The 115338-nt window shown below is 39.9% G+C and overlaps 3 protein-coding genes and 2 pseudogenes across 3 annotated transcripts; 3 read left to right on the forward strand and 2 right to left on the reverse strand.

Moving 5' to 3' along the window:
- The first annotated feature begins 16787 nt into the window (after positions 1-16787).
- On the forward strand, positions 16788-34913 carry LOC139474726 (organic cation transporter protein-like). The gene is made up of 11 exons (XM_071257839.1): positions 16788-17079; positions 20629-20863; positions 21229-21332; positions 22018-22172; positions 30201-30369; positions 31550-31777; positions 32535-32764; positions 33238-33419; positions 33973-34124; positions 34273-34307; positions 34679-34913. The coding sequence occupies exons 1-11, from the start codon at positions 16931-16933 to the stop codon at positions 34780-34782; spliced, it is 1743 nt and encodes a 580-aa protein (XP_071113940.1). The 5' UTR covers positions 16788-16930; the 3' UTR covers positions 34783-34913.
- Positions 34914-42126: 7213 nt separating this feature from the next.
- LOC139475182 (organic cation transporter protein-like) lies at positions 42127-50524 on the forward strand. Its single transcript, XM_071258439.1, has 11 exons — positions 42127-42275; positions 43974-44208; positions 44583-44686; positions 45663-45817; positions 46578-46746; positions 47091-47324; positions 47664-47893; positions 48557-48738; positions 49150-49301; positions 50102-50136; positions 50421-50524. The coding sequence occupies exons 1-11, from the start codon at positions 42127-42129 to the stop codon at positions 50522-50524; spliced, it is 1749 nt and encodes a 582-aa protein (XP_071114540.1).
- A 7014-nt stretch (positions 50525-57538) lies between these two features.
- On the forward strand, positions 57539-74222 carry LOC139475808 (organic cation transporter protein-like; annotated as a pseudogene).
- LOC139474787 (uncharacterized) lies at positions 71208-73006 on the reverse strand (annotated as a pseudogene).
- Positions 74223-93143: 18921 nt separating the features above from the next.
- Positions 93144-110729, reverse strand: LOC139475346 (organic cation transporter protein-like). Its single transcript, XM_071258572.1, has 11 exons — positions 110581-110729; positions 105430-105664; positions 104974-105077; positions 101746-101900; positions 99824-99992; positions 99229-99459; positions 97633-97862; positions 95099-95280; positions 93874-94025; positions 93496-93530; positions 93144-93247 (listed from the first exon to the last, which is right to left on the reverse strand). Exons 1-11 carry the CDS (start codon positions 110727-110729, stop codon positions 93144-93146), a joined length of 1746 nt encoding a protein of 581 aa, XP_071114673.1.
- Between the last annotated feature and the right edge of the window lie 4609 nt (positions 110730-115338).

Raw genomic sequence — 115338 nt, forward strand, 5'->3', positions numbered from 1 at the left:
ACTCTAAGGTAAGATCATATCCCATTGAGATAAAACAAACAAAAAACAACAACAATATTACCTTTTCAGTATATCATTCTTTAGAAGATGACATACACCAGTGAGATTGTAATGTATATTCATATTCTAGTCTTCATAGGTTACATACTACCAAAGTTCGGATGGGTTCTGAAGTAATTATACATACAAGTTATATATGTCGAAATTAGATATGATTGAAATGCATATTCATATAATGTTTTTTTAAATATTACAATATTATATTAATGGTGTTTCTTATAGATATAATTCTATATGTACTTGCACATCTACCTGAGAATAAAAGTTTAAAATTTCAGATGTTTTGTTTATAATAAAAACCAGTGCAGACATAATTCTACAAATTGGAACTGTTTAATCACTTCCTCTTGACGTGTGGGTTAGAATCCCGGATGGAACTTTTAAAAAGTACTAGAATCTGTACTTTACTTAGAAAGTGTTATCCCAAATATAACATTTGTTACATTTGACCACTTTCCAGATGGCATTGTGTAGTCATATCAGTAATTTATTCCTATATATTTGTCTTCGGCAAAGTCTTCCTGTCGAATTAATGCAGCTTAAACCCCACGGTTAATACTTGTTCACCTGTGTTGACACCGTGGACTCGAACACAGACTTGTCGTACACCCACTTCTTACAAGCAACCACTGTACGGTTGGCAACGCTATTGGTGCTATTGGCAACGTCGAAGTAGATGTGACAGCTGTCAAGCAGCAGCTTGCCGTCCCTTTTGACGTAGTGGATGGTAGTGCTGATAAGATGGGCGTGGTTGTCAGACTGTACATGATAGGTGTCGTTGTCGTAGCCGGGGATGGCGCACCTGTAGGATAACCGACATGAAAAAAACCCACCAAAATGGAATAGATGTTTCTAATTTGCGCGTAAGTTGTGGGATCGAGGTAGTGTCTTGAGGACGAGGCACTATGTCAGGTTGCAAAAAAAGGGCTATTTTTCTCTCCAGGTTAATTTACTCTGAGCACGTGTTTGTTGTTTACTGCCGTGCCCAGCAATATTCCAGCTATATAACGCGGTCTGTAAATAATCGAGTTTGTACTAGTGATTGTATTATGAGGAACGGTCCGCTGGGGTGCGATGACACGATGTCCACCAAGCCTTACCACTCGACCCGTTAAGTCACCCACCACGGCCTGCATATGTTGGTGGGAACCATTCTAACCACATGTTACCAAGTCACCCAGCACGGCCTGCATATGTTGGTGGGAACCATTCTAACCACATGTTGCCAAGTCACCCACCACGGCCTGCATATGTTGGTGGGAACCATTCTAACCACATGTTGCCAAGTCACCCACCACGGCCTGCATATGTTGGTGGGAACCATTCTAACCACATGTTGCCAAGTCACCCACCACGGCCTGCATATGTTGGTGGGAACCATTCTAACCACATGTTGCCAAGTCACACACCACGGCCTGCATATGTTGGTGGGAACCATTCTAACCACATGTTGCCAAGTCACCCACCACGGCCTGCATATGTTGGTGGGAACCATTCTAACCACATGTTGCCAAGTCACCCACCACGGCCTGCATATGTTGGTGGGAACCATTCTAACCACATGTTGCCAAGTCACCCACCACGGCCTGCATATGTTGGTGGGAACCATTCTAACCACATGTTGCCAAGTCACCCACCACGGCCTGCATATGTTGGTGGGAACCATTCTAACCACATGTTGCCAAGTCACCCACCACGGCCTGCATATGTTGGTGGGAACCATTCTAACCACATGTTGCCAAGTCACACACCACGGCCTGCATATGTTGGTGGGAACCATTCTAACCACATGTTGCCAAGGTCCTATGTATTCGATGTACACCCGGATCATTGTCCTGTACAGTACATTCTAGTTCTCAGTGTCCCAGTGATATCTACTGACCATTGTCCACGGACAGTTGGAGCCATGTTCCGGGATTAGGTTTCAATGTCCAATCTTTTAGCGTTCAACTGTAATTTCTTATACGTATAATAAATACTCTATGAATATACTGTATACTGAGTCCTCCATCTGGTATAATCAACAGTATACAATGTACCTTCAATATGTAGAACTATTTTGAAATTAAATAAAGCATCTTTCAATACATATTCATGAAGACATCAGGACTTTAAGTTCGAGATTCAAAATTGGCACGTGCATGTAATGCACAGCGAACAATTTGGATGTTTGCGTGTTTGTTGAGAACATGGTACTCAAACACGTGTTTTTAAATGTGAATAGCACACAATAATCGTTCAACTATCAGGTGCTCATTAAAACACTTTTGTTTAACCATAAATAACGCTTACGCAATTACACGACTTGCTCAAAATCAACGTCTACGCGACGTGGGTAGGCTGCAAATAGGAATGGCGCAAACTGCAGTTGCAGGACATTTTAATGTTTATCGAAACACAATATGATCTCTTCGGAGGCATTATCTAAAGCAGGACAACACTCATGACTTGCCGGGCCGGTCTTCCGCGTGTGGCGTCACGTCGACAAGACAACCGTATTCGGTTGGTGCACCTACAGAATCGCCAACAAAACTGCCACATAAACAGCTCGGACAATTCCTCGGATAAGACCAATTAGAGGCAGAACCGTACGCCACCGGTTGTGTGAGCACAATATTCTGCCCCGACGTCAAGCGATTCGTCCAAGTTTGCTTCCACTTCACCGTCAGGCATGCCTAGCTTAGTGTAGACAGTATATGTGGTTCAAAATATAAGACTGGGACGGTATACTGTTTACAGAGAAGTCCAGGTTTCATCTGGACAGCTCCGGTGGTCGTGCAAGGGTCAACAGGCGTCAAGGAGAACGTTTTAGCGACGCTTGCGTTACTCAACGTCGTCAGTTGGGGGTTGAAGTAAAATGGTGTGGGGTGGCATTACAACTCATGGGGACAACACAGCTCATCATTGTTAATGGTAATTTGAAAGGCGTACGTTACAGGGACGAGATCGTCCGAGATCACGTTCTACCCTTTGTGCAAATGCAGAGTGTTACAAGTGGCACAGTGTCAAAAGTAACTAAAGGAAGGACCCAACTCATTTTCACTTTTAAGAATATTTAGTTATTACTTAAACCTACAATAATTTAATATTCACACAATTGCGAATACAATCTGGCAAACAAACATATATGTGGCAAAGCAAAATAGGTGAATACGCAACGTGATACAGAAAACTCCACCAATCGGACACAGTCTGGATCCTGGTCACAAACATATTCCGATCACAGTTCGATTATCCAACGACACATTGTGCACCGACTCAGTTTAACTCAAACCACAGTTCCACTTTCCTGTCTCAAATAACCGACATGGCCGAATATACATCACAAGATTCCACTGGCAGGAGGGGCGGTCGGATAGCCTAGTGGTTAAAGCGTTCGCTCGCCATGCCGAAGACCCGGGTTCGATTCCCGACATGGGTATAATGTGTGAAGCCCATTTCTGGTGTCCCCCGCCGTGATATTGCTGGAATATTGCTAAAAGCGGCGTAAAACCATACTCACTCACTCCACTGGCAGGAATGTCACAGACCGACATGGTCAATACAGGAACCCAGAAAGTGTGACACGTCTTTACTATAATCTCAATAACATCTTTAGTTACAATACATGGTTACTCTTTGGTTTATATAGATAATCATCACATATAACAACGGACGTAACGCTATGTTGCAGCAGTCTTCTGCCCGCCCACATGCTGCACGTGTTGTAACAGACTTTTTGAGGCAGCATAACATTGATGTACTGCCATGACCGGCTGTTTCTCCAGACCTCTCCCCAATAGAACATGTCTGGGATGAGATGGGGGACGCCAACGACAGGATCAGAACCAGCCGTTAGCTAGCTCAGTTGGGACAATCCTTGGTTGACATTTGGAACAACATCCCCCAGAATGTTTTCAATCATCTATTGTCTTCAATGCACCGCCGCTGCATCGCCTGCATCAGAGCAAATGTTGGCAACAGCCAATATTGACATTTTTTAATTACCTCTTTTAGGTATCTACCTGGTATCGGTTTTGTCAGTGAGTTTGCTATGATCAAACAGACGAATGACCAAATATTATGTTGTTATTTTCAACAACAACACATGGACAGTTATTTTTTCGCTAGTATATTAATGATTTGGTGCAAGAAATATACGTTCTATAAAGTGTGCTATTTCTAATAATATTCTGGTATCTCTGCTGCTTTTTAAAGTTGATATTAAGTTCCTGGTGCCGACCGAACATCATTACAGATGGTGTTAGGTACAATGTTCAAGAAGTGCTGTAAGTGGCATTTGCAAATCTCGTCCATTTCAGGAATACGTGTGACGGACAGCTATCTGACATTTTGAGGAATACATGTGACGGACAGCTATGTGACACTTTCAGAATACATGTGACGGACAGCTATCTGACATTTTCATGTATATATGTGACGGACAGCTATCTGACATTTTCATGTATATATGTGACGGACAGCTTTCTGACATTTTCAGGTATATAAGTGACGGACAACTATCTGGCATTTTCAGGAATACATGTGACGGACAACTTACTGACATTTTCAGGAATACATGTGACGGACAGTTATCTGACATTTTGAGGAATACATGTACATGTGACGGACAGCTATCTGACATTTTCAGGAATACATGTGACGGACAGGTATATGACATGTTCAGGTATACATGTGACGGACAGCTATCTGACATGTTCAGGAATACACGTGACGGACAGCTATCTGACATTTTCAGGTATACATGTGACGGACAGCTTTCTGACATTTTCAGGTGTATATGTGACGGACAGCTATCTGACATTTTCAGGAATACATGTGACGGACAGTTATCTGACATTTTCATGTATATATGTGACGGACAACTATCTGGTATTTTCAGGAATACGTGTGACTGACAGCTTTTTTGGGTTGAAATGAACGGGGCTGTATAAACTGTCGTGCAAAATCAAAGTGTGTATGTATGTATGTATGTATGTATGTATGTATGTATGTATGTATGTATGTGTGTGTGTGTGTGTGTGTGTGTGTGTGTGTGTGTGTGTGTGTGTGTGTGTGTGTGTGTGTGTGTGTGTGTGTGTGTGTGTGTGTGTGTGTCAGTGTGTGTGTGTGTGTGTGTGTGTGTGTGTGTGGCATTCAAAGACATATTTACATTTGCAATGCATATTCAGTGTCTAGTCTTCATATGTTACAAGCTACAAAAGTTCGGATAGTTTCTAAAGTAATTTATACATGCAAGGTAATACATACATGAGGTAATAAGATGTAAGATTGAAATGCATATTCATATTAAGATGTTTTTTTTTAAATATTACAATATTATATTAATGATGTTTCTTATTCTCGGAATTTCTGCTGGGGTTGGCAAAATCAAAACTATGAAATTTGGCCAAGAAGTTTAACTTCAACTTCAGAAAAATGGAGTATCTATCCTTCAATAACGATCAAAAAGCCAACGTCAGAATCAAGAGCTTCTTTGACAAACATATGTTGGATAGTTAAATCCAAACAGTAAACAGATAAGATTTAAAAGATCTACAGATGCGTATATCAGAGATATTTCTTCTGATTATGGATATGTCTTTGTCGCTTTTATTCACGACCAAAAGTCTTTACATATCATATATCCAACATAATACACACTTGATAGATGAACGCAAATCTCACATTTTGAACATAAAACACAATAGGATAAAAGATAAATGAAAGTAAAACATATTTACACAAATATATAGTTCTGAACTACAATAAAAACACTGACATATGAGTGGAATATTGCTGTGATCGGCGTTACAGAACAAAGTCCACTAGACAAACTTCTTCGTTATAACGAGATATCTTTCTCATCTTTACGCGAACACATAGTATCACAACAATTTGATAGTGATTCATAAATAATACGTATGATATACAATCGTACAATGGTTTTATCACTTATATTTTCCCCTTATATCACACATGTAACATTTGAGTTTTTTTGTGAAATGTTGTGTCGGCGAATCCGTAGACTAAGTAATACAAACGCCCTAGCTTCTATCCACTCTCTCATACCATATATGCTAAACAAATAGTAGAATGCTCTCTGTAATATCTTTTATATCTTAAACCAGCCTAAGATCATATCTTATAGCATATGGTCACAAACTATTTATACGCTGTGTGAAAATTAGTCGAAGAAATTATATATCATTTTATTAAATGTAGTAAGATCAGTCCGAACTAAAATTTTGACATGCTATTTCAGACACAATTTATGATGTAACCAGCTTGTCAAGTGCACACTTACATCAGGCATTGTGTGTAACTTGAACGCTGGCATTGGAAACTGGAGCCATTTCATAAATCATAAAGTCTTAACCATTATGTGTGAATTCGTGTCTTCGGGAATGAGTCATATTTCTGCATCGACGACTGCTATTTTTTAAATACATAATAGAGGGGAGGGGAAACAGCTCATTCTTGTGTTCTAAGTCCTTGTCAAAATACATCTTCAGTAGAAATATTTTGATAATAGAAGCGACAAAACTCTTTCCATATTTATAGGAAATCTAAAAACAAATTTGCACGATTCCGACTGTATCATGAGCACCAAACACTCACCTGTGGTCAGGTATGTTGAGGAGGAACACACTGATCATCATCCTGATGCCGAAGGTGATGCCAGAGAGGGAAAGGAAAAAGGACATCCATTTCTGATAGCGTCCAAACTCCCCCAGGTGCCGCAGAACATCGTCGAAGTTGAGTCCCATCATATATATTCACCCACAGAACCAGGTTCCCTTGAAATGTATTGAATACTAGTATACGTGAATCTGACGCATTTAAGTCTTACATTACAACCAGACTTAATAATATAAGCTCATGATATTTAGTATCTGAGGTTATCATGTTTCAACACGATCGGGATAGTTGTATCCAGCGTCTATGGTTCCGATTTCGCTGGACTCGGTTTACTTAAATAATGCACAGTATGCCTCATATGGTATGCATGCATTGAGAGCGACGGGGATGCACGGAGCACACATCCGATGCCATCTGTTGCCCTCACTATCTGTCTGACAAATCAGATACATATTAAACATATGTATTAACTTATCATAATCGTTTTGTAATTTCGTATACATTACTTTTAACATAATTCTATTACAGTAAGAGATGCATTCATCTACATCATTTAACTGACACAATTCAACTATTGCAAAATCAGCCAAAGTGTTTAACGTTGCTTTGAGCAGTAATTTGACACATCGTCTCGGCATTATGTGGCGCGTGGCGCTTCCCATGCCTAAAACAATAAGTATTATTCAGGTACATGTTTAGCTCACCTGACTGAAAGGCCATGGCCTGTTTGTCCGTCGTACGTCGTGCGTCGTCCATCTTCTGCTCAGAAACCACTGGACGAACGAAGCTGAAACTGCACATACTTGATCCCAGCAATGATTCATGACACTCTAATTGGCCAATTTTCAATATGGCCCTCATGTTATCCCCTTTGAAACATCCCTTTATGGACATTATTAGATCATTTTTGTGAGTTAGTTGGGTTTAACGCCGCTTTTAACAATATTACAGTTATATCGCGGCGTGTCAGCTTAATGTGGGAGGAAAGCCCCGAGTGATGCAGGTCTCAGACGTTTACCACTCCGGTGAAACCCACGAACACGGGTATGGTGCTGACAAACCTAGAAACATAATCGGGGCGAACCAGTGGTATGTGTGGTATGCGCTACAGACTGCGAAATATGGTGAGATTAGTACAGTGGTTACCGCGCTCACATACACGTAACTACTTTAGTATCATACAACCGATTTCTAAAAGAAATCTATTCAGACTGGTCGGAAAGATATTATACTCACTGTACATTTATTGGCGTAAGACTACTGACGTTCAGTTCGCAACGGAAGCTTTTGTTCAAGTATATTTTGTCGCAAAAACAGATTTCAAAAGTGTGGCCATGACATCTTGACGTGAGTTGACGCCATATTGTAAACAAATTGTGGCCCCAGTTTCTGTCGATGATACACGCGGTACAAAAATATAACTACTGAAAACATCAACTTATCTTCTAAAATGAGGACAGCAATACCTTATGCATTATGGTTAACTGCTCATGTATACGATGTCCTATAAAGTTCGGTTTCGATTTACTTTTACTTTGAATGAAAATGTGAAAATGGCCGTTAGACTGGTTTGCTGAAATATTATTTCCAGTGTGTCTAATGTACGTGGGACATGCTGTGATTGTACAAGATAATTGATAACTTTTTATGTATGTGTATATATTATCCAATACACATTGTACATCTCCTCAGAAAATGGAATATATTATCGTAACACGAGTGGGTTCGTATTTCTAACATTCTGCAATTGATCTTAGATTTAACTGATATTAGATTTTTAAATTATTGATGTAAATTGTACTGTCGATTATCGTATGATACTCTGTCGCAAATCTTTAAATTTTATTCGATATGTTATCTGTAGTTCAGCAATGAGTACATCACGATTGGGAAGACTTTCAAGGCGATCGACGAGTAAATGAGGCCGTATATCACTTGACTAACACCGTTAGAATTTGGTGCAGTTTTTCAATTTGGTATGTTGACATATGCTTTTCAGATCTGTTCTCAGAGCCCGAATACTGTATGTCTTTAATCTTCGGTGTACAGTCTGTCGACTGACCCGGTGTTTCAGTGCCGTCGCTGCCGTTGACGTCGCTGTGGTGAACCGGTCTCTTAAATGTGTTGCCCGAAAGTGACGGTCTTCAGCGGGTGTGGTCACGGGTGGTCGACCGCTGCGTGGCCTGTCCGATGTCAGACCAGTCTGTCGTAAACGTTGCATTAAATTGCTGGCGGTAACACGCCAACAGCGGAGTCTTCTGGCAATGTCGTCGTTGGAGGCGCCTTGTTGAGATATTCCGATGGCCCCCTCTCTCTCTGTATGCTTGATAAACGGGGCATAACTCTGTGTGCTTTTTGTAACTGTGTTCGTAACGAGTTTTTAACTATTTTATACAGACAGTTTGCACGTGCATTTCGTGTTACATCACAAAACCTCATTTCTGGCAAATGCACGTATATTTCACAAATTAAGAATAAAAATTGCTTGTATCCACCGAATACGTTTGGTTTGGCAGAAGGGATCTGTTTAAGTAACATATCATAAAACATTTTTTATTTTATAAAAAAAATAAAATAAAACATTTTCGAGCGTAAAGTTACTTTTGGACATTAGTTAAGTAACTACACACAATCTTAAATCATATATGTTCCCTCCATGCTCGAGTTTAGCTGGGCCAAAATTTAAAAACCTAGACATAATTACTTACTACCATAATTATTTTTATTATTTACAGATTAAAGTAAAAAATGCAGCAAAGAGGGTTTGGGTGATCCTGGCATAGGTTACGCTCATCATCAGCTCAGTGCCCTTGCACCCTCTAAGCGCAGCCCAGACAGCGAATGGGACTTCCCCCAGAAAGCGCTGCCAAGTCAAACACACCCAGAACTTTTCGGAGAATGTGAAGACTCCCCCTACACTGCAGCCTTCTGCATTACCCAGATTGTCAGAAGGGCTATATTCCTGGTAGCAAACACGGGTACTCTCCAGATGTCATAGGGCAGATTGGGAGGTACCAAACCTGAGGCACCAAGAACAATAGAGAGTCGGACAACTTGGTACTTGGAATAGATTTGCTGCAAAGGAACACGTTTCAACGATATTGACCGAATCTACGCGTACTTAATCTTGGGTGATACTACGTTAGTAGAAGCTTGTTAATTATTTAGAAATAATAATGATGTCCGATATTGAGCGATCTCCATTTGAGGATTGTTTGGGCTATTTGGCCATGTTTTACTTTTTGTCCATTGAAAATGTCCGATGTCAATGTACCCCGAAGTTGTTTTAATGACTGATGACAGAACACTGGCACTGAAACATCTATGGACGTAACAGGGTTTTCATCAAGATATATAATCCAAACTGTCATTCGTATTGTTACATAATCTTTGAAATAGTCTGCATATCAACTTTTCACGACCACTTCCGTCAAATTTTTTGGAAGTAAAAAACCAGGACAAATTCATCGGGATTGTTTATCGGTAAATATCGGGACTCATGGAAAATTCTCAATGAATGTATCCTTCCACATAAATGTCATATGTCTATCACCGTTACCTTGGAAATGTACTTTCCAATGACACGAATTTTTAGACAATTAGATTTCTAACAAGGGCGCTTACTTGACTTTACTTGCCAAATCCGGGTGCTTCCATCTTATGAGTAATGCAGAAAAGTAGCAAACTTTTATCGATGGCTAGGCAATTTATAGATCTTTTGGATTTGCTTAATTAGATACTGTTGTTATACAATTTGGTAACACTGTGTGAAGAAATAAGAACGTTGTTACACTATAAATACAGATACATATATAGAGATTAAAAGTTACATTGAAATATGACATAATTATACTGACAAAAATATCATACACGTTTTTTCACAGCGTCAACATATCTTAAGATGGCATTGATGAATTTGGACAAATTTTCCACATCTTTTACTCTTATGCTGGATAAACATTTTATCATTTTATACATAATAGGCCATTCGGAGAGACCTTTAGGTATGTACATAGTCCGCCACTGGATAAGAGCTTCACATCTGAATAGGTAATGAAATTCGTCACCAACCGCGGGAGAACTACATAAATTACAAAAACGTTCCACTCTTAGGATATCAGACCAGCGTCCGGTTTCAGTTGGTAAGTTATGGTTTGTTGTTCTAAATTTTAAGATTGGTTGATAATCGTTTTTCGGCAGATAAAGATAGTTTTTAAAGGTTATATTTTGTCAGTAATGGAACTGTGCCAATTCTGCAAGAACAGGACTTTCAATATTTCTTCAACTTTTAAAGCTAGCTGATGAAGAACACATTTACGGGTTGTCAAATATTTCACCGAGTCCACAGTTCTTTAATATTTTATTGACAAATGTTATCCATGGAAGTCTTTCAAAGATGCCAGGGTAGTTATGAGTGGTAAATTTATAAATAACAACACGTTTGTACATTTTGATATAGAGGGGTTCCCTTCCGAGGTCTCCATAAATCATACAGTTTGGTGTTGCATTTCGAAGATCTACAGCCAATTTTAGAAATTTTAAAATGAACTATTTTATAAGATTAATGTTTTCAGAACAGTACATTTGGATCGGGGCAATCAAAGTGTCAAATGTGAATATTAATCAATCCAAAGGAAAATAATGAGAACATAGCTTTTGTTGCATCTTCTGCTAACATTTTGTTAGCTTCTACAAATCTCCCGTTTCTGTGCAACTTATTCCAAGGTAGGTATAATTATCGACAATTTCTGTAGTTTGATTGCTTAAAGTGAATAAGTATTTCAGAGTGCTGTTTCTAGCAGGCCCGCAGAGATTTTGGCCCTGTCTTCGTCCAATGTTGCGTGGGAGGAATGGGGATATTTGATTATGTAGCATAACAGTGGATTTTATGTCATGGAGTGAGTGAGTGAGTGAGTGAGTATGGTTTTACCCCGCTTATCTTTCCAACTTTTAAACATCCCCTTTCAACCCAGGAACAAATAAAGCACGGCGCCGTGCAATAAATCTATAGTGACGTCATCCTATTTTATAGAAAGGCCATCCGTCCTAGGGATATTCTTTAGAAAGGTCATCTGTCCCAGGGATATTCTATAGAAAGGCCATCTGTCTCAGGGATATTCTATAGAGGGGCCATCTGTCCCTAGGATATTCTATAGAGGGGCCATCTGTCCCAGGGATATTCTGTAGAAAGTCCCTCTGGCCCAGGGATATTCTATAGAAAGTCCCTCTGGCCCAGGGATATTCTATAGAAAGGCCATCTGTCTCAAGGATATTCTATAGAAAGGCCATCTGTCCCAAGGATATTCTATAGAAAGTCCCTCTGTCCCAGGGATATTCTATAGAAAGTTCCTCTGTCCCAGGGATATTCTTTAGAAAGGCCATCTGTCCGAAGGATATTCTATAGAAAGTCCCTCTGTCCCAGGAAAATAAATTACGAATGGAAACGTGCCCTGTGCTCGGAAAACTGTACTTGTTGAAATGTAAACAAAGACAAATTCAGATTTTACACTGCATTGTATTTTCTCCTTTCTTGAGTGACCCATTCGTCTAATACTGCATACATTGAGCACGTGTTTGAGAATATTCATGTGAAGAGTATCTTAGCACACATAATGGAATAAGAAAAAATATATACATTACAATGATTAGGTAAATTCAACAAATATCATAAAGGTTTCCGTCCTGTGTGACGCCATGATGGACTGACACAAACCCACTCTCAACGACGACGGTAGTAATCTCCATTTCTGACTAATTCTCTTGGTTACAATGTAAAACATAACAACAAATAACAGTACGCAGATTGTCAGATTGATCTGATTACTTACTTGACACATTTATGTATATACGATCCCTCGATCAAAGTCCTCTGAAAATCCTGCGTAGTGTACATGATTTTTTTGTGAACGGTCACCGGTACTGATGTCATACGAAAATAAACATTGTTGTTCATATTTGGTAATTTCTTTGAGGTGAAAATTATTAACTCGGCATTCAACGGGTTCTTTGATCTTATCTAGTTTGTACTATCATCATCGCCTTGATAATCCACAGATATGGCGGAAACCTTTTTTGTGTAGAGTCACGTTATTTATGAGTAGTAAGCAGTACGTCGGATGAGGTCACTCATGACCGTGGTGTTATATTAGAATAGACAAAATGCATGGATTGATGCTAAAAAGGGAGGATTTTAGGGTGTGTAAAAAAACAGATTACTTCACTCGTGCCTGTCAGATACCATTTATCTTACAACACGTTGTTTCAAAGCTTATCTGACAGACACTCGTGTAGTAATCTCTATTTATGTGATAGGGAAGCCTGAAGTGATCGCTTTAGCGAACCAATGAGTTGCGTATGGTGCCAAGAAATAAAGTCGGGGCTAATGTTGGATTCGAAACCCTCGATGTTAGGATTCTGTCATGTCTAAGGGACGCAACTCCGCATATCGATTTGCAAGTCAGTGTAAGAAGTGTAAGTCATTGTCGTGGAGGTTTGTTTACTGGTTATAAGCAATAATCCAACAATATGACAGCGGCCTGTAATTAGTAGACCAGACAATTCAGTGACTGATATAATGAGCATCGCCCCTCGCGATCGGCGTACGATAACACGCAATCAACTACGTACCCCAGCCGGTCCACCCGATCAATCTATTACGACAGGCATACTTTTAAGCTGCTTGGACCTAGTCTGACTCGGGACGCCAAATGTGGAAGTAAACAAGGTACATCAGTGTAAGTCCGTTTAAGAAAGAGAACAGGTCTCGTCTATCCTACATCACCCACAGTTATTTATGACAGACACAGGGATCATCCATCTCCACAACATTTGCACCTTCGAGAGCATAACACCGTAACTTTGTGAACTGATTTGTGAGCTGTACGGTCTATACATTTCTGGATAGTAAAAACGGAGCGGTACACAGATACGGGTTAGCAGCCACTGTGCACGCCCTATCCAACAGACACTCGCAGACAAGGAACTTTAACCAGGCAAGAGTCTATTATCATTGGTTGTCATGGCTGATTTGTTATCTGTCTCCCAGGAACAGGCGGGGGTTGCCATCTTGTTATTACCGGGCTCCTAAATATATCCCCTCTCAGAAATGTGCGATGTAACCTACATTAACTGGAGTACCGTGATTTAGAGTGCAGCTGTACAAATCCTAAACAAAAACACGTGTTCAGTAACTGTAACCTGGTCAACCTTCATTCGGACGATATAGCGCCCCCTGGCGATATCAGTGACGATGGCTTTCAAGCTGGTGAGTAGAACTGAATAACTAATTCTGCACTCTAACTGCAAAATATCTGCATTAAATTTATCAAAACCCGTCTTGATTATGAAAATAGGCACAAAATGTGTTGTGTCATAAATGGCTTAATCTTTTTTTGGCCTAATGTTGAATGTGACAAATCAAACTTGTGGCAATACAAAATATGAAATGATATACACTGCAATCCTATTACACAAATATATTCCTGATTCAGGGCTGTGTATGAAAACGTTAAGTCACTGGACGCAATCTTCAACACCTACAGTGACCCAATGTTTAAAAGTGTGGTTATGCAATACGTGTCAAACCAAAGATTAGAGCGCCTTGCGGAGCATGCATGGAAACGCAATGAGACGTAGTGCAGTACACGTGGTCCTCGTTGTATTCCTGTAAATCAGAGTGACAAAAGAGCTTCACGAAGTAAACCAAGAGTAATGTAGAATACAGTATGTGTTCCTGGGGGTGATTTACGTGTGTATGATGGTTAGCAGGATAAGATCGGTTGGTGAATGTACATTCTTCAGTGACCAGATTAACACGTATGAACACATAGGCATTCCTATAAGGACTTGGAATCTGAAGATATTTTGAAGTGTTTATTCACTTTGAAACATTACCTCTGTGATTTTGTTGATATATACACCCTGAGAAGAAGGCCACACTAATACATGCTTGCAGTTTCCAATGAAGTGTCCTTTCTTACAAGTGCAGTCCACGCACCTGCTACAGTGCACTACACATAACAAGAAATGGAGGAATGATATTTGCACTGAAAGCATATGTATAAATAGGACGTTCCATTGTACTACCCAGATTACATGTGTTATCTCGTGGGCGCCCCATGCTCGTTTATACACCGGTCTTTATATAAACTCCTCCAGCGTGTGATAAACGTGTCAACGTGTTATATGATGATGTGGACTGACTCCAAACAATCTGGTGAGTAGTATAAACTTTAGATTAGAGCAATTTGTAACATTCATGCCGCTAGAGTTGTCATCTTTACGGGATAATTGTCTGTGAATATTTGTTTAACAAATGACATAAGGTAAAACATTATGGAGGTTTCCTAATGTGGCAAATGTTGATAGATTCATATACTTTTAGACACGACGCTAGTATCTTATCTCAAATGGTTTTTGAAGCTCTTCACACGGAAACCCGTCTAAAATTGAATGACGCATCCGTTTTAACGAGTCATTACATATATTCATTTCATTCTTCGTATAGAATAATTTCCACAAAGATCAAATAAGGTTTTAAATTGATATTTTGAAAATATCTGTGAAAATGGAGATACGAAATTAAAAGATATTGAAAGTAGTCCACCTTTAGGATCGAACATTCGGAATGTGAACATCCCTAGTCCACCTATACTTCAGGTTCTGTGACCGCATACTAGCGGGAGTCTTAGCTTTAAACTGCCGTCGTTTAGCTCTTCCGGTTCAAAACAACAAGTAGTATTTTCAGCAATTTAAAAAAAATACCTGCCACGCACGCAAGCCATATGGATTAAATCATGTTACATATTACCATTTCTGTATGTATTTGATAACCTGTCAGTATATGGTATCGTTTATACTAGCATGTATTTGATTGTCATGTTGTGCACTGCGATGCCCTTTCATTCGCAGTCATGCAAGAAATCAAGTATCTTTCATAAAAAAACAAACAAAGAAAACAAACGTGACACATGCCATCTTCATCCAGATGCTATGCGTGCCCTGTCGGGTGTCTATATATATACATATCATCACAACCACCGCCAGTCTTGTCAAAACCAGAACGCAACTCTTCGTGTTACTGTAGAGAAACAGGACAATGGTATATATAGTAGTTAGAAAGGACTTCACGAGTTATACACCCTTGTCTCTATACCAATACCTTTGGCAACTGAATGTTTTGTTCAGAATAGGACAAATGGTCTGATCGACACAAATCAAAATTGTGTTTCGAACCAATAATAGCTTTTTTTGTAGTATTCACTGGTCTAATGTTCGATTCCAAACCAGGCTTTCGGGTTAGAAAAGATCCCCTACAACCTATGCTTGTGAGAGGCGACCAAATGGATTGGATTTCTGAGCGGTCTGCTGCTCACATGGAGTCTAGATCTAGCTGTTATGATGAGGGTGAAGCAAAGAACATTGTCTAGGTATACGTAGGAATATCATCAATTGCTAGTGTGAGTGTGGGCACTTTAATGTTGTCGCTATAACCAGGTGGGCACTGTCCATAAATGGAAAAAGTGGAAAAAAGCTTTAAAAAGTAGAAAATGGTAGACATATGGATGATTTTTCCTAATTTGACCAGGTTGATGTCCGATGCAATTCTCTTGCACCATATGTTCCTGTGCTTGATCAGGTGATCACTTGACTTGTCTTTGTATGTGTTTGTGACAGGTGTCACCGTAGGGGATTCTGACGTTGTTTATAATATGAATGAATGGTCTGACGATTATTTACAGGTCGCCGTCATATAGTGACATGGCCACACACACACACACACACACACACACACACACACACACACACACACACACACACACACACACACACACACACACACACACACACACACACACACACACACACACACACACACACACCGCAAACCTACACACACACGTACACATACACGCACACACACACCGCAAACCTACACACACCCGTACACACACGCGCGTACACACACAGACACAAACGTACACACACACAACCACACACACTTCCATACGTAATAATGCTTTCCACTTCTTTCAGACTGTCCCCACAGATAACTGACAAGTTACGTCATAACGTTCCCAAAGTGGCTCCAAACCCTGGAACCGAGGATACCGCAGAAGTCTGTGACACCGAAACTGAAACCTTCAAAGCAAGACTCAATGACAGTGCATAACCCGCACAAGCAGCTTTCTTATCAATCAAACAGCCTTCGTTGTTGAGAGAGGGCGAGGACATCGCTACAACATAAAAGATGAGACTCACATTTGATGATGTTTTGCGGCACCTGGGGGAGTTTGGACGCTATCAGAAATGGTTGGTCTTTGTTCTGTGTCTCCCTGGCATCACCCATGGCATCAGGATGATGATCAGCGTGTTCCTCCTCAACGTTCCAGACCACAGGTGAGGAGACCTACTTTGCATGTTAACGATCTGACATATATAAAAACGGTATATGGAAGCATTTCGTTTTATCTACGTTTTGACTCATGCTTCTGAGTCGTCAATTCCAGAGATCTGGGGATATTGTAAGGTGTATTGAGCATATGTTAATCACCGCACTATCACTAAAGAATGCTTACGAGAAGGAAACCAGATTCTGATTTTATTTTTCGGATATGCCGGGCACTAATAACATGTCTATCAAAATGGCAGGTTTAACAGGCCCCGACAAAACCCATTCTTTTGCTTGTATTGATTGTTAAATATTTTTCGTATTTGTGTATTATTTAATGTTTCAGGCAAGGGTTATCGAATAATCTGCTTTGTTTATCTTTATATTTTTCAATCAGGCCAGTTTAGTCTGTTTCCCTCTGCACTAAGAAACTAAATTTATTGGATTGTTGGGTATAGCCTTGAGCCTAAAACGAAAATTGGGTAATCACCTTTTTTCAAAAATCGTTATGCATTCAATAATAAATTGGATCTATTACATTTACTTTTATTACTGGAAAAGGTAACTAAGGGGGTTAGGCGGTCATCGTATCCCTATTGCTTATATCAATGTTCATGATGATGAGTGGATGGTACCGGTCCACACTCGATTATTTACAGACAGCAGTCATATGGCTGGAATATTGCTGAGTGCGGCATTAAACAACAAGCAAGCAAACAAACAAACAAACTTTACTTCCACTAATGAATGTTTTTTTCTCGTGCAGTCTTAAATAATTAATCCCGATCATGACACACATGACAAGTCTTCACATGTCCTTCAAACACACTGAAATATTTTGCGTACAATCGATCATGTTCGTTTGACTAAGTTTTTAAAGAACGTTATACGATTCTTGCTTAAAAGCTTTTTCATCAGGCTTAAAACATTGAAGGCCTTAGTAATGCTTCCAAAATGTTTTATGATCAGAAATGTATATTACATTTCCAAATTTGACGCATTAGTGTCAAAACTTATTTCTGATGGAAATAACTGTACCATTTGTGCTCTTGTTGTTTTCAGGTGTACAATTGACTTGACTTTGTATGTAATTGTGACAGGTGCCACAGGTGGCCGCAGACCGCCTCCGTGGTCTAGTGGTAGAGAGTCCACCCGGAGAGCGTCATACCAAAAGACGTTAAAAAATGGTACTTGTTGTTACCCTGTCTGGCGCTCGGCATTAAGGGGCTAAACTAAGGACTGGTCGTCTCGGAGTCAGTATACTGTGTCTGAGTGAGGTATTCATGTTAAACTGCGGCAAGGTATCTCAGTGAGCTAGCAGTGTAAATCGGTATCAGTCCGGACTAGTACAATCAGGCACACGTGCATGCACGTCGCTGTATAAGTGCAATAACCTTGGACGCGACGTTAAACCCAATTTCACCTCAACTCACAGAGGGCAGCATACGCTGATCCTGTCGCGAAAACCTGGTATCATCACTATTGGATAGTGAGTCATAAACACATGTTTATTATGTAGTCAGAATAGCACACTATGTCCTGATTTCAGCGGACAAGTCTTTGGAAAGGTTTTTTGTCGCTTTTATTTCCCACTGAAAAGATAATTATGCGTAACCCTATAAACATGTATGGACAGTAAATTTCCATTACGTTCAAGTCCCACTTTTAAATATGTCACCCACTTATCTCCGGACAACCTAGATCTATATACTATAATCTTCACACTGCACAGGTAAACACGTAGAAATGCCCGGATATGAGTGCCGGTTGGTGAGCCAGATCAAATGAGTAGTGTCCGGTTTGTTCAGCCTCTGTGACCCTCTACCAACTCTCTACCCACCCCTTTAATGTTTGTTTGTATGTAGGCCATCGAAATCCCAACGTTCAAATCGCAAATATATGGGAGGAAATATCAAGCTGAGCAGATACTCGACATTGAACGTTCTGATAAAACGGACGAGTACTATGGTGCTGACAGAGGTGAGGTGAAATTGGATTTAACGTCGCGTCCAAGATTTTTGCACTTATATAGCGACGTGCATGCACGTGTGTGTGTGTGTGTGTGTGTGTGTGTGGCTGGTTGTACTAGTCCGGAATGATGCCGATTTATAGTGCTAGCCCACTGGGATACCATGCCGCAGTTTAACATGAATACCCCAATCAGACACAGTACATTGACTCCGAGCCGACTAGTCCTTGTTTTAGCCCCTTAATGCCGAGCGCCAGACAGGGTAACATCAAGTACAATCTTTTAGCGTCTTTTGGTTTGACGCGGCCGGGGATCGAACCCCGGACCTTCCGCTCTCCGGGCGGACGCTCTACCTACTAGACCACGGAGGCGGTCTGGTGCTGACAGAAAAATCGGGTATTCGGACATGAGGTCAGCAGATCCCGACAGTTGAAGGAAGCAGATGAGGACAGCCATGTTAGCCCATTGCGAAGGCAGAACTATAACAAAACTAAATAAAGGGCTAAAGAATAATAGTGTAATTTTCAACTCAGAGGTGAATCACTGGTAGCAGGAATTGCTGCTGAGCTTAAAGTTGACCACTGTCGTTTGACGACTACCGCTGTGGGAATTAGGTTTTTCGGGAAATGAGACCTACTTCATAGAGTATTTTTAAGGCTTCATATAGAACAGGAACCGGTGGTATAAACTGTATATAGGTTGTTTAGGTCAACAGACAAAGCCATGTTGCATTCTTCACACGCATGATAGTTAAAAATATCTGTTATCTGTTACAACATTGTTAATTCAAACCTCACACGGTTAAAAGTACGCTCACGGCATCCATGAACATGTTTTCCATTTGAAACCGTAATTGTTAACAGTTATAATACTATGTTTGAAAAAATCAAATACTCGTGACATAGTTATGAAAAGAAACCTATATTTCATTTCTGAAAATAGTTCGCAAATTCTATTTCTAGCTAATCAGAAAAAAATGCCAGGTTTGCTATTCCCCTCCAACAATTCTGTTATGGCGTAGTTGTTAACAATGCAAATTAGTCGCGGATCAACGCATACAAATGATCGCGGCAAAGTAATAGGTTAGAATTGCGGCATTTGTTTTGCCATCATAGTGGAACTGAGAATATACTACTTTCGTCGAATTTACTTCATTTATAAAAGGAAAAAGTTGTTTTTTTGTTGTTGTTTTTTTGCCTATTTTTTATTTATTTTGTATTTTATTTTATTTATTTATTTTAGTTCTGGCGTCCCCCGCTGTGACAGTGCTGGAGAAGTGCTTTAAGGGTTCTTGTCTTTTAAACATCTTTTAAATAACTGTAATACCAGTGATATGTTGTACAGACAACCATACATTCAAATGCATCTCTAATTCAGCAACCAGTATCCATGAATCGACAAGCATATAGAATGTAATATGAAAAAGCTAGGCAAAGCAAGACCGAGGCTTGATTGGTTGGTTGAAAATGGCGACTGCACTGCAAAGCGGCCGTATGTACTCACGGGTGATGTAGGAACGTAGTGCATAGACACCCATGAAGTATTGACAGTGCAGACACGACCGCAACCCCTCTCTTTTGTCCTTCAGGTGTGCCATCCCCGGCTACGACAACGACACCTACGATGCACAGTCTGACAACCACGCCCGTCTTATCAACGCAACCATCCCCTACGTTACAAGAGACGGTAAACTGCAGCTCGACAGCTGTCACATCTACCGCGACGATGGCAACAGCACAACCGAAGGCGCCAATCATACAGTAGTGGGCTGTCAGAAGTGGGTGTTCGACAAGTCTGTGTTCGAATCCACTGTCTCAACGGAGGTGACCATTAACTTTCGTGGGACACTTCTGTTTATATTTAATATTGTGAAAAAACCCAAACATAGCAGTACAGCACTGTTAAAATATCAATAGAATGAAGTAGAATTTTCTTGAAGTGAATTTGAGGTCACAACCAGACCAGTATAATATAGTCTCATCGTCTCTGATGGGAAGGTGAAAGATGAACTGCTGTTTTTTAATGTGTTACAGGTAATGTTTAAATTCAAAGTAAGGAAAATTTCACCCTGCACAATACGAATGAAAACGACAGATTGACTAATTGTACTGAGTGCGGCATAAAACAACAAACAAGATATGACAAGATACAAGTTTGATATATTTCTACTCACATTAATATTTTTTAGCTCAGCTTTGTGTGCGACGACGCCATACTTGCCACACATTCTCAGATGATCTTCATGGGAGGCTACTTCTTCGGGGCCTTTGCCGCTGGAGCCCTGGGAGACAAGTGAGTAATGACAATGCCAGGCCATCAGAAAACACGTGTAGGCAAACAGTAAAAACGACTGGCACAAAAGTAGGCATGCATGCATAACAGTAAACATTACTAGCATTACAGTAAGCACTCAAACACAATAGGAATACACACGCAATAGTAAGCAAGAAAACAATAGTAAACAACACAAGAATAATGGCATGATTACTGCAATAGAAAACACGAATAACAACAGCAGACACGACAAGCACATTACTGACACAATAGTTCACATGGATAGTAAGTGAGTGTGGGTTAATGCCGCTTTGAATATTTTCGAAAATAACTGCATATGACATAGATGTAATTCTTTGAACATGTAACACCATCCTCTGACTTACTTGTTTCTTTGGCAGTACGATTTACCGTAAAATAAACTGTTGTGCATAGGCGCTTACTTTATCCTTAAGTGCATTTCCTTGTCACGCATGTGGCTAACATTCCAGACTTGGGGAACATGTGTGTGGTCTGTATCTAACAAATTATCACTTTGTGTATTTTTATCACATTCTGAGTAATCCTATGATTTCTATTTTAAAGGACAATAGACATGCTTGAGGGATTGAGAACAAAATAAAAAGCAGTCCATAATATCACTAATCCATTTCGTAATTAAGAAGCATTTTACTGTTATATTTAATTTGTGTTCTTCTCGCAGGATCGGGCGGAAGAAGGCTCTTTATCTGTGTATCCTGTTCCTCACCATTGGAGGAATAATCCTCAACTGGTCCAAGAACTTCGTCATGTTCGTCATCCTCCGCTTTATCAACGGAACCTCTACAGCCGGAGTTTTTACCACGTGTTTCGTTATAGGTAAGTTATAAGAATAACGACCATCTCCTCCGCAATTACATAACAAATATACTTACTTCTACCACTACCACTGCTCGTACATATTTGTTTGTTGTTTAACGCCGTACTCAGCAATATACCAGCTATGTGACGCCTGCTGTAAATAATAGAGTCTCCTGGCTTTTGTAAAGCATCCTAATGAATATTGTCGTATACCAATAATATTACAAAATCATTTGGCGACACGTTTACATCAAGCTGAATAAATATATTGGCTATGTTTTAAGCTTTGGTTTGGCTTGTATCACGGGGTGTATGTGACATGTTGTATCACAGGGTGTATGTCACATGTTGTATCACAGGGTGTATGTGACATGTTGTATCAGGGGGTGTATGTGACATGTAGAATCACAGGGTGTATGTCACATGTTGTATCACAGGGTGTATGTCACATGTAGAATCACAGGGTGTATGTCACATGTTGTATCACGGGTGTATGTCACATGTTGTATCACAGGCTGTATGTCACATGTTGTATCACAGGGTGTATGTCACATGTTGTATCACGTGGTGTATGTGGACATGTAGAATCACAGGGTGTATGTCACATGTTGTATCACGGGGTGTATGTGGACATGTAGAATCACAGGGTGTATGTCACATGTTGTATCACAGGGTGTATGTGACATGTTGTATCACAGGGTGTATGTCACATCTTGTATCACGTGGTGTATGTCACATGTTGTATCAGGGGGTGTATGTCACATGTAGAATCACAGGGTGTATGTCACTTGTTGTATCACGGGGTGTATGTGGACATGTAGAATCACAGGGTGTATGTCACATGTTGTATCACGGGGTGTATGTGACATGTTGTATCACAGGGTGTATGTCACATGTTGTATCACGGGGTGTATGTGACATGTTGTATCACAGGGTGTATGTCACATGTAGAATCACAGGGTGTATGTCACTTGTTGTATCACGGGGTGTATGTGGACATGTAGAATCACAGGGTGTATGTCACATGTTGTATCACAGGGTGTATGTCACATGTTGTATCACAGGGTGTATGTCACATGTTGTATCACGGGGTGTATGTGACATGTTGTATCACAGGGTGTATGTCACATGTTGTATCACAGGGTGTATGTCACATGTTGTGACACGGGGTGTATGTGGACATGTTGTATCACAGGGTGTATGTCACATGTTGTATCACAGGGTGTATGTCACATGTTGTATCACAGGGTGTATGTCACATGTTGTATCACGGGTGTATGTCACATGTTGTATCACAGGGTGTATGTCACATGTTGTATCAGGGGGTGTATGTGACATGTAGAATCACAGGGTGTATGTCACATGTTGTATCACGGGGTGTATGTGGACATATAGAATCACAGGGTGTATGTCACATGTTGTATCACAGGGTGTATGTGGACATGTAGAATCACAGGGTGTATGTGACGTGTAGAATCACATAGTGTATGTGGACATGTAAAATCACAGTGTGTATGTGGACATGTAGAATCACATGGTATATGTGTACATGTAGAATCACAGAGTGTATGTGGACATGTAGAATCACAGGGTGTATGTGTACATGTAGACTGGCGGGGCGTATGTGACATGTAGAATCACATAGTGTATATGGACATGTAGAATCACAGGGTGTATGTGGACATGTAGAATCACATAGTGTATATGGACATGTAGAATCACAAGGTGTATGTGTACATGTAGAATCACAGGGTGTATGTGGACATGTAGAATCACAGAGTGTATGTGGACATGTAGAATCACATGGTGTATGTGGACATGTAGAATCACAGGGTGTATGTGGACATGTAGAATCACAGGGTGTATGTGGACATGTAGAATCACAGGGTGTATGTGGACATGTAGAATCACAGGGTGTATGTGGACATGTAGAATCACAGAGTGTATGTGTACATGTAGAATCACAGGGTGTTTGTGAACATGTAGAATCACAGAGTGTATGTGTACATGTAGAATCACAGGGTGTATGTGGACATGTAGAATCACATGGTGTTTGTGAACATGTAGAATCACATGGTCTATGCAGACGTGTAGAATCACAGGGTGTATGTGACATGTTGTATCACGGGATGTATGTGACATGTTGTATCACGGGATGTATGTGACATGTTGTATCACGGGATGTATGTGACATGTTGTATCACGGGATGTATGTGACATGTTGTATCACGGGATGTATGTGGACATGTTGTATCACGGGATGTATGTGACATGTTGTATCACGGGATGTATGTGACATGTTGTAATCACGGGATGTATGTGACATGTTGTATCACGGGATGTATGTGACATGTTGTATCACGGGATGTATGTGACATGTTGTATCACGGGATGTATGTGGACATGTTGTATCACGGGATGTATGTGACATGTTGTATCACGGGATGTATGTGACATGTTGTATCACGGGATGTATGTGACATGTTGTATCACGGCCTGTATATGACATGTTGTATCACGGGCTGTATGTGACATGTTGTATCACGGGATGTATGTGACATGTTGTATCACAGGGTGTATGTGACAGGTAGAATCACAGGGTGTATGTGGCATGTATAATCACAGGGTTTTTGTGGACATGTAGAGTCACAGGTTGTATGTGACATGTAGAGTCACAGGGTGATTCTACACGTCACATACACCCCGCCAGTTTACATGTCACATACACCCTGTCATTCTACATGGCACATACACCCTGTCATTCTACATGTCACATACACCCTGGCATTCTACATGTCACATACACCCCACCAGTCTACATGTCACATACACCCTGTGATTCTACATGTCACATACACCCCGTCAGTCTACATGTCACATACACCCTGTCATTCTACATGTCACATACACCCCGCCAGTCTACATGGCACATACACCCTGGCATTCTACATGTCACATACACCCCGTCAGTCTACATGTCACATACACCCTGTCATTTTACATGTCACATACACCCTGGCATTCTACATGTCACATACACCCTGGCATTCTACATGGCACATACACCCTGGCATTCTACATGTCACATACATCCCGCCAGTCTACATGTCACATACACCCTGTCATTTTACATGTCACATACACCCTGTGATTCTACATGTCACATACACCCTGGCATTCTACATTTCACATACACCCTGGCATTCTACATGTCACATACACCCTATCATTTTACATGTCACATACACCCTGGCATTCTACATGTCACATACACTCTGTGATTCTACATGTCACATACACCTTGCCAGTCTACATGTCACAAACACACTGTGATTCTGCATGTCCACATACACCCTGTTATTCTACATGTCACATACACCCCGCCAGTCTTCATGTCACATTCACCCCGCCAGTCTACATGTCGCATACATCCCGCCAGTCTACATGTCACATACACCTCGCCAGTCTACATGTCACATACACCCTGTGATTCTACATGTCACATACACCGTGTTATTCTACATGTCACATACACCCTGTCATTCTACATGTCACATACACCCTGTGATTCTACATGTCCACATACACTCTGTGATTCTAGAAGTCCATATACACTCTGTGATTCTACATGTCACATACACTCTGTGATTCTACATGTCACATACACCCTGTGATTCTACATGTCCACATACACTCTGCGATTCTAGAAGTCCATATACACTCTGTGATTCTACATGTCACATACACTCTGTGATTCTACATTTCACATACACCCCGCCAGTCTACATGTCACATACACTCTGTGATTCAACATGTCACATACACCCCGCCAGTCTACATGTCACATACACTCTGTGATTCTACATGTCACATACACCCCGCCAGTCTACATGTCACATACACTCTGTGATTCTACATGTCACATACACCCTGTCATTCTACATGTCACATACACCCTGTGATTCTACATGTCACATACACCTTGCCAGTCTACATGTCACAAACACACTGTGATTCTGCATGTCCACATACACCCTGTTATTCTACATGTCACATACACCCCGCCAGTCTTCATGTCACATTCACCCCGCCAGTCTACATGTCGCATACATCCCGCCAGTCTACATGTCACATACACCCCGCCAGTCTACATGTCACATACACCCTGTGATTCTACATGTCACATACACCGTGTTATTCTACATGTCACATACACCCTGTCATTCTACATGTCACATACACCCTGTGATTCTACATGTCCACATACACTCTGTGATTCTAGAAGTCCATATACACTCTGTGATTCTACATGTCACATACACTCTGTGATTCTACATGTCACATACACCCTGTGATTCTACATGTCCACATACACTCTGTGATTCTAGAAGTCCATATACACTCTGTGATTCTACATGTCACATACACTCTGTGATTCTACATTTCACATACACCCCGCCAGTCTACATGTCACATACACTCTGTGATTCAACATGTCACATACACCCCGCCAGTCTACATGTCACATACACTCTGTGATTCTACATGTCACATACACCCCGCCAGTCTACATGTCACATACACTCTGTGATTCTACATGTCACATACACCCTGTCATTCTACATGTCACATACACCCTGTGATTCTACATGTCACATACACCCCGCCAGTCTACATGTCAAATACACCCTGTGATTCTACCTGTCACATACACCTTGCCAGACTACATGTCACATACACCCCGCCAGTCTACATGTCACATACACTCTGTGATTCTACATGTCACATACACCCCGCCAGTCTACATGTCACATACACCCCGCCAGTCTACATGTCCACATACACCCCGCCAGTCTACAAGTCACATACACCCCGCCAGTCTACATGTCACATACACTCTGTGATTCTACATGTCCACATACACCCCGCCAGTCTACATGTCACATACGCTCTGTGATTCTACATGTCCACATACACCCCGCCAGTCTACATGTCACATACACTCTGTGATTCTACATGTCACATACACCCCGCCAGTCTACATGTCACATACACTCTGTGATTCTACATGTCACATACACCCTGTCATTCTACATGTCACATACACCCTGTGATTCTACATGTCACATACACCTTGCCAGTCTACATGTCACAAACACACTGTGATTCTGCATGTCCACATACACCCTGTTATTCTACATGTCACATACACCCCGCCAGTCTTCATGTCACATTCACCCCGCCAGTCTACATGTCGCATACATCCCGCCAGTCTACATGTCACATACACCCCGCCAGTCTACATGTCACATACACCCTGTGATTCTACATGTCACATACACCGTGTTATTCTACATGTCACATACACCCTGTCATTCTACATGTCACATACACCCTGTGATTCTACATGTCCACACACACTCTGTGATTCTAGAAGTCCATATACACTCTGTGATTCTACATGTCACATACACTCTGTGATTCTACATGTCACATACACCCTGTGATTCTACATGTCCACATACACTCTGTGATTCTAGAAGTCCATATACACTCTGTGATTCTACATGTCACATACACTCTGTGATTCTACATTTCACATACACCCCGCCAGTCTACATGTCACATACACTCTGTGATTCAACATGTCACATACACCCCGCCAGTCTACATGTCACATACACTCTGTGATTCTACATGTCACATACACCCCGCCAGTCTACATGTCACATACACTCTGTGATTCTACATGTCACATACACCCTGTCATTCTACATGTCACATACACCCTGTGATTCTACATGTCACATACACCCCGCCAGTCTACATGTCAAATACACCCTGTGATTCTACCTGTCACATACACCTTGCCAGACTACATGTCACATACACCCCGCCAGTCTACATGTCACATACACTCTGTGATTCTACATGTCACATACACCCCGCCAGTCTACATGTCACATACACCCCGCCAGTCTACATGTCACATACACCCCGCCAGTCTACAAGTCACATACACCCCGCCAGTCTACATGTCACATACACTCTGTGATTCTACATGTCCACATACACCCCGCCAGTCTACATGTCACATACGCTCTGTGATTCTACATGTCCACATACACCCCGCCAGTCTACATGTCACATACACCCTGTGATTCTACATGTCCACATACACTCTGTGATTCTACGTGTCACAAACACGCTGTGATTCTACATGTCCACATACACCCTGTGATTCCACATGTCCACATATACCGTGTGATTCAACATGTCACATACACCTTGTGATTCTACATGTTTATGGACATTGCAGTCACAGGGTGTGTGTGACATGTAGAATCACAGGGTGTATGTGGATATGTAGAATCACAGGGTGTATGCGGACACGTAGAATCACAGGGTTATGCAAAAATGTATCTTGCATCACGAGTTGTATGTTCACAGTTTATATGTATCACAGGATGTATGTGTATTTTAAGTGCAAGTCGCACCCCCACCCCCGCCCTCCACCCCCCACCCCCCACCCCCCCGCAAAAACGTTGTATCCGCTCTTGTTAGAACTACGTGAATGTACAAGAAAAACAGCAATAGCTCCTATGTGAAAGAATCAGGTTATACAGCAATGTCTTGGCGTTGGCACAGAATGCTGCTAACGGTTTTAGCTTTGGAATACCGGTCAACTAACACAGAACATGTGTTAGACATTCACCAACTGTAGGAACAATGACAAGCTGTCTCAATGCCAAGGTCGAGGTCAATAGATTATGCTACCATGTGGGTTGGACTGGAAATAGCGCATTTTAGTACCATTACTTCACAATTGTAATTTGACAGTGTTTTCTGTATGATATTTCGAGAGGTATATTACGTATATGTACGAAGGGCAATGAGTGTTTACCATGCGCGAAAGAAAAGTAGTAATTCAAATGTATTGCACGCGAGAGGCTCAGTATAGACACAGTAACTGAGGTCGCTTGTGAGCAAGTAAGTGTGAGGAAGGGGAGGGGGAGAGGGGGGCTCTAGAAAATCCAATACAAGTCGACTGGTTTGCCTGTACGGGAATCATGACGTCATAATGTTTGATGTGACGTCACTTACATGTCACGTTATAATGGATCATGTTCGCAATTCAACGGCGGTGGGGTAGCCTAGTGGTTATAGCCCATTTTCTGGTGTCCCCCTCCGTGATATTGCTGTAATATTGCTCAAAGCGGCGTAAAACTATACTCACGTACTCACTCACCTGTTCGCAAGGCCTGGTGGTGACAAGATAGATGTAATTGTCACACACAAATACGTAACCAACAATGTGTATCCTGTTACCTCGTATTGATAAATTCTTTATGTGCCACTAGCGGGGTGTGGGGGATTTTACGCGCTGAACGCTCTTGTGCAGCCCTCAAATTTTGGTTTCTTGGTTTGAAGCCCATTTTTGATCAGCTCGAAACTCGCGTACATCCGATAGTCGCACATATTACTCATTATAATTTTTTTAAGGTTAGAATTTTGTGATTTTCTACAAGGATTTCTGACCAACACCTTCAACATGTCCCTGATATTATACCTTCTCAAAAAGATAATATAATACCCCAGCGAGATTACACTAACACTACTCTCTGAAATGAAAATACTTTACCAAAAAAACACTGGTTGAATCATAGTTAAAAGATATAAAAAAGGCTCCCATGGACTTTCTTCCTGAGACTGCAGTAATCTCGCCTTACCACATATTATAGACGTGCATGGGCTGTATTGGATATATTTGATTCAGGGTCTGTATGACAGACTACAGCGAGATCCTCCGATATGATTTATTGAACATAAGACAGTTTTAGGACACACGCAGGTGGTGAGATTAAACTTTTGCCCCAGTGCACACGAGATGGAAAATCTGCCTTTTGCTATTCTAAAAGGACATAATATAAAATGTAAAATAATCAGCTGTCATTTTGTGTATATGATCTGTGAAATCGCTTTTATTCTTTGATATACCTTGAACTTTGAAATCATTTACTGAGAATTGTTTCACTTTACCACCAGCTATGGAGATAGTAGGTCCCTCCAAGCGTGTATGGACTGGAGTGATGGTTCAGGTATTCTTCGCCATCGGTATGACGATCCTGTCCGGAGTTGCCTACTTCATCCGAGACTGGCACACGCTGGAGCTAGCCATGGCAGTCCCTGTCGGAATCTTCCTCATTTACTGGTGGTCAGTACTAAATGTTATGGCGATAATAAAAGATGGCAAGAATGGTTGCCAAGAAGAGCTAGTCATAGACGTAAACCATTGAAATGTAATACACGCCTGGCAAAGTTGAAACAATAACAATGATTGCTTTGTAAATGAGTCACGGTACAGCTCAACTTGAAGACCATAACTATAGCGGGTTGAAATACCAAAGCTACACAATAGTATGGGATTTTCTTGAAACAAGTAAATTGCCCAAAATCGGGCTTCAGGCTGTTGAAAAACAGAAATTGTCTACTACAAAAATACATTGTTGTAAGGTGTTTTTCTTGTGAAAATATTCAGGCTCATAGTTTTCATTGAACAAATATATCTGGGTTTGCAGATATCCATATAAAATCCAAGCAATTTAGCTTTTCTATTTGAATTGAAGTTTTTAGAACAAATATACATATCACCGTGTTAAAGCTGCAAATTTGTGCAGACGATATGATGCTACTTTTTATGCACAATCAATTGCATTGATGATATTTCGAAAATTGGAATACATTGCATTTGGAAAACCGCTTAGCCTAAGTGGGGAATGTGTGTAACCATATAATGAGAATAAGAATAGGAAACTGAGATTCATTCTCATATGAACCAGACACGTTATACACTCACACAGTCACATTATATCTTCATACAGTCACATTATACCTTACAGCCACTCTATACATTCACACGCAGTCACATTATATCTTCATACAGTCACATTATACCTTTACACACAGTCACAATAACATTCACATACAGTCACTCTATACATTCACACGCAGTCACATTATACATTAAGACAGTCACATTATACATTCATAATCACATTAAACATTAAGACAGTCACGTTATACATTCACACGCAGTCACTTTATACATTCACACGCAGTCACTTTATACATTCACACGCAGTCACTTTATACATTCACAAACACATTATACATTCAGACAGTCACATTATACATTCAGACAGTCACACTATACATTCAAACAGTCACAGTATACACTCATAGTCACATTATACATTCGCACATAGTCACATGATTGCCGACTCAATCTAAATCTACATGGTTAGCAACAGTGTCTTTCTGTGTTATATGTTTTGAAATTGGTTCACCGATGGAACGTGGTTTGTCAACAAACTAATATTCGATGTCCTTGACAGGGTCATTCCAGAATCTCCAAGATGGCTGATGAACGAGTACCGGGATGAAGAAGCAGAAGTGATCATACGCCGCGCAGCAGAGGTGAACAAAGTCAAGTTACCCGACAAACTGTTTGAACAGCAGACGACAGAGATTGAATCACATGACGAAGAGCCGAAGGGCAACTTTTGCCATCTCTTCACAACTCCAGTCATGTGCATACGAACTCTCATTATATTTTTTAACTGGTAAGTTGGTCGTGAACCTAATCTTTCACATCCATGTAATTCACTTTTCATATCTTTAACCTTTGCTCGCTTTTCGACACAAAGGGAAATGGCTGCCTGAAAACAAGTTCCGTTAATGGTAAAATGTATTTCCCCGGTTCATGGTATGATTGTCCATCATTGAATTCCAAGAACAATTTCCAAGACTTACACATTTTATGCATATGGAACCAAGAGGCCCTTCTTAAGTCAAACCCGGGAGTGTATATAATCGGATATATATTTTCACAGGAGAGTGAATAAAGTCTAAAAAATACCTAATCTGTACTGATGTGAAAGTCATTTCATTATGCATCATGTTTTGAACACCATTATATTTGGCATATTTCTTTCACTTGTCTGTTTATTATGACGAAGAAGTAATATCTATATCAATCATTAAAAATAAAATTATGTATTGTTTTGTAGTGTTATGCCAGTTGATGTAATATTAATGTCCCGAACAGATACACTAAAGGCAGCGTCGGTAACATCCCGGATGAATGTACATATCACACTTTGTCATTTAGTGTTTGTTTGATATGACTTAATGGCAATGAAAGTGAGTACATATCTCAAATATCACACAAACTATACTACCCAGTTACCTATTACTGTCATACAATACATATTCATTTTCTGACAGAAAATATACTTATATGTACACAAAAACTACCCATGTACATATAGGGAAATAGGGATCCCATATACTAGGTGTATGTTTGAAACCTGCACCTAGGTTGGTGGTCAGTATGGTGTACTACGGCCTGTCCCTCAACTCAGACAACCTTGGGGCAGGCAGCCTCCACCTCAACTTCCTGCTAGTAGGGCTGGTGGAGTTCCCGGCCTATGCGCTCTCAATAGGACTGGTCAACAGACTAGGAAGGAAGATCATGCACTGTACGATGATGATCATAGGAGGAGTGTCCTGCATCCTCACCATCTTCACTATCCTGTATGCTGATCAGTGTAAGAAACCATAGTCTTCTATGCCTAAATATTTCTGAGGGTTGTTTTTTACATGTGCCCCACAGTCGGTGAGACTTCGTTCTATTGCAGTTGTATGTCATGACATAAACTTGTGTGTCGACGTCTTTCTATTAACAGGGCTAATTTAGTACCAGGCCAAAAATGCACCAATAAGTTTGACGCACAGACATGAGGTCATCAGCAATATGCAGAGGGACGGCTGTTTCTTGAACTTCGCAAATGAATGTTTCACGGAAATGTGTGAAGTGAAAATAGCTTTATTACGAATTAGAAAGGGTGGCTTGTACTATAAGCCTAGTCATATTTGCGCTAGGATCTGGGCTCGATTCTCTTCATGGGCACGTGTCGCTAACAGCAACCATGAATACCTTTACTGTCGAATATGAATTCACCAATAATTAATCATGAAGTATGTATGTTTAGTAATTTACAGTATATTCTTTGCATTGTAGCATTGCAGTGGATCACCGTCCTGCTGGCTATGATAGGGAAGCTTGGGGCAGCATCAGGCTTTGCTATCATCTACGTGTTCTCCTCAGAGCTGTTCCCCACTGTCATCCGGCACTCTGCCACCGGGGCAAGCTCCTCCTGGGCCCGAGTAGGGGGCATGATAGCCCCCTATATCGTAGACTGGGTAAAGCATCTGTTAATTAGTATGCCCTAAAGTATTAATATCTCTAATGTTGCTATGTTGATTTTACTTGCCGCTCAATGTGTGCACAAGCTATGAGCGCGAAAGAAGGGCCGACTTGTGCGATCCACGTCATATTGGAAGATCTCTAACAGAGACCATATATGGAGCTTCTATATATTAAGTCTCCGTTTCAGCTGTACTTTCGATTCAGCTTATTAAGTCGATAAACAGTACTATAGTGAAAATAAACCGTATTTACGCTCTGCTTTCAATGTTTTGAATACGATATTAGCATTAACGTTGTTGCGATCTGTCCGTTTATGCTAAGTTGTACCTACCCATGACAGCAAATTAAGTAATACTTTCACCTTACAAGAATATTCCTTGTTTAATATTCCATGCTGTTGTTTTGAGATGTTTTGGAACATGAAATATAGTTTTGACACATAACCGAACGTGCATTTTATGCCGTCAAGAATTGTTGCTGCAAGTTGATATTCACAATGATGGCCCTATGTACACCGTGTAATAATTAAAAGTGCTTTCGTCACAGGGCAAGTTTGTTGGCGGGGACTTCGGCCGCGCCCTGCCGCTATTGATTTTTGGCAGTTTCTCCGTCCTGGCAGGTCTGTTGGCCCTTCTACTTCCGGAAACACTCAACAGAGACCTTCCGGAGACCATCGAAGATGGGATCAAATTCGGCAGGTAATAATTGCTTTGAATTTTCATATTTACTTGCATGTGAAACTGTTTTGATCTTTTGTAAATCAATTTAAGTAAAATATCAAATGTTACTGTTTCCTCTGGTCGATAAACAAATGTTTTTGAACATTATTTATGCTGATATTTTCAGAAAACCCATTGGTCACAGACAAACAGACGAAGAAGGTATGGTTCATCTGTTTTAGAAGGTTCTGTATTATGCACATAAGGTGAATCTGTAAAAGTGAAAAAAAGGAACAATTTATATTATATTTTCAAAACAGTCTTAATATTTTAAAAAGGCCCTGACAAATGTTAGATTAATGTAGACGCTGCCGTTGTTGATATAACCTAACCTCTGACTTAGAGGCAGTGAAATTGATTCATTTATATGAGCAATTCGGTATGGTTTTGTTTGGGTATAGAGTATTATTTCATGTTTGGTGGGACTGCATTTCAATATTAATAACCAAAAGCTTAAACGTATTTGTATCGCGGAACTTCGACAACCTACGTGGTGAATCTTTTCTTCATTTTATTCTGATTTTCTTCTTCAGAAAAACAACGGGGTCTGCCATTGCTATCAATGCATGAAACCACAGACAATGATAAGAAACAATCACCTATATACAGAAAGCCATCAGCTCCCGTCACCGCTTGACTTTAGTCTCCATGCAGTGTCTTACCTGTTTCAACTGTCGAAAGAAATCATCACTAATTCTGTTTGAAGAAATCGTCAATAATCATATACAAAACAATCAGTACAAAACAAATATGCAGCAGAATTACTTGAAACACACGATTCAAACTGATACTTCTTGGTGATAGACGTATGTATATCATACTAGGATTCATAATGCCGTGTGTACAAGAACGAGAGAAACCTACCCATGTTAACTAAGCGAAGGTTTCCCTGCGTCTGTCGTGTCTGTGTTAATGTTTGTGAGTTATCAGTCGGAATGAGGTAATCGCTCTGTGATTTTAGAGATGATGGGATAACTTATTGCACAGAAAGATGAAAGAAGCCCAATATGACGAATGAAGCCCAATAATTTTGTTGTTTCCGGATGAAATGAGTTGTTCTGATACACAACAGTATCCTGTCCCATCCAGCATTATTCCAAAGCACACCTTGGTCGTGGCTATTCCTACAGTGATGACCTACTGCCATGCCGTGATGTGACTTCCTCATTCACTGTTAGTGTGCCCATCCATAACATGGCTGTTACATTTCTAGCAGCACCCTCGTTCACTTTTAAACGTGTTAACCGGTATGTTGATGTAACTGTACAATACTGAGTGGTTCAATAATATGAAATTAATGATTAGACCATCTCTGGTTATGACCTCAAGGGACAAAAAAGTTACTATGCTGCTCTTGCCAATATCGTTGGATTTTATATTTTCGTACATCATCCATTTTAGGACGGACATGTTTATCGATGGTATACGATGGCTAATGTTTAGATAAAGTTATCTTTTTGGGTTCAGTCAGACATTCAGTATTTTTACTGCCGTCCTTGATAGGACCATTCCCGATTAGAATTTGTCAAAGGTCTGATCAAGATCCTGTGATTCGTGGCGGGAAATTCACAAACACTCAGATATTGTTCAGGAAGTGTCCCGATTCAGCCGTTTCCTGTCCTGTCCCGATTCTCCCGTTCTCAATCCGAATCTGATCCGATTTGTATCTTCCGCATGGTGAAAAATGACCGAATCTGTCCCGACAGCGCCCCGATTCTCCCGAATCAGAGATCAGACAGTGAACCGACAAAGACGGTTCGCATTTGGTAAGATCTGGACGCAATCTGGACTCAATCGACAAGAAACGGCAATGAACAATTCATGACCGTTCATCACGACAGCGTCCCGATCCACAGGACACCGTCCAGACAACACCGGAAATTGTTACCATTTTTATCCGATACAGCAGAATCTGTCACGACATCGTCACGATTGTAATCCGACTAGACAAAATCGGCTGAGTTTCCCGAATGTTACGGGAAGCACCATACTGTCGGAAGTGCTTGGCCGACCTCTCTGGACCTTTCCCGATCCGTAGGACTCTGTTACGAAGGTATACGACTGCGTTCAGACAATGATAGGACATTCCAAATCATTGAGGAAAGTAATCCGACTTTTTCACTTTTCGTGTCGTAGCGCTGACCTCAAATGAGAGCCATAATCGGTACTGTGTGAACCTGGCCTTTTAGATGAGTGAGATGTTGAACAGATGTTCGTTTGATTTGCGAGAAAACTACGACTCTTTCTTAAGCGTCAGAAAACCAATAACACGAGGACAGATGTTTTATAACTACTTGTTGACATGGGCTCTATCGTGTCACTGGATTGCCAAGTCCAACACTGTGATGCCTGGTTGCGGCTCGATCTATCAACAGGTCGCCGTATGGAAGGTTACAGCAGTGTCGCGTTAGGAAGAAAGACACAGAAACAGTTCCTATTCATGGCCTTGTGTGAGCGGCGAGTGCTACCGGTAGAGAGGGTCATGCTAACATTTTCGCGAACACTTGGTGTCTGTTTCGGCAGATAATCGATTCTTCTCTGGAGTTGATGTTATATATTTATATTTAAAAGTATTAAGTATTAAGGACCTACACTCACCCGACCTTGCCGCGAAACCTGGTATCAGTACTAACTGATAGAGATTCATAAACAAAAGCTTATGACAGTCGAAATCGTACAACTGACTCTGGTTTCAGCAGAGTTTTCTTTTGATTATGGAAATTGTGTTGTCGTTTTTATCATTGAAGTGATTGAAGTTTGAATATTAAAATGATTTGCGCACGCAGGCTGTCAGAGTACTCTGAACTATATCTGATTTGTAAACAACACGGAAAGTTTAGCATGTATCTTATCTCGATATTGATCTTACTTTTTATAAAATATATTGTGTAAACACATGATTGTGTGGTATATGAGATGACAACGAATGCGGCAGCACAACTTGCGCATTTCCATTTGTGTTGACTTTTGTGTACTTTTGTGCATTTGTTTTGAACGTTATTGAAGCTATATTTATTGTTGAACATTCTCCGTGATATTAATTAGAAACCAGTTTCCCGAAGAAAGGAGTATTTGCTCATTGTATTCCTTCCAAAAGAAGTCTGATGTTTTATCAGGCCAAGTTATTTTAACAACAAATGTGTATGTGGTCAATGCATCATGTGTCTGTCTCGGTGTGGGGTGATTCATTCCATGGTGTATGTGTATGTAGTCAATACAATATGACAAGATACATGAATGTTAATGTGCCTGTGAACCTCGCTGAAACCACCCTCCAGAATAATATAACACATTGCAATATACTGCATGAATGACATATCTGGGGCTGAGCTGCTGTTGAGAAGTGTAACCCCGTGGTATTCTTAACGTTTACGTTACATAGCGAAAGATTTATTGAGAAGTCAATTAATAACCCACTCAATTGAAGTTTACTAAGAAATCAGTGGTAAGCATTCATACACAAACTGTAACAATTAGGATAATAATCCACCATATGAATGTTTCCATTTATTACTTGACAGAATTTAAATTAATCAGAGAATGAATAACATCAATATTCTAGATATATCTTGGAAGCCTGTAAAATAACAGAGTAAAAGCCCAAACAACGTCAGCAATCCACACAGCAGGGCTCAACTGATCACGCAATATGCCTTATCACCCATAGAAACCAGCCATGCATATTTTGCTGGAGACAAATCTGAACTAAACAACTGTTAGTGTTTCACATCAAATTGTCAGGACATCCAGCATGTTATTTATTTGTGTGGTGAATCATTCTGATTATTTGAACAATTCCCATTGATGTAAAATGATCGTGTATATGGGTGATTACAGAAAATATATTTGTTTCGTTTCAAACAGTGGTTGTTTGTCCTGTCTTTCACGCGGAATACAGTGTTTTGGAAAGACGTTTGTGTATCTTTCAAAGGCATCAGGAATTGCCATACTGACGTTCTGCTTAATGCTTGTGTTTAGTATTCATTATTGTAATAAAACAGTCAATTTCAACAACAAAGGACACATTCTAATTATATTGGCATATTAGATTTGGGTTTTGCGAGGATTTGCGAGGATTTGCTATGTAGTTTATTGGCTCTTTTCCTTATCGTATGTTATTATTTTGCTAGTAGAAGGATTCCTCAAAGAGTCATCAGATAATTCCTTTTGGCTTACTCGTAGGCGAGTGAGTATGGTTTTCCGCCGCTTTTAGTAATATTCCGGCAATATCACGGCGGGGGACACCTGAAATGGACTTCACACATTTTGCCCATGTTGGTAATCGAATCGGGGTCTTCAGCGTGTTGAGCGAACGCTTTACCCACGAGGCTACCCCACCGCCCTACTTGTAGGTACATGATCAACTTAGTGAAGCTTAATGTAGTTGTAGCTATGTTTATCATTATTATTATTATTATTATTATTATTTACAGATTAGAATAAAAGAGGGTTTGGGTCATCCTGGCACAATCAGGCTGGTTAGGCTCATCATCAGCTCAGGGCCCTTGCCCCCTCTACACGCAGCCCAGACAGCGAATGGAACTTCTCCCAGGAAGCGCTGCCTAGTCGAACCAACCCAGAACTTTTCACAGAATGAGAAGACTCCCCAACACCGCAGCCTTCTACATTACCCAGATTGTCAGAAGGGCTGTATTCCTGGTATCAAACCCGGGTACTCTCCCGATGTCAGTCAACAGATTGGGAGGTACCAAACCTAAGGCACCGAGAACAATGGGGAATCGGACGACTTGGTACTTGGGATGCAAGCGTGACATTTCGAAAGCGAGATCTGCATATTTGTCATGTGTTTAGTTGTAGTTGTAGGGGTGTTTGTAGAAGATGAGCAAATAATAAGCAAGGCATCAGCAATAGTACTGGTATCCTATTTCCTGTCTCTCAACATCATGCGTACAACATTTTTACATGATACACCTCCACACAAAACAAATAATATGGTGGCCCTTATTGTAAGGAATAGCCATGCTAGAAGGAGAATATATTGATTTCAAGCATCGCCTTCAACGGACGAAGCTGATTTACCTTGAACTAGAGACAAGCAAACAAATATTTTTAAGTCACTAAATAGGTTTCACTGTTGCAAAGGACAATACTTCTGGGCAACGCACATATATTAATTGTGATTTGACCATTTTATGTTTCTGACCTGTGAAGATTCGGGGTAGAATATGTCTTCAGCAACCCATGCTTTCCGTAAAAGGCGACTATGCTTGTCGTAAGAGGCGACTAGCGGGATCGGGTGGTCAGGCTCGCTGACTTGGTTGATGCATGTCATCGACCCCAATAACGCCGATCGATGCTCATGATATTAATCACCGGATTGTCTGGTCGAAACTCGATTATTTTACAGACCGCCGTCATATAGCTGGAATATTGCTGAGTGCGGCGTTAAACAACAAACAACAAACCACATGTAGTGTATGTTTCTTGAAGTGTTTTTTCACCAGGGTGTATTATTCTGTATTGGTAGCTTCCTATTGATATTCTTTACAGTTATAGTCATTTGATGACTGTATTGCTGTATGGCACAATGTATGCAATGTATACCCCTATTGAATTAACATCGCAGTGAAGAGATCTTTAAAGTGACAACAAACTATCAACAAGACTGTATGACAAGAGGAATGACTTTTGGACATTTGTTACTGGGTGAGTGAGTGAGTATGGTTTTACGCCGCTTTTAGCAATATTCCAGCAATATCACGGCGGGGGACACCAGAAATGGGCTTCACACATTGTACCCATGTCGGGAATCGAACCCGGGTCTTCGGCGTGACGAGCGAACGCTTTAACCACTAGGCTACCCGACCGCCCCCATTTGTTACTGAACGTGGTAACAACAGATATAGTTTCATTTCGCTTCTTTAATAATAATGAAAGCAAATGGAATCTGAAGTTTTGTGAGAAAAAATACATTTATGTGAAATGTTGGACTTTCTCGCTGATACCATCTTAGTCAAATTTAGAGGGTAAGGCATTTAGGCAAGAAGTAGGCATCCCCATGGGCACCATTTGTGTTCCCCTTCCTGGTGATAGGTTTCTGTCTGCATTTGAATCGGTAATTCTGCTCGGACTGGCAAAGTCAAAACAGGGCAATTTGGCCAAGAAGTTTTACTTGAGCTTCAGGTATATCGATGATCGTTTAACAATGCTTAGCTAGCCCTCGCACTGATTTACACACTTGAACTAGAAATAGCTACCGGAGAAACCGTCTCATCTAGTTCATACTTCGACCAATGCACAAAGATTCAGAGTGACAAAAAACACTCCACAAACCTGAAAGGCAAGAGGGATGACTTCAACTTTCTTATAGTCAACCTTCCCTTCATGACGAACAATATTCCAACAGCTCTTAGGGGACTACATTTCACAACTTTCGAGCATGCTCTTTTTACGAAGATTTCTAGGAGTGTCATTCGACTCTTAGTTGTTTGATTGAGATACAACATTCAAGGCCTCTGCAAGGCTTTTAAAACGTTTTGTACTGGATATGTGGATTCCATTTACAAGTTTGACACATCAGTGATGCAAAAATGTGACTTGTCTTTGCATATGTTTGCCATCGGTGATGCAGGACACGCTCACATTTCCGTGAACACCTGTTGTCATCACTATTTGATAATGATTCATAAATACATGCTCATCACGTACAATCGATTTCGACTTTTAGCAGAGATTTGTAATGAATATAGTAAAGATTTTGTCGGTTTTATTATTCAACTTTCCAATAGTAAACTTTCCTATTATGTCGAGCAATATTCCTGCAGTTCCATCCTTTGGTGTCGACATTTCAAGTCTTGAGGACAAAGCGAGCATGCTCTTTCCATATGAATATTTCAAAGTGTGTCATACGACTCTTCCTCAGGAGGTGTTTGATCAGGGTTGCAGCACCCAAGGCTGTGTAAAGTGGTGTGTGTGTGTGTGTGTGTGTGTGTGTGGGGGGGGGGGGGGGGGGGTGAGGCGGGGCTTGTTCTTGTGGGTGCGTGTGAGGTGTGAGGATGGTTTGAGGCGAGGGTGCGGGTGTGACGCTGGTAAGGAGGATGGGAGGGTGTGTGTTTGTATATGTGCGCATGTGTGTGTGTGTGTATGTATGTATGTGTGTGTGTTTGTGCGTGTCCTAATCAGTACCAACGTTGTTAAAATAATGACTCTTCCCAAAGACATCTTACAACCTATATAAGCAATATATGCTCTGTATTAATCCAGCACCACTTCTATGGTCAGGTAGTAGATTATCCCGCTGGAGAACGAAAGGTTGGCGGTTCGATCCCCGACCACATCATACCAAAGGACGTTAAAAGGTTGACGTAGTTGTTGCTAAACTGCTTGGCGCTCGGCATTAAGGGCCAAAAACAAGGACTGGTCTGCTCGGAGTCAGTATACTTTGTCTGAGTGGGATATTCATGTTAAACTGTGGCATGATATATCAGTGAGCTAGCACTATAAACAAATCGGCTGAAGTCCGGACAAGTACTATCAGCCAAACACACACGCACGCACGTCGCAATATAAACGAAAAATCTTTGACGCGACCTTAAACCCCATTTTACCTCACCTCAATTATGAACCCTCTCTGTGGCCCCTTCACACCAGTATTGTATAAGCGTATTCATTGTCCGTATTAGGAGCAGTGTAAATTCAAGACATGTCTAGGCGTGCTTTTCATTCTAACAAATTACACTGAAGTGGAAAAGAAAACTGCTTGGTAATGAATGGACTTTAGTCGGTACCTGATGTGTCATATTTTAGTACTTGTTTTCCAGTTCCTCCAGATAATTGGAAGGAAACATGGCACAGGAGGTAACATTTATCTTTAAAGTTTTTTGTTACGGACTGGTCAGTAGTATTGAGACACGATTGGAACACAACGAGGATATACTATAAGGCAACTATTTTATCAATCCGCGAAATGCCCTGAATAGCATAACTTGGAAAAGAAGCAGACGGGGTCACCATATGAAAGATGAGACTGAACTTCGATGATGTTCTTCGGCACCTGGGGGAGTTTGGGCGCTATCAGAAATGGGTGTACTTTCTCCTGTGTCTTCCAGGACTCAGCTTTGGTAGCAGGATGATGATCAGTATGTTCCTCCTCAACGTTCCAGACCACAGGTGAGTTGGTCAACTGAGCAAGTTTACTTTAATGATCATACATTGAAAATTGTAAAGTATTGCATGCAAAATCTATCAACACCTATAGGTTATACTTTAATGAATATTGACTTCATAACATTGATTTATGTACGCAACTTTTACAAAAGGAATATTATATTATAGCATTTTATTGGTTGTTGTTAAAGCATACCTGTTCAAAGCCCAAACACGTATCGAAGGCAGTGATACTAGTATTTCTTTCTTTACTGCTTGAGAACGTAATTGTGTTTGAAGAAAATGTTTCTTGCCAAGTGTAAACGACAGTGTTCACTGAATGTTAGTTAACGCCAATGTTTATCTGTAACTGAACTTGAATCAGGTATTTTCAATCATAGCTTCGACCTCCAACATGATGAAGAAAACATACATACCAGGTGTTCTTCAATTTTAGTCATTTGTTAAAATGTGCTGTTTTAAAATGATATTTGAAGTGTAAAGAAAATTGCTCATGTGCCTCAAATACCAATTTGGGCTTAGTCACATATTTACCTCCAGATATACTGATCTCAATGTGCAGAACCGGCCTATATGAAAACTTGAAACCTAGTATCCAGCAAGTGTCCATAAGAGCAGGTATAAGCAATTGTGTCAATATATTCTTGTGGTGGATCTTTGCTCAAACAAAATGATTTCTTGTGCTGTCACAAACCAATACTACCTTTTGGTAGGTTGTCTTGACATAGATCAGTGATGCAATGCGATCTGTTCACGTTGTGTAGGTTCAAATAATGGTGTAGGTACTGCTTCAATAGCGTCACAGCTCATGGCCAATGGAGCCAAACAAGAGGCAGATGGTGTACATCGTCTGTGCTCGGACATTGTATTGAGAAACCAAGAATTATCAACCATGGCAGCTCATGTAGCCAAATCTGTTACGCGACTGGTGGCGACTTAGACAATTGGGCGCTGAACTAGTTCACAGGACTACCAGGGTTGGCTATTTGTCTTAATTGCTGTTTGAAACATATGCCCAGTTTCATAGTCCGGAGATGGTTGAGCAAACAACACAGATGTTAAGACAACTTTATTGGTTGCGCACGGAACAGATTTTTGAAGTTATTCTTCAAGATACTTTTTCACTTTTGAATGATAACAACTGGGATTCTTGTAATTTAATTTGTTAAAACAACAGACCTACCCAAAACAAATTGTATTCTGAGTTCAAGATCAAAAGCTTCAAGCTCAAGATAAAGATCTCAAATGTTCACAAACTGTTAAATCCTTCTTCTAAATGTTTCTGTTGCCTTACAACAGAATGCTTCTAGCCAGGAGTTGTCTTTGGTTTGTATTACCTAATAGATTTGACTTTTATTACATTCTTAGCTCAATGGTGATTCCATGTCAACCGATGCAGAGTGGAGAATGATTTGTTTGTTTGTTGTTTAACGCCACACTCAGCAATAATCCAGCTATATGACGGCGGTCTGTAAATAATCGACTCTCGACCAGACGATCCAGTGATTGACATCATGAGCATCGATCCACGCAATTGGGATACGATGACATGCATCAACAAATTCAGCGAGCCTGACCACCCGATCCCGTTAGTCGCCTCATATGACAAGCATAGTCGCCTTTTACGGCAAGCTGAAGATCTATTCTACCCCGGATCTTCACGGGAAATTGAAGTCCTACAGGTTTTCTATTATCCTACAGGTGTGCCATCCCCGGCTACAACAACGACACCTACGATGTACAGTCTGTCAACCACGCCCATCTTATCAACGGTACCATCCCCTACGTCAAAAGAGACGGCAAGCTGCAGCTTGACCGTTGTCACATCTACCGTGACATTGATAACATCACCAATGTGGGCGCCAACCGTACAGTGGTCGGCTGTAAGAAGTGGGTGTATGACAAGTCAGTGTTCGAGTACACTGCCTCAATGGAGGTAAACCATTTTCTAAGTCACACGTTGAGATCACTTTATACAATACTTAAATGTATCTCAAAAACAAAACGTTTAACACTGTTAAACTACCTCAACTTGAAGCGCACGTATGGTTTGTTTGCCAAGGCCTCTCGGGAAATATAATGATAAACCACATTCCTGGTGCTGTGTCACTGGTTTTTTAACTCCCCTGGAACGGGTTAATGATACAATGTTGACAGATCGTACTGTTTCATTTAGTTCTTTGCCAAGGCCCCACGGAAAATATTATGACAAACCACATTCCTGGTGATGGGGCACTGGTTTTGTTTTAATGCAGGTCTTCTGGAACGGCCTAATGACACCATGTTAACAGATCGTACCGTTTCATTCAGTTTAGTTTTGTGTGTGACGACGCCATACTCGCAACTCACTCAAAGATGATCTTCATGGGTGGGTGCTTCTTTGGGGCATTTGCTTCGGGAGCCCTGGGCGACAAGTGAGTCCATATAATGTATAGTCAAATAATAAACATGTTGAATAAAGTAGTTAACATTATAACTTTCACAAACGTTAACACTTGTTTTTAACAGAACAAATGACCCTGCAGTGATTCAAACACTGCACATTTTGTCTATTTTGATTAAAATCATGTATTGCTCATTTTGTGAAAGACTCATGTTTGTAAAATAGTGTTTTACTTCAGACACATGAACTATTTATAACTATTGTATTAGTTAAATGTCCTTTCTCCAAAGTGTAGCATGTGTTTGTGGTCACTGAGTCAATCAAGCGCATTCAATGCCTCGGTGGAGGACATTTCCAAATTTGACGCAACGGTCACAAAAAATATGTCTGATGCAATTCCCTATTTTGACGTGTCCCTGTGTTTTTGTTTTCAGGTAAACAATTGACTTGCCTTTGCATGTATTTGTGATGTGTGCCTCCGGTGGGGCAGGATTTGTCGTTTTGATTATTGTGACAACTTAAATCTTCAAACTGAAGTACAGTTTATTTTGAAACATGAAGAATATATTTGTAAAATATTGCCTCGCTACAGACCCATTAACTCTCCGTTACTAGATGGTATCAGTGAAATGTCATTGCCAAAAGAGTATTTAGTATTTGTGATTTTTGACTCAACTCAACTCAAGTCAACTCAAAGTAGTCCCTTTATATAAAATTATCTTATCTTGACATTTTGACCAAATCCGAAAAAGCGAAAATCCCCAAACCCGGAAGACTCTTATTTCTATATGCTTAATTTAAGAATTAAATTTGTACATTTGTACAGTACTTTTACTTCGACCATAATAATTTGAGGCTTCTTTGCTGCCAAATGATTTTAACGTTTGTCAAGTTTACCAGCCATGATAAACAAGCCATGCTGTGGTACTATATCCATAGGCAATGCATTACCGTGACCTATGTCACGTGCATACATTTCTTTTAATATGACGGGGTTTGTTTGTCAGGATCGGGCGGAAGAAGGCTCTTTATCTGTGTATCCTGCTCCTCACTGCTGGGGGAATGATCCTCAACTGGTCCAGCAATTTCGTCATGTTCATCACCCTCCGCTTCATCAACGGTGCCTCAGCAACCGGAATGTATACCACTTGTTTCGTAGTAGGTAAATGATAATGAAATTAACAAAATACTCTCAAAGAAATACTAGAATCTTGCATGGCGTGTATTGTTACAAAACCTACTCGTGTCCAAGCCACGATTGGCTGCGTCTACAATACTAAATCACTACACCTACTCATACCTTTACAGCTAGAACTGCATCTACCATTTTCTATTAATCTTTCACTTCAACTACACCTATCTGTAATATTGCATCTACTGATAACCCTACCGTACTGCCACATATGCTACCAGGACCGCCTAAGCGTAAGGTTCGGGGTTCGATCCCCGGCCGCGTCATACCAAAAGACGTTAAAAGATATTACTTGTTGTTACTCTGCCTGTCGCTCGGCATTTAAGGGCTAAAACAAGGACTGGTCGGATCGGAGTCAGTATACTGTGTCTGAGTGGGGCATTCATGTTAAACTGCGGCATGGTATCCCAGTGGGCAAGCACTATTAAATAAGCATTAGTCCGGACTAGTACAAGCATCCACACACACCTGTGCAGTCACGTCGCTATGCAATGATCTTGGACGCGACGTTAAACCCCATTTCACCCCATCTCACTTATGCTACCGATTTCCAACACTGACAAGAAAAGGGGTATCGTAGACGTTCAAATAGTATAAGATATGTTACTCATGTTGTCGCCATATGTATCAGAACATGCAGTAACAATGTGGAACAGCGAAGTCGTATGGATATGTTTTTAAAAAGAGACAAGGGAGTACCAAACTTAGTTGTGTTTCATTACATTTTTAGGTATGGAGATAGTAGGCCCCTCTAAGCGTGTATGGACAGGGACTATTCTCGGTGTGTTCTTTGCACTTGGTATGACGATGTTGTCCGCAGTTGCCTTCTTCATCCGAGACTGGCATACGCTGGAGCTAGCCATAGCTGTCCCTGTTGCCATCTTCCTCATTTACTGGTGGTCAGTAGTGAATATTATGTCGATAATTGAAAGTTATAGGCTCAGATGTTGAGCTTTCAGATGTTTGCTACACTTAATGCAAATCATTAAAATAATTAAGACTCGTATACCGAAATACCGCCTGCTTGAAAATGAACAGATAATTATCCTGTATTGAAATACCTGTCCTTGTCTTCACAACAGCACGATATTTCGATACTGTAAATCAACCAGGTGATCCGTCTTTCTTCTTTTCATCATTAAGTCAATAGGTAGTTTGCAATTGCATGTGTGAAATATTTTAGAAGTTGGATTATGCATTGAATCTGGTTTAATTTAGAAAGAATAATTGATCTTCTTCACAGGGTCATTCCAGAATCACCAAGATGGCTGATGAATGAGTTCCGCTATCAGGAAGCGGAAGTGATCATAAGCCGCGCTGCAGACGTGAACAAAGTCAAGTTACCTGAAAACCTGTTTGAACAGCAAGAGAAGACAGAGGCTGAAACACATGATGATAACAAACCCAAGGGCAGCTTCTTGCATCTCTTCACCACTCCAGTCATGTGTACACGAACTCTCATTATATTTTTTAACTGGTAATGTGGTATTATGTCATTCATTTTCGCATTGTAACAATAATGCTTTATCTTTAGAAATTATAATTTTACTGCTCTCTTGCAGCTATGGATATTGTTTTATCCTACTTCATAGCTCACAAGGAGCAAAGGTAATTTCTATTATTATGGAATCTTCTCTGGAACAATTAAAGGGAAATATCAAGGAGCCTTTACATTTGAATGATAATGTTAATATGCAAATAGGTGAACAGGGAAGAAGTACCTTCTGTTAGAACTGACATTACCAAAAGTATATCATACACTCCCATGGAAATAAGGATTGAATAAACTACATGTATGTCTGAAACTTGGATCAAGGATGGTGGTCAGCATGGTGTACTACGGCCTGTCCCTCAACTCAGACAACCTTGGGGCAGGCAGCCTCCACCTCAACTTCCTGCTGGTAGGCCTGGTGGAATTACCGGCTTGTGGTCTCGTACTAATGCTACTCAACAAAGTGGGGAGGAAGGTCATGCACTGTGCATCTATGTTAGTAGGAGGAGTGTCCTGCATCCTCACCATCTTCACCATCATGTATGCTGATCAGTGTAAGTAGACATGGATTTACCTCTCTCAATGTCAAACCGTTTTTGGAAGCCTTATTCTCACCTCTGCCACGCGATGTGTATGTTGTTATGCGTGGATTCCCAAATGGAATCAATATGTGAGCCAAGAAATCTGTACATAATAGAATTTAGTGTGAAACCAACAAACAACCAACAAATGGTATACAGTCAACAATTGTATTTCGAACTAGGTTTACAAATGAATACAAAATTACTGCACATCAATTACAGAGTGGTAGTACAATATTCAATGGTAGTATAACATGTGAGATCAGTGGAAATGCCAATGACAAGAATAATATTCACCTCGCCGCAACAGTGGTCAGGTTTCCGTGATATGCCTGGGCTGAATACCAGGGTGAAAGGTGATCTTCACACAAAAGCTAGTCTTGGTGTAATGTCAGATGAAATGTCAGATATAATTTAAGATGTCTATCTAGCTTCCAGCACTTTCCATACAGTGCTTAACCAGTCCAGTTTTACTAGATCAAAATATTCCTTCTGTTTCTATAACCCTTGACTTCCGTGCTATTCCGGAAGGTTACAGATAATTCCAGCATCTACATATTATAACTTCCTCACCACTGATTACATTAAATAGTACTACGGTGAAGAAATATGTATTGAAAGTATTTCGCATTGTAGCATTACAATGGGTCACCGTCCTGCTCGCTATGATAGGGAAGCTTGGGGCAGCAGCAGGCTTTTCCATCATCTATATCTTCTCCTCAGAACTGTTCCCAACAGTCATTCGCCACTCTGCCACCGGCGCAAGTTCCTCCTTGGCCCGGGTAGGAGGCATGATAGCACCGTATATTGCAGACTGGGTAAGTTTTGCATGCAGATAACCCTTCCTTTCATGTCCATACATGTACAAAGTGTGACACATGTTTGAGTTACTAAACTATATACATAATAGTACATAATTATAATTTAGGTGTATGAGTGAAATCTCTACAGTGAGATTGACGAAATATTCAACCTAAAACATAACATCGCCACTGTATCTGTAGTCTGTGTGCCCAAGATTGTTCAACCATTTCAAATTTAGTGCAGTTGATTGACAAGTTGCATAAAACATACTTTGGATCACTCTTGACCGCATAAATTGAATCTACATTTAGTGAAACGGGTTATATACGAATGTAATACCGTCAATAATTGCTGTAAATATGTTGGTATTCAATTAACATGGTTTCACGGTCACTATAGACAAATATGAATTAATCAATTCACAGGGCAAGTTTGTTGGTGGGGACTTCGGCCGCGCTCTGCCGCTTTTAATGTTTGGCGGTCTGGCAGTCCTGGCAGGTCTGTTGTCCTTACTCCTGCCGGAAACACTCGACAGAGACCTTCCAGAGACCATTGAGGATGGGATCAAGTTTGGCAGGTAATAATAGTTCAGGAAAACGGGAGATTACCTCTCTAAATCATTGTTTATTCATGATTGACGAACAAAACTTAACATTTGTACTGTGGCAAAAATAGTTTGTTTTACATATTTTGCTCTCAAATCATTGCCATCAGGAACATACGAGGGAACCAGGGAGCCTCATGACCCGAGGCACCAAGTTAACATACATGTATATGGACAACAACTTTTATTGCAGCAGATTTTCTCCACGTTAATGGTACGTGAGGACTTATATACTGACGACTTAAAAACACTAAATAGTTCGAACGAAATTTGGTCTCACCTGTGAAGAAAGTCATATTCGATCACTTGCATTCGGCTTTGGGAAATAAATGTTTTCTACTGAACGTCTAGTGCATCCAGCTGAAGTAGTATCAGAGTGAGTGAGTATGGTTTTACGCCGCCTTTCGCAATATTCCAGCAGTATCACGGTATGGGACACCAGAAATGGGCTTCACACATTGTACCCATGTGGGGAATAGAACTCGGGCCATCTGCGTGAGGAGCAAACGCTTTAACCACTAGGCTACCCCCACCGCCCCTGAAACGGAAGTAAAGGAGGAAACAAAGTAAACAACTCATGTTCAGAATAACAATTAATCATAATGTCACGGAGAGGTTTAGGAAGACACATACATATTCCTTTTACACCTGACTAAATAAAACACGGTCGGTTAATGACAGTGCATGTGTTGAAAATGTTGTTATCAAACGCTAAACTTCTAAATGATAATTGTCATTGATATTTAAAAGCTGGTTACTTTATATATTTACAGAAAACCCATTCATCACAGAGCTTTAGATGACGAAGGTATGTTAATGTTGTTTAAGATAGTTATCTGGTATGAACTTATAGGTTCATTTTTCAATGGACATTTAAGGCACAGATGCTTTCAGTACTTATTACTCCAAAAAGATTTGTATCAGCAATAAAACATGGACACTTTATCAAAAGATGCCCACATCTCGTTTTTACCCAAGGGTTGATCTTAGGGTATATCATTACCGTTACATCTTGAAAGTGTAAATCCACAAAATGAATATTGTAAGGCGATCGAAACTTTTATTTTAATACGTTTGTACTTTTTTTTACAGAAAAGCAACAAGGCCTTTCTTTGCTTGCCATACCTGATACTACAGACCTGGATGAGAATCACCCACCTCAAAACGGACAGCCACTGGCCCCAGTCAATGCTTGATGTTGGTCTTGATGTGCATTTTTGAAGTTACCATAACTGATATTCTTGTTTGTAACCGATATTCTCACCCTCAAAGATGTGGAAAGGGAGTGGAAGAGTCAAGTATAGAAAAATCATATATACCGGTGATATGTTTTTCTTACCATACTGGGATGAACAATGTCATTAAAAATGAAAAAAGAAGAAGCCTTAACAACTTGAATTCACCAGTGAGAATTTCAGAGTATTGTACGAGGCAAATAACTGTATAATCGGATTATCAGGCTCGGTGAACTTGACAGAAACGATTTTTTTGTGTGAAAGAGAGTGCAGTTCTCTGATGGCCACACAGGAAGTGAGTGAGAGAACCACAAGACCATGCGTTAAGATGAGGGATACCATTACTTCTCTGAAAAATATTGGACTAAGAGCTGGAGGTCTAAACCCACTGACAAGTATTTAAATATGACATCGAGTTATTCTTATGTTTATCCTTATCATCTATACTTGTGAACTATGGTCAAACATATCATCAAAACAACTCAGTGAATTAGAACCACTGCAACGCTACTTTGTCAGAACAACACAGAGCTTCCACAACAGATCACCAACTAATGTAACTACTCAAACTCTTAGGTCTCTTAACCAGGGAAGCAGTGTTTGTCAAGACTAAACGTACCTACGTCAATATACTCTGTAGATGTAAAGCAGGGTATTTTGTAAAAAACAAAACAAAACATTTTACATCAGACTTGGGCAGCACCTACACAACTATACATCAGATAAATCTGTACTCCATGATTCTCTAGGTATTAACAAAAAGTACAAGCTCTTTCATTCAATAGAAACATATCTCACTGAAGGACATAACCCAGCAAAGACAATATGGAAAGAATCGTTATTTATGCAGTAGCTTGACTTCAAAGGCAGATATGGACAGAAAAGGTGTCAAGCCACCAAGATCTGAAACGTTTTGATATGATACATGACAGACAGGTCCCCACAGATTGTGGAATTTGTGTGACTTTTACAACAAGAAAAGCAGGCCAATATATGCACTAGTTACACTAGGTATTTTACCTGTAACAACTGGTATATGAATAATGTGTGAATCAGAATGTAACGATGTAGTACTTCCCCAGTTAGTAAACTGTGACAGAAATAAACACTGAGAATCTTCATGACTCATTGTGCTTTAATGAATATCTGAAAATAGAAAGATTGTACAGACAACGAAATCCCAGGTTGTGACACTACTTGGTGTCATCACGACTCTTGTAGGGGAGATTACATGAGACACATGGGCTCAGTAATCAAAGAAATAAGATTGTGGCGGCTGACGTCTATTCTTTACATGTAACCTCACAATGCAGATCATTTCTGTAATCAGTGTTATCATGCATGTAAATTAATGAATTTCCATGTTTGTACGCTCCGATACTAATGGAGGAAATAAAGATTATTCATTCACTCATTCTTAAGATTCAAAGGAATAATGTATTGTTAATGCTTTTAACGTTTATTTGGTCAAAATTGTCATAATATGGTTTACGAATATATTTTAACAGACACAGAAATAAAAGTATATTGAGTACCTCAAGAGCGTTCCGATCGAATGCTACATCGTACAAGTCCCCACATTTTTTTTCTTGATGCAGTTATGTCCTAACATTTTGAGAACTCTTATCACGGCGTCGGGAACAATAGCACGCAATCAGACAGGTCACACATTGCAAACATCCAATATTCATTTGTAGACTATTACAACAAGCAAGGATAAAGGGCACCTATTTTGCCTATTTTTATGTGAGATATAAAATAGTGTAACATCAGATATGTTGTAATACTAGTTTTCTAGTTTGTTTAATTCTCAAAATATGCGTCGTTGGCTTTAAATTTGTTCACCGCTGATATATATTTGAATGTTCCCCACCTCAAATAAAAGGTTATCGAAGAATAATTTCTTTCCACTTTTAATTCTTAACCTGTTAACAAACAATATGGTGCCCCTTATTGTCGGGAACATACACAGGATAGAGGCTAGTTCATGTACTTTTGGGGGGTAAGAAGTGGAACATATTGCTTTGAAACATCATCTGCATATTTAGTCATACAAAGTTTCATCTTGGTCCACCTTGTTGGAATTTCAGCATTGTACCAATGGACAAGAGAACATAGCGGTTATCCTGTATTAGGAATAAACTTGTATTTGGTCTTGGCGAGCTGAATACATAGTGTTTATTCCTAATGCAGACTATTTACCACCCCCAAACACACAAGCGTGGTGACCTCTTTATCATATAATGTCATTCTTAAAATTCTGTATTCGAAAATCTCTTTCCAGAGATTACAGACTTACATTATCTATACATCGTAAGTTTACCTGGAACTCGCGCATTAATATATATTACGTCAGAGGGTAAGTGATGGATAGTGACAGAAATATGTTTCTTATACAGTTGGGTAACTCCATATATGCAAAACATTAATTGCCTGCACAAATTGTTTTTACTTGCCGTTCGCAGCAATCCACTGAGCTGTCCGATAGAGTAACTGCCCTTTATCAAAGGGAAGCTACTCTAACTCTAGTCTATGAAACGCCATGCCATGTGCAGTCAGATGTACACACAGCGTACCAATTCCAACATATTTAAGCCAAATCCAACTGTTTTAATTTGTGGCAAAAGGTTCCAATCCGCAGAGGTCTACAAACACAGATGAGGAAAGTGATCACGCTTGGCTAGTGCCCTCGCAATATTGTTTCGCAATTTAGATCTCCTAAGTTGCCCAATCTTGTAAAATGACTTGACTTAGCTAAGTCACAGTTAGACACTGATTTTCAGTTTATTAGTCTATTCTTTTGATAATGATAGCAATTATTCCAGTTGTTTCTCGAGATTACGATGATTAATTCTGACTCGATCGTCGAATGCGAGGGCGACGCCGTGTTATGTTTGTTTATAAACAGTGAAAGTAGACCCAACTTGACCTTTGATATTTGCATCTCTATCCGCATATGACTCCAACGGATATCGTTTTTATCCCTTGGCTTTATCCTGCCGAGAACATATACTGAACAACAAACGTTCCTATGACATTGAATAAGTTTCAATGCAAAGTTATGTTTTTTACCAAATCTGAAACAATTTCGGTTTGCAACAGATAAAAGACTCCTGTAAGTGTTCAAAAGGTTTAATTTGCCATACTGACTTCAGAAAATGCGTGATTTCAGAAAAAAAAACCCAACATGAACATGCCAAAATGTCAATTTACAAATCAATAGCGCGTGTGTCCACCTCTGGTTGCGATGCAAGCAACACATCTTCGTCTCATGGAATGGACCAGGCGTCGCACAAAGTCCTGTGGGGTATCTGTCCATATCTGCTGGAGCATATTTCGAAGTTCCTGGAGTGTCTGTGTAATACGTGGTTGGTGTCGAAGGCGCCGATCCATCTCATCCCTCATGTGCTCGATTGGTGAGAGATCAGGGCAGCCAGCCGGCCAGGGGATGACATTCACGTCATTTTGTTGAAGAGAATCCTCAACAAGTCGAGCAATAAGAGGCCGGGCGTTGTCATATTGAAAGGTGGGCCATGACGACGCAAAAACGGTAGAAGAACAGGGCCGATGATCTCGTCGCGGTAGTGCTTTCCATTAAGATTTCCTTCTACCACTGTCAAATGGGTCCTCTGTCTTGCTGTAATCCCATACCATAACGCTGCCGCCCCCGAACCGCTCTTCTTCCATGACACAATGATTGACGTAAGGTTCACCTCGACGTCGGTACACTCGAATCCGTCCATCGCTGTGGCTGAGGTGAAAACGAGACTCGTCAATGAATAGAACTTGTCCCCACTGCATGGCCGTCCAGCGTAAACGCTGTCTGCACCACTGTAGACGTGCTTGACGGTGGTTTCCTCTCAAAATGGTAAGTCTGGCGGGTCGTCTGGCGACAATGTTGTTCGAATCGATTTGTCTTGTCGATTATTGGTTACGCGTGGCCTGCCACTCCGAGGATGGTCTCTAACTGCATTCGGCTGTTGCCAACGTTGCCATAAACACCAAATGGTGCTTCTATTGACGTTAAATTGTCTTGCAACATCACGTTGACTCGACCCTGCTTCAAGCATACCAATGGCTCGCAGACGCTCATTTTCGGACAGGCGAGGCATTTCGTAATGTTGAATAATTGCGTAATTTTGTTGTTTTTCTGAGTGGTTGTTGTCAGCACGATGCTAAACAATGCATATGGAATCCCGTTAACGCACATGTTTTTATACCAATTCTTGGGTTGTGAAATGCATGGGGCTTGCATAAAAGTCAACTTTTGCATGGAATGCATGCTTTTTTGTAGCAGTTGCGTCTTGTGACTTGATTTCATACATGTACTACAGTATTGAAAAACAAACTTTACTTGTTTGAAAAATACACTAAAACAGAAAATAGTGGTGTCACGGAAACTTTTCTTGTTGAGTATATGACATATGAAATAATTATCAGTCCCTAAATTAAGTCTCATATCATATCAATGTTTGTTCCAAAGGATAATACTCCCATATCCAACCTAACACTGACATACAACCTTCATAGCAGTAACAGGTTTTGCCGCCCAAACATCGTATTATTACAACAATAGTGACAACATATTCAAAGACGCAAAATGTTCTGGTAGGTGCGCCACAACTAATACACGCCAGGTGTACGCGAAGCACCCGCCATTAAAAGATTTAGCATATATAAACGTAAGAATGTATTGCCTGACTGCGCAGCAGTACTCCTGGCATGAGACAGCCACCTGTAAACAAACCAGACAATCAACTGATTAATGACCAGAAAATCCTGTGACACATCAATGCAATTACTGAAATGAATGCCAGATGATGGTTGAGTTTAGCAGGCGTAAAAATACTGGCTGATTGCCTTCGATGTTTCAGTGTTCCTTTTAAGATCCGGGGTAGAATAGGCCTTTAGCAGCCCATGCTTGCCGTAAGAAGCGACTATGCTTGTCGTAATAGGCGACTAACGGGATCGGGTGGTCAGACTCGCTGACTTGTTTGATGCATGCAAGGCCGTAGTTAACTTTTTTTACAGGGGGGGGGGGGGGGAGAGAGAGAGAGAGAGAGAGAGATGGGTGTGGGGGGGTGGGGGGGGTGGGGGGGGGGGTGGTGGTGGATATTTGTATCACTTGTCCCCAACTTGATTCAAATAAAACTGTTTTCTGTAAATAAATCAATTACCCCTACCCCCCTAAGCAGTACCAATGTCTCAGGGTGTCAACCTCCTTCCTTCGTGTACCGGACGATGGTTGATTTTAGTAGGCGTATAAGATTTTATTACACAATGAGAAAAAACAGGGGCTTCCATCTACAATGTTTCAGTGAAGAAAGACAGTGGTGACTTATGAATTTCAATTTTTTTATTTCTCTGCGCGACATTTCGGCACAGGTGCTAGTACCTACCTTGGTAGCAGTACTTTCAAATGTACTGAGACATTCTAACCCGGGTCTTCACGGGGCTCAAATATTGTCATTTTGGTGCATTAATCAGTAATTTGTTCAGTGTATATGATTACTCCCATTTAGGTCTTGAATAAAGTGATACCACAATTTTGTCATCTATAAAACCTAACTGTTGTCCTCCGAAGCCGCACAAATTACAGACAGCTGGTTTACAAAATCCAAGCAATATTCCACGTTGGCCTTTGTGCTAAATGGCTGACGGTACCGTAACACAATTTCATTCAAGTTGATGACGAGAAGAACGAAATAACAGAGACATTAAGGAGCGACTATGCTCCATGAGTCCAGACTTAGTTCAAGTTTCGGTCTAAACATTGTAATAAGTGCCTTTCGAAAACAGAGAAATTGTTTTTTTTGTAATAAGGGTAATTATCAACTGTTTGATGAAAATAATTGCCTCTGACCGTGACAATAAAGTGATTGTTATAACGAACAGCCATGTACAATGACACGCAATCAGCCAAGTCACCGCGTCTGACCACCAAATCCATTAGCTCACGAGCTGCTTCTCACGCCAAGCATAGATTGCTGAAGACCAATTCTAACCCGGATCTTGGCGGCGGTCAAAAACCTAACCAGGAATCCTAACGAGGATTGATTAATATATAACATAAATTTTGTGTTTGTGTAAATAGAATCCATTATATATGTATATTTTCTTTTCATGAAGAATATATTAAATATATTTAGTTTTCATGAAATGTATATTTACACTTTTTAATATATCATATTGCTTGTGTAGAGATTGCGAGTGATTAACACTGACCAATTACACACCTTCACATTGTCTGTATCTAAGCCCTGGTAAGCTTGGCTATTTGTCTCTTTAAGCTAGATGAAGACAAAGTGGTCAGTTCGCAGGTCGTGATTGGGTGTGAAATTATCTGCCATGTCGGCAATATTTGAAACTTTAATTTTATATGCCATGTCGATCATATGTGAACTTTGTTCAACAAATGGAGTACAATCGAATATGTGAACATTCAATGGATCTTGTTGGGATAAGAATGAATATTTCAGCATGAAGTAAGAGTTTTATATTGTGATCATTGATACTTGCTCTTGCCGCTTCTGTATCGTGTGTTGTTTGATTCGACTGGCAGAATTAAATTGTTTTTAAATTGTTGTGTGATCTCTCCTTGTTCTGTCCACCCGTAACGTGTGTGTGTGTGTGTGTGTGTGTGTGTGTGTGTGTGTGTGTGTGGTTATCACTACCCACATTGTACCCGCTTTGATAAAATAATTAAGTGATATATACTCTACATTAATCCTTGATTGTGACCATTCACGTAAATATGGCCTGGACGTCACGCTACACAGTGTATTTCTAGTCCATACTGGAAATGCTTCAATACATTCAAGACATTTCTCTGCTTGCTTCGCAGCCTAGCTAATTAAATGCAAGTGGGGACAGACAGCTTGCTAATGGTTGGACGTTAGTCGTACCTGTGGTGTCATTTTTTAGTGCGGGAAAGCATAAGCAGGAAAAGGCGCGGATGCGATCAGCTCATGAAAGATGAGACTGAACTTCGACGATGTTCTGCGGCACCTGGGGGAGTTTGGACGCTATCAGAAATGGGTGTACTTTCTCCTGTGTCTTCCTGGACTCACCTTTGGTAGCAGGATGATGATCAGCGTGTTCCTCCTCAACGTTCCAGATCACAGGTGAGTTGGTCAACCGAGCAAGTTTACTTGAATGATCATACATTGAATATGGTTGAGTAATGCATATGAAATATTCTAGCAACTTTAAAGGTTATACTTAAGTGTGTAATGACTTCACGACATCGCGTTTATTTAATCAACTTGTGTAGTTATTCAAATTCGGAATCAACATTTTACACCCGAAATGTTAAACTCTTATATAATAGCATTGTATTGGCTGTAGTAGAAGGATATCTGTGCAAGTCCATACACAGGTCCAAGGCTGTAATATATCTTTTGTCAGTCCTTGCATTGAGAACGCATTTGTGGTTGCAGAAACTGTTTTAATCAAGATTACACTACATCATTTACTGAATGTTGGTTAATGCACTTTGCCTATCTGTAACTGAACGTGAATCGGGTATATCCAATCATAGCTTCGATAACCAAAATAACTTTTATCAAAGTCTTGTTTCCACCCTTGCCACATCAAGCCCACTTTCCTGTGCTAAATATGTTTGAGAACGTTTGACAAAATCAGCATCCACGACTGGTTGACACGAATATGTCTTTTTCTTCTTTTAAACCCCCAACGATTGCCTATGTTTTTGTGTCCGGGATGAATTCGCGAATGTGTTCGTTATCTGATCGACTAGGTCGTCGCCTATCTTTGTGAAGCTCTACGAGATAAGAACAGGTATCTGATTGCATATCGCGTTTTGATTACAAGGGGCACAACTCTGATGTACGCGAGGTGGCGCCAGGGTCGAGCCAAGAAAAGTGGCCTAGATGTGCAAGGGAAGATACTAGGTTTTGATATAGGCTAGTGTACACGCTTGCCTCGGGAAGATGACTCCATACATGCTAGGTGATCTTCCCTATAATGATGTATCATTTGTTAAATTGTGATGTGTTAACATTTAATTTGAAGTGTTAACAGGAATTATTATGCAAGTGCCTCAGATACCCCATTATGACTTACATGTACTTATATCAGGACAAAATGTGCATAACTGGCCCATTTGAAAAACTGAAATCTTGTATTCACAACGGCAAGAATCCAAAGAAGCAGGTTGCAACAGCAGGTATGATCATTTAAGTTGTTGAAACAACGGCGACGTTGTGACGAGACACAACGAACAATTCTCAGTTCAAGCTCCAAAGCATGATGATCAAGATAAAGCTCTCCGATCAAATGTTCACAAACTGTTAAATCCTTCCTCATTCTTCAGTTAGTATACAGTATGCAGTTAGTCATGAATACCACTATTTGTCTGTTTCCTGCATGATCGATGTGGCCACTTCGAACCGCGATGACCAGTGCAGTGTTCTACCTTTGGCTTATATAACCTTATAACATTGACTTTAATGACAATTTATCTCCAGAGCGTGTCCATGTTAAGTGACACTGAGCAGTGATTAAAGTTTAACGCAATACTTGGTGATCTTCTGTCCGTTGTCCTACAGGTGCGCCATCCCCGGCTACAACAACGACACCTACGATGTACAGTCTGTCAACCACGCCCATCTTATCAACGCTACCATCCCCTACGTCAAAAGAGACGGCAAACTGCAGCTTGACCGTTGTCACATCTACCGTGACATTGATAACATCACCAATGTGGGCGCCAACCGTACAGTGGTCGGCTGTAAGAAGTGGGTGTATGACAAGTCAGTGTTCGAGTACACTGCCTCAATGGAGGTAAACCATTTTCTAAGTCACGCGTTGAGATCATTTTATACACAACTTGAAGCACACGTATGGTTTGCTTGCCAAGGCGCCACGGAAAATATTATGACAAACCACATTCCTGGTGATGTGGCACTGGTTCAACTAAAACTGCTTCGACTTCTATCTGATGTATGGTTTGCTTCCACTTCTATCTGATGTATGGTTTCTTTACCAAGGCCTCCACAAAATTGATTAACAAATCACAAGAATGGTAATTGCTGATGCTGTGGAATTTGGATTTGGCTTTGGTTTATTAAGTATGTTTATTCCAGGAAGGATTAATGATACACGAATAGCACGTACATGTACATAGTTTCTTTGGCAAGGCATCCTAGAGAATATTATGATAAACTACAAGATCAGAAATTCTAGGTACTGTGACACAGGCCACAGGCTTTTATTTCACATACCTTCTGGAACGACTTTATGATACAATGTTGACAGATCGTACTGTTTCATTCAGTTTAGTTTTGTGTGTGACGACGCCATACTTGCAACTCACACTACAATGATCTTCATGGGTGGGTGCTTCTTTGGGGCATTTGCTTCTGGAGCCCTGGGCGACAAGTGAGTCCATATAATCTTTAGTCAAATAATAAACATGTTAAACAAAGAAGTTGACATTATAACTTGCACAAAAGTTCTGGCAATTTATCGAAAAAAATAAATTGTATCCGAAAATCCTTGTAAAAATAACTTTTGACTGTTGAAAATAAAGTAATTGCCAGCCACCAAAATTACATTGTTGCAAGGTGTTTCCATAAAAAAAGCTTTAGTTATCCTGTTTTGTAGTAGTAGCTGAAAAAATACCTAATCTTTATACAAAGTCCCCAGAATATCTTTTTGTGGTACTATTAATGTACAATGGTGCATGACGATTTCAATGAGCAATATGCGAGACTTGCTCCAAAGGTTTTTAATTAGGATTACCGCATTCAAGGCTTAAGGATTCAAAAGGAAATGGCACACGGAATGGGAGTGGTTCCAAATTTGATGCATCAGTGACCAATATTGTATAAGATGCTAGTCCCCATTCTGGTGGGGCAGGATACGCCTACTCTATCAGATAATATTCATGATTATGGAAAGGATTTTGTCGCTTTTAACTATCAAATTATTGTTGTCCACAACGAAAAGCAGAAAATGTCGAATATTCGTGCTTCCCTAAAACCCCGAAGACTCTCGCATTTGGAAAAGTTGTCAGTACATGGTTAATTTCTGAACATTTGACTTCTTTTGTTCAGTGTTTTGGTTTCGATCATGATAATCATGGGCTTCTCCATTGCCAAACGATCTTAACGTTTTGTTCAAAGTATACCAGATCTCCTGAATAACGCCCAACTTAGCTAGGAGTAATTCCGGTGCATAGACATTGTACATTTCTTTGCCGTTTGTTTTGCAAGGATCGGGCGGAAGAAGGCTCTTTATCTGGGAATTGTGTCCCTCATCGCTGGGGGAATCATCCTCAACTGGTCCAGCAACTTCGTCATGTTCGCCATCCTACGCTTTATCAACGGTGCCTCGGCAACCGGAATCTTTACCACTTGTTTCGTAATGGGTACATGCTAATCAAATTACCTAAAATACTGTCATAGTACTGTTACCAAAGCTGCCAGCGTCCAATACACGCAACGACTGCAATACTACATGTTCCTGAGACAAGGATGTTAACTGAAGTCCAGTTTCCACCCTTGCCAAACTAGGCTGGAATTTCTGAGTTATATCTTGGCTTGCCTAACGAGACTGTGCACAGTTCAATTAAAATGGCATAGCGACATCCTGTTCATAAACAACATGGCGACTGCCGCGCAGATTTCTGTCGATTACAAGATTTGCTAAAGGACGTGTACCGTTAACTGGGTGTCGACAGGTATTTTCCAAGTCTTTTCATGTTTCAAGTTAACGTGCTCAAGTGCGATGGATTAGCCTAGTGGTTAAAGCGTTCACTAGTCACGCCGAATATCCGGGTTCGATTCTCCATATGGGTACAAAAGAGGCGTTATATACTTGTTACCCTGTCTGACACAGGACACGACATTAAGGGTTGAAAAAAGCACGGATCAGCTCGGAGTCAGTATACTGTGTCTTAAATAACTACTACTACTACTACTACTACTACTACTACTACTACCACTACCACTACTACTACCACTACTACTACCACCACTACAACTACCATACGAGTCCATTTAAATAGCTCATAAATATGTTCTAAGCGTACATTGCTTGTCTTCAGCTGCGATTTGTCTTCAGCTGCGATGTAACAGATTGTAGCAGGGAAGACTTTATGTCCTGAGGCAGCTTGTTCCTTTTGCCTGACAGGAGGAAGTTTTTGTCTTCAATGCGATCAAGAGGTCTGTCTGTTGTGATCTGGCAGGATTCTAAGCATGGATCGTGATCATCACTATCTACTATACTACCTTAAATCAACTCTGCCACAATCAGTACCATTACTGCATCCCTATCCTATACCCTCGCCAATAATTGCAAAATTGCTGGTGTGGCCTTCAACACTCACAAGCCCTACAACCAGCTGTACCACTAGCTAGTTGTCCAAATGCATGGTTGTGTTATATATGATACAGAAAATTCGAGATAAAAGTACCGTTGCAGTTCAAACAGTATAAAATACTTCATCAAAGTTGTCGGCATTTGTAATTAGAACATGCAGTAATAATGTGGAACAACAAAGTCGTATGGGTATTTGTTTTCTGAGAAACGAGTAACTTTGGAATATCAAAATGAATTTTACTCTAATATATTAATAGGTATGGAGATAGTAGGTCCCTCTAAGCGTGTATGGACGGGGATAATTATCGAGGTGTTCTTCGCACTTGGCATGACGATGTTGTCCGCAGTTGCCTACTTCATCCGAGACTGGCATACGCTGGAGCTGGCCATGTCCATTCCTATCGCCTTCTTCCTCATTTACTGGTGGTCAGTGTTAAATAGTGTGTTGATAATAACATTTATAGCTCCAAGAGCTGAACTTTCAAATTGTTCTAACCTAAATGTAAACCATAAAAGATAATACACCTTCTGCAAAAACACCGTCTGTTTGAAAATGAACAGATAAATATCCTTAAGCTAATAACTGAATTGAGATAATTGGCCTTATGTTATACTGTAAAGCAACCTAATGATTTCTTTTCATTTGTTGAAGGAAAGTTTGCAATGGCATAGACGAAGGACCCGTGGAGATCCGGGGTAGAATAGGTCTTCAGCAACCCATGGTTGCCGTAAAAGGCGACTATGCTTGACGTTAGAGGCGACTAACGGGAACGGGTGGTCAGGCTCGCGGACTTGGTTGATGCATGCCAACGATCTCAATTGCGTGAATCGATGCTCATGATGTCAATCACTGGATTGTCTGGTCCAGACGCGATTATTTACAGATTCCGTCATATAGCTGGAATATTGTTGAGTGCGGTGTTAAACAAAACAAACACCCAAACAAACAAACAAAGCATAGGTGAAATGTTTTAGAGGTTGGGCTATGACAGGTATTTGATTCATCTTAAGAAGAATATTTGATCTTCTTTACAGGCTCATTCCAGAATCTCCAAGATGGCTGATGAACGAGTTCCGGTATCAGGAAGCAGAAGTGATCATTCGTCGCGCAGCAGACGTGAACAAAGTCAAGTTACCTGAAAACCTGTTTGAACAGCAAGAGAAGACAGAGGCTGAAACACATGATGACAACAAACCCAAGGGCAGCTTCTTGCATCTCTTCACCACTCCAGTCATGTGTACACGAACTCTTATTATATTCTTTAACTGGTAATGTGGTATTCGGCCATTCTATTTCTCATTGTAATGATAGAAATTATATTTACAAATAACAATTTTTAATGCCATCATTATGTCATGCATCGTGCATGTTCATGTCAACTAACCTGTCTATTGTCATTTAGTTTATGGATTCTTCCCTTGATCAACTTAAGGGAAATATCAAGGAGCATATATAGCTTAACGGTTATGTTAATATGCAAATGGTTGAAACTGCGATAACCAAGAGTATGTTGTACACTCTAATGGAAAAATGGATCCCATATACTACATGTTTGAAACTTGCATCAAGGATGGTGGCCAGCATGGTGTACTATGGACTGTCCCTCAACTCAGACAACCTTGGGGCAGGCAGCCTCCACCTCAACTTCCTGCTGGTAGGCCTGGTGGAATTACCGGCCTGTGCTTTTGTATAGGGACTGCTCAACAAACTGGGGAGAAAGGTCATGCACTGTGCATCTATGTTAATAGGAGGAGTGTCCTGCATCCTTACCATCTTCACCATCCTATATGCTGATCGGTGTATGTAGACATGGATTTACCTCTCTCTATGTCAAACCGTTACACTAATTCCCTTTCAAAGCGCCTCAATGGCGCATCTTTGCCATTGAACGCGAAGCCTGTCAAGCGATGAGTATATCAAGTGTCAAATTCTAGGTGTTTTTGCCATGCTTGAAGTTTGATGCTTGAACTTTTATTTCTCACCAAACGTCCATGTCATGATACTGTTGTCGTTTACAACTTACTGAATGTATTGAAAGTATTTACAAAGCGTTTCGCATTGTAGCTTTACAATGGGTCACCGTGCTGCTGGCTATGATAGGGAAGCTTGGGGCAACAGCAGGCTTTGCCATCATCTATATCTTCTCCTCAGAGCTGTTCCCAACAGTAATTCGCCACTCTGCCACCGGCGCCAGTTCCTCCTTGGCCCGGGTAGGAGGCATGATAGCACCGTATATAGCAGACTGGGTACGTATTGCAAGCAGATAATCCTTGCCATCCATGTCCAAACGTACGAAGTGTGACTCATGTTTGAGTTACTAAACTGGAGAACATAGTTATGGTTTAAGTGGGTGAGTGAGTACGAATTATTCAACCCAAAAATAAAATTTCGTCACTGTAGCAGTTGTTTCTATGTCCAAGTTTATTCAACCATTTGAATTCAAGCCCATTTGTTTAACATGTAGCATATTTGCATAAAAAATATACTTTTGATCACTCTTGGCCACAAGAACTGAATCTACATTTTGTTTGAAGTGAAAGGGTTATATTCGATTGTCGTACCGTCATAATTGCTGTAATAATTCTGGTACTCAATGAATTTGGTTACATGGTCACTGTTTAACAATACGAATTACTCAATTAACAGAGCAAGTTGGTTGACGGGGACTTTGGCCGCGCCCTGCCACTTTTAATGTTTGGCGGTCTGGCCGTCTTGGCAGGTCTTTTGTCCTTACTCCTGCCGGAAACACTCAACAGAGACCTTCCGGAGACCATTGAGGACGGGATCAAGTTTGGCAGGTAACAATATTGTAGTTCAGGAAAACGGGAGGCTCTCACCAGATTTTCTCCACGTAAATGAAAAGGAAGGAAAGAAGGAAAGAAGGAAACAGTGTAAACGCCTGAGCTTTGGAACAATTCACACTACTCATGTTTAGAATAACAATTAAACATATTTCTAAATGATCACTGTCATATACATGTCACAGGAACAACAAAGTTCTCGTTCTGGGCTGATGTTTTATTTATGATGAGTCCTGTAATTATAACAAAATCACATGTTACATGGCTTGGTGGTCCGGCATGGTGTGTCTTCAGTTCCTAACACATGCTGACCATGTAGTTGTTTTTAACTACTATATTATTGATATTCATTTCCATAATAAAACAGTTATCTACTATATTATTGATATTCATTTCAATAATAAAACAGTCATCTACCATATTATTGATATTCACTTCAATAATAAAACAGTCAACTGTTTCATTATTGAAATGAATATCAATAACATAGTAGATATCTGGACTAATATAATTCACTCAAGAATGGACCTATTTCAATCAAAAAAAAGATTAAAGGCATTCACACAACCCATTCAACATACCTGTAATTATAACAAAATCACATGTTACATGGCTTGGTGGTCCGGCATGGTGTGTGCTGGGTTCCTAACACATGCAGTCTTTATAGAGGACAGTCATGTGATCTGCCTCTACATCATTTGCAGGGACTGCATGTGCCAGGGCCCAGGATGTACCTCACAGACCACAGTTAAGGTGGCCTGTTCAAGCCAATATTAGATATGGAAACAAGTTGGTGACATAATTAAAATATTAGTAAAACTTAACCTGCGACACCTTCCCCCCTTTTGTAAAATGTCGTCCCTGACATTTCAAATACGAACAGCATCTGAAAATAAAAACCAACAAATTAGCACATAGATACAAAAATTGTCTGAACAACTTGAGAAATCAGACAAAGATTTCAGTATCAGCCTGATGCTGCATGACCCAGTTGCCATCATTGAACCAGACAGGTGGTCTTCTTTCACGACTGGATCGCCGTGGAACAAATGGACTTACATTTGGATCAAGAGCCATATTCTGTTCCTGAGTTGTATTTCCAACATTGACATCATTGGAAATCTGTGATGCAGTATTATCCGTCTCAGTGGAAGATGAAGTGATGGAAATATCATGGTTTCCATGACCACCCCCAACAGAGAAAACTACCATGTCCTCGCAATCACTGTCCTCCGTCGAGGAATGATCGGATTCAAGGATTCTCACATTGACTTGGTTGACTTTGCCTAGGTTCCTGCTCATGTCAAACTGGAAGAGACATGTAAGGAAGCAACATATTTCTGTGCAAAGTTTTTGTGGGGCCTTGTCCATCTTCTCTTTTGACGATGTATACCGGGATGTCTCGGTTGGGCTGGTGAAGAACAACATAAGACTCACGCGACCAAAAATCTGCTAACTTATGTTTTCCCTTAAAACCTACATTTCTCACAAGAACCCCGTCACCTTCAGAAAGAACAGCTTCCCTCACTCTACGGTCATACCTCTTCTTGTGCCGACTGGCAGCCTTTCCCGACTCTGCGGAAGCAACCTTGCAAGCAAAATTCAACCTTTCCTTCAATTGTGAAACATAATCTGTCCCAGAACTTTCTTGCCAATCTTCAGAACCAATACCAAGAAAAGCATCCAAAGCTAAACGTGGATGGCGCCCGAACATAAGAAAAAAAGGTGAATAGCCTGTACTATCATGTCTGGTAGCATTGTATGCATGTACGAGAGCTGGAACATACATTGTCCAATTTTCCTTCTGATTGTCCTCCAAAGTACCTAGCATTTTGAGGAGAGTCTGATTAAACCGTTCTACCATACCATTTCCCATAGGATGATATGGTGAGGTGCTAGTCTTAACTGTACCTGCAAGCCTGCACAAAGCTCTAATGACCTTAGATTCAAAGTTGCGTCCTTTGTCACTATGCAGCCGAGCTGGAAATCCATAATGAAGGAAAAAATCAAACAATGCCTTGGCTGTTGTGTTAGCAGTCTGATTTCTGGTAGGAATAGCCTGTGCAAACCTAGTAAAATGATCAGTGATAACTAGGATATTACCACAGCCCCTAGCTTCCTCTAGTGAGAGGTAATCTATACAAACCAACTCCATGGGTTGACTAGTAGTCACATTAACTAATGGAGCAGCAACTTGGTTTGGAGAATTTTTTCGTCTGATGCATCTCCCACAACAACGTACCTTTCTATCCACATCACTGGTTAAACCAGGCCAATAGAATCGTGATTGTGCTAAATCCAATGTTCTATCGCGTCCTTGACCCATATCATCATGCAGTGCATCAAGAACAAGTTTTTGCCATTGCTTTGGTAAGACAAGCTGATGTCCTAAACTGTTTTGATGCCACCTCTTCCTGAAGAGGACACCATCCCTCAAAACAAACTTAGACCATTGTCCTAAGAGTCTACGGACTGTGTCAGTCACCTTACTCAATTGACGTGACGTAGGTTTTCTCTCGTTCAAAACAAAACCTGCAACCCTAGCTATATCCGGATCCTTAGATTGTTCAAATGCCCAATCAACATGATTAAAAGGGACTTTGCTTTCCTCAACAGCTAGACTAACAGTCAAACACCTAACAGCATTCACGGTCTGACAGCAACAAACTGCTTTTACTACATCTGCCTGAATATGCTGAGAAAACTGAGGGTGACGAGATAATGCATCAGCATCCTTGTTGATTTTCCCTGCACGGTAGACAATCTTGAAATCATAAGTGGATAAAGCAGCTAGCCACCTATGACCAGTTGCATCCAGCTTGGCTGTTGACAAAACATATGTAAGGGGATTGTTGTCCGTTCTTACTTCAAAACGACTTCCATACAGATACTCATGGAATTTGTCACACACAGCCCACTTTAGCGCCAAGAATTCCAACTTATGAGCTGGGTAATTTCTCTCAGGTTTCCTAAGTGCTCTACTGGCGTATGCTATCACACGTTCCCTACCATCCTGAACTTGATAAACTATTGCCCCTAGACCTTCCATACTTGCATCTATGTTAATGATAAAAGGTAAAGTGTAGTCTGCATAGGCTAGCACTGGAGGTGATTTAAGACACTGTATCAGTGTATCAAAAGCTTTCTGCTGTTTGCTATTCCAAGTCCATATTCCCTTCTGTTTTGGCTTTCCTTTCTGCAGATTCCCAAGAAGTAAATCGGTCAAAGGTTTCGCTATCCTGGCATAGTTCTCGACAAATCTACGGTAATAACCGGTGAAACCCAGAAACTTCTGTAGCTCTTTAATGTTCTTAGGAATTGGCCAATTTATCAGTGTTTCCACTTTCTCTGGATCTGTTTCTACACCCTGTGATGACACAATATGCCCTAGGTATTTAACCTTATTTCTGAAAAGCTCACACTTTGAAGGTTTCAACTTTAGACCATGTTCTCGCAACCTCTGAAAAACAGCCTCTACTCTCTCCAAATGTTGTTCAAACGTTTGTGAGAAAATAATGATGTCATCAATATATACTACTCAAAATTTGATAAGGATCGTAGATATTTTTCTTAATAAAAAACAAAATAACTGCATAACTGGCAATATTGTGTTCAAGTGAAATCAAAAAGGTCTCCAACACACGTGCACGTGCATTTCATGCCATGGGAAATGCGTTTCACATCACAGTTCATGCTTTTGCTACCATTGCACGATTTCCAATCAGGCAACGGTGTCTGATTCATTGTGAAACTGTAAACTCAATTGTGTGTTTACACTACGTTTATCTACGCAATGCCCCCTCAACGCGTAAGGTGTCGCCTGACGACAGAATAACTGGGCAGATGTATTGGAATGCTTGATGCTGGCTATTCACAACATGACGTTGCCAGTGCACTAAACGTCAGCCAGAGTGTTGTAAGCAGGGCCTGGTCCCGACAGCAAAATTTTGGTACAGCAGCACACCGACATGGGGGTGGTCGTCAGAGGTCGACAACCCAACGCCAAGATCATTTTGTGGCTCTTCAGGCACGACGTCATCCCTTCTGGACAGCAACCAGCCTACGTAACGACCTCCTGAACGCCTCGGGGGTGAATGTGTCCACTCAGACGATACGGAATCGTCTTCACAATGCAGGTCTCTACTCGAGAAGGGCATGTGACTTTTCGACACCGGCGGGAGCGATTGGAATGGGCTGAAGATCATGTCACTTGGACACGGAACGATTGGGTTCCAGTTCTGTTCACCGATGAGTCCAGGTATTGTTTGGACTTTACAGACAGGAGGCAGCGGGTGTGGCGACGACAACGTGAACGTTTCCATGATGCCAACATCAGTGAACATGACCGTTATGGTGGTGGTTCCATCATGGTCTGGGGTGGAATCAACAGAGATGGAAGGACAGATCTTCATGTCCTGGAGAGAGGAACAATGACGGGGGTGAGGTACCGGGATGAGATCCTCGATGTGTACGTCAGACCCTACGCTGGTGCTGTTGGCCCTGAGTTCATCCTGATGGATGATAACGCCCGTCCTCATCGCGCCAGGGTGGTTGAGCAGTACCTTGAGCAGGAGACAATTGTCCGCATGGATTGGCCAGCGCGCTCGCCGGACTTGAACCCGATTGAGCATGTCTGGAACATGCTGCAGGTTGCCCTTTCACGCCGTAGAGCACAACCCACGACTTTGGCAGAGCTCGGACATGCCCTCGTGGAAGAGTGGAACAACCTTCCCATTGGGAACATCCGGGTGCTTATTGACAGCATATCTCGACGTTGTCAGGCCGTCATTGATGCAAGGGGAGGTCATACTCGATATTGGCACTTCATCGACTAGTGTAATGATGGACTATCCCTCATAACTGTGTAATTCTTTCTCTTGTTTGCATTTTTTAATGAAATGCCTTTTGGTGTTTGCAGATTTCAAACATTCCATATTGATACAAGTTCATGCCGTTCATGCATTTTCATTCATAACATGATTAAACACGTTTCTGAGTCAGAGTCATGTCTTTTGTTATGTTTGTGGTAACTTACACACATATCACCTAGTGATCCTTATCAAATTTTGAGTAGTATAGATCAAGCATTCCTTAAGGTGTAAATCCCCCATACATCTTTCCATCAATCTCTGAAAAGTTGCTGGTGCATTTGTCAACCCAAATGGCATTCTATTACACTCATAGAAGCCGAGAGGACCTACAGAAAATGCTGTTTTTTCCTTATCCGGTTCTTTTAACTCTACTTGCCAGTAGCCAGAGCTCAAATCAAGCTTGGAGAACCACCGAGAACCAACAAGACAATCAAGAGTTTCATCTATCCTGGGTAAAGAATATGAATCTCTAATAGTCCTAGCATTAAGTTTTCTCATGTCAATGCATACTCTCAGACCGTTGTCCCTTTTGCGTACTAAGACAATGTTTGAAGAATAAGGGCTACTACTTTCACGAATGGCTCCACACTCAAGCATGTTTTTAAGATGTTACCTTGCTTCTTCAAATAAGGCTGGGGGTATCCTACGGTATGGCTCCTTAAATGGTTTATCATCGGTGAGGTTTATTTCATGTTGGACTGTTGTAGTATGCCTTAAATCCAATGAATGTTGAGACATAATGTCTGACCAATGACTAAGCATACACTCGACCTTGTGTTTCTGTTCACATGACAGTGGACTGCCCTCTAAATCAATGGTAACGGGAGGATTTTCTTTAACAGTACCAGAAGAAAACTTGTCTAAGTTCAACGGTGAACAATCCATCACCTGAACCTCCTGCAAATTACACAGCTTAGCTCTACCTGGGAGTGTAATAACCCTTGCAGATAAATTACAAACTTTGACATGAACTACAGTACTTGTGCCTTGAGCTCCTATTTCTACTACCCTTGGACAGATACCTAACCCTTGAGGTGAACTGCCATTATCTAACTGTTCGGTAACAGCGGTAATTCTGCCTGACTGGGTATGGACTATGCCTCTCAATGTAGCAACTGCCATGGGCTTAAGTGAAAAGGAATGCTTACTGGTAGACCTGACAATACCTACACTGGCATTCAAATATGCCAAGATTGCCTGCCAAGGTTCAGAGACAACATCCAGTGGACAATGGCGAAATAGTTTGAGAGCATTGGTACCTAGAATCACAGGAATTCTAGCATTAAACTCTGTATCCCCAACTACCAAGACTGGAATGTCATACGTTCTAGTATCAAATGCAACGCCAATAGGAACCTCAATATAACCTAAATATGGCAGCTTGTTACCAGTTGCAACACTCACTTCCAATTGAAACTCTTCCAGACTGCGCAACTCAAGATCATTCATGTGCTCATAATAAAACGTTTCTGCAATGGTTGTTACCTGTGAACCTGTATCAAGCAAGACCAAACATTCCCTGCCATTAACAAAGACATTAGCCTCTACACGTGGACCAACTATCCTAGAATACAAGTCATTGGAGCTGTAAGTATCAGTGACGTCTGTTTGCTCCTCAACAGAAGTCAAGATTGGTTTAAAGCCCGGTTACTGACCATACCTCTACCACGACCATGGCCACTACAACGTGAACTAGAATTTCCAGAGTTACTACCAGATTGAGTAACTTGTCCAACTTTGGACTCAAGTTTTGTTAATCTAGTTACAATCTCCCCAACATCCTTCTCCAATTTTGATGATTTATGTTGATTTGAAGTTATCTGGTTTTTCTCTAAATTCTCTAATCTCTTGATAATATCCTTCAAGTATTGAGATATATGTGCATCAACAACCTGAGAATGAACTTGAGGCTTCTTCTGTTTAGAGTCCTTAACCCTATTAGACCCAGTGAGCTCTTGTTCTGTTTCTCGAACAACACGAAGCAGAGAATCAAAATCTGCACAATCATCAAATTTGTGACGCGTGGCATCCTTAAGCCTGTCATTTTTTAAACCACTCCAAAACTTTGTCTTTAAAATGCAATCCCCTGATCCTTCATTTATGAAGTCGCCCTTCATCTTAACTTTCATCAATGTGTCCTCAAGCCTACAAGCCCACGTTGCCATGGACTCACTATCCTTCTGACAATCAGTGAAAAAATCCTGAAGAAGTGCATCAGCTGAACTAACAACACCATATATGCTATCCAGTTTAGCCAAGATTTCCTCAACTGAGGCAGATTCTCCAAGTAAGAGAACAACTTTTCCAGCCTCCCCTTTAAGAGATTTCCGAACAGCCTGAGTTAGGATGGAAGTGGGATAATCTATCTCTAAGCAAGCATTTGACCTCAAAAACCCAACTCTCGAAGGATGATTCCCCCTTAGCATCACTGCCAGAAAATGTTGAAATACGAGGTGGCTGCACATAATGTGTACTAGGTGAAGAAGAAAAGGAATGACTTGCCACCCGGTGAGGTTTTGAACTTGGTGGAAGCACACGGTAGCCAGATGTTTCCATAAACCTGATCATTTTCTGGAGATCCTCACGGCCAATGTGCCCCGCTTCCTCCTTCAAGCCTTCCCAGTCCTCTTTCCCACCAGTAGCCATGGCTGCACGGGTAATCAACAAATAGAGTAATACAACAAAGACTTTCTCAAGCATTAGAAGTGAAAATATATCCATGAAGTTCACAATTATAAATGCTGGACCAAGCTGCTGTCTGAAAACAAACAAGTCATTATTAATGGCATCAATTTGAATCAGTCAATATAAAATGTGTCAGTGAGTATTATTGCAATACTTGTTAAGGGATATCGAGTGAAAATGCAGTGCAGATAAACCTTCCATACAGTCAAAGATTCATTCTTTCCATTTTACTCACAGTAAACTTCTACCTGAATTTGTTTTAAACACCCAGATTATAGTACGCTAACAAAATAATCACACAAAGGTATTCCAAAAACGGAATTCACAGTAAAAAAATAACAAAATCGAACAACAAACATTTCAAATGGCCATGCTAGGTTCATAATCAAGAATGAACATACACAAACTCAATCCTCACTTTGCCGACGAGAACAATGTCACATGCTGACAAAAATATCAAGCAAAGGTAATGCAAAGTCACATGCTGACATCACAATGTCAAGCAAACACAATGAAAAGTATAAAGTCACTTGCCCCTCAGCGAAGTCGGTGAACAGAAAGTTATTGTCCTGGCACAAAAAGAAAAAACAACCAAAACACCAACAACCAACTTAGGAACGCGAACGCGATAACGCGAGTGTACACATGATGCCGGCGATGTCAATCATAATTTCCCCATGGGGTACGGGCCCTACCACTTCCAACTGAATATCTCAACACGAGAAAAGAATTGCTCCATCCATGCGGAGACTGCAGCTGCTGTGATTACAACCACAGGGATACGATGACGTCACGGCCACACAAGCCACAGGTCTTCATTCCTACATCAGCCCCACGTTGGGCGCCATAATGTCACAGGAACAACAAAGTTCTCGTTCTGGGCTGATGTTTTATTTATGATGAGTCCTGTAATTATAACAAAATCACATGTTACATGGCTTGGTGGTCCGGCATGGTGTGTCTTCAGTTCCTAACACATGCTGACCATGTAGTTGTTTTTAACTACTATATTATTGATATTCATTCCCATAGTAAAACAGTTATCTACTATATTATTGATATTCATTTCAATAATAAAACAGTCATCTACCATATTATTGATATTCACTTCAATAATAAAACAGTCAACTGTTTCATTATTGAAATGAATATCAATAACATAGTAGATATCTGGACTAATATAATTCACACAAGAATGAACCTATTTCAATCAAAAAAAAGATTAAAGGCATTCACACAACCCATTCAACATACCTGTAATTATAACAAAATCACATGTTACATGGCTTGGTGGTCCGGCATGGTGTGTGCTGGGTTCCTAACACATGCAGTCTTTATAGAGGACAGTCATGTGATCTGCCTCTACATCATTTGCAGGGACTGCATGTGCCAGGGCCCAGGATGTACCTCACAGACCACAGTTAAGATGGCCTGTTCAAGCCAATATTAGATATGGAAACAAGTTGGTGACATAATTAAAATATTAGTAAAACTTAACCTGCGACATACATATATATTTTAACATTGGCTATGTTATATCCACAGAAAAACCATTACACACAGGTCCACAAATCAAGAAGGTATGTTTATATCCTTTGAGATAGTTATATTGTATGAAAATATAGTTTCGTGAGTCAATGGACTGTCCAGGCACACATACGATAATTCTTCATAAAAAATTATTTTCATCGGAATAAATCTTGGACACCTTATCAATAAATTTCCAAATCTCGATTCGAGGTTTATCAATCACGTTGATAGTATTACGTAAGTTTAAACATCAAATATGAATATTAAAAATGGTGGCGACCATTAACTTTGTTGAAATATGTACAATTTTTTTTTTTACAGAAAAGCAACAAGGCCTTTCTTTGCTTGCAATGGCTGATACCACAGACGTGGATGAGAATCACCCACCTCAAAACAGACAACCAATAGCTCCAGTCAATAGTTGATGTTGGTCTTGATGTGCATTTTTAAAGTCAACGTCACTGATAATCTTGTATGTAATCAGTATTCTTATCACAAAGGTGTGAAGAAAAAGATGGGAAGGATGTTTAGTTTGAAAACTTTTTTATGATTATTTTTACAGTGTTTTCGAAGGTTTACGTATAGACATTATGCTTACCGTAATGGTCAGGCTCGGTGACGTGGCTGGTTGCATGTCTGCGTGTCCCGATGGCGTGAGTTGTTGCTCATGAAATCACTCACTGCTTTTCCAGTTCAATATTCGATTCATAACAGGTCGCTGTCATATAGCTTGATTATTGTTGTTTTCGGCGTTAATCAACAGACACACAACTATAAAGCAAAAGTCAATATAGACAAGTAGAAAATGAAAAACAGCATGCAATACATCATCAATATATAGTTTATAGCAGGTTGCTTCTATGCATCCTGTTCTCAGACTGCTTTGGCGTATGTACACAGATATTGATATACTTAATAATCTCTCCCTGTTTCAGTATTGTTGTCCAGATGCATGCCCTATACGTGACATTTAAATTGGACTGCTTCTTATGATTTACTGCCTGTATTTCACACTTGGAAAAGAATAAATGTGTTTATGTATTGTCACAATGTATTGTATATGCTGTTAAAATTAACATAATATGGTTCACGATACAAAATAGAAGTACTTTAGCACTTTACTCTCTGAAACGTAAAGAACGTCCGGTTGCAAAGCTACGTGGTATAATTTCCTACACTTTTCTTTGCTACATATGACATCCTAACATCCTGTTAAGCTGACATCATAAGAACTCTACAACGGCGTCAGGAACAATGACATACAATCAATCAGGTCACATTACAAACCATCCTATATTAATGTGTCGATTCTTACAACAGGCCTAGGATACAGGACATCTATTTTGCTGGTATGTTCTGGGATGTTCTGTATCACGATGTGAGATGTTAATTATTATTTAATTATCACATCTGATATATTGTGTTACTAGTTTTTCTGAGGAATAATAATTGCTTCATGTCACAAAGGTGCAGCCAAAATAAAAAAGTCATTCGTTCAATTACACAGCCGAGATTTCGGAAACTGAAGGTCAACTATCATCAAATATGATTTATTCATTCTATAAAAGAGCACAGTCAAGATGCATTATTAGACAAATAATTACTCTCGACGAGGCACTATGCGAGGGGGTCAGGTCCGAGGGCCCTTGTTTCCGCATATTGACCTCGTCAAAAGAAAACATTCGTTTTGTTATGCAAAAAATTATTTTTAAAGTTTATGAAGCTATAAAACCGTCCTCTGCGTCATATCAGTAATGTAGTTGCCATCCGTAATATGTAAGTATACCAGACGCCATCTTATTTTGTAGCAGGAGAGTCAATATTCATCAGGGGCGGTGGGGTAGCCTAGTGGTTGAAGCTCGTCACGCCGAAGACCGAGGTTTGATACACATGTGTGAAGCCCATTTCAGGTGTCACCCGCCGTGATATTGCTGGGATATTGCTAAAAGCGGCGTAAAACCATAACTAGGAACTCAATATTCATCACTTGACAGGTCAATACAGATCAATATCAATCAATATTCGAGGTCAATGTAGGTCACATGATTTGGGGGGGCTACATTGAAATTTGTAATACTCCTATTCAGAATCTTCCGATTCCATTGCTTAATGCGTGATCAGTGAAGAAACAATACATTTCGATCTGGACTCCCAAATCATGTGAGTGACCTCGAATATTGATCCGTCACATTATCAGTATTGACCTTCCACGTGATGAATGTTGACTCTCGTCTGCTATAAAAAAATTGCTTCCGGTTGCATTTCACGGTTTGACGTTTTATCAGAAGAAGATCTTGTTGACATTCTTGATAACAGAGATAGCTGTAACACCAGAACCTTGATTAAGTCAGCGACGAGACTCCAGACGATCACTGTTAATCTAAGGGAGGCTACTCGCCTTACTCGACTATCGTCGACTTCATTAGAAATTTTTCTTGCCTAAATTAGGAAAAAGGGCGGAGAAGTTTACAGTCGATTATCGATGGTCAGCATCCCCTCTCAGTTGTTCACTACTAATCAATCAATCTTTATTCGTGATACTGATGAGCCTAAAGGTTTACAGTACAGTCTTGGTTGTGTTAAAAATGTTATAGTTTATTAGTTTCATAGCATGATAATTAAATTTTCGTTTGTATATTGTTATTCCAGCATTCGGATTAGCTGAATTGGTCACGTGTTCTTGCATTCAATTTCCGAAATAAGCCAGGCCCACCGCAGCGGACTAATTATATCACTACGGAATGTTGGGGAATTCAAATATTACAGTCGAGGGAATTCCCTTTCTGCTCACGTGTATCGTCATGCACAGGACATTTCGCGAAGTTCATGCATATTTATTGTACAAACTACCCTTTAAGACTGAAGGCCGACAATGAATGAAACAGCAAACGTGCAGGCTCGCTCGCCTGCTTTTTTCGAGTGACCCCCTTCTCGGGGAACTATTGTTTTGAATATGGCGGTATCTGACCATGTCATTTCAAACCAGGACATATTTGTTCCGGTTCGTTACAGTCTGACAGTTGCAGTCCCGTCTCCTGGCTTGATTGACAGGTCCAATAAACGTTGTTTGGCTACTGAATTTGTAGGCGTGTCAAGTTATGTGCATAAATTAAACAATTACCAGATTCATGACGGGCCACAGTATGTATGCCTACACCTGGAATGTTTATCAATCGCGTCATTTTTGTCTGGTGTGATATATACAACTGTTTTCGGTTGAACCATTGTAGATAACACATGTTTTCGTTGTCGAATTTAATTATAAACACATCGGTTTCAATTCATACCTCAATGAACCGAGAAACAAATCCATAGTCAATCCTCCAATAAATAATCATAGATATACATTTATCATAGTTTCTGTAACCACATATATATCATTAACTGACAGAATTTGTTAACATTTGGTTGTGATGAGGAAATAGGCGATGGTGATGCGTAACGCCATCAAGCACCCAAGTTGGCATGCTGGTACATCTGCAACAACTTTGATTGCACCAGATTATCTCCACTTTGATGGAACGAGAGGAAAGGTTGTAAAATGCAACACAGGATCACTAACATATGTTCCACTTATCAAGGTTAGAATAACTATCAACCGTAACTTCACGGATAGGTGGAAACATGAGGAATACACATCACATCACTGGTCGGCAAATGATAATGCAAGTGTTGAAACGGATTTGTGTCAAATTCTAATCTTCAAAATGATCACTGTCAGATTCACAAAAAACAATTCACCACAGATCCATAGGTGACGAAGGTTTGTTTACATTTATTCGACAGGAGTATCTGGTATGACGGTATAGTTTCATGTTTCAGTGGACTATTGAGGCCAAAATACAATAATTCTTTTATCCCCAAACAGGAAGTTCATCAGCAATAAGTCACGGCACCTTATGAACAGATCCCACAAATCGTTTTTTACGAGAAGGTTGATCTTGAATTATTTCAGTAAATTTATATCTTGAAAGTTTCAATTCCCAATATGAATTGTGAAGGACTACCATAACATTTGTTGAACGCGGACCATTTGATTCTTTTCGGTAAGGCAACAGGAACTGTCTTTGCTTGCAATACCTGATACCATGAACATGAAAATGTCATGCAAATGAAAAACAAGACGCTAAAACAGCCCCATAAGTTGAAGACACCGTGAGAATTCCAGACTAGAATCAACCTCCAATAACTTGTTAGTTGCATGTCATCTTACGTTGATGGCGAGAGATGTTGTTCATAATATCAATCTGTCCGTGAAGATCCGGGTTAGAATAGGTCTTCAGCAACCCATGCTTGCCGTAAAAGGCGATTATGCTTGTCGTAATAGATGTATATCGGCATCGGATGATCTGGATCGGTGCTCATGATGTCATTCACTGGATTGTCTGGTCCAGACACGATTGTTTACAGACCGCCGTCATGTAGCTGGAATGTCGCTGAGTGCGGCGTTAAACAATGAACAACCAAAACATAATATCAATCAATGTTTTGTTCCAGCGACCAAGCCACTATATATTCTTCATAAATTGTCAGTGTTTCAGTCGAAGATAAATTTTCAAGGTTAGAACAATCTTGTACTAAGTCTTTTGTGTTTTTCAGATATATTTTAATTTTACATGATAAAGAAATGGAGTATCATGGTTAATACCTTTATTTCACACAGTTGGATAAGAATACACGTGTTTAGTGTGTATGTGTTGTCACAATGTCTTCAGGTTCACAGGGATGCTGTATTGTAAAAGATTTGATCACATATTTAGTCAGAATAATCATAATATGGTTCACGAGAAGTATTTTACATTTTTTTCTCACTTAAACTAATAAACGTCCGGTGGAAAGCTGCATAGTATAAATCTCTACACTGTTCCTTGCTGCATATGATATCCTAACATTCTGAGCTCACATCATAAGAACTCTACCATGGCGTCGGGAACGGCGTCCCACAACAAGCAAAGGATAAAGGGCACCTGCTTTGCCTAGTATCCAATACTGGGTGTTCTGTATCACGGGGTGAAATATAAAATAATGTCACATAAAATACCTTGTGTTATTTATTGTTCTGTAGTGATTCTGAAGACGAAGAGGTGATTCATGTCATCGTATTTACAGTGTACAACGGTGCAGCCAAAACAAGTGTACATTTTTATTTCAGTTTGTAACGACACAGCGGAGAATGTCGAATTTGAAAGTCATCTATATTTAAATACACTTTATTCAAGCTGTAACGGAGCTCAAAGTCAAAGTTGTCAACAATGTATCTTTACTATTGTACTGAAGAATCAAACTGCTGATACATCACCTGGCAGTCAGAAAGAGGTCAATCAGGTCTGACCTAGGTCAAGAAGCACCCGGAGTGACCAGTGTTTGTGAATCCATTGCTTACTTAGTAACATTACTAAGACAACCCTACCGTTCCATAAAACAGTATAGATGCTGAGACAATGCCATAGAAAACAACCGTAACCCCATATTTATCACAACTATATAACAATCGTACCACATACATCAAGAAGTAGAACGGAATTATTTCACATGTGGCAGGATGTCTAACCCCGGTGTCACCCATCACGCAATACCCATGTGTTGAGCTACTGCTGTCTCTTCTCATAAGATTGGGGCCCGAATCTACCTGGATTCTTCACAATAGATGTCCCACCTAGACACTTATCTTCGGCAAACAAATGCTTGCTTTGCACAAAATGTTCTCATGATATAGATGACACGGGGTTGAAAACTGTTATCGAGTTCACTGTCAGTTGTTCGCTGCACATATGCTATGCAAAGCCATATTGTCAAGGTGTTATTTAGCGTCCTGGGCGACCTTCGCGTATCTAGATATGGTGATTTAGTGAACGCGGTGTGATTTCATTACCATTTTGCTCATGACATCAATCACTGGATTGTCTGGTCCAGACTCGATTTTTTACAGACCGCCGTCATATAGCTGGAATATTGCAGAGTGCAGATGGTTTGTTAAACAACAAACATTCTGATTATATTACACAATACATACAGCGATTTCCCAACAATGGTTCAGTGTACCAACAGATGTCCCAATTACGACTAAACACGAGTTTATTTTATTAATAGTGGCTCGGCCCTATGTTCTGGATTATATTTGAACTTTCAAATGTATTGTAGCCACGTGTCAGAATTCAATTTGTAAATAGTCAACTGAAATATACCACTGCGCTGTCTTACAGTACCGAATGAAATTTGGTAATAACAGGGGGCTCTTATTAAAGCTTTATCATTTGAATGTGTGAAGTGCATTTCAGGTTCTAAGAGAGATAATTTGACATGACAATGATTATTTGAAAACATTGACGAACATGTGTATTTTAATCATCCTAGGTTTGAGTGTACATATCCCCGACTCTTTGACTAGGTTTATATGAAAATATTTTCGTATCACCGACAGCTTGTGAAAACCAAAGAAAAAACAAATATATTACTTTATATTGCTTTTTTCGCCAAACGTTCCAGCACTATTGTTAAGGATATCAGTGTCAATTATTTTTCTTAACAGCCTTAAACATTATGTATTTATTCTCAAAGGAGTGCACACAAACATGCAAATAAGCCCTGTTTCATGGAGAATGGCTATATTTGATACATACTTTTCCACCTCTAGAAAGGTTAGAACTTTACATGAACTGTTCCAATAACCTCAGAGCCATACAGTGATATTGGGGCAATTTTACTATAAAACAATTCAGATGTTGTACTAACAGATGATTGTTAATATTGTTCAGATACACCATATTTTGGCATATCGTGTGGCTGTGGGTATGACAATGTTTTCACCAACATTCCACTTTCATGCAGATGGAAATATTGAACCAAGAGTTTTACAAACATTCGACCTTTTCATACAGATGTAATCATTAACCCAAGATATCTATAAATTAAATTTGACAAGCCTTAGACCATATAGTACAGATGAAAACGTTTACTTAATATATCTATAATAAGTAGCAGGCTAAAAGGCTTCCACGCACACAATCAAAGATTGCCTATTTCTGAATACAAGGACATTTGTTTTCCTGAAATGTAGTTCTGATCCACAATTACCACAATAACATCATATTGCCCTTGAAGGCCAGCATCGGTGATTAAACATTTTACAACTGTTACATCATCTGCAAACACTAAAAGTAAATACCTGAGCAACAAAATGTCGTGACTACATGCAGAATTCAGATCATTTACACGTTCGCTAAAGCAGAAAGATCAACAGCAGAGGGCTCAAAATACATCCTTGGCGAAGACTGAAAGAAGTGGGGGAAATGAGTTTTAATACCATCAGTCTGAAGACATGTCTTGTCAGTTCAATACATACTTTTGAGAAAATTTAAGAATTGACTTTCACTTTATGTGAGTTCATTGGAGTATGAACCTTCATAGTGAGGGCCAAACTGTATGAACGTCGGAGCTTGGCCCTCACTCTATGAAGGTTCGTACTCCAATGAACTCACACAAAGTGAAAGTCAATTACGCATACTTCACAACAGTAACGCCTCGCCCACACAGGAACCGTGTCGTATTTGTTATAAGGAGATACTAGCAAGTAGATGTGAGTATACATACGTGAGAAGGTGAAAAAATACATAAATAAACAGACACATTGTATAAAAAAAAATGCGCCTAAGCACATACCCCATTTATCATATCTCGGTCGGTACACTTTATGCCTCGTCAGGTGTGTATAAACATTTATTTATGCATAGCGTTGAACACGCATGTGTTGATGTCCTGGTTCTGTTGCGCAAGACGAAACGATATACAGTTGATAGAAAGTAGATGTAGAAATGTATGATACTTATGCCTTATTCCATTTATATCACGGGGCCTTCAAAACATAAAACGTCAACGACAGAGAATAACCAGTCTCGATTATTCGACAAAACACAATTGGGCGTAAAAGGCAAAATAGCGGTGAACATTATATAAACGGATCACTGATAATCAGTGATGACACTGGGTTAACTATTCTAAGCCTTATCACTAATCAGGCAGGATCTAAATTTGAAAACTGTTACTGACATCTATGCATGGTCAAGTCATCCAAGGGAACAGTGTAAACCATGCTTCAAATCCACAAGTAATATTTTCATTCAGGAGTTACAAAAACATTTTTCAATCGTTTTTTTTTAATATGTTATGTTGCATGCATGATTCCCCGACAGGAATAATGTCAAACCTGACGTTCATATAACTAGTTAACTTGAAACGTAACCACTTTAAATGTATTAGGAAAGAAAAAGGTTACCGAGGAGCTGTCCATTTTCGTAGTTACATTTATTCGCAGCTGAAGCCACTGGGAACTCCTCAGCTTGTCGTAATCAACTATGAAAAATACATGGACTTGGTACGATAACTGTAGAGTACTAACAGCGAGTGACAGTCTGGGCAGATGACTATCTTGGTACCATTGTGACATGGGATATGGCTTGTATTGTCAACAAAAGGCTTAGGATGACATAGTCAAAACGCTGAAAACACTCGGTTCCATGCCTAGTTACAAAGTTGACACGATCCAAGTAAACTATGAAAAAAACTAACATGTAATGTCAGTCATAATCATTGGTATTATATAGGTTTATGAGATATCAATACACATTTGGAAGAAAAGTGACATGGGCAACGAGGTTAATATCCGTGTTTATAACGCCTTTAATAGTGGCATACACAAACGAGACGTGCTTCTGAATGTGTTTAAATCGTTAAGACAAAGGTTATGCATATGAACTAAAACTGACCTTTGTGATACAAAGAATGAAATGAGGTTACATATTGCATGTACATTTCACTAATATATGACCACCTCTGGTAAATTTATGAGGTGGTATTTAAATGTAATGACTACACATAATCGCATTGACGTATTGATTTCGCGAAAACAAACACATGTAACACTTTACTGAGGCCTTAAATGAAATCTTCAAGGAACTCTTCATACCTTCTGCATCCCAAATGTGTTACATGTATATCCGCTACGCAAGTTCAGAAGCGTTTTATTCGTAATGGTGTCTTTCGTTGTCGTATACGGTGTCATATTTGGTCAGCAGGAACACATTGGGCGTGGCGTTAACAATGGAACATACATTGTATAATGCACTAAATGTGAACGTTTAAAGTTTTATAGCTAAAATGAATAGAATTTTCATAAAAGTGCCGACATGTAAACAGAAATCTACTGGCCACTGTTACTTGATAGCAGTCCGCTTTCCCCCAACGACGGGCTACTATCTATTCACTTGCTATGTGACGTCATTTGCGTCACGTTTCTTGTTTGTGACGTCATCCTATAGTATGCTGTAAGCTTTTTTCTCTATATCTTTCATAAATAAAGTCAAGAACGTGTTTTTTTAATAAATAATGTCTTTGCTCATCACAATAAATGATATTAAAACACAAAACAGTGTCGAATAACGAATTTCTGTACCAGTATTTCCATGTGAAATATGTGAGGTGGGTATTGGGAAATCCAAAATGGCTGTTACAGACGGTATACGGTCTCATATGAGGTCAGTGACAGCCAGGTGATGTTCTTTTATGACATAGGGTTAGAGAGAAAATGTGGCATTTGTATGAGAACATTTGTATGTGGAGCAATTGTTATGTGTGGTATGGACGGCAGGGGAACCCGCTAATACCACAAATAACAATTACAAGAATCACACAACAATCACTGAAGTTTAAAGCTAGATTTAATAATTAAAACAAAGATAAGTATGTAACAATATTCAGTTACTGAGCAAGGCACTCATACACATCTATTTAGGCAAAGCAATATGGCAAATGTGCAATATAGATAATAGTCACCTCAGATTTCTTGACATCACATTCCCAATGAATTCCATTTCACATTGTTCCAAACTTCTATATCACAGTTCACAGGATAACTGGATAACAGTTTCCTCCTTCGAAGCGTCGACATGACCTTCTAACTTTGTCTCCGGACTTAACGCTGGGCTGAACTGCCCTAGTTCAGTTAAACCATATTTCTCCCTCTCCAATTCTTTTTCCTTTCCCCTTTCTGTTCAATAACTTGCTCTCATATAGTAAACAAATTTCCAAGTAAGCTATCTACTTCAGGACACAACAAAAGGTTGATCGGCCCACACCAATCAGTTACCAAGCTCCAACTCCAATCACCCCACAAGCACGCTTCTCCCCGTCAGGCAGCTTGCTTAACTCAATCAAGCATGACGCCGTCCACCCAAACTGGACCCCTTGTGAACCACACAAATATACAACGTCACTCATAACACAATGATGTTGTATGGACATTTTGACTGAGAGCGTTTTGTTGCAATACATTTCCAGGTATGAAGACGGTCGGTCCCTCAAAACGTGTATGGACGGGGTAATGATCAAGGTGTTCTTTGTAATTGTTATGACTTTGTTCTTAGCAGTTGCCTACTTCATCCGAGACTGGCATTCCCTGGAGCTAGCCATGTCCGTCCCTGTCGCCACCGTCCTCGTGGACTGGTGGTCATCGGTGAACGTTATATCGATTAAACGGTTTCTAAGTAGAGCCCACATATGACAGAAACATCGTCTACTTGAAAATGAACAGAGAGGTATCCTTAAGCTAATAAATGAATTAAAATACCTTGCCTAATGTTCACAACTGCACAATTAGATGTAATTTGACAAGATGTTGCACACAAACCCGAGTGGCGCTCATAGCCAATGTCCACATGCATAAAGTGGCCTTAGTAATATCGTAACTGCCACACTTTAACAGACCATAGTCACAGCGATGACATCGCGTTGGAGGTTGGCACAGTGATCTTTATCCTTACAGGAATGGTACAAAGCCAATCGATGACATAATGCATTATAGAACAGTCATTCTTAAACAGGAGAATCATTTTATGATTTGTTCTTCTTTTGAACATCATTAGAACACAATAACTAGCCACTTGCATTGTTCTGTATAAGGAAGTATGAATAAGTATCTAAAATAAGTGTTAAGTTTTATTGTTTGATGCCACAGTCTGCAATATGGCCTGTCAAATCAGTGGTTGATATTGTGAGCAACGTTCCATGCCATCGGGATACCATGACACGCAATCAACAAAGGCACCGAGCCTAATCATCTGCTCTAATACGAGACTTTAACTTTCCAATAGATAACTTTCCTTTTACTTTGTGGGGGCACGGGTGGCCCACTCGTCTAAGGCGATTCGCTGTGCAGAGTTGCGTCCCTTGGGCACGCCAGAAACCTATGATTGTGGGTTCGAATCCCTGTTCGCCCCGATTATGTTTCTAGGTTTGTCAGCACCATACCCGTGCTCGTGGGTTTCACCGAAGTGGTAAACGTCTGAGACCTGCTTCACTTCGGGCTCTCCTCCCGCATTTAACTGACACGCCGCGATAAAACTGGAATACTGTTAAAAGCGGCGTTAAACCCAACTCACTCACTCACCCCCTTTACTTTGAGCAATACTCCCGCGGCTCCAGCCTTTTAGGTACAAGCGAGCATGCTCTTTCCACTAAGATGGAAAGAGGGACATACGACTCTAGATAACAAGTTCTTTGATCAGGGTTACAACAATCATGGCCTCAATAAAGCTCTAAAATGTTAATGATAGTCTTGCCTTTGCATGTGTTTGTGACGGGTGTCACGAAGAGGGGTGGGGGCGTCAGGGTACGCTCACCTTTTAGCGGACACCTAGCGTCATCACTAATTGAAAGTGTCTCATAAAGACGTGCTTTTGGTATATTTGGGATCGTACAATGAAGATTTTTTATGATTATGGAAATGGAAGTGTCACGTTCTTGTTCCATTCGTTTCTATCAGCATATATAGGTATTACACCTAGAGTCCTCACTGATTTTCAGTGGACCATTCTTATAATTTCCCTTTTCCCTTTAATTTGCCCTTTATTCCAAAGGGAATCTGTTTCGGCGTATGATTCCTTTGTATTTGCAATTACTATTTACAGCATGCAGAATTCTAAATGATGTGTAAAAACTGCAAGCTGTTTCCATTGTATTAACTGTTTTTGTCAGGGGCTTTAGTGGCTTTCCCAATGATGCAAACACGTAGCATATCTGTGATGGCTTTATACGATGTAGAATATGAATATAGCGAGTCTGACCACCCTGTTTCGCCGTCTTTTATGACAAACATGGGCTGCTGAAGACCTAGTCTACCTCAGATCTTCACGGGTGCCATATAGGTGTATGCAGGTGGAATGCCATCTATACATTACTGTGAGAATACATCTTCGACTCAAGAGATACATTAAACGCCCAATGACTTATGACAAATGGGTAGGTTCACTTACACGAGCACACACACACACGCACACACATGCACACACACGCACACACGCACAAAGCAACTATAAATAAATGTGTCTGATCTAAAAGAAAAAGAAAACCCTTTAATATTTCTGAATAATACATAGCTGCAGTGATGTATCTGCTAATTTGTCATTTTATTCATTGTACTCCATTGAGAAACATCGATGTTGTTAGCATTTGAATACCTAAAGCAATACACTTTTTGCTTCAGAATTTTCATAAACAAATTCTAAAAAACGAAACCTGAAACAGCTATCCTGAGACACACAATCAAGGCCAAGGTCCTTTGTTCGCCCCGATGCATCCTGATTAAAATTCATCGTTGGCCAATCGTATAAAAAGGATTTAACCCAAATTGGGCAAATGTCAACAATATCCGCCACGTTAGAGTGTTTTTCCCAACATCAGCTTATAGTTCCAAAATACATATTTCGGCTGTTTGATTAAGTATGTAGTCCGTTCGGTGACTTCGACAAGGTTATTCACTGAACTGCTGTTCAAAATGAAACTGTTTTTATCAATATATCTCGAAATGCAAAGCTTTAGAGGTAAATAGAGCTATTCTACATCGAACCGGCACGTTTTGACAGTTTTATAACAGTATGACAGTAAAACAACAGTTAAAAGCAAAACAACAGTACAGCATATATGTTGTTGCAAGGAAGGAGGCGCGATGGGTAGCCTAGTGATTAGAGCGTTCGCTCGTCACGCCGAAGGCCCGGGTTCGATTCCCAACATGAGTACAATGTGTGAAGCCCATTGCCGTTATATTTCTGGATTATTCCTAAAAATTACTCAGTACAAGGTAGGACGAACATCTCCCTTGTAGTTGTTATTAGCAGATAGAGGAAGAAATGGGAACAAATACTGCAAGCTGCCGGTCATTCTTCCAGATCGCCCTGAGTGTTCCATGTGGTACCTGCCAAACTTGACTCCGTCTCCGGAACCATGGTGGAACAGGGAAACAGCAAAACCTAGGAGAGTGAGAAAGAAAGCCCTAAATAGATATTGGTGGGAAGGTCGAGATACAATACGAATATTGATAGGAAGGTCGAGATACAATACTGATATTGATAGGAAGGTCGAGAAACAATACGGATATTAATAGGAAGGTCGAGATACACTGCTGATATCGATAGGAAGATCGAGATACAATACTTATATCGATAGGAAGGTCGAGATACGATGCTGATATCGATAGGAAGGTCGAGATCCAATACTGATATCGAGAGGAAGGTCGGGATACACTGCTGATATCGATAGGAAGATCGAGATACAATGCTGATATCGATAGGAAGGTCCAGATACAATGCTGATGTCGATATGAAGGTCTAGAAACGATGCTCATATTGATAGGAAGGTCCAGATACAATGCTGATGTCGATAGGAAGGTCGAGATACAATGCTGATGTCGATAGGAAGGTCGAGAAACAATACGGATATTGATAGGAATGCCGAGATACAATACGGATATTGATAGGAAGGTCGAGATACAATGCTGATATTGATGGGAAGGCCGAGATACAATACGAATATTGATGGGAAGGTCGAGATACAATACGAATATTGATAGGAAGGTCGAGATACAATACTTATATCGACAGGAAGGTCGAGATACAATACTTATATCTATAGGAAGGTCGAGATACAATACTGATATCGATAGGAAGGTCGGGATACAATACTGATATCGATAGGAAGGTCGAGATACAATACGGATATTGATAGGAGGGTCGAGATACAATACTCATATAGATAGGAAGGTCGATATACAATAAGACATTGATAGGAAGGTCGAGATACAAAACGGATGTTGATAGGAAGGTCGAGATATAATACGGATGTTGATATGAAGGTCGAGATACAATATGGATATTGATAGGAAGGTCTAGATACAATATGGATATTGATAGGGAGGTCGAGATACAATATGAATTTTGATAGGAATACAGATACAGATGCTGCTTAATGTCAGCCAAATGAATGGTTACTCTCATTCACAGATCCAGAAATAATATTAATTGTGTAAATTCACGTTCGGTAGAGTATTCAGACGTTGACATATTAAGGTTTTTTTCTGAAAGTTTATATCGTCCATTGCCTACTGAAAAAAAAGAGAAGTAAAGAAGGAATAGATTCAAACGATAATATATATGAAAAATAATGACTCCATTGAGAAAGAAGCATCTAAATATCCATAACAGAAAATAGGAAGTGCTTATATTTGTATTGTGTTCAAACAATTCCACATTTTGTTCAACATACTCACCTGTGGTCTAGAACGTTGAGTAGGAACACGCTGATCCTCATCCTGATTCCATGGGTGATGCCAGGGAGACACAGAACAAAGACCAACCATTTCTGATAGCGTCCAAACTCCCCCAGGTGCCACAAAACATCATCAAATGTGAGTCTCATCTGTATGTTCTTCGTGACTTTAGATTTCTATTCTGCTGTCAAGTAGACTTATTAAAGATGGCAGCAATCATTCCTATTTCATGATAATGCAAAAGCTACAGTCGATTATGCTGAGGCCCCTCCAAATGCGTTGTCATGTGACCAATTATCTCACTCGACAGCTGATGATATTGTTATTACGCTTCGGGCTTGTGTTTCAATAAGTGCAGTATTACAGAAATAAATATGGATTCCACATGACACTTGTCTTGATGAACAAAGAATAGAGTCAAAACAATGAGTCACGATCCAACTTCTATCAGTCAAACACCCAAAGCTTGTGGACAAAGTATTATCTGACGACCAATGGCTGCACATTATGATTCTTTAATGTGAGTTAAATTACATTCTTATGAGCTATTTCTATTATTTAGCAAAAAAATTACTTTCATTGGAATATGTTCATAATGTAAGTTTGTTTACAAAAGTCCAATGAAACATGCTTGATCGACATGTTCAACGATCACTGGTTTCCTTACAGGCCGACATCGCATAGCATGAGTACTGTTGTGTTTGTTTTTTTGTTTAACTATATAACGGCGGGCAGTAAATAATGAAATCTTGACCTGACAATCATGAGCATCGATCTTCACAATTAGCATACGATACGATAATATGCATCAACCAAGTCAGCGACCCTGTCCACCCTACCCCGTTACTCACATCTTACGACAAGCATGGGTTGCTGAAGACCAATTATAACCCGGAATCTTCACGAGACTGTACTTTTGTACACTTAATGTTTCTGCAAGTTATGTGAATATTTGGTGCTACTGGTTGGGCGGGACATGTTTACCCTTTTCGCGAACACCTGGTGTCATCACTGATTTTCAGTGGTTCATTCATATTATTTTCACGGCTCTTTTGCCCCTTTCGCTAAATGGAATCTTTTTCTGCGGATAACCTAAACTGGTTATTCTCTTGCATTGACAATGTATATTGTATGGAGGCAAGTTAATTTTTTGACAACAGCAACCCGTGATGATTTTGTTCATGATTATATGAAAGAGGAAGTCATACATTGAACATCATATATTTTGTCCTGGGGGGAATTCTAATGACACATGTCATTAGAAAATCAAAGGTAAATGCCACGACGCTTGTGTCACTCAATGTAATATATACTGAGTCAAATTAAAAACTTCACATTTTAAAAAGTAATCCCATATATGATATACAACGGACAAATGTATCAGAGAAGGTAATTTTTAATCATTAATGTCCAAAGAAGGATTTTAATTAACGGTGGTAACCATAATTTGTTCCAAGCACCTACGGTATTCGGAAATAACATCAACAGTTTAAATCATAAGTCCCAAGCACGAGAATCTGATGGCACACAAGTTCAGTAGCGTGTATGGCCACCATGTACGTTGACAACTGCCACACAACGCCTCCGCATGGACCTTGTGATGCTTGTGAACACATGATTGGGAAGACGACGCCATTGTTGCTGCAAAATGGTGCCAAGATCTTGCAAATTCTGTGGTTGGTTTTGGGGAGACTTCCGCCCAGAACATCCCAGACGTGTTCGATGGGACTGAGGTCGGTAGACCTTGACGGCCAGTCCATGACGTTGACTCCCGCATTCTGAAGGAAATTCCTTGTCAAAATTGCTGTTTGGGGTCTGGCATTGTCGTGTTGGAAGATCAAACCGGGTCCATGTGCTGCCATAAAAGGCAGAAGTTCTGGAGCCAGTACCTGGTCGCGGTAAGCAGCTGCATTGAGGTTGCCACGGATGACAAGAAGCCTGGAACGTGCATTGCCACAGAAAGCACCCCACACCATGACACTTCCGCCTCGAAATCTGTCAACTTACTGTACACAACACTGGGCGTAACGTTCATGACGGCGCCTCCGCACCCTCGCCCTGCCATCAGCAAATCGAAGATTAAATCGGGATTCATCACTGAAGACGACTTGATTCCAATTCCTCTGAGTCCATCATAAATGTCGCTGTGCCCACAATTGACGTTGACGTCTGTGTAATTGAGTCAGAATCGGCCAGCAGTATGGCCGTCGTGCTTGAAGGTGAGCAGTTCTCAGACGGTTTCGAACAGTTTGCGCACTCAGTCTACCCCTAAACAGTTCATTTCTAGTTGATGTAGCCGTCAAAAATCGGTTACGGAGGTGACGTAAGACAATCTGATGATTCTCTGCATGTTACGTCACACGTTGTCGACCTGGCCGAGGGCGATCAGCGGTGGTACCCGTTTGCTGTAGACGCGCCTGTAAATCATAAACAGTCCGTCGACTACAACCCATCGTCCTTGCGACTTCAGCTACGGACGTTCGCGTCTGCAACATGCCGATGGCACGTTCATGTTGCACATTTGAAAGGCGTGGCATGACAAATGGCCGTAAAGACTTTTGTTTTCTTGTGTTTTTCTTTTTTTGTTAATGACTGCTGACAAGTATGGCTGAAAATACGTGCGGTATTATGGCCACGTGACCAGTTCCACGTGAAAAACCACTTTTGCCACTATAGTGCTGTGCACATGATTTTGATCGATTCATCTGCACAAAAACGGGTGTTATCTGAAGACAATACGTGGCCATTACTGTTTAAATACACAATAAGGGCCCACAATGATAACTGGTCAAAATGTTAAAATTTTAGGATTGTAAAGTTTTTAATTTGGTTCAGTATATATTGCCTTTAGTATGTGGGTCTAGCTATGGTCAGGTTTCGTCAAGATCAGCCAAGATCAGGGTTCTCTAAAACATGGCGATGTTATTGTCAGTTCTGTTCTCCTTGCGGGCATGAAACCTGATATTTGCATATATTTTATTAACACCGCAGTAAGCTATGCCACGTCGGTCTGTGAGTAGTCTGTACCAGTGACTGAACACTCGAACACATGAATTCCTCCAAGTCACGACCATCTGATCCCAGTTTGGGCCGGCATGGGGTGCATGAGACCTTTTCAGATTTCCCAAGGCCCAAGGAAGTGTAACACAAAGAATATCGATCTTCATGCATTTATTGTCTACACATTACAGAATTTATTCTTTCAAAATCATGAACGTATCTGGAAAATGATCAGGAAGACAAGATCGTTTAAACCTTATGACGCAGAAGTAGTGCTTGCTGTTGTTACCTAGTCTGTTATTATCTAACTACTACTACTACTACGGCCATTACTACTACTACTACTACTACTACTGCTACTACTACTACTACTACTACTACAACTACTTATACTACTAATACTAATACTTATACTAATTCTACAACAGCCGTCATATAGCTGGAATATTGCTGAGTGCGGAGTTAAAGAACAAAAACAACGAACAACTACTACAAAATCAGCTCTCTTTGTACATATTTATCGTCTGTCTCACAGTTTCAGATGAGGCTATAAGGCATTACAGGATATACACACGAACATACCTCACTCACAGAGGACGATGTGCCACAGCACACATAGTGCGCTACAGTGGCTGTGTCTGATAGGAATGTGTTATTCACCTCTAATTACTACGCGTGAAAAGAGGTGAGGTGTCAATCAAAGTGTCAACAGATATATAAAACATATCTAGATCTGACAAGTGCGAATAAGAACATAAACCTTTCTTTATGAACATTATATTGCTTTCAAAGATCACACGGGAAGCCAAATATTGACATATACATGAAGCTAAAATTACTCTTTGCATTTCATTACAAATATGCAAGGTAAATAGACTATCAATGAAAATGGAACAATTCCTACAACAACGCACTATCTATTTTCTAAAGAAGCATAACATGACCAACATAGATAACATGACCAACACAGATAGGTGTATGTGTATTGCATTTAAAGTGCTTCGATGCGTTCTACGAAAATTTAATAGGACGATGAACAGATGAATGCAGTGACAAACATACATGGATTAAAAAAAGCCTTCTTGAAATATTCAATTGGTACCTATAACATAATCTTGTCCCAGGTATAGCATACAAATACATGAGATGAAATTTGGATAATGAAAGTCTATTGCCTTTTCTTGTGCTTTACCATTGAGAACTATTTATCAATAGCAGGACATCGACGGTGTAATGTTTCTTTAAGCCTTGCATGTTTACGTGGGGTCAAGTCATGCCTGTAGTAAGCTGGGTAGTATACAAGCCACAATAATAGTACCACAAATAACGTCCACAATGTTTGTTATACTGTACAATTTTTAACTGCGATACTGACATATTATGAAAAGGTACGATGTTGCATGTGACAAAAATCCTATATGCTGAACCTGGTGATTGAAAATTTCAATTACAAATGATTGGAGGTCCAAGTTATACAAATAAGTTGTTAAGAAGTAGTTCAGATTGGTTCTGTTGGAATTATGTATAAATATACACGCATTCAAGTTTGGATCGTACAAAAAGCTGCCCATACATATAAAACTGTTATTTTCATTTCATAGCGTTCTTCACACTTTAGAGGTTGAAGGATGATATAAAAAATGATCACTAATGGAAACCTGAAAATGCACAGATACAACTACGAATGAGTGATGATTTCATTGGCCATCTCATACACATTTGTCACTACAAGAAGACAAATAGTCCTTCAATGTTAATGTGAAGTTTGAACGGGAGCTGTTGGCTGTCTGTAGATAGGTGATTGGTTCTCATCAGTGTCTTTGTGGCCAGGTAGCAACGGAAGACCACGTTGCTTTTCTGTAGAAAGAAAATGAGACAAATAGGAATGCGCGTTACTAGTAATCTTTCTATACAGTGTAGTTTGTCTAAGACATTATCCAGAAATAACAGTATCCAATGCAACTAATGTTTATATTTTGAGACCAACATTTAGTTTCTGAACTGAAAAAAAGCATTACGTTGCACTGTAAATAGTTTCAAAAGTGAGCTATACGTGGGATTATAGCTAACGTATATTAGGTAACCATAATAAGGTAGAAGCGCACCTTCGTCATCTGCGGATCTGTGACGAACCGGTTGTCTGTAAATATTAAACATAACCATGTGTTCATTGTTTATGCCAATTAGCATTTTGAACTTTTGTTCATCACAAAAAAATGTGTTTCGCCAGTTCCAACACATGCAATCTTGTTTACTGACCACAACTGCCATTTTAATCTTATTTCAGTGAGTACCAACATATGGTATATTTATGTCCAACAAAATATAATAATTTTAGAAGTACTTAATATGTTGATGGCCAGGTTACAAGCTTTCGATCTCATTCCATTCAATGGAAAAATATTTGTTTGGGGCGCCTGTATGTCTAATGGGAGGTCAAAGTCAACTGATGTTTTAAATGTTCCTGTAATACAATATGTTACCTGCCAAACTTGATCCCATCCTCGATAGTCTCCGGGAGGTCTCTGTTGAGTGTTTCCGGCAGGAGTAGTGCCAATAGACCTGCCACGACGGACAGACTGCCAAATACCAATAGTGGCAGGGCGCGGCCGAAGTCCCCGCCAATAAACTTGCCCTGTAGAAAAGGTAATACTGTGAATATTGAATGCAATCATAATTGTAGCAACTGGTATTTGAAATAATAAATTTCAACCGGATGTAATCCGATCGTTTCGAAACAAATGCCGGAACATGTGGTCATGCGTAAAACACATTTCTATACATTTACAGGAACGAAAACAGTTTGAACCAATTAGATTACAACCTTGCGACCGACTTCCAGCGTGTCATCATTGTTTTCCCCTCTTGAAAATCAAACCATGAAGTGTTAACCATCTTACTCATAAAGTTTCACTACTAGAGACATTCGGCTTTGAGTAGAACCCTTATTCCATCAAATGTCGAGAATGCGTTTCCATGAATCTGAAACTATGGTCAGTTGCATACATACAATGTAAAAGTATAATACCAATAAAACATTCGTGATTGCCAAATCTATCTGATAACCGTTATACTGTTTTATCTCCTTGCCACAATAAAGGTACGTCACATACGCATAGTACATTAGTATACATCACCACACATGAATGGCGAAGTATTACAATGGTCTTTTTGGTCCAATGAAAAAGTCAAATTTTGAAGTTCCAGAAAACTTTGAATTATTGGTATGAAGTCAGGTTTGTCTTATCATACGCTGGCAAGTTTCTGACTTCCGACATGATAAAAATATAAGTACGGCAAAATGAGTGAAAATGGTTGATTTTCGAGCTGTCTACTTGAGAAAGTATGCGTCCAAGATATTTTATGGATGACATCTTCTTATTCCATTATTTTCGGTGTAGATACTTATACCGGTGCCAATAGTTCATATGATGTACTGTTTTAAGCTTCATCTTGCTAAACGATTTCTAAACGTAATGAAGATTCCATAGGCCAACAATGACCCTATCATGCATTGCCTTTTACATGTTTCACCTTTGGTCAGACATCTGTGTCAGATATGTATTCGAGCTCCACATAAAACATGCATACGTAAGAAAACTTCAAATTTAATCAGCTCGAACATCACAAAGAAGACTAATCTTTAATTATCACAAAAGAAACTTAAATTAAGTTCGACACCAATGAATGTCTACTTGAAATACATACCCAGTCTACAATATAGGGGGCTATCATGCCTCCAACCCGGGCACAGGAGGAACTTGCCCCGGTGGCGGAGTGGCGGATGGCTGTTGGGAACAGCTCTGAGGAGAACACGTAGATGATGGCAAAGCCAGCTGCTGCCCCAAGCTTCCCTATCATAGCGAAGAGGACGGTGATCCACTGTATTGCTACAATACAAAGCATTGTAGATCTCTTCAAAATATTCACCTCAAGGTAAAGCCTTTCTAAGGTGCGATACAGAAAAATGAATTGTTTACATAAATGGCTGACTGACAGGTAGAATAAATGAATGAATGAATGGCAATATCCAATTTCAGAACTATTAGCAACGCTAAAGGTATATGCATGCTCGCATTTTGACTAGTGAAGTCAAAATAAAAAATAAAAGCTACTTCAGTAAATGTAACACATTAAGAAGACTTTGTTTCAGGAATCATGGTGACACCAGGTGAAACCATCGTCTACTTACACTCATGTACACAAGGGATGGTAAGGTGTCATCTACTTACACCCGTGTACATAAAAAATGGTAAGGTGTCATCTACTTACACTCATGTACATAGGGGATGGTAAGGTGTCATCTACTTACACCCGTGTACATAAGGGATGGTAAGGTGTCATCTACTTACACCCGTGTACATAAGGGATGGTAAGGTGTCATCTACTTACATTCGTGTACATAAGGGATGGTAAGGTGTCATCTACTTACACCCGTGTACATAAGGGGCTGGTAAGGTGTCATCTACTTACACCCGTGTACATAAGGGATGGTAAGGTGTCATCTACTTACACCCGTGTACATAAGGGATGGTAAGGTGTCATCTACTTACACCCGTGTACATAAGGGATGGTAAGGTGTCATCTACTTACACTCGTGTACATAAGGGATGGTAAGGTGTCATCTACTTACACTCGTGTACATAAGGGATGGTAAGGTGTCATCTACTTACACTCGTGTACATAAGGGATGGTAAGGTGTCATCTACTTACACTCGTGTACATAAGGGATGGTAAGGTGTCATCTACTTACATTCGTGTACATAAGGGATGGTAAGGTGTCGTCTACTTACACCCGTGTACATAAGGGATGGTAAGGTGTCATCTACTTACACTCGTGTACATAAGGGATGGTAAGGTGTCATCTACTTACACCCGTGTACATAAGGGATGATAAGGTGTCGTCTACTTACACTCGTGTACATAAGGGATGGTAAGGTGTCATCTACTTACATTGGTGTACATAAGATATGGTAAGGTGTCGTCTACTTACACCCGTGTACATAAGGGGCTGGTTAGGTGTCATCTACTTACATTCGTGTACATAAGATATGGTAAGGTGTCGTCTACTTACACCCGTGTACATAAGGGATGTTAAGGTGTCATCTACTTACACTCGTGTACATAAGGGATGGTAAGGTGTCATCTTCTTACACTCGTGTACATAAGGCGATGGTAATGTATCGTCTACTTAAACTCGTGTACACAAGGGGCTGGTCTACTTACACTCGTGTACATAAGGGATGGTAAGGTGTCGTCTACTTACACCCGTGTACATAAGGGATGGTAAGGTGTCATCTACTTACACCCGTTTACATAAGGGGCTGGTTAGGTGTCATCTACTTACACTCGTGTACATAAGATATGGTAAGGTGTCGTCTACTTCGCCCGTGTGCATAAGGGATGGTAAGGTGTCGTCTACTGACACCCGTGTACATAAGGCGATGGTAATGTATCGTCTACTTACACTCGTGTACACAAGGGGCTGGTCTACTTACACTCGTGTACATAAGGGATGGTAAGGTATCGTCTACTTACACTCGTCTACATAAGGGACTGGTAAGGTATGGTCGACTTACACTCATGAACATAAGGAATTGTAAGACTCGTCTTCTTACACTCGTGCACATAAGGGGTTGTCAGACTCGTCTACTTACACTCGTGTACATAAGGATAGTGACATATATTCTACTTACACTGGTGTACATAAGGAATTGTAAGACTCGTCTACTTACACTCATGTTCATAAGGGGCTGGTTTACTTACACTCATAAGACTAGTGAGTGAAGTCAGTGCCAAGTTACACCATTGACGTATAGGATGATAAGGCAGTGTCCACTTACAATCATCCGAATACAGCATTGTAAGATGTCTGCTACTTGCTTTGATCAACATAGGGGATGCTAAGACGTCGTCTACTATATCTGATTGCCATAAGGGGTTGTCAGTCATCGTCTACTACACTCAGTAACATACAGTATTACAAGAAATCGTCTATTTACATGCATTAACATAGAGGATTGTAACACACAGTCCACTTACACTCATCAAGATACTTGACAGTTAGATATCGTCTACTTACACTGGTTAACAGACATTATGGTTACACATTGTCTACTTTCTTTGATCAACGCAGAGGATTGTAACGCCAGTGTCTATTTGCGCTCATCAAATCGAGGATAGTAATACATTGTCAATTTACATTGAGCATAATGCAGGATGGAGAAACATACTCTACTTACACGCGTCAGCATACAGGATAGTGAAGATGGTGAGGATGCAGGACACTCCTCCTATGATCATCATTGCACAGTGCATGATCTTCCTTCCTAGTCTGTTGAGCAATCCTATTGAGAGCGCATAGGCCGGGAACTCCACAAGTCCCACCAGCAGGAAGTTGAGGTGGAGGCTGCCTGCCCCAAGGTTGTCTGAGTTGAGAGATAGGCCATAGTACACCATACTGACCACCAACCTAAACGCAAGTTTCAAATCATTTTATAAGAAAACATTTCCAGATGGTCTTCAATCATAAACGTGATTATCCTATTCAAAACAGTGTGGTCTGATCTGCAAGTAATGATTATGGGTTATATTGAATAAATAGCAAAATCAGTCCCTGGTGACTTTTGGCATTAAATACATCTGACAGTCATCAAATGTCAGCAGATGTAATTATTCATATTTCAGAATCTACATCTGGCATCCGTTACTTTCTAAACAGACAAGTATACGTTTCGATTAGAAACATATAAGGGGCAGCCAAATAAATTGAGATGAATTTATTTCTTATCTAAAAAGGTAAGCAAAAAATGATAACATATAACAAATATTGAGAAACTTGACGAGTATTGCTTTAATGATATGAAACAAAAATATTGTCCAAGAACTGTGGCTCACCTTACACATCAGAACTAAGGAAAGTATGCCGATTGTGAGTTTTAAGGTTTTTTTTATAATTATTTGGCTTTTTCATTTTGTCTGCGTGGTGTAGAAGGGCAGCATTGGGTACATTAATTTTCAAATGAATTAAAAGAACAACGGTAGTAAACATCCATATTACGTTTCGCTACAAATTATTACCCCTGTCAGTATGTCCTCAGAGGAATTAATGATGGCGGAGAACACGCCAACCATACTCTCATCCATTATAATTTCTTTGGAGCCACGGAAATCCAACAACATTGATAAGAACGTTTGGTGAAAAATATTTATATGAAGCCAAGAGAAACGAGATTTTACAGGCACTACATCACGTTTATTCCTCCAAATCATTTTGATCACACAAAATTGTATTTGTTTACATACTAATTCACGGGAATTTGTTTCCAAACGTATTTATACAAAAACGCATTTCTACTTATAATAACTTCTAACACAAATGTCCAGTGTGCGTCAAATTGAACTATGTTGTAATTATGAAATCTTAGACTGTTCAAGTATCTAACATTTCAGTACAAATAATATATTTTGAGTCATTGTCTTGTCACAAAATAGCTCAGAATACATTTAATATCTCAGGTTTGTCAAAAGAATAGTTATTTATGTTAATACAGCTTGTGTATATATTCCGTGTTTTTTTATGAAATTGCTTTTGAGTAGCACATCGTATTGAGGAAAGTGTTCATCTTTAACTTTTGAATCTCGTAGCTAGGAGTAGAGACAACTATTACTTGCCGTTGATTCTTTTAAAGCGAACAAGGGACTACTTTCTTCAACGCCAATTAATTTGTTTTTAAGCCTTCCCCTGACATGTTTTCTTTGTCCAAAATATTTTATAAACCAACATCTTACAATGTGAAAGTAACCTATTTCAGGTCACAAAAACCTATCCATCTTACCAGTTAAAAAATATGATAAGAGTTCGTATACACATGACTGGATTGGTGAAGAGATCGAAGAAGCTGCCCTTGAGTTTGTCGTTATTATGTCTTTCAAGCTCTGACGCTTGGTGCTCAAACAGTTTTTCGGGTAACGTGACTTTGTTCAAGGCTGCTGCGCGGCGTATGATCACTTCCGCTTCCTGGTCCCGGAACTCGTTCAGCAGCCATCTTGGAGATTCTGGAATGACCCTGTCAAAAAGATCAAGTATACCTATTTGGCTCGATACATAATACAATTTTAAAACCTTCAACTCAATGACATGTAATTGTAAACTTTCATATCATATTAGTTTCATGTAAATTTAAAGCAGGCTATTCTTTTGTCGCAAGATATTGTATTCGTATTTGAAATTCTAACGGAACGAAAGTTTCAGAATGTAGTTTAGCTCTAAAACCAGCTACGCTTATGGACTTTAAGGGTCTTGCAAGCCGACTTATAATTTCAGCATATTTTCACATTTCGTCATGGGCCTTCTTTTATTTCAAGGGTTTGCGTTAAGGCTGGCTACTGTTCCGTTATAGCTGTCATTAACAACATGATTAAATCACTGACCACCAGTAAATGAGGAAGAAGGCGACAGGGATGGACATGGCTAGCTCCAGCGTATGCCAGTCTCGGATGAAGTAGGCAACTCCGGACAACATCGTCATGCCGATGGCGAAGAACACCTCGATCATTATCCCGGTCCAAACACGCTTAGAGGGACCTACTATCTCCATACCTGGTGAAATAAAGCTGGGAGAACTATTTCTCAGAAAACAACTACTTAGAGAACAACAATTTTCAGAAGGAACTGATAAGCATTAATTCCGAGTTGTAGAATTACTCAATATATATCCATAGTCTATTAAAGAAAGGGGCGGTCGGGTAGCCTAGTGGTTAAAGCGTTCGCTCGTCACGCCGGAGACATGGGTACATTGTGTGAAGCCCATTTCTGGTGTTCCCCGCCGTGATATTGCTGGAATATTGCTAAAAGCGGCGTAAAACCAAACTTACTCACTCACTATTAAAGAAATAATAATTAAAGAACAGAATTTTAGTGGTCGTTGTCTATCGTACAATAAAACGCTGCAGTGACAATAAACCACGAGAGGTGCATTCCGCCTGTACGATAAACAACATCCACGTGTCGTTTATTTCTTATATGAGATATCAACATTATGATAAAATGAACAAGCTGAAAAAATAGTGAACCACGATTCATATGCATTCTTCATTGTTCTTTGCTGCCTTATACGTATATTCTGATAAAATATAGAAAATGTGGGTTTCATTGAGTGGTAATAAGAAAGTGGTGGTTGTAGTGGTATATTCATTGGTAAATTGAATGGTAGTTGTAGTTGTAAATTGATTGGTAAATTGAATGGTAGTTGTAGTTGTAAATTGATTGGTAAATTGAATGGTAGTTGTAGTGATAGATTGATTGGTAAATTGAATGGTAGTTGTAGTGGTAAATTGATTGGTTAATTGAATGGTAGTTGTAGTGGTATATTGATTAGTAAATTGAATGGAAGTTGTAGTGATAGATTGATTGCACTAGGTAAATTGAATGATAGTTGTAGTGGTAAATTGATTGGTAAATTGAATGGTAGTTGTAGTGGTAAATTGATTGGTAAATTGAATGGTAGTTGTAGTGGCAAATTGATTGGTAAATTGAATGGTAGTTGTAGTGGTTAATTGATTGGTAAATTGAATGGTAGTTGTAGTGATAGAGTGATTGGTAAATTGAATGGTAGTTGTAGTGATAGATTGATTGGTAAATTGAATGGTAGTTGTAGTGATAGATTGATTGGTAAATTGAATGGTAGTTGTAGTGGTAAATTTATTGGTTAATTGAATGGTAGTTGTAGTTGTAGATTGATTAGTAAATTGAATGGAAGTTGTAGTGATAGATTGATTGCACTAGGTAAATTGAATGATAGTTGTAGTGGTAAATTGATTGGTAAGTTGAATGGTAGTTGTAGTGGTAAATTGATTGGTAAATTGAAAGGTAGTTGTAGTGGCAAATTGATTGGTAAATTGAATGGTAGTTGTAGTGGTTAATTGATTGGTAAATTGAATGGTAGTTGTAGTGATAGAGTGATTGGTAAATTGAATGGTAGTTGTAGTGATAGATTGATTGGTAAATTGAATGGTAGTTGTAGTGATAGATTGATTGGTAAATTGAATGGTAGTTGTAGTGGTAAATTTATTGGTTAATTGAATGGTAGTTGTAGTGATAGATTGATTGGTAAATTGAAAGGTAGTTGTAGTGGTAAACTGAGTGATTGATTTGGTGGTAGTTAGGCAGTAGAGTTGTAGATGTAGAGTAAGGGGGAACGGTAGTGTAGTGTCAGTGTATTTGAAGTGGTTATATCTGAGCTGAATGACTGCATATTGTTATTAGTACAGGTAGATTAGGAAGTAACTGTAGGTGTAGCGTTCATGTTACTGCCAATGGTGCTATCATGTCAGTAGTATGGGTGATCATTCACCTATGACGAAACACGTGGTGAAGACCCCGGCTGAAGAGGCGCCGTTGACGAAGCGGAGGAAGACGAATATGACGAAGTTGCTGGACCAGTTCAGTGTGATGCCGCCAGTGATAAGGAACAGGATACACAGATAAAGAGCCTTCTTCCTCCCAATCCTTGGGGAAGAACAGAAATAAAGTGAAAAAGTGATATATACATGACACGTTATGCTACATTCTTGACTTCATTTAACATGAGTGTGTTCTTTTGTACACATCATTTAATTACTTATCATGTATACTATACAACAATCCATTCAAATTATTTACTATCCGTGTTTACTATTGTAATGTAATGTATACTATTTAACCAGGCGTAATTTAGATTGTACTAGTCGTGCTTACTATTATGTTGTCATGTCTACCATGTAGAGTAATATTTATTATTTTACTTGCCGAGTTTAAATAATTTACTAGATATGTTTACCATTGTGCTTATCATGTTTAATAGAGTTTAATTGGAGAGTGAGTGAGTGAGTGAGTGAGTGAGTGAGTGAGATGTGTTTAACGCCGCTTTTAACAGTATTCCAGTCATATCACGGCGTGTCAGCTTAATGTGGGAGAAAAGCCCGAAGTGATGCAGGTCTTAGACGTTTACCACTTCGGTGAAACCCACGAGCACGGGTATGGTACTGACAAAACTAGAAACATAATCGGGGCGAACCGGGATCCGAACCCACAATCATAGGTTTCTGGCGTGCCCAAGGGACGCAACTCTGCACAGCGAATTGCGGCGCCTCAGACGACTGGACCACCCGTGCCCCCTTAATTGGAGAAAGTTAGCTCCCTTGGCCAGCAGAGGCGTTCACACATCAACTCTGACAACAAAAAGTCAATAAATAACAACAATTTAACATACTGAAGCAACTCGAGGTGCCATAAAGGTCAGATAGGGGTATCAACTGAAGTTTGTAGGGCGAGAATAGGGTGTTTTGTGCATCCCAAAGGCGTGAGACAAATAAACAAGATTCAACCCAACAGCCCCACGAGTGAGTGGACGCCGGGTATGGCGACAGGATACAGGCTACTTCTGCGCAGTGCTGTGCTTCTGTTTGTAGTAATTACAGGATCTAGTACAGCAACTTAGAGCCAAGATCTGCGTTCATCTTTAATTCCACCACCGACGCAGTTTCCATCAGTCGAGATCTGTGACTTATATTATCGACGAGAAACAGTGTCTACATGTCGAAAACATGAATAGATGACACCATTTCTGAATTATTTATTCATTCGGCTGATCTACTTGTCCAATACCTAGAATTGTTATTTAATGTGATATTTGAAGAGGGATACTTCCTGGAAACATGGTCTATTGGTATTTTAATTCCGCTTCATAAAGCAGGTGCTTACTAATGATGTCGACAACTACAGAGGGATAACTCTCTTGTGTATCTTCAGTAAAATATTTACTTTTATTAAAACAAGAGACTTGTGTGTTGGGCCAAAATTTTACCATGGATAAAATTTCGGAATCGCAGGCTGGATTTAGGGAAGGATATTCCACAGTTGATAATGTCTTTATATTGCAATCTCTGATACAGCGCTATATCAACAAAAAGGGGGGGAGGTCTTATGGACTATTTGCTGACTTCTCTAAAACATTTGATTCTATATACAGGTGTAAAATATGGAGATCATTTTCTGCACGTGGACTCCAAAATGTTGAAGTTATTATGTAGTATATATGAAAATGTTAAAACGTGTGTACGGGACAAGGGTTTGATGTCTGATATGTTTTAATACAAATTTGGCCTCCGCCAAGGATCTATATTGAGTCTGTTTTTATTTTCCTTTTTCATAAATGAATTAGTATCGGTGATCCATAACAACTGTACAAACGGCATTCAATTGCATCCAGATGTTGTTCAACTCTTTCTTTTATTATTTGCAGATGATATTTTCATGTTCTCAAGCACAACTAGTGACTTGCAAAAGCAAATTGATGTCTAGGAAAATTACTGTGATAAATGGAAACTCACTTTTAATAGAGTCAAAACCAAAATTATTGTATTCAGAAATGGTTGCAAACTTGCCAAAAATGAAAAATGGTTCTTTATATTGAAAGTTTGAATGTGACAACACACTATAAATATTTGGGTGTTTATTTCAGTTACAATCTAAATTGGTCTATTCATGTAAGAGAAGCATCAGTTCATGCCGAAAGGGTTTTATTTGGTATACTAAAGAATTATATATATCCTTGGTAATATAAGTTACAAGTCATTCTTTAAGATCTTTGATGTTAAAATTAACCCAATCTTACTTTACGGTGCTGAAATATGGGGATTAAAACAATTTAATGATATCGAAAAGGTCAACTTATTTGCTTGTAAAAGATTGCTCGGTGTAAAACCCAACACATCTAGCATTGGTTTATGGAGAATGTGGTAGATATCTTCTATTCATATATTCACAGCTGAAAGTCATAAAGTACAGGCTGATACCCTAAGAAATGTTATAATGTTCTACGATACGAATGGAAAGACTAATCGGGTAACTTATGTGAAAAAATTGTTATTCAATAGTGGTTTTGGAAATGTCTGGTATGATCAATTTGTACAATCTGAAAGTGTATTTACCAATTCTTTTCTGCAGAGGTTAAAAGATATTTATGTGTAATCGTGGTCATTTTCGTTGACTTTATCGAATAAATGTTTATATAATAGAATGTTGAAAACTCATATATACACTGAACAGTATATGTTTTATGTAAATATAAATAAATACTGCAATTCATTAGCAAGATTTCGATGTTCATCCCATGATTTATGCGTCGAGAGTGGGAGATACACAAAATATCCAAGGTCAGAAAGTTTATGTAAAATGTGTAAAAGGAAAGATATAAAGGATGAATATCACTTTTTACTTGTATGTCCATTGTACTCCATGTGAGAAAAAAATATATTCCTATATACTACTTTAACGATCAAAATATTGTGAAATTCCGACAATTGTTAAACAGTCCAGATAATTAATAATGCAAAACTAAGACATGTAGATATTCCACGCACTGTTATATAGAACCAAATCTGTTAAAATTGTGTGCAACATCTCTGTCACATGTAAAATAGGCTTGGTGCCTCTTAATTACTTGAATAAAGATTGATTGATTGATGTTTAATAGCTTGCTTCTCGTGTTAACTATTGTACTAGCAATGTTTTCTACAGAAGTAGTCACATTGTGACTCACTTGTCTCCCAGGGCTCCAGCAGCAAAGGCCCCGAAGAAGTAGCCTCCCATGAATATCATCTGAGAATGTGTGGCAAGTATGGCGTCGTCACACACGAAGTTGAGCTGCAAGAAATTGATTATTTGTGAAATATGTCAAAGTAGTGCCCATTCTCATATACCTTCACGTATGATGAGATACAATACAGTGAGTCGACTGACACCAACCAGTGCTAGCAGAAGATACAGCATGTGTACACTCTCTTTACTAATTTTACGTTATGCATTTAATAGACGCTATCATTACACTTACATCTGGCAATTTCAGTATTTGATAGAAAAGTAGTAAAAGTTCTTTTTACTGTCCTGACTTCTAATTAACGTAAAGTAATGGTACGTTTTAGTGTAGATTGAATAGTCTGGGACTATTTGTGCAGAAGAGTCCAGAGGACCTTAATATTAGCAGTTGAATACTCACCTCCGTTGACACAGTAGACTCAAACACAGACTTGTCGTACACCCACTTCTGACACCCGACCACTGTACGATTGACGCCTTCATTGGTGCTGTTGTTACCGTTGAAGTAGACGTGACAGCTGTCAAGCTGCGGTTTGCCGTCCTTTTTTACGTAGGGGATGGTGGCGTTGATCAGATGCGCGTGGTTGTCAGACTGTACATCGTAGGTGTCGTTGTCGTAGCCGGGGATGGCGCACCTGTGGGATAATAGATAGAAGGTGTCGTGGTTTGAAGTGACCACACAAACAAATAGCAGAATTCCTGGCTAACTGCATACTGTTTCTAGGCAACATAAACATTTAGAAGATTGCGAAAGGATTTGAGATATTTATTTTGATCATCATGCAGTGGATCTTTAACTGAGAATTCAAGTTAGTTTGGTATTATCACACAACATCGTTTCAACGAATTTAATGATCAAATCATCATACAAAAGTGAAATGGCTAGGTTCTGTATCCCGATGGAGAGCTTCTGTTCCAAGGGCAACCAGTAAAGTTGTCTTAACATCGGTGTTGGTGGCTCAAAACATCTCCCTATTGTGGAATGAATGAGTGAGGAGTGCTATTTCGACTAGAAGGCAGTGATCTCATTATTATCCACCCTTTAAGATAAGCTGTAGTTAACAGCCTTGTGACAATCCGTGACGGCAGCACTATTAAGACGTCATTAAACACATGTAATCAATCATGTAGGTAGTAAGCCTAGATAGGTAGTGAGCCAGTTTTTGCGCTACGTCAGAAATGCTGTGACTCTAATTACAGTGCATCACCACAACAGACTCATTGGCATGCCACGCGATCAGACTCTTCAACTTTTTGTAAACGTACGCGCGTGTACAGAGATACAGAATAGTCCGTTCAAGTGGAAGTCTTCCCATCTGACTACCAAATTGGTTTGCAGTATAATGGGGATATTATCCCAGGACGGCGAGAATGAGGAGTGTGTGCATTTATATTTACACATAAAAGTTGCTCAGAATTAGAGATAATCTGTATAGAGATTTTTAAAGTTCATTTACCTGGAACAGACTATTCCTCGTAGCTGGATAATGTGGGGTTTAGCACCCCTAATGTGACAAACATTATTGCTTATGCGAAAATCGGAAATACTAAACATGTTTTACCCCTTTCGGAATTAGTAAATCCGGAGTTCCTGTAAAGTGAATGTCATGAATGCTAGATAATAACATTTCTTGAAATTTTCTAAAGAAATATTAATTATTCAAAGATAACCTCGCGGTGTTTACATACACGAACACCACATAAATTCAAAAGTAAACTTAGGAGATCTTTGACTACGGTAATCCAGTTCTAGATGACCAGAGTTTATAAGCCTAAGCTGCTTGAGTAGAACACAAAGCAGTAACACAAACATATTCCTATGTGAGGCAAGGGTGGTGGTCAATACCTATTTAACCGTTTCTTAAATGCGGTCCGCCCTTCTGGGTGTCGGCTGTGCATTACAATGAGGTTCAACCACTTCCAGTAAGCCACTGGGCTAAAGTTCACCTCTTCAATCTTTGCTAGATGTGGCCATTTATAAATGGCTTGGTTTAAGTGGGGACGTGAAACCTATGGTATTACAAAGACCTCCAGATGAGAGTTCGTATAATCTTTGGGGTAAACAGGGTTAAGTATTGATTACATGACCCTATCATGATCAAGAGTTCAACAGCACTGACCCCGGGGTACAATGTCATTCAAGCAACTTCATCTTAACATTTTCCATAAAGTCTCACTTTTCTTAAACTTTTCCCCAGTGATAAATCATACGTTTTCTTCAGGTGAAAGGGTTTAAAACGACCAAACTACGGCCTTTGTTACGGTGTCCGGTTATTGAAGAAATTGGTCTGTACAAATGAGACAGGTTTCGTGGTTTACCAGTCATCGATTGCCTGTAGAGGTTTGAAGAACAACCATTACATTTGATATTATTGTTGAAACTTCTTTTCATTTCACTAGTGGCATTTGTATGTTTTGTGGCCGTCCGTGCATACATCAGTTCTGTGCCTACTTCTTGTCCCTCGGTGCATATATAAAGGATATTTCCCCCGGTCACTCGATGAGAGAAACATTATATTTTATTCGACACGTGGCATATCCTATTTATTATATAATTTTTGTGTAGTTGTCTACCCGATTTTTTTTTATTTCATTACAAATATAAAACCTTGAAACGTAAATTCTCCCTACCTAACACACAGGGACGGTTCACCACTCCCTGTACATGTAACTTAATAAGTAGTTTCGAGGTTAATCTTAAAACGTATAAACAAAAGTATCAAAAAATATTTAGGGTCACGAACATTCTTTATCATACATTTAGATATATGATTACATATAGAATCAACTTTAACAAAATAAATATTCTTGAGAAACCAGAAGACCGCTGTTGGAAGCGAAAGAATACACGCTGGTCAAATAACAAAAATGGCGTTTTGCGAAACAAACAGTCTCGACTGACGAGTTAAATGATAAATTTACAGTTTATAATGAAATAATTTTTTTCGAGAGAATAACAAACGGCAAGAAGTGATATTAACTCAAGTGTTATGTTCACTGCCATGAAAATATCATATTTTTCAACTTCTGAAAACTCAATCTTTCACACTGAAGTAAATAATGAATCAGTACATCCAATGCATACTCTGTGACGTTCCGTTCATACTTCTTGACGTTCCATATCTACTTCGTAACGTTCCATGCATACATCAGTAAGTTTCATGTCTAATTTGTGACTTTCCGTCCATACTTCGTGACGTTCCGTTCATACTTCGTGACGTTACATGCCTACTTCGTGACGTTCCATGCCTGCTTCGTGACGTTCCGTTCATACATCAGTACGTTCCATGCACACTTCGTGACATTCCGTTCATACTTCATGACGTTCTGTTCATACATCGGAACGTTCCATGCATACTTTGTGACGTTCCGTTCATACTTCGTGAAGTTCCGTTCATACATCAGAACGTTCCATGTCTACTCTGTGACGTTCCGTTCATACACTCGTGATGTTCCATGCCTGCTTCGTAACTTTCCGTTCATACATCAGAACGTTCTATGTCTACTTCGTGACGTACCGTTCATACATCAGAACGTCCATGTCTACTTTGTGACGTTCCGTTCATACTTCGTGGGGTTCTGTTCATACACCAGTACGTTCCATGTCTACTTTGTGACGTCCCATGCCTACTTCGTGACGTTCCGTTCATACATCAGTACGTTACTTGTCTACTTTGTGAAGTCCCATGCCTACTTCGTGACTTTCCGTTCATACACTCTAGGGCGGTCGGGTAGCCTAGTGGTTAAAGCGTTCGCTCGTCACGCCGAAGACCCGGGTTCGATTCCCGACATGGGTACAATGTGTGAAGTCCATTTCTGGTGTCCCCGCCGTGGTATTGCTGGAATATTGCTAAAAGCGGCGTAAAACCATACTCACTCACTCACTCACTCACTCATACACTCTAGTCCCCTACCTACTCTGTCTGTCGGAGAAAATGAAATTTACAGGTTCTCGGTGTGTAAGAAATTGAGTGGAAACTGGTATCGATGAGATACAGTGAAGAGCGCGCGTGCGCACGCACGCACGCACGCACGCACACACACACACACATACCTACGGTAATATACGTCTTCAACGACAAAATAACATAATAAGAAGATTAACCTATCTAACTCGGCAAAAGAGGAACCTAAATGGTCTATAAAGATTAAGATAGTAAAAGGGGCAGCATGTGAGAACCAAAGTAATACAACGAACGACATCACAACAACATCATCTATACCATAACAACATCTTACCAAGAAACACTGTAACTAGCTTGTAATTTTACTGTTCATCGGTTAACAGCGAATTATAACATTATGAATAAAAACATATAAATATTTTTAGGTGTCCATAAATATAACCGACTGAACCATTTTTTAATAATTATAAGAAATATCTGATAAAAGCAGAGTCCGTTGTACGATTCCGACTTTATTCGCCACCTTATTAATAGGCATTCTTCCTACATACACCTGATATGCCATATTAATACTGAATATTATACTGAAATACTGGTCAACGTCTAAACTCAGATAGGCAGAAGTTACTACCAAGGTGAACAGGTCGCAGTACGGCATTGCAGGGCTGTACCAAGACAGCATGCTGACTAATTACATGCACTAGTTGTGTCCTGTCATAACATGCATTTAATGATATGTTACATTTGAACGTTTATTGGGACGCCTATTGTCCACAGATCCCTGTAAATTAAACGCCGAAAATGAGGGCCGGCAGGACGCAATGACACTACTTTAATTTGTGAATGTCTGTTAACCAACCTTGCCTTTTACCTGGTGAATTTAGTGTCTTCAAAGACGAAAATAATTGTTCAATCAATCAAGACGCTTGAAAATTGAACATTCTTTCATTTGTTTCTGTGAACTGTATATAATCTATTTCAGTATTAAGGCCACAGGCCCACGTACAATTAATACAATAAAAGTATCTTAAAAATCCTGAATGATTTCTGTGAACTAAGAACTCAAAGTATGTAGATGACTTGAGATGCATGTTCGTACTACACAACTACAATCTTATCACGTGATTATTCTTCCAAGAGAAAACAACCAAAGTTTCATGTCTTCGAAACCTTTGATTAAAAAATGACAATTTAACGCTTAGTTGAGTACACTCATTAACCTATGAATTACTTCTGCTACATCAGAAGCCTGATAAAGCGTTCTGACAAATTTGTGCAAATACCAAAATATTTGCGATTTGTGTTGCGTACACAATAAAATGACGCACTCTGGAAAGTGCAATTGTCAATCCAAAGAGTGCAGACAGCAATATTACCTCCAAGAGTTTGCAGCCATATTAACGGGTCTTGTAGAGGTTTTATCTAACGCTGCAAGAATAATATATACTTACAATGTTTACTGGAAACAGGCTAACGTGTTTGGATACATGTAATGGGTTGTATTTATCAATGGATATACCATACGTCAGAAAATATCATGCAGTCTGTGCACGTTTAATAAAACAACACATAGAACATCATGAACTAGGAGTTCTACAGACGCATGTCAAATTTATGCAATAACACATCCAAATTGGTCCACTCACCTGTGGTCTGGAACGTTGAGGAGGAACACGCTGATCATCATCCTGATTCCATGGGCGATGCCAGGGAGACACAGGAGAAAGTACACCCCTTTCTGATAGCGTCCAAACTCCCCCAGATGCCGCAGAACATCATCAAAATTTAGCCTCATCTTTTGTATTCTTATTGTGTCCGCACCGTATTTCCAAACGCTATCATTTATAGATGAAAGGATAATTTCTAATTGGCTTATGCTACTATTCCTCGGTGTACAAATGGCTTTACGTTTGGGTCATGGGCTTGTGTGCTATCCTGGAGGCAAGGTGGTGGAACCAGTTTAAAGATGCAAGGCGCTGCAACCACTTTATATATCCATCCAAGGGCGGGTAAGTCCACTGGGGAGCGTATCACCTGAGAACGAACACTGATAACATTATCACGTTTCACATATGTGTGGTGTGTGTGCGTGGAAGATCACTCAGATTAGGGAGGGGAACACCGCTGAAAAGGAAAGTCCCCAGGTCAATGTATAATCACTGCTCTGTATGAATCACGACCTATACATGCGCTTTGTAAGTGCCACACATATTTCAGTTTATCTGTAGACTTCAATTGTGTAATGAAAACAATTGCATTTATTTCTATAAAAAATATTGATCAACATTTTTTTAATAAACCGCCGGGCAAAGAAAGTATACACCCATGTTTGATGGTGGCTAGAAATGAAGCAAAATGAAATGGCCGTTAGATGATGGTGTTTTTGAAACGGGTAACATAGCTTTGTTCTGGACGTGTGTTTCGGCGATTGATTTGCCCCTCGTCATGCTTTCATGACGTTTGTAATTGTTTTGTCAAATCGAATTTTCAAGTGCATACTTTCTTTTGCCCAACGTTTTGTAAATAAATCTACTGGGCCGCCATCTGGTTTAAACATGTATTAGTGAAGTGGGTGCTAGTTAAAGTAGGCATCGGGCTGGTTAAATACATATACGCAAAGTAGGTACACTGTACTAATGTTCTTTGAAATAAAACGTGTTCACGATAAAAAATATACAAACCCAAACTAGAATATATTTTGAAGAATGAGAGACGAGAACCCGGGTAAGTATTGCCCTTTTGTGGCCTAGGGGTCTACCGACGATTGTAATGTTTTCTTGGCAGCTTTACTTTTACACTGAAACATCAGGACGTTGTGAATCATAGTGATCATGATGAGTGAGTATTTACGACACGTTAGCAATATTCCAGTCGTACTGGGACCACCGAGAACTGGCTTAGCACATACACTAACGCGGGGAAGCTCGGGCATGGCGAAAAAATGCTATAACTACTAGGCTGCCACATCTCCACCTAAAGTGCAGATGTAAGTCCGTCCCCCCAAGTTTACAGCACACAGTGGTGATTACTGAGGACCGAGTCAACTTTTTGAAAGTTCCTCATTCAATACATGTAAATTTAAATTTGGACCAAGTCAGAAAACAACAAACGGCAATAGTTCAGTATTGGGAAATAGAAGAAGGTAAAGACAGTTACATGTAAATATCGGGAAAGAGAAGACATTCAAGGCAGTTCATTAACGGGAAAGAGAAAATGTTCAAGACAGTTCAATCTCGGGAAAGAGAAGAAGTTCAAGACAGTTCATTAACGGGAAGGAGAAAAAAGGTTCAAGACAGTTCGATCTCGGGAAAGAGAAGACGTTCAAGGCAGTTCATTAACGGGAAAGAGAAAATGTTCCAGACAGTTCAATCTCGGGAAAGAGAAGAAGTTCAAGACAGTTCATTAACGGGAAGGAGAAAAAAGGTTCAAGACAGTTCGATCTCGGGAAAGAGAAGACATTCAAGGCAGTTCATTAACGGGAAAGAGAAAATGTTCCAGACAGTTCAATCTCGGGAAAGAGAAGAAGTTCAAGACAGTTCATTAACGGGAAGGAGAAAAAAGGTTCAAGACAGTTCAATCTCGGGAAAGAGAAGACGTTCAAGGCAGTTCATTAACGGGAAAGAAAAAAGTTCAAGACAGTTCATTAACGGGAAAGAGAAGAAGTTCAAGACAGTTCAATCTCGGGAAATAGAAGTAGACGTTAAAAAGGGTGCATTGGCGGGCAAATAAACGATGTTCAAGATAGTTCATTAGCCATAATAGAAGATTTAAGATAGTTTTATAACTGGTAAATTCACCGAAACACCACTCACCTTTTTAAAGGTTATATAAAGAGCTCGAGTGTAGTATTCTCTGGGTACTTTTACTTTACGTACCTCCGACCTCCTATTTAGTCCCCTCAGCTTTCCCTTGTGTACTGTGAAACAGAAAACACTGTTGACGTCAGATGGCAAGGTCTATGGTATGGAAAAAATAGTGTATGTCATGTTACCCTTTCTCAGCACTGTAAAGCATTGTACATGAGTGACAATGTTGCTACGGAAATATATAGGCACCTGACTGCGCATATGGAGAACCGCTCACAGTCTGGATCGAGCTGGATGAGGATGACATATTACGACGATACTTGATGTTTTAAAACAACATAATGCGCATCTATATTTCAGATGCTATTGAATTCGTGTTTGCTATTCCGTTTTATTCTAACCCCTAATCATAGAGTACAGAGAGGGTATTTTTTTTTTATGGACATACACGTAACAGAATGGGGCCGTGTTCAGTAATACATCATCAAGCGTTTCCAGAACAGTTCGTTAACTTTCGTGGACTGTAACAATTCGTTCAGCACGATCCATGAGGAGTGATGGAGTGCAAATGCGCATTTAACTCAGATCTTAGGTTATCATTATAAACATGTAGGTGTGTTTCTTTCTCAAAATACCCTCCAGTGGCACTTAAATAAGATCAGAATCAACGTACATATCAACTTGTCATTAAATGCTTTGATTGTGGCTTGATTTACTATTGGCTAGCTTCATACAATCCCGGGGCAGGGTCCCTGATAATTGTTATGAAACTCAACGGGAGTACGTAAGCGTCTGACATCCTTTCTTCCCAAACATTCCAAATTACGTTATTTGACCAAACCCCTCAACCAAGTTTCAAAATTGTAGTTCAGTATAGTTATGTACTTACTACAGTATCCCAGTCCTCAACGAGCATGTGTCTAGGGTCATCCGATGTGAACATACATGCCGTGGTCAGCGTCCGTGCTCTTGTAAACACACCTGATAGATCACTGCCCATATAGTTATTTATACGTGAACGATGACAAGGAACGCCGCATGGGTGCCTGACCTTCATTGGGCCATGTTTACAGTAATTTGCTGTCCGAACACTTTCGTAGGCTATCGGGGGTCATGCTGTCAAAGCCATAATACGCTAGGATAAATGCTTTTATGCGTTTGACACTGCAAACACGAAAACGTCGTTTTTTTCCGTATATGGTCATTGGACGGAAAAACGACGTTATTTGGACGTTTTCAAACCATCGTTTTTCCGTCCAAATAACGTCGTTATTTGACATCGGAATTTACTGGGAGAGAACGATAGCGTTAAGCTCCTCCCTTTCTTGATTAACATTGTCAATCAAGCAACAGCGTCTACCGGTATTTCTACTTCTCAGTTTTCATTGGTCAGTCCCCGCGTGTTAGATTACAGGCCCGCGTTTGACGCTGCACTCGAAGCGCTTAGCGGAAGTACTGAAATTAATCGTTCTGCGCATGCGGATTACTTAAAGCCTTGACCAAATTTTCCGTTCTGTGCATGCGCGATTTCGCGTATTGTTTCCTAGAATTAATGTCACCACTATTTTTACAATGGTTCATAAACACAGTCACGTGAAGGTTCGGAATCGTAACGAGTAACTCCATTTAAATTGAAGAGTATCCCCAGTGATATGGGCGATTCCAAGATGAAACTATTCTATGGCTATCTAGGCTGCCACCCAGACCGATCTAAACGGGACCCGATAGCTTATTGTATGCTATATAGTCATATGGAAGTGGGCAAGAACTATACATTGTATTCCGGCCGATTGTTCTTGCATTTACTTATAAGTCAGGAAAATGGACTTAAAAGGGGAGTTGTTGAATGTAATTTTTTTAATTATTAAATGTTGCCTATACACTAATCTGGACGAACTTCTCATTGTTCTGTTTATGTCATCCTATATACTATTAGTATGTTACCGTTATAAAGTCATCATCTCACATAACATTATATTGTTCATAGTATCAAAGTTTAATCAACAATATCAAGAGCAGCGATTTAAACCACTGAAACACCCAAACACAAGGCTGTTATCAAGCGCTAGTGCAGACGTGATGCATCGTAAAACTGTATCGTGATGTCTTCAGAAATACAATTATACTACGAGATAGTACGGCTAACGCGTGACTCACCGGTGGAACAAAGACAATATCGCTAATACAGATATAACGTATTTGAATGTTAATACTAAAGACAAACAATCATTATTTTTGCAGTGACGATATAACACGTATACACGTTTATTGTTAACTTTCATCAGTTTTGCTCTTCATTTTAATAACTTTGTTTTCACATATATATGTAGCAATACCCGACAAGCATGTCATACATAATTATGGGGCAGTTTTCAATCTTGCACTGACTTACTCTGGTGTTAATGAGCGAAGTTTATTGGCTTGTGTGTAAAACCCCGTTTTTCTGGTAATCCTATTATTACTTAGTTTATTTCTATCTAATGACACCCTGTACTCTGGATCATGGCTCCGTGACTATCCATAACAATTAAGATGAACATTCAGTTCAAGTAAATGAATGAGTTTGTTTTGACGCTACAGTCAGTCAAAAAACCAATG

This window comes from Haliotis cracherodii, unplaced genomic scaffold (genome assembly GCF_022045235.1).
Source record: "Haliotis cracherodii isolate W230 unplaced genomic scaffold, xgHalCrac1.p SCAF_3, whole genome shotgun sequence".
NCBI lineage: Eukaryota > Metazoa > Mollusca > Gastropoda > Lepetellida > Haliotidae > Haliotis > Haliotis cracherodii.

Excerpts from the sequence above, each read along its gene's own strand:
- LOC139474726 (XM_071257839.1), top strand. The coding sequence starts at position 16,931 with ATGAGACTCACATTTGATGATGTTTTGCGGCACCTGGGGGAGTTTGGA. Across the intron at positions 17,080-20,628 it reads CTCAACGTTCCAGACCACAG|GTGTGCCATCCCCGGCTACG; the intron begins GTGAGGAGACCT and ends TTTGTCCTTCAG. Across the intron at positions 21,333-22,017 it reads GCTGGAGCCCTGGGAGACAA|GATCGGGCGGAAGAAGGCTC; the intron begins GTGAGTAATGAC and ends TTCTTCTCGCAG.
- LOC139475182 (XM_071258439.1), top strand. The coding sequence starts at position 42,127 with ATGAGACTGAACTTCGATGATGTTCTTCGGCACCTGGGGGAGTTTGGG. Across the intron at positions 44,209-44,582 it reads AGTACACTGCCTCAATGGAG|TTTAGTTTTGTGTGTGACGA; the intron begins GTAAACCATTTT and ends CGTTTCATTCAG. Across the intron at positions 50,137-50,420 it reads CAGAGCTTTAGATGACGAAG|AAAAGCAACAAGGCCTTTCT; the intron begins GTATGTTAATGT and ends TTTTTTTTACAG.
- LOC139475346 (XM_071258572.1), bottom strand. The coding sequence starts at position 110,729 with ATGAGGCTAAATTTTGATGATGTTCTGCGGCATCTGGGGGAGTTTGGA. Across the intron at positions 105,665-110,580 it reads CTCAACGTTCCAGACCACAG|GTGCGCCATCCCCGGCTACG; the intron begins GTGAGTGGACCA and ends ATTATCCCACAG. Across the intron at positions 93,248-93,495 it reads CAGATCCGCAGATGACGAAG|AAAAGCAACGTGGTCTTCCG; the intron begins GTGCGCTTCTAC and ends TTCTTTCTACAG.